Consider the following 114,724-nt stretch of genomic DNA (forward strand, 5'->3'; position numbering starts at 1 on the left):
AAATGTGTCTTGAGCGAGCGCCTAAAACTATGCAAATTGTGGATGGTCCTAATATCTTGGGGTAGAGCATTCCAGAGGATTGGCGCAACACTGGAGAAGTCTTGAAGTCGGGAGTGGGAGGTACGGATTAGTGCAGAGGTTAGTCGAAAGTCGTTTGCAGAGCGCAGTGGTCGGTTAGGCTGATAGACAGAAATGAGGGAGGAGATGTAAGGGGGTGCCGCACTGTGAAGAGCTTTGTGGGTGAGAACAAGTACTTTGAATAATTGGATCCTATAATGAAAGGGCAGCCAGTGTAACAACTGGCGAAGAGCGGACGGGTCCGAGTAACGATTAGTTAGATAGACGACCCTGGCTGCTGCAGTAAGGATAGAATGGAGAGGGGAAAGTCGAGTAAGGGGGAGGCCAATTAATAGAGCATTGCAGTAGTTCAGGCAGGAGTGGATCAGGGCGACAGTGAGGGCTTTTGTTGTTTCCATGGTGAGAAAATGGGGATTCTAGAGATGTTCTTTAGGTGTAAGCGGCAAGAGATTGTATATGGGTTGTGAAGGTGAGATCGGAGTCAAAGGTAACACCCAGACAGCGCGCCTGCTTCCGGGGTGTTATTATGGTGCCATCCACGGAGAGGGAAATGTCAGATTTAGGGAGGTTAGTAGACGGCGGGAGCAGAAGTTCAGTTTTGGAGAGGTTGAATTTCAGATAGAGAGCGGACATGATGTTGGAGACTGCAGACAGACAGTCAGTGGCGTTCTGTAGTACAGCGGGGGTAAGGTCAGGGGATGACGTGTATAGTTGTGTGTCATCAGCATAAAGATGGTACTGAAAGCCAAATCTGCTGATGGTCTGTCCAATTGGGACTGTGTAGAGGGAGAAGAGAAGGGGGCCAAGGACTGAGCCCTGTGGTCATGAAGGGGTTAATGTTTAAATTGTACCCATTGCATAACTTAAACAAACAGAAGCATGGGGTCATGTTGATTATTATGGTGTGTGTGTCTGAGTTGTGGTTTGAGTCCATATTTAGAACTTTTTTTTCCCAATCCTAATTAACTGACAGGTAATAGAACACAGAAGCTTCTATGTGTAGCAGTTATGCAAACAGAAACATTTGAAAGTTTAATTCAGTTTGTCCATTTGTAAAAGCAGAACCGACAAATGGAATTTCCAAATGAGTTTTCTGTGGTGTTGCATAAGGATGGCAGGAAACATCTACTACAACAAGAGTAGGTGGCGTTGGGCAAGGAATAGAGCTGGAGTGACAGAGGCTTCAGATCTACAGCCTCATTTGCAGATGAATTCAAACACTTATTTCTCAGTAATGGAGGAACAGACTGGCCATGTAAAGGTATTGTTGGACTTATCTTTGAAAAGAGATACATGAACATTTCAATAATTTGGAGGGTTAAACCATATTGAATAGTTCCCTGTAAATTAATATTGAAACCAACTCCGGTCTGACGTATTTAATCTCCATAACTATTATAGAGGACTTTTTAGATAATCTCTATATAACGCATTACCAATTTAAGTAACTGAAGGGTCTGCTTTTCCTCGTGTCTGGTATTGAAGCTCAGGTCCTTTCAAGTGACTATACTAACCGGCAGGGCACATGGACAAATGTTACAGTATGAGGCAAAAAGGGCGCCCCTGTGTTCTAATCTCCACAACATTTATAATTTTTGGATGATATTCACTGGTCAAATTTTAGTTTACATTGCAGCCAAAGCAACTCAAGCAACACTTTGTGAAGTGCATACAATTGTCCCTATGGCATCAACCCTTACTGCAATGCATAAATCATAAAAAGTGTCTATCTGCATACCATGATCAATATTGCAAGTAGTAAAAACATGACAAGTAATAAATTACAGCCTTTTATTTTTTTTTACACAAGTAAAATGTTTTAGTCACAGTGTTATCATGGCTTACAACCTTAAAGTAAAATTTGTCACTGCACAGTCTTAACTAAGATTTAAGGCCATAACATCCTTAGGAAAGGCCCTTTAGTGGTAGAACACAAGTTCATTTGTAGAATAAAGAAATATTACTGATCTACATATCTTCAGAACAAGCAGACAAAGGACATATTATTATTATTATTATTGATTTTTAAAGCACAATTAATTCCATGGTCCTGTACATGTGAGGAGGGTTACATACATAAAATAAATTAAACACACTAAATCCACATTCACACACTGCGTATTTTGTCAGTATCTGAAAGACAAAACCAGGAGTGGGACAAATGGAGGAAAAGTATAACAGAAACATATGCACCACTTCTGTACTTATCACCCACTCCTTGTTTTGGCTTACAAATACTGAGGTAAAAAACTGACCAAATACTGAACATGTGAATGTGGCCTAAGGGCTCACTCACAAGACGGTATAACACTGGCGAGTGCTATCCAATGTTTTATCGGATAGCACTTGGCCCAATGTTATATTAAAGGGAAGGTGCCACCAGTTTTCTTGCAGTTTGTTTTTTTGTGAAATTATGTTTAAAATAGTAATTAAAATGTATTAATGCAATGTTTGCAAACATTTCTATATGAAAAATATTATAGATTTTCTTTTACAATTATATATATATTTAAGTTTTAGACCTCAAGCAGCTATAGCAAGACTTACCAGCTTTACTGTTAGCTGGAAAATTGGGGCAGTAACTGCTGACATCACCATTTCCCTCCCTTTTTGGGTGGTCTAGTATCCCTGGGGCAGAATGAAGAGCAGCATCACAGGGCAGCGCCATTTTGTGTGTGACTGCCCTGTAATCTGCTATCACCAGCAGTTACTGCATCGGAAGCACAGCTTGTTTACAGAGGAGCAGAAGACAGTGGACTCAGCAGCATCGTAGACCAGAGGAAGAGGGATCATAAGTAAGACTCTGTAGTTGAAACGCGTTGATCGTCCTCACTGGTGTGCCAGGTGTTTGCTATGCATATTTTTTGAAGAACATTATACATATTAAGTTGTCCAATAAAGCTTCACAAAGTTTTAGAAGAGTGAAGACATCTGGTGTGTATGGAGCAGCATTATCGGAGCAGGAGCTGTGACTCATCCCTCAGTAAGATAAGAAGGAGCTGCAAGTCTGCAGTGAATTGCTATGTGTCCCTCTATCACACTCCATATATGTCTCACCCATCATACTACATACAGTATGTCTCTCTCTCTCCCATCAGTCTCCATATGTCTCTCTCAGCCAGACTACATGTATCTCTCACCCTCCTCCACAATGCCTGGCCATTCACTTTAGACCTGCAGAACCTTCTTATCTTATCGATGCATAGTCACTGCTCCTGCTCCAATGATGTTGATCTACACTGTTCCAGCTTGATGTCTTTGTAGTCTCTGCTACTCTGCCCTTGCTTTTCTCCCACATTTTATTCCTGTCAGTCTAGGATCTGTTCTACTGGCAGCAGTACTGCTTCTGTTAGCAGATCCTAATGACAGGAGACAAATCGAGCGCAGTCAACAGCTGAGGGCTCCATGAAAATGGCAGCAGAACACTCCCACTACTGTGAATTGTGCAGCCCACAGAGGCGTACCCAGTTCACAGCAGTGACAGCTCCATTATAATAGATAGTGTCGGCGTAAGTCTGTTATATCCTATGAAAATGGGCTGCCGTATAATGACACTGAAAGTGTCGTGTTGCTACTGTGAAAGCAAGATGTCAGCCCCCAGTGCCTTCTTTAAACTCCTATAACACATGAAATATGTTTCAAATGCAATCAAAACTTGGTTATAACTGGATGTTATGCTACATTACATTGATTTATTAATGATCTACAAACGTGGGACCTTCCCTTTAAGAGGCAGTGCAGATGTGTGATTTCTTTCCTCATGCTGATTCGGCATGAGAAAATAGTAGCAGCATGCTGCAAGTGCATCTGCTAATTGGATCATGCACACCCTTACATCCTAGTGCAGTCCAATTAGCGCAGACAGAAAATGGAGAAGGTGGAAAAATTAAGTTCTAATGCAACAGAATCGGATCGCACTAAGGTGACAGTCGGATCAAACAAGAGTTTGATCTGGATGACATTAGAATAATTGGCCCAATACTCTTCCATGAGAGAATCGACAGCTGTATAACCCCAGCCTTAATCATGCTGCTCTCTTAATAAGTACTATTCATCTGGGATCTTGTTTCTTACAAAAAAATTAAAATTAGATCACTTGTGCCGTGAGTCTAAAAATTTAAGATGAAAATTATTTTTTGGTCACCAAATTAAAAACCAAAAGATGTAAAAGAAAACAAACACTACAAACAGGGTAAATTAACAGATGCCAGCAATTACAATGGACTGTGGAGTGACTGGCTGCATAATTTACAGTCTCTATGCTTTGGTTACCTGTAGCCCTAAGTAAAGGAAGCACCTCAGCTTAAAGTACAGTTCTACTTTGTACTTAATAACAACAAATTGTAAAATAGGTCTATGCAGCAAGGCTATACACTAGAAAAATTACTTGGGAGGTTTCTGGTCATTTCAGTCAACATGTAAGGCCCTAGTGTTCTAAATGAAAAAAAAAGACAACTTCTTTTGACGCAGCCTATGAACGCCAAAAGCTTTGGATATCTGCACCAAACTGAAAAATCAATAGGAATTTTGTCGGTGTCACATATTTAAAAAAAACAAACAAACAAAAAACCTTCATTCAACAGGAAGCCCAACATAGTATACACGGAATGTATTACTTGGACAATACGCAAATAAATTCCTGTAGCGCTGGCAATCGTGTTCAAACTTTCCAAAATGTGAAAGAGTCAAGTGGCAAATTTGTTCAGAAATACTAATTTGTAGCTCTTATCTGCGGAAAGATAAAAGATATTGTAGACAACATATTAAGAATAATGTATGATGAAATAGTTATGTATGCTTGATAATTCAAGTACATGCTCCAATAAGTGACTACATCAATTTACAGAAAAAGCTTGGTTCATTCCCCAAGTGAAAAGCATTCCCAAAATTACATCTTATCAGATGTGTCAACATACAACTTAAGACCTACATGAAGTGAGATTCTAAGGCCATGTGCACACGCTCAGGTTTTTTCGCGTTTTTTCGCGCTAAAAACGCTATAAAAACTCATTAAAAACGCATACATTATGCATTCTATCATTTAGAATGCATTCTGCATGTTTTGTTCACATGGATGTGTTTTTTTCCGCGAAAAAAACGCATCGCGGTAAAAAAATGAGCATGTTCATTATTTTTGCGGATTTTCTGCGTTTTTCCCGCAATTCTATGCATTTTGGAAAAAACGCACAAAAAATGCATCAAAAACACGTCAAAAACGCGGTTAAATCGCTGTAAAAACGCATGCGGATTTCTGGCAGAAATGTCCGTTTTTTTGTCAGGAAAATTTCTGCAAGAAATCCTGACGTGTGCACATACCCTAAAATGTAAAATTGTTATTGCCAACACACCCTCTAGATAAATACATTTCCATTCACGAACAGACAGCTTTCTGGGAATATCTCTTTCCCTGTTAACTTGACAGCATGTAGCCTGTCCGGTATCTTGAGTACAGGCTTCAATCAAAATTCCATGTCTGACAATGGAACAAGAGGCCAGTAAGTCTAACCTCTATTGTTGGTAAAATATTTGAAGGGTTTCTGAGGGATGTTATTCTGGATTATCTCAATGAGAATAACTGTTTAACTCCATATCAGCATGGGTTTATGAGAAATCGCTCCTGTCAAACCAATCTAATCAGTTTTTATGAAGAGGTAAGCTATAGGCTGGACCACGGTGAGTCATTGGACGTGGTATATCTCGATTTTTCCAAAGCGTTTGATACCGTGCCGCACAAGAGGTTGGTACACAAAATGAGAATGCTTGGTCTGGGGGAAAATGTGTGTAAATGGGTTAGTAACTGGCTTAGTGATAGAAAGCAGAGGGTGGTTATAAATGGTATAGTCTCTAACTGGGTCGCTGTGACCAGTGGGGTACCGCAGGGGTCAGTATTGGGACCTGTTCTCTTCAACATATTCATTAATGATCTGGTAGAAGGTTTACACAGTAAAATATCGATATTTGCAGATGATACAAAACTATGTAAAGCAGTTAATACAAGAGAAGATAGTATTCTGCTACAGATGGATCTGGATAAGTTGGAAACTTGGGCTGAAAGGTGGCAGATGAGGTTTAACAATGATAAATGTAAGGTTATACACATGGGAAGAAGGAATCAATATCACCATTACACACTGAATGGGAAACCACTGGGTAAATCTGACAGGGAGAAGGACTTGGGGATCCTAGTTAATGATAAACTTACCTGGAACAGCCAGTGCCAGGCAGCAGCTGCCAAGGCAAACAGGATCATGGGGTGCATTAAAAGAGGTCTGGATACACATGATGAGAGCATTATACTGCCTCTGTACAAATCCCTAGTTAGACCGCACATGGAGTACTGTGTCCAGTTTTGGGCACCGGTGCTCAGGAAGGATATAATGGAACTAGAGAGAGTACAAAGGAGGGCAACAAAATTAATAAAGGGGATGGGAGAACTGCAATACCCAGATAGATTAGCGAAATTAGGATTATTTAGTCTAGAAAAAAGACGACTGAGGGGCGATCTAATAACCATGTATAAGTATATAAGGGGACAATACAAATATCTCGCTGAGGATCTGTTTATACCAAGGAAGGTGACGGGCACAAGGGGGCATTCTTTGCGTCTGGAGGAGAGAAGGTTTTTCCACCAACATAGAAGAGGATTCTTTACTGTTAGGGCAGTGAGAATCTGGAATTGCTTGCCTGAGGAGGTGGTGATGGCGAACTCAGTCGAGGGGTTCAAGAGAGGCCTGGATGTCTTCCTGGAGCAGAACAATATTGTATCATACAATTATTAGGTTCTGTAGAAGGACGTAGATCTGGGGATTTATTATGATGGAATATAGGCTGAACTGGATGGACAAATGTCTTTTTTCGGCCTTACTAACTATGTTACTATGTAATATCAAATTCCAGTCTTTAACCCTTTCACGACCAGAGGTTTTTTCCATTTTTTGCGTTTCTTTTATCCCTCCCCTTCTTTCCAGAGCCATAACTTTTTATTTTTCAGTCAATATGGTCATGTGAGGGCTTGTTTTTTGCAGCACAAGTTGTACTTTTGAAAGACACCATTGGTTTTAACATGACGTATACTGGAAAACAGGAAAGAAATTAAAAGTGCAGCGAAACTGCAAAAAAAGTGCAATTCCACAGTTTTTTTTTTTTAAACCACACTCACCAAACATTACGAGTTCATAGACACCAAACATGTCTAGGTTATTTTTTAGGCCGGCTTCACACTCAGCGTATGAAAATACGGTCCGTATATTACGGCCGCAATACGCTGAAAAGTCCCGAAAATAGTGGTCCGTAGCTCCTCCATAGGCAGGGTGTGTCAGCGCTTTTTGCGCATGGCATCCTCCGTATGTAATCCGTATGTCATCCGTACTGCGTGTTTTTATCGCAGGCTTGCAAAACCGACATACGGCTATACAAGGGATCCATGTGTAAAAAAAACAAAACATATATACTGTCTATATATATATATATACAGTGGGGCAAAAAAGTATTTAGTCAGTCAGCAATAGTGCTAGTTCCACCACTTAAAAAGATGAGAGGCGTCTGTAATTTACATCATAGGTAGACCTCAACTATGGGAGACAAACTGAGAAAAAAAAATCCAGAAAATCACATTGCCTGTTTTTTTAACATTTTATTTGCATACTATGGTGGAAAATAAGTATTTGGTCAGAAACAAAATTTCATCTCAATACTTTGTAATATATCCTTTGTTGGCAATGACAGAGGTCAAACGTTTTCTGTAAGTCTTCACAAGGTTGCCACACACTGTTGTTGGTATGTTGGCCCATTCCTCCATGCAGATCTCCTCTAGAGCAATGATGTTTTTGGCTTTTCGCTTGGCAACACGGACTTTCAACTCCCTCCAAAGGTTTTCTATAGGGTTGAGATCTGGAGACTGGCTAGGCCACTCCAGGACCTTGAAATGCTTCTTACGAAGCCACTCCTTCGTTGCCCTGGCGGTGTGCTTTGGATCATTGTCATGTTGAAAGACCCAGCCACGTTTCATCTTCAATGCCCTTGCTGATGGAAGGAGGTTTGCACTCAAAATCTCACGATACATGGCCCCATTCATTCTTTCATGTACCCGGATCAGTCGTCCTGGCCCCTTGCAGAGAAACAGCCCCAAAGCATGATGTTTCCACCACCATGCTTTACAGTAGGTATGGTGTTTGATGGATGCAACTCAGTATTCTTTTTCCTCCAAACACGACAAGTTGTGTTTCTACCAAACAGTTCCAGTTTGGTTTCATCAGACCATAGGACATTCTCCCAAAACTCCTCTGGATCATCCAAATGCTCTCTAGCAAACTTCAGACGGGCCCGGACATGTACTGGCTTAAGCAGTGGGACACGTCTGGCACTGCAGGATCTGAGTCCATGGTGGCGTAGTGTGTTACTTATGGTAGGCCTTGTTACATTGGTCTCAGCTCTCTGCAGTTCATTCACTAGGTCCCCCCGCGTGGTTCTGAGATTTTTGCTCACCGTTCTTGTGATCATTCTGACCCCACGGGGTGGGATTTTGCGTGGAGCCCCAGATCGAGGGAGATTATCAGTGGTCTTGTATGTCTTCCATTTTCTAATTATTGCTCCCACTGTTGATTTTTTCACTCCAAGCTGGTTGGCTATTACAGATTCAGTCTTCCCAGCCTGGTGCAGGGCTACAATTTTGTTTCTGGTGTCCTTTGACAGCTCTTTGGTCTTCACCATAGTGGAGTTTGGAGTCAGACTGTTTGAGGGTGTGCACAGGTGTCTTTTTATACTGATAACAAGTTTAAACAGGTGCCATTACTACAGGTAATGAGTGGAGGAAAGAGGAGACTCTTAAAGAAGAAGTTACAGGTCTGTGAGAGCCTGAAATCTTGATTGTTTGTTTCTGACCAAATACTTATTTTCCACCATAATATGCAAATAAAATGTTAAAAAAACAGACAATGTGATTTTCTGGATTTTTTTTTCTCAGTTTGTCTCCCATAGTTGAGGTCTACCTATGATGTAAATTACAGACGCCTCTCATCTTTTTAAGTGGTGGAACTTGCACTATTGCTGACTGACTAAATACTTTTTTGCCCCACTGTATATATATGTCAGTAGACACATATATGTATATATATTAATATTTCATCCAGCGCGATATAGCAGAAAGCCGGTAATTCAATTACCGGCTTTTGCTTTCTCCTTCCTAAACCCGACATGATATGAGACATGGTTTACATACAGTAAACCATCTCATATCACCATTTTTTTTGCATATTCCACACTACTAATGTCAGTAGTGTGTCTATGCAAAATTTGGCCGTTCTAGCTAGTAAATTAAGGGGTTAAATGGCGGAAAAAATTGGCGTGGGCTCCCGCACAATTTTCTCCGCCAGAGTAGTAAAGCCAGTGACTGAGGGCAGATATTAATAGCCTGGAGAGGGTCCACGGTTATTGGCCCCCCCCTGGCTACAAACATCTGCCCCCAGCCACCCCAGAAAAGGCACATCTGGAAGATGCGCCTATTCTGGCACTTGGCCACTCTCTTCCCATTCCCGTGTAGCGGTGGGATATATACGGTAATGAAGGGTTAATGCCACCTTGCTATTGTAAGGTGAAATTAAGCCAAATTAATAATGGAGAGGCGTCAATTATGACACCTATCCATTATTAATCCAATACTAGTAAAGGGTTAAAAAATACACAAACACATTTTTCAAAATTATTTTAATGAAATAAAAACAAAGGTTGTTTTAATATTTTATTGAACGCCCAATCCAATCACTGAAGACCCTCGTTCTGTAACAAAAAAAAACATAATAAACCAACAATATCCTTACCTTCCGCAGATCTGTAAAGTCCAACGATGTAAATCCATCTGAAGGGGTTAAAATATTTTGCAGCCACGAGCTTTGCTAATGCAAGGTTGCTCATGTCTGCAAAACCCCGGAGAATGTAGGTAAAGTAGGTCATTGACCTATATTTACCTGCATTTGCGGTGAGGCGCCCTCTGCTGGCTGTTCCTAGATCGTGGGAACTTTCCTAGAAAGCTCCCAGGCTCGAGTTCATATGAGGACAACCAGCAGAGGGCGCCCTCTTATGAACTTGAGCCTGGGAGCTTTCTAGGAAAGTTCCCACGATCTAGGAACAGCCAGCAGAGGGCGCCTCCCCGCAAATGCAGGTAAATATAGGTCATTGACCTACTTTACCTTCATTCTCCGGGGTTTTGCAGACATGAGCAACCTTGCAATAGCAAAGCTTGTGGCTGCAAAATATTTTAACCCCTTCAGATGGATTTACATCGTTGGACTTTACAGATCTGCGGAAGGTAAGAATATTGTTGGTTTATTATGTTTTTTTTGTTACAGAACGAGGGTCTTCAGTGATTGGATTGGGCGTTCAATACAATATTAAAACAACCTTTGTTTTTATTTCATTAAAATAATTTTTAATAATGTGTTTGTGTATTTTTTAACCCTTTACTAGTATTGGATTAATAATGGATAGGTGTCATAATTGACGCCTCTCCATTATTAATCTGGCTTAATGTCACCTTACAATAGCAAGGTGGCATTAACCCTTCATTACCCCATATCCCACCGCTACACGGGAATGGGAAGAGAGTGGCCAAGTGCCAGAATAGGCGCATCCTTTTCTGGGGTGGCTGGGGGCAGATGTTTTTTTTAGCCAGGGGGGGCCAACAACTATGGACCCTCTCTAGGCTATTAATATCTGCCCTCAGTCACTGGCTTTACTACTCTGGCGGAGAAAATTGTGCGGGAGCCCACGCCAATTTTTTCCGCCATTTAACCCCTTAATTTACTAGCTAGAACGGCCAAATTTTGCATATACACACTACTAACATTAGTAGTGTGGAATATGCAAAAAAAAATGGTGATATGAGATGGTTTACTGTATGTAAACCAGGTCTCATATCATGTCGGGTTTTAGGAAGGAGAAAGCAAAAGCCGGTAATTGAATTACCGACTTTAAAGCTGTCTAGCGCTGGAAGAAATATTAATATATATATATATATGTGTCTCACTGACATATATATATATATATATACCTATTCTATGTGTACACATTTATTCTACCTATTCTATTCTAAGCTGTCAGTGTGATTTTACTGTACACCGCACTGAATTACCGGCTTTTCTCTCTAACAGCGCTGCGTATTCCGCGCAAGTCACATTGCTGGTCCGTGTGTGATCCATATTTTTGGGGCTTCCATAGACTTTCATTGACGTTTTATTTGCGCAATACGGTGACAAACGCAGCATGCTGCGATTTTCTACGGCCGTAGAAAGCCGTATAATACTGATCAGTTTAATACGGCAGATAGGAGCAGGGGCATAGAGAATAATTGTGCCGTATGTTTTGCGAGTTTTACGGACGTAGTTTCTGCGCTCTTACGTCCGTAAAACTCGCAAGTGTGAAGCCGGCCTAACTTACGTAGTAAAAAAAAAAAAAAAAAAGTTTGGTAAAAAAAAAATGGTGACATTTTCCGAGGCCTGTAGCGTCTCCAATTTTCAGGATCTGGGGTTGGGTGAGAGCTTATTTTTTGCGTGCCGATCTGATGTTTTTATTGAAACCATTTTGTTGCAGATATGATCTTTTGATTGCCCGTTATTGCATTTTACTGCAATGTAGCGGAGACCAATTCTGACGTTTTGAATTTTTTCTCGCTACGCCGTTTAGCGATTGGGTTAATTTTTTTTTTATTCATAGATCGGGCGATTCTGAACATGTGTAGGTTTGATTTTTTTTTTTATTGTTTTCTTTTGAATGGGGCAAAAAGGGGGTGATCTGAACTTTTATATATGTTTTAAATATTTTTAAAAACTTTTTTTCACTTTTTGCATGCTTCAATAGTCTTTATGGGAGACTGGAAGCTGCACTTCTTCGATAGCCTCTGCCACACACAGGCGATGATTAGATCAACTGTGTGTAGCATAAATGCTCACTAGCTATGAGAGTTGCCCACCGGGTGGCGCTCATAGCAATCCAGCAATGACAACCATAGAGGTCTGCTTCAGACCTCTAGTTGTCATGCCGACCCATTGGTGACCTGCGATCATGTGACGGTGTCACCGATGGGCGGGATTTACGATGCGCTTCCAGTAAGCGTGAGTTAAATGCTGTTGTCAGAAATGGACAGCGGCATTTAACTAGTTAACAGCCGCAGGTGAATGGCAATTCCACCCACGACTGTTGCGGGCACATATCAGCTGTATATATCAGCTGACATGTGCCAGGAAAGGTGCGGGCTCAGGCACTGAGGGGAGTCTGACAACGCCCGATGTCGGAAAGGGGTTAAATCAGATCCGAAGTTGGAGTTTCAATTAAACAATACGGATATTTTCTAATGTAACTCAGCCTTGCTTCATCTTCTAAGTGTTAACATTAGAGAGTGTAGTTAATACCCCAATTGTGTATTGGGTTGGCCAGATTTATGCTTTTTCTGATAAAAAACAGTGTTTACTAAATACCCTGTGTTATTTAATGCACTTGCTTTTTTACTTATAGTGGAGGGGATTTTATGAAATCCCATCTCCACTACGCGACCAGCGACGCCTCCGGCTTCCCTGCGTATACACACATGCGGCGCGTCTTTCCAGGCCGCAGCATGTCTATTTATCTTGCGGAGACACTCTGTCTCCGCAAGATAAATAGCACCGTTCTATGTACAGGATGCGGTGAATCACCACGCGTACAAAAGTCGGCAGCAATTTGAACGGAGCGGGTATCTGCTGTGTTCAAATCGCTGCCGGTCCGGAATATGGGGACATAGATACGGTAAAACTGCATCTAATTATTAGACACATGGGTATTAACTGTGGAAACGCAGCTTACTACACGTGTCCTAATTTACACATGTAGAATCTTGTGTCACATCCAGAAGTACGTGACAGGCCGTGGTCACACTTGCGTGTGTGATGCGAGTCTCTTGCACCAACACCGGCACTGCCGCCGGCACTCGAACCGGCATGTGCAACTGCATAGAAATACATGCAGCCGCACACTCTGGTCTCGCGCGCCGGCGGCAGTGCCGGGTGTTGATGCGAGAGACTCACGCGAGTTTCAAGCATAACACTCGTAAGTGTGACTCCGGACACACAGGAAGTTCCTGAAAGCAGAGATATGTCAGTAATATGTAATATCCTTTCCTTTTTTTACAAAATAAATACATAAATAGTGTGGGGGTCCCCTTTTATTTGTTAACCAGCCAGAGTAAAGCAGACTACTGGTACTGGTATTTCAGGCTGGAAAAGATCCAATATCCATGAAACTTACCAGCTAGGTAATACCAGGCCACTGCAGTCTGCTTACCTTGGATAGTTAGCAAAAATAGGGGGATCATCTTAAAAAAAAACAGCGTGGGGGTCACCCCTATTTTTGTTAAACAGCCAAGTAAAAAGCAGACTGCTGCGGCCTGGTATTCTCAGACTGGCGAGGCCAAGGATTTTGGCACTCATGAGACTAAAAATAACAGCCCGCAGCCGCCCCACTATTGGCGCATCCAAAGATGCACCAATTGTGGCACTTTACCCAGCTCTTCAAACACTGCCCCCTGAAGAAGCAGCGGCGAAACGCGCGTTGGGGTACCTGAGCTGTGGCATCTGGCATCCGATGGGTAAGATGGGCCGGTGGTTTTTTTTACATGCACTATTTGCACCTTACTTGTAGCCTTGTGGCTTATTTATTATACAGACAAGCTCTGCATGGCCTCAACTCAGCTTCACAGGTTCATTTCTTGAGGTTCCCCCCTTTTATGCATGTATATGTGTGGGTACTGGGAATGCTCTAATGTTATGGATAGCCTGCCAGATTTTTTGCATCATCCGCTATTAGACCTGTCCAATAGTTGTGGTATCAATTTTGTATACGTTATGTAATTTTTTCATACATTTGTGTACCTTGTCTTTGCTATATAATTAATAAAGAGTGTTATATTTTTACAGTTATTTGCTTAGGCATTCACTACTTTATCCTTACTAGCTATTATTGGGGAATTTAAAAACTCCATGGGTTCTTTTCGTATGTTCTTTATTTTTTTTTCCAGCTCTTCAAACTTGCCTGTAGTTGTGGCAAGCGGGGTAATATTTGTGGGGCTGATGTCACCTGTGTATTGTCCGGTGACATCAAGCCCATGAATTAGGCTACTTTCACACTAGCGTCGGATTCGGCCCATCGCATTGCGTCGGGCCGAGATTCCGACGCTAGCGATTGTTGTGCCGCACAACGGGTGCAGCGGATGCATTTCTCCGGCGCATCCGCTGCCCCATTGTGAGGTGCGGGGAGGTGGGGGCGGAGTTCCGGCTGCACATGCGCGGTCGGAAAAAGCAGTCCGTCGGCTGCAAAAAACGTTATATTTAACGTTTTTTGCTCCCGGCGGTCCGCCACAAGACGGTTGCAACGTGTGTCAATACGTCGCAATGCGTCGGTAATGTAACTCTATGGGGCAAAAACGCATCCTGCAAACAACTTTGCAGGATGCGTTTTTTCCCCTAAACGACTTATTGCGACGTATTAAAAAAAACGCCAGTGTGAAAGTAGCCTTAGTAATGGAGAAGCATCTATAAGATACCTATCCATTATTAATCCTATATTTGTTACAGGTTAAATAAATAAACACACAGGCAGAATAAAGTATTTTAATGAAATAAAACACTAAACACAGTTTTCTCATTTTATTATACACCTAATTCCTGTGATGCCCTCAATCTCCTGTAATAAACATGAAATAATAAACCAACACAAATACTTCGTGTCTGACGTAGTCCTAAATAACGAGTGTCCCACGACGATCTCCAGTTCTGCTACATCTGGATGCCTGGCTCAGCCTGACATCCAAACACAGCAGAGATTGTAGTTCTCGCGGTCAGCTGGCCGTCAGAACTTGCCTAGTGACCGGAGATAACCCCGGCGGTCATGTGCACGGCAGTTCTTGCGGTCAGCTGATCTCATCACAAGAACTGCAGTGGACGTGAACCTCCGGCAGTGTCACAAGTTAAGACATTATTTAAATCAGTACACATACGTAGTAAGCTGCGTTCCTGCAGTTATTACGCATGTGACTAATAATTAGATGCGGTTTTACTGCATCTAATGATAGTCTATGGGAAATTTACGCTGCGGGAACTCAGCGTCTCCGCATCGTAAATAGACATGCTGAGGTCTAGAAAGACGCGCCGCATGTCCGTCTACGCAGGTCTGCCGCCTGCGTTTCTGAAAGCATAGTGGAATGGGATTTCATGAAATCCCCTCCTTTATGCTGTAACATCTGGACACTGCAGGTTTTACGCTGCGGATGTACGCAGTGTCAAACCCGCAGCGTTTACTGACCGTGGAAACATACCCTTAAAGTCTAAAGAAGAAGAGAGAATCTTATAAAGACTGAACATATTGTTGTATTTACATTACTAGGCATATGTTGATTCTTTTTGGCAATTTTTCCTTAGCATCTTTCAGACCATAGATGTTCATGTGAAATCTGTGCTCCAGTCTATTAACGCATCTAAACCCAACATTCATTTATTACTTACTGAAGGTTCATTTCGGATTCGAGTTGTGTATTTCTCTGGGCTTGCAGCACTCATTACTGTTGTATAGATTGTGTTTCTAAAAATCAACAAAAACACATGAAAAAACTTGCCAAAATATAGCAGTCTTCATTTAGAACAGGCAAATCTTTATAAAATGTCTACATGTTCTGCACACTAGTAATAGAGGTATTCCAGCCTAAACAAGTTATCTCTTATCCACTGTCAAAAAGATGGGGTTCTCATGGTTGAAAGGCACCTTTATTACCAAAACAGGGTACTTGTTTCTCCACCTCCAGCTGCCAGGAGACATTAAAACTATGTGCACACGTTGCGGAATGGGGTGCAGAATTTTCTGCACAAAATCTGCATCTCCTGGCAGAAAACGCAGGTGCAGATTTGCCGCGGATTTTATGTGGATTTTGTGCGGTTTTTATGCGGAATAGATGCGGATTTTCAGCGGTTTTTACCACTGCGGGTTTCTATAATGGAAGGGTGGAGAAACGCTGCAGATCCACACAAAAGAAGTGACATGCACTTCTTTTAAATCCGCAGCGTTTCCGCGCAGATTTTTCCGCACCATCTGCAAAGCTTTTTTTTTCCACATTGATTTACATTGTACTGTAAATCACAGTGCGGCTCTGCAGCGTTTCTGCGAAGAAAAATCCGCTGCGGATACGCACTAAATCCACATCGTGCGCACAGAGTCTTAATGTTGCAGAAAAGCGCATATGTGAAATTTACAGCTCCCTATGTTTTCCCAATAGACTTGAATGGTCAAAGGAAAAGGGGGAGAAAAAGCATTGAATAAAAACTTATGTAACTAGCACTTTGTCCTTATTTTTCTTCTGTGACCAAAGCCTTAGAAGTGCTCTCACAACAGCAACCCTTTTGTGTAAGACGTCGCAATGCGTCGTTTATGGCAAAAAACGCATCCTGCAAAGTTGTTTGCAGGATGCGTTTTTGCCCCATAGATTAACATTAGCAACGCATTGCGACATGTCGCAACCGTCGTGCGACGGTTGCGCCGTGTTGTGGCGGACCGCCGGGAGCAAAAAAGTTAAATGTAACGTTTTTTGCTCCTGACGGACCGCTTTTTCCGACCGCGCATGCGCGGCCGGAACTCCGCCCCCACCTCCCAATGGGGCAGCGGATGCGCCGGAGAAATGCATCCGCTGCACCCGTTGTGCAGTGCGTCAAACGCTAGCGTCGGAATCTCTGCCCGACTCATTGCGACGGGGAGATTCCGACGCTAGTGTGAAAGTAGCCTAAGTAGGGAAAGCCATTGGCTCCCCAGATAGAACAGCTGATAGATGTGGGCAAGAGAAGTCACCCACAACAAGCTGTTAAATGGGCTGGTTACCTTATTACAATGGAAAGTTATGGTGCTATATTAAATTATACAACCAATTATAGTGACACATATGATGGTAATAATTATTTAAAATAAAAAATACTGTAGTTTTTTAAATATTGAAATACATACGAATTAATCACTGGCTTCACAGACAGGACCTGTGTTTGGAAATACAAAGAATTTGTTACAAATCACAGCTTTACTGTCTAATTCTACACACACATTATAACCATTTCAGATCAGCGTGCAGTTAACCCCAGTATCCTGCTCCATTAATGTCCGATTCCCAGTTGTCTAGAAAGAGAAGACATGAGTTGTGAAGTTGCTCCAATGTATTTTATTTTTCTGCTAAATAACTACTGCTATAATTTGCTATAATATAGGGAAGATAATAAATTGTCATAATAAATAGATTCCTAAATATCTTTATTAAGAAAGAGGAACTTGAAGGGGGATTGATGTACCATAATACTTGCATTGTTTCTATCCTGAGCATACACGGTTTGTTGGTCAGCTGGGCAGGATTATAAAAGGCATGGACTATAGCTGCAACTTCAGCAGCAGATAAGGAACAACGCAAAATTATTTGTGGTTCCACAATCAGTTGCTTATGATGCAGCCATGGTCCTTGCTGCCTTACAGGCTGACCGATAATACCATGATTGCTTAGGTTTTCTGCAGACAGTAAAAATGTATCTACAACCCCTGGCAAAAATGATGTTTGGCTTTTGAGGATGAACATTCAGTTGTTTAATTTTGTAGAAAAAAAGCAGATCACAGACATGGCACAAATCTAATGTCATTTCAAATGGCAACTTTCTGGCTTTAAGAAACACTAATAGAAATCAAGAATAAAATATATGTGGTAGTCAGTAATGGTTACTTTTTTAACCAAGCATAGGGTAAAAATTATGGAGTCACTCAATTATAAGGGAAAAAAATTATGGAATCATGAAAAACAAAAAAATCACTCCAGCACATCACTAGTATTTTGTTGCACCACCTCTGGCTTTTATAACAGCTTGCAGTCTCTGAGGCATGGACTTAACCCCTTTCTGACATATGACGTACTATCCCGTCGAGGTGGGGTGGGCCCGTATGACCACCGACGGGATAGTACGTCATAGCGATCAGCCGCGCTCACGGGAGGAGCGCGACCGATCGCGGCCGGGTGTCAGCTGACTATCGCAGCTGACATCCGGCACTATGTGCCAGGAGCGGTCACGAACCGCCCCCGGCACACCGCGATCAAACATGATCGCGGTGTTCCGGCGGTATAGCGAAGCATAGCGCAGAGAGGGGGCTCCCTGCGGGCTTCCCTGAGAGCCCCAGAGCAACGCGATATGATCGCGTTGCTGCGAGGGTCTCTTACCTCCTCCTTGCAGGCCCGGATCCAAGATGGCCGTGGCATCCGTGTCCTGCAGGGAGGTGGCTTCACTGCGCCTGCTCAGAGCAGGCGCCGGTAAGCCAGGAGAAATGCACGTCAGATCGCTGATCTGACAGTGCACAGCAAAGTGTCAGATCAGCGATCTTACACTATAACATGATGCCCCCCCTGGGGCAATGTTATAGTGTAAAAAAAAAAAAATATTCACATGTGTAAGGCCGGCGTCACACACAGCGTATGCAAATACGGTCCGTATATTACGGCCGTAATACGCTGAAAAGCCCCGAAAATAGTGGTCCGTAGCTCCTCCGTAGGCAGGGTGTGTCACCGTTTTTTGCGCATGGCATCCTCCGTATGTAATCCGTATGGCAGCCGTACTGCGTGTTTTTATCGCAGGCTTGCCAAACCGACATACGCCTGTACAAGGGATCCATGTGTTTAAAAAAAAACATATATACTGTATATATATATATATATATATATATATATATATATATATATATATATATATATATATATGTCAGTAGACCCATATATGTATATATATTATTACTTCATACAGCCGCGATATAGCAAAAAGCCGGTAATTCAATTACCGGCTTTTGCTTTCTCCTTCCTAAAACCCGACATGATTTGAGACATGGTTTACATACAGTAAACCATGTCTTCTCTCCATTTTTTGGGAAATTTCTAGGTAAGTTCCCACGATCTATGAACAGCCAGCAGAGGGCGCCTCACCGCAAATGAAGCTAAATATAGATCAGTGACCTATTTTTAGCTTCATTCCCCGGGGTTTTGCAGCAAGGAGCAGCCTGCATTAGCGGAACTCCTTGCTGCAAAATGTTTTAACCCCTTCAGAAGGATTTACATCGTTGGACTTTACAGATCTGCGGAAGGTAAGTATATTGTTGGTTTATTATGTTTTTTCTTTCACAGAACGAGGGTCTTCAGTGATTGGATTGGGCGTTAAATAAAATATTACAACAACCTTTGGTTTTATTTCATTAAAATAATTTTTAATAATGTGTGTGTGTGTTTTTTTTTAACCATTTCATTCATTTGGATTAATAATGGATAGGTGTCATAATTGACGCCTCTCCATTATTAATTAGGCTTAATGTCACCTTACAATAGCAAGGTGGCATTAACCCTTCATTACCCCATATCCCACCGCTACACGGGAATGGGAAGAGAGTGGCCAAGTGCCAGAATAGGCGCATCTTCCAGATGTGCCTTTTCTGGGGTGGCTGGGGGCAGATGTTTTTAGCCAGGGGGGGGGGCCAATAACCATGGACCCTCTCCAGGCTATTAATATCTGCCCTCAGTCACTGGCTTTACTACTCTGGCGGAGAAAATTGTGCGGGAGCCCACGCCAATTTATTCCGCCATTTAACCCTTTAATTTAGTAGATAGAACGGCCAAATTTTGCAGAAACACACTACTGACATTAGTAGTGTGGAATCTGCAAAAAAAATGGAGAGAAGACATGGTTTACTGTATGTAAACCATGTCTCAAATCATGTCGGGTTTTAGGAAGGAGAATGAAAAAGCCGGTAATTGAATTACCGGCTTTCAAGCTGTATAGCGCTGGAAAAAATATTAATATATATACATATATGTGTCTCACTGACATATATATATATATACATACCTATTCTATGTGTACACATTTATTCTACCTATTCTACTGTAAGCTGTCAGTGTGATTTTACTGTACACCGCACTGAATTGCCGGCTTTTCTCTCTAACAGCGCTGCGTATTTCTCGCAAGTCACACTGCTGGTCCGTGTGTAATCCGTATTTTTCACGCTTCCATAGACTTTCATTGGCGTAGTTCTTGCGCAGTACGGTGACAAACGCAGCATGCTGCGATTTTGTACGGCCGTAGAAAGCCGTATAATACTGATCAGTAAAATACGGCAGATAGGAGCAGGGGCATAGAGAATAATTGTGCCGTATTTTTTGCGAGTTTTACGGACGTAGTTTCTGCGCTCTAACGTCCGTAAAACTCGCAAGTGTGACGCCGGCCTAAGAAAAATAAAAAAAAAATTCCCAAAAAATCCCCCCCCAAAATATTCTTCCTATAAATACATTTATTTATCTAAATAAAAAGAACAAAACAATAAAAGTACACATATTTAGAATCGCCGCATCCGTAACGACCCCACCTATAAGACAATATCACTAGTTAACCCCTTCAGTGAACACCGTAAAAAAAAAAAAAAACGAGGCAAAAAACAACGCTTTATTCTCATACCACCAAACAAAAAGTGGAATAACACGTGATCAAAAAGACAGATATAAATAACCATGGTACCGCTGAAAACGTCATCTTGTCCCGCAAAAACGAGCCGCAATACAGCATCATCAGCGAAAAAATAAAAAAGTTATAGTCCTCAGAATAAAGCGATGCAAAAATAATTATTTTTTCTATAAAATAGTTTTTATCGTATAAAAGCGCCAAAACATAAAAAAATGATATAAATGAGGTATCGCTGCAATCGTACTGACCCGAAGAATAAAACTGCTTTATCAATTTTACCAAACGCGGAACGGTATAAACGCCTCCCCCAAAAGAAATTCATGAATAGCTGGTTTTTGGTCATTCTGCCTCACAAAAATCGGAATAAAAAGCGATCAAAAAATGTCACGTGCCCAAAAATGTTAGCAATAACAACGTCAACTCCTCCCGCAAAAAACAAGACCCACATGACTCTGTGGACCCAAATATGGAAAAATTATAGCTCTCAAAATGTGGTAACACAAAAAATATTTTTTGCAATAAAAAACGTCTTTCAGTGTGTGACAGCTGCCAATCATAAAAATCCGCTAAAAAACCCGCTATAAATAGTAAATCAAACCCCCCTTCATCACCCCCTTAGTTAGGGAAAAAGTTAAAAATTAAAAAAATGTATTTATTTTCATTTTCCCATTAGGATTAGGGCTAGGGTAAGGGTTAGGGTTGGGGCTAGGGTTAAGGCTACAGTTAGGGTTGGGGCTAAAGTTAAGGTTGGGGCTAAAGTTAGGGTTAGGGTTGGGGCTACATTTACGGTTGGGAATAGGGTTGGGATTAGGGGTGTGTCTGGGTTAGAGGTGTGGTTAGGGTTACCGTTGGGATTAGGGTTAAGGGTGTGTTTGGATTATTGTTTCAGTTATAATTGGGGGGTTTCCACTGTTTAGGCACATCAGGGGCTCTTCAAACACGACATGGTGTCCGATCTCAATTCCAGCCAATTCTGCGTTGAAAAAGTAAAACAGTGCTCCTTCCCTTCCGAGCTCTCCCGTGTGCCCAAACAGGGGTTTACCCCAGCATATGGGGTATCAGCGTACTCAGGACAAATTGGACAACAACTTTTGGGGTCCAATTTCTCCTGTTACCCTTGGGAAAATACAAAACTGGGGGCTAAAAAATAATTTTTGTGGGAACATTTTTATTTTTTTATTTTTACGGCTCTGCATTATAAACTTCTGTGAAGCCTTAGGTGGGTCAAAGTGCTCACCACACATCTAGATAAGTTCCTTAGGGGGTCTACTTTCCAAAATGGTGTCACTTGTGGGGGGTTTCAATGTTTAGGCACATCAGTGGCTCTCCAAACGCAACATGGCATCCCATCTCAATTCCTGTCAATTTTGCATTGAAAAGTCAAATGGCGCTCCTTCCCTTTTGAGCTCTGCCATGCGCCCAAACAGTGGTTTACCCCCACATATGGGGTATCAGCGTACTGAGGACAAATTGTACAACAGCTTTTGGAGTCCAATTTCTTCTCTTACCCTTGGGAAAATAAAAAATTGGGGGCGAAAAAATCATTTTTGTGAAAAAAATATGATTTTTTTATTTTTACGGCTCTGCATTATAAACTTCTGTAAAGCACTTGGTGGGTCAAAGTGCTCACCACACATCTAGATAAGTTCCTTAGGGGGTCTACTTTCCAAAATGGTGTCACTTGTGGGGGGTTTCAATGTTTAGGCATATCAGTGGCTCTCCAAACGCAACATGGCGTCCCATCTCAATTCCTGCCAAATTTGCATTGAAAAGTCAGACGGCGCTCCTTCGCTTCCGAGCTCTGCCATGCGCCCGAACAGTGGTTTACCCCCACATATGGGGTATCGGTGTACTCAGGACAAATTGTACAACAACTTTTGGGGTCCATTTTCTCCTGTTACCCTTGGTAAAATAAAACAAATTGTAGCTGAAGTAAATTTTTTGTGAAAAAAAGTTAAATGTTCATTTTTATTTAAACATTCAAAAAATTCCTGTGAAACACCTGAAGGGTTAATAAACTTCTTGAATGTGGTTTTGAGCACCATGAGGGGTGCAGTTTTTAGAATGGTGTCACACTTGGTTATTTTCTATCATATAGACCCCTCAAAATGACTTCAAATGAGATGTGGTCCCTAAAAAAAATGGTGTTGTAAAAATGAGAAATTGCTGGTCAACTTTTAACCCTTATAACTCCCTAACAAAAAAATTTTTTGGTTCCAAAATTGTGCTGCTGTAAAGTAGACATGTGCGAAATGTTACTTATTAAGTATTTTGTGTGACATATCTCTGTGATTTAACTGCATAAAAATTCAAAGTTGGAAAATTGCAAAATTTTTGAAATTTTCACCAAATTTCCGTTTTTTTCACAAATAAACGCAGGTAATATCAAAGAAATGTTACCACTATCATGAAGTACAATATGTCACGAGAAAACAATGTCAGAATCGCCAAGATCCGTTGAAGCGTTCCAGAGTTATAACCTCATAAAGGGACAGTGGTCAGAATTGTAAAAAATTGCCTGGTCATTAGCGTGATGATTTACGCTCTTTTAAGAGTTTGATAATCCTCTCATTTGTTTCAATTGACATCTCTCATGTTGGAGCCATGATTCATGTCAGTCCACTTGGTGCAACAGCCCTCCAAGGTGTGATCACTCCTTTTTAGATGCAGACTAACAATCAGATCTAATTTGATGCAGGTGTTAGTTTTGGGAATAAAAATTTACAGGGTGATTCCATAATGTTTTCCCTCATAATTGAGTGGCTCCATAATTTTTACCCTATGCCACTTTCAGCAGCTTGATCTTGCCGCCGGCATCCGAGAATCCTCACAGAATGTGCTGCATGCAGTGTAACGTTTCGGTGGCTGCAGATTTTTGTGATTAGCCCAGACAACCACTTTAAATCTGTTTAAAACAATTAGTTTTGCTAGTAAAATAAATAAATAAAAACACATGAATAATCCCACCTTGTATAAGGAGTCTGTATTGATGTTTGTCTGTCCAGTAGCATTTAAAGCTTTTATAGCTGGAGACCTGCAAAACACACAAAGAAGGGAATGATTGTTCCAAAATTGGAGGCAAGATATAAAGTAGATATTGAAACTCTCATACCCTCTTCAGTGATAGCTCTATTTGAGTGTACAGGACTAACATTTTTTGTTATCATTTTTTTCATTCAGGATAGGGGAAAGCATACTGAACGCTGGGGTCGCAGTGATTCAGAGAACGAGACTCTGCAGGGCCCCATTTAAAATGGAACAGTGATTGAGCATTTGCAGCTCTACTCAATTCATTGTTTAGAAAAACGTGGTTTTTTTTTGCTGTCGGTAATGTCCGGCAGGAAAGTGACCTAGTTTATACAGCGCTTGAGCCAAACAAGCATGAACAATGCAAACAAGACTAGGGACCACGTGGGCAGCTAGCAGGAGTTGGAGAAGCTCTAACATGTGTATACGTATATACAGTTAACTGGACTACATTGGATTTAGTGATTGGTAATCTCTCCTTCTCATTTGCTACTTTAACCCCTTAGTGACAGAGCCAATTTTGACCATAAACTCTTAGTGACAGAGTCAAATTTTAAAAATCTCACCACTGTCACTTTACGTGGTATGTCCCAAGTGATGGAAAAAAAAACATCGACTAGAGACAAAAGCACGTATTTCACCCGGTTTCACTCACTCCCCCTGAGGAAACAGGGTGAAATGCACGTTGGGGCTCCGGATATCACTAGGTAAAGCCTTGTGTTTGTAGACATGCCTCATCGACTGTTCATTCTGTTATACATCACTATGTGTTGCTAATTAGAAGCAGTCTAACACTTGATTCTTATATTTCTTTTGTTTTATTCATTGCATTATGCAGTTGCACTATGCCATCAGTGTTAGCTGTTTATTTAATTTATATTAGGCTTCTTTCACACATCCGTGTCTCCGGTACGTGTGGTGACAGTTTTCACATGTACCGGAGACAATGACACATGTAGGCCCATTCAAATGAATAGGTCTGTGCACATGTCAGTGTGTTTCCACGGACCGTGTGCCCCACACATAGACGTGTCCGTTTTATACCGTCAGCACGGACGGCAAAACGTCCCACACACGTGCACATGGAAAACACACATTGATGTCCTCCGTGTGACACATATCGACACCGAGAAGAAGACGGCCCTCATCATTCTCCCCTGCTCTGCCGGCGATAGGTGGTGCAAGATTGCTAGAAGGGAGGCCAGAGAGCAGGAGGTTGCAATAGTCAAGGCAGGAGATGATGAGGGCGTGCACAAGCGTTTTTGCAGTTCCTTGGTCAAGGAATGCTCGGATCCGGGAAATGTTTTTGAGTTTGGGACGACAGGAGGAGGCAAGGACTTGGATATGTGGCTTGAAAAAGAGGGCAGAGTCGAGGATCACCCCGAGGCACCAAGCATGCAGTGAGGGAAAGTGAGTAGCCATTGACATTGATGGATAGGTCTGGTGGAGGGGTAGAGTGAGATGGGGGAAAGATGATAAATTCTGTTTTGTCCATGTTCAGTTTTAGAAAGCGAGTAGAAAAGAAAGATGAAATAGCGGACAGACATTGTGGGATTTTGGTCAGTAAGGTGATGTAAGGTCCAGATAGGTAGCTCTGCGTGTCATCGGCGTAGAGATGTGTAATTCTATGAGCTGTCCCAGGCCAAAGGTGTAGATGAGAAAGAGCAGGGGTCCTAGAACTAAGCCTTTGGGAACGCCGACAGATGGGGCGAAGTGAGGAGGTGTTGTGGGAGAGGGAGACACTGAATGTCCGGTCTCTTAGATATGACGAGATCAAGGATAGGGCCAAATCTGTGATGTTAAGAGATGACAGAATCTGTAGCAAGAGGGAATGGTCCACAGTGTCAAAGGCAGAAGACAGGTACAGGAGGAGGACAGAGTAGTGTCGCTTGCTCTTGGCAGTTAGTAGGTCATTGCTGACTTTAGTTAGGGCAGTTTCAGTTGAGTAATGTGGTCGGAAGCCAGATTGTAACCGGTCAAAGAGGGAGTAGGAGGAGAGGTGGGCGGACAGTTCATGATGGACGTGTTGTTCCAGTAGTTTGGAGGCATAAGGAAGAAGTGATATTGGGCAATAGCTAGACACAGAGGATGGGTCAAGGGAGGGCTTTTTGAGGATGGGTGTGATTGAGGCATGTTTGAAGGATGAGGGGAAGACGCCATTTGTAAGTGAAAGGTTGAAGAGATGTGCTGGGTTTGGATGAAGACTGTGGCGAGGTTAGGGATGAGGTGGGACGGCAGCGGTTCAAGCGTGCAAGTGGTGAGATGTGATCTTGACAGCAGGGTGGAAAACTGATCTTCTGTCATGGCGGAGAAGCTAGTTTTGGAAGAATAGGCCTGAGCAGTTAAGAAAATGGGCATTGGGGCTGTGGGCCAAAGCTTTCTCTGATTGTATCGATCTTCTGCATAAAGAGGCAAAGTCTTCAGCAGAAAAGAGAGGAGAGGGAGGTGGTACTGGGGGATGGAGTAGAGAATTGAAAGTGTTGAAAAGCTGTTTAGGGTTGTGAGACATGGAGGATATGAGAGATGAGAAGTTTGTTTTGCCACAGTGAGTGTGGACTTGAAGCTGGTGAGGGACTGCTTGTATGCGATAAAGTGCTCAGCAGAACGGGATCTCTTCCATCACCGCTCAGAAACCCTGGAAGCCCATCTCAGTTCTTTGGTCAGCCAGGGCTGCCTGTTGATTGTACGAGTTTTGCTGTGCATGAGGGGGGTGGCCGAATCAAGTGCTGCTGTTATTGTGGTGTTGTATAAAGGGGCAGCAGCATCTGTGTCATGTAAGGAAGCTATGTCTGTAAGAGGGAAAAGGGACTCAGAGAGTGAGTGTAAATTATATGTATCAAATTTTTCTTGCAGGTTTATATTGTGTTTACAAATACACTGTTCACCACTGTGGGAGTATATTCATTTAAATCTATATTCATGAGAAACGGTGGTGTTCTCATTTTTACACTACTATAGTAATTTTAACATACGTGAAGAGTTATGTTTTATTTTTCTCACTTTGCTTTTCCATGTCTATAAATATGTATGTTTTGGGAACCACGAGATTTGTATGGGCTCACCAGCCCCTGTATTTTTTGCTATTACAGCAGATAGAAATAAGCACTCCAACAGAGTGTGACTTAAAATGTCTGTTCTAGTTTAGAGAGGACCTCTCACAAAATATTTTTTTGTGTTGAGCTGGACACACAATGTACTAGTGGCTGCAGACCGGGAAAAAAGTGTTTGTTTTTCAAATTTCGTCTCTATGTTGCAGCGATATCAGCAATCAAAGTTTTTTGGCACCTAATGAGCAAACTTTAATTATTCATTTATTTTCAAGTCCAAGAGTGTGTCGCTAGATAGTAGAACACCCCCCAGTGAAAACTATTTCCCTGTATGTGTTGCTCTTTCATAAGCAGGCAGCAATACAGCAGAAAAAGAACACATTCCCACAAAAACTTGGATTTTGCTGTATGTGAGATGAAATGATATAGCTGTGATCTCCTGCATTCTTAGAAAGTGCTGGAAGACCAATAAGTTCTCCTGTAGGGTGAGACAGCAGAATTGGATACACAGGACAACACAAGATTAAAAATCATTCATTTTTACTGGATGAAGATTGGATGATTTTCTTATATGCTAGTATGAACTTAGCTTTGCTAGATTTTTGAAGATTTCTTAGTAATAGAAGAAAAATTAGTTAACCTTCGGTCATCAAAGGGAGGTGGAGTGGTCCAGTGGTCATAATTTGTCTCTACGCGGAACCATCTGCATAAATAAAGAAATAATAAAGCGACAATATTTTTATCTCATCTCCTCACTACATAAAAGTATGAAAAATCAAAGCCCTTCTAGGCCAGGAGGAAAACAAGTCTGGATAAGGAGATGCTTGAATGTGACATAAATATCAGGCATCATGAATCAAACATTCAAGACCATGGGAAAAAACATTTTTAATGAATTTTCTATTAATGTGAATGTGCTCTTCAATGGAACATGCATCTATGGCACTAAAATATATATATACGGTATATATTTTTTTAGACAAATATTCAAGTACATTGTGACATTCATGTTCGACTACAGTACAGACCAAAAGTTTGGACACACCTTCTTATTTAAAGATTTTTCTGTATTTTCATAACTATGAAAATTGTAAATTCACACTGAAGGCATCAAAACTATGAATTAACACATGTGGAATTATATACTTAACAAAAAAGTGTGAAACAACTGAAATTATGTCTTATATTCTAGGTTCTTCAAAGTAGCCACCTTTTGCTTTGATGACTGCTTTGCACACTCTTAGCATTCCCTTGATGAGCTTCAAAAGGTAGTCACCGGGAATGGTTTTCACTTCACAGGTGTGCCCTGTCTGGTTTAATAAGTGGAATTTCTTGCCTTATAAATGGTGTTGGGACCATCAGTTGTGTTGTGCAGAAGTCTGGTGGATACACAGCTGATAGTCCTACTGAATAGACTGTTAGAATTTGTTTTATGGCAAGAAAAAAACAGCTAAGTAAAGAAAAACGAGTGGCCACCATTACTTTAACCCCTTCATGACCCAGCCTATTTTGACCTTAAAGACCTTGCCGTTTTTTGCAATTCTGACCAGTGTCCCTTTATGAGGTAATAACTCAGGAACGCTTCAACGCATCCTAGCGGTTCTGAGATTGTTTTTTCGTGACATATTGGGCTTCATGTTAGTGGTAAATTTAGGTCAATAAATTATGCGTTTATTTGTGATAAAAACGGAAATTTGGCGAAAATTTCCCAATTTTCACATTTTGAATTATAATTCTGTTAAACCAGAGAGTTATGTGACACAAAATAGTTAATAAATAACATTTCCCACATGTTTACTTTACATCAGCACAATTTTGGAAACAAAATTTTTTTTTGCTAGGAAGTTATAAGGGTTAAAATTTGACCAGCGATTTCTCATTTTTACAACGTAATTTACAAAACCATTTTTTTAGGGACCACCTCACATTTGAAGTCAGTTTGAGGGGTCTATATGGCTGAAAATACCCAAAAGTGACACCATTCTAAAAACTGCACCCCTCAAGGTACTCAAAACCACATTCCAGAAGTTTATTAACCCTTCAGGTGCTTCACAGCAGCAGAAGCAACATGGAGAGAAAAAATGAACATTTAACTTTTTAGTCACAAAAATTATCTTTTAGCAACAATTTTTTTATTTTCCCAATGGTAAAAGGAGAAACTGAACCACGTAAGTTGTTGTCCAATTTGTCCTGAGTACGCTGATACCTCATATGTGGGGGTAAACCACTGTTTGGGCGCACGGCAGGGCTTGGAAGGGAAGGAGCGCCATTTGACTTTTTGAATCAAAAATTGGCTCCACTCTTTAGCGGACACCATGTCACGTTTGGAGAGCCCCCGTGTGCCTAAAAATTGGAGCTCCCCCACAAGTGACCCCATTTTGGAAACTAGACGCCCCAGGGAACTTATCTAAATGCATAGTGAGCACTTTGAACCCCCAGGTGCTTCACAAATTGATCCGTAATAATGAAAAAGTACTTTTTTTTCACAAAAAAATTCTTTTAGCCTCAATTTTTTCATTTTCACATGGGCAACAGGATAAAATGGATCCTAAAATTTGTTGGGCAATTTCTCCTGAGTACACTGATACCTCATATGTGGGGGTAAACCACTGTTTGGGCACATGGTAAGGCTCGGAAGGGAAGGAGCGCCATTTGACTTTTTGAATGAAAAATTATCTCCATCGTTAGCGGACACCATGTCGCGTTTGGAAAGCTCCTGTGTGCCTAAACATTGGAGCTCCCCCACAAGTGACCCCATTTTGGAAACTAGACCCCCCAAGGAACTTATTTAGATGCCTAGTGAGCACTTTAAACCCTCAGGTGCTTCACAAATTGATCTGTAAAAATGAAAAAGTACTTTTTTTTCACAAAAAAATTCTTTTCGCCTCAATTTTTTCATTATCACATGGGCAATAGGATAAAATGGATCATAAAATTTGTTGGGCAATTTCTCCCGAGTACGCTGATACCTCATATGTGGGGGTAAACCACTGTTTGGGCACTCGGCAGGGCTCGGAAGGGAAGGCGCGCCATTTGACTTTTTGAATGGAAAATTAGCTCCAATTGTTAGCGGACACCATGTCGCGTTTGGAGAGCCCCTGTGTGCCTAAACATTGGAGCTCCCCCACAAGTGACCCCATTTTGGAAACTAGACCCCCCAAGGAACTTATCTAGATGCATATTGAGCACTTTAAACCCCCAGGTGCTTCACAGAAGTTTATAACGCAGAGCCATGAAAATAAAAAATAATTTTTCTTTCCTCAAAAATGATTTTTTAGCCTGGAATTTCCTATTTTGCCAAGGGTAATAGGAGAAATTGGACCCCAAATGTTGTTGTCCAGTTTGTCCTGAGTACGCTGATGCCCCATATGTGGGGGTAAACCACTGTTTGGGCGCACGGCAGGGCTCGGAAGGGAAGGCATGCCATTTGGCTTTTTAAATGGAAAATTAGCTCCAATCATTAGCGGACACCATGTCACGTTTGGAGAGCCCCTGTGTGCCTAAAAATTGGAGATCCCCCAGAAATGACCCCATTTTGGAAACTAGTCCACCAAAGGTACTAATCTAGATGTGTGGTGAGGACTTTGAACCCCCAAGTGCTCCACAGAAGTTTATAACGCAGAGCCATGAAAATAAAAATAAAAAAATTATTTTCTCAAAAATGATCTTTTAGCCTGCAATTTTTTATTTTCCCAAGGGTATCAGGAGAAATTTGACCCCAAAAGTTGTTGTCCAGTTTCTCCTGAGTACGCTGATACCCCATATGTGGGGGTAAACCACTGTTTGGGCACATGCCGGGGCTCGGAAGTGAAGTAGTGACGTTTTGAAATGCAGACTTTGATGGAATGCTCTGTGGGCGTCACGTTGCGTTTGCAGAGCCCCTGATGTGGCTTAACAGTAGAAACCCCCCACAAGTGACCCCATTTTGGAAACTAGACCCCGAAAGGAACTTATCTAGATGTGTGGTGAGCACTTTGAACCCCCAAGTGCTTCACAGAAGTTTATAATGCAGAGCCGTGAAAATAATAAATACGTTTTCTTTCCTCAAAAATAATTATTTAGCCCAGAATTTTTTTAATTTTCCCAAGGGTAACAGGAGAAATTTTACCCCAATATTTGTTGTCCAGTTTCTCCTGAGTACGGTGATACCCCATATGTGGGGGTAAACTACTGTTTGGGCACATGCCGGGGCTCGGAATTGAAGTAGTGACGTTTTGAAATGCAGACTTTGATGGAATGCTCTGCGGGCGTCACGTTGCGTTTGCAGAGCCCCTGATGTGGCTAAACAGTAGAAACCCCCCACAAGTGACCCCATTTTGGAAACTAGACCCCGAAAGGAACTTATCTAGATGTGTGGTGAGCACTTTGAACCCCCAAGTGCTTCATAGAAGTATATAATGCAGAGCCATGAAAATAATAAATACGTTTTCTTTCCTCAAAAATAATTATTTAGCCCAGAATTTTTTATTTTCCCAAGGGTTACAGGAGAAATTGGACCCCAAAAGTTGTTGTTCAGTTTCTCCTGAGTACGCTGATACCCCATGTGTGGAGGTAAACCACTGTTTGGGCACACGTCGGGGCTCAGAAGGGAAGTAGTGACTTTTGAAATGCAGACTTTGATGGAATGGTCTGCGGGCGTCACGTTGCGTTTGCAGAGCCCCTGGTGTGCTTAAACAATAGAAACCCCCCACAAGTGACCCCATTTTAGAAACTATAGCCCCCAAGGAACTTATCTAGATATGTGGTGAGCACTTTGAACCCCCAAGTGCTTCACAGACGTTTACAACGTAGAGCCGTGAAAATAATAAATCATTTTTCTTTCCTCAAAAATGATGTTTTAGCAAGCATTTTTTTATTTTCACAAGGGTAACAGGAGAAATTGGACCCCAGTAATTGTTGCGCAGTTTATCCTGAGTATGCTGGTACCCCATATGTGGGGGTAAACCACTGTTTGGGCACACATCAGGGCTCGGAATTGAGGGAGCACCATTTGACTTTTTGAATACGAGATTGGCTGGAATCAATGGTGGCGCCATGTTGTGTTTGGAGACCCCTGATGTGCCTAAACAGTGGTAACCCCTCAATGCTACCTCCAACACTAACCCCAACACACCCCTAACCCTAATCCCAACTGTAGCCATAACCCTAATCACAACCCTAACCCCAACACACCCCTAACCACAACCCTAACCCCAACACACCCCTAACCCTAACCACAACCCTAATTCCAACTGTAACCATAACCCTAATCACAGCCCTAACCCCAACACATCCCTAACCCTAATCCCAACTGTAGCCATAACCCTAATCACAGCCCTAACCCTAACCCCAACACACCCCTAACCCTAATCCCAACTGTAGCCATAACCCTAATCACAACCCTAACCACAACACACCCCTAACCACAACCCTAATTCCAACCCTAACCCTAAGGTTATGTGTCCACGTTGCGGATTCGTGTGAGATTTTTCAGCATCATTTTTGAAAAATCCGCGGGTAAAAGGCACTGCGTTTTACCTGCGGATTTTCCGCGGATTTCCAGTGTTTTTTGTGCGGATTTCACCTGCGGATTCCTATTGAGGAACAGGTGTAAAACGCTGCGGAATCCGCACAAAGAATTGACATGCTGCGGAAAATACAACGCAGCGTTTCCGCGCGGTATTTTCCGCACCATGGGCACAGCGGATTTGGTTTCCATATGTTTACATGGTACTGTACACCTGATGGAACACTGCTGCGAATCCGCAGCGGCCAATCCACTGCGGATCCGCAGCCAAATCCGCACCGTGTGCACATGGCCTAATTCTAAAGGTATGTGCACACGCTGCGGAAAACGCTGCGGATCGGCAGCAGTTTCCCATGAGTTTACAGTTCAATGTAAACCTATGGGAAACAAAAATCGCTGTACACACGATGCGGAAAAACTGCACGGAAACGCAGCGGTTTACATTCCGCAGCATGTCACTTCTTTGTGCGGATTCCGCAGCGGTTTTACAACTGCTCAAATAGAAAATCGCAGTTGTAAAACCGCAGTGAAATGCGCAGAAAAAACGCGGTAAATCCGCAGCGGTTTAGCACTGCGGATTTATCAAATCCGCAGCGGAAAAATCTGCAGAGGACCAGAATACGTGTGCACATACCCTAGCCCTACCCCTAACCCTAGCCCTAACCCTACCCCTAACCCTACCCCTAAATCTAACCCTAGCCCTAACCCCACCCCTACCCCTAGCCCTAACCCTACCCCTAACCCTACCCCTAACCTTAACCCTACCCCTAACCCTATTCTAACATTAGTGGAAAGAAAAAAAATTTCTTTATTTTTTTTATTGTCCCTACCTATGGGGGTGACAAAGGGGGGGGGGTCATTTATTATTTTTTTTATTTTGATCACTGAGATATAATCTATCTCAGTGATCAAAATGCACTTTGGAACGAATCTGCCGGCCGGCAGATTCGGCGGGCGCACTGCGCATGCGCCCGCCATTTTGGAAGATGGCGGCGCCCGGGGAGAAGACGGACGGACACCGGCAGGATCGGTAAGTATGATAGGGTGGGGGGGAGCACGGGGGGGGGGGGGGGGGGATCGGAGCATGGGGGGGTGAATCGGAGCGCGGGAGGGGTGGAACGGAGCACGGGGGTAGAACGGAGCACGGGGGGGGGGTGGAACAGAGCACGGGGGGGTGGAACGGAGCACGGAGGGGGGTGGATCGGAGTGCAGGGGGGGTGATCGGAGCACGGGGGGGGTGATTGAAGCACGGGGGGAGCGGACAAGAGCACGGGGGGGAGCCGAGCACAGGACAGAGGGGAGCCGGAGCAGTGTACCGGACAGATCGGGGGGCTGGGGGGGCGATCGGTGGGGTGGGGTGGGGGCACATTAGTATTTCCAGCCATGGCCGATGATATTGCAGCATCGGCCATGGCTGGATTGTAATATTTCACCCATTATAATAGGTGAAATATTACAAATCGCTCTGATTGGCAGTTTCACTTTCAACAGCCAATCAGAGCGATCGTAGCCACGAGGGGGTGAAGCCACCCCCCCTGGGCTAAACTACCACTCCCCCTGTCCCTGCAGATCGGGTGAAATGGGAGTTAACCCTTTCACCCGGCATGCAGGGACGCGATCTTTCCATGACGCCACATAGGCGTCATGGGTCGGATTGGCACCGACTTTCATGACGCCTACGTGGCGTCAAAGGTCGGGAAGGGGTTAAGAAATGAAGGTCAGTCAGTCTGAAAAATTGGGCAAACTTTGAAAGTGTCTCCAAGTGCAGTGGCAAAAACCATCAAGCGCTACAAAGAAACTGGCTCACATGAGGACCGCCCCAGGAAAGGAAGTGCAAGAATCACCTCTGCTTCTGAGGATAAGCTTATCTGAGTCACCTGCGTCAGAAATCGCAGGTTAACAGCAGCTCAGACTAGAGACCAGGTCAATGCCACACAGAGTTCTAGCAACAGACACAACTCTACAACAACTGTTAAGAGGAGACTTTGTGCCGCAGGCCTTCATGGTAAAATAGCTGCTAGGAAACCACTGCTAAGGACAGGCAACAAGCAGAAGAGACTTGTTTGGGCTAAAGAACACAAGGAATGGACATTAGACGAGTTGAAATCTGTGCTTTGGTCTGATGAGTCCAAATTTGAGATCTTTGCCTTCCAACTACCGTGTCTTTGTGAGAAGCAGAAAAGGTGAACGGATGGACTCTACATGCCTGGTTCCCACCGTGAAGCATGGAGGAGGAGGTGTGGGGGTGCTTTGCTGGTGACACTGTTGGGGATTTATTCAAAATTGGAGGCATACTGAATCAGCATGGCTACCACATCATCTTGCAATGACATGCTATTCTATCTGGTTTGCGTTTAGTTGGACCATCATTTATTTTTCAACAGGACAATGACCCCAAACGCACCTCCAGGCTGTGTAAGGGCTATTTGACCAAGAAGGAGAGTGATGGGGTGCTACGCCAGATGACCTGGCCTCCACAGTCACCAGACCTGAACCCAATCGAAATGGTTTGGGGTGAGCTGGACCGCAGAGTGAAGGCAAAAGGGCCAACAAGGGTTAAGCAGCTCTGGGAACTCCTTCAAGATTGTTGGAAGACCATTCCCGGTGACTACCTCTTGAAGCTCATCAAGAGAATGCCAAGAGTGTGCAAAGCAGTCATCAAAGCAAAAGGTGGCTACTTTGAAGAACCTAGAATATAAGACATATTTTCAGTTGTTTCACACTTTTTTGTTAAGTTTATAATTCCACATGTGTTAATTCATAGTTTTGATGCCTTCAGTGTGAATTTACAATTTTCATAGTCATAGAAATACAGAAAAATCTTTAAATGAGAAGGTGTGTCCAAACTTTTGGTCTGTACTGTACATTATAGGCTCATTTATGAATTGCTTGTTTAATTTTCAAGTCTTACTTTCTTTGAAATGTGTAAATGTTATGAAAATGTGACATTTTTGTTTATTTAACCCCTTTACCCCCAAGGGTGGTTTGCACGTTAATGACCGGGCCAATTTTTACAATTCTGACCACTGTCCCTTTATGAGGTTATAACTCTGGAACGCTTCAATGGATCCTGGTGATTCTGACATTGTTTTCTCGTGACATATTGTACTTCATGACAATGGTAAAAATTATTTGATAGTACCTGCGTTTATTTGTGAAAAAAACGGAAATTTGGCGAAAATTATGAAAATTTCGCAATTTTCCAACTTTGAATTTTTATGCAATTAAATCACAGAGATATGTCACACAAAATACTTAATAAGTAACATTTCCCACATGTCTACTTTACATCAGCACAATTTTGGAACCAAAATTTTTTTTTGTTAGGGAGTTATAAGGGTTAAAAGTTGACCAGCAATTTCTCATATCTACAACACCATTTTATTTTAGGGACCACATCTCATTTGAAGTCATTTTGAGGGGTCTATATGATAGAAAATACCCAAGTGTGACACCATTCTAAAAACTACACCCCTCAAGGTGCTCAAAACCATATTCAAGAAGTTTATTAACCCTTCTGGTGCTTCACAGGAATTTTTTGAATGTTTAAATAAAAATGAACATTTAACTTTTTTTCACAAAAAATGTAATTCAGCTCCAATTTGTTTTATTTTACCAAGGGTAACAGGAGAAAATGGACCCCAAACATTGTTGTACAATTTGTCCTGAGTATGCCAATACCCCACATGTGGGGGTAAACCACTGTTTGGGCGCATGGCAGAGCTCGGAAGCGAAGGAGTGCCATTTGACTTTTCAATGCAAAATTGACTGGAATTGAGATGGGACGCCATGTTTCGTTTGGAGAGCCCCTGATGTGGCTAAACATTGAAACCCCCCACAAGTGACACCATTTTGGAAAGTAGACCCCCTAAGGAACTTATCTAGAGGTGTGGTGAGCACTTTGACCCAACAAGTGCTTCACAGAAGTTTATAATGTAGAACCGTAAAAATAAAAAATCATATTTTTTCACAAAAATTATCTTTTCGCCCCCAATTTTTTATTTTCCCAAGGGTAAGAGAAGAAATTGGACCCCAAAAGTTGTTGTACAATTTGTCCTGAGTACGCTGATAGCCCATATGTGGGGGTAAACCACTGTTTGGGCGGATGGGAGAGCTCGGAAGGGAAGGAGCGCCGTTTGACTTTTCAATGCAAAATTGACAGCAATTGAGATGGGACATCATGTTGCGTTTGAAGAGCCACTGATGTGCCTAAACATTGAAACCCCCCACAAGTGACACCATTTTGGAAAGTAGACCCCCTAAGGAACTTATCTAGAGGTGTGGTGAGCACTTTGACCCACCAAGTGCTTCACAGAAGTTTATAATGTAGAACCGTAAAAATAAAAAATCATATTTTTTCACAAAAATTATCTTTTTGCCCCCAATTTTTTATTTTCCCAAGGGTAAGAGAAGAAATTGGACCCCAAAAGTTGTTGTACAATTTGTCCTGAGTACGCGGATACCCCATATGTGGGGGTAAACCACTGTTTGGGTGGATGGGAGAGCTCGGAAGGGAAGGAGCGCCGTTTGACTTTTCAAAGCAAAATTGACAGGAATTGAGATGGGACGCCATGTTGCGTTTGAAGAGCCACTGATGTGCCTAAACATTGAAACCCCCCACAAATGACACCATTTTGGAAAGTAGACCCCCTAAGGAACTTATCTAGAGGTGTGGTGAGCACTTTGACCCACCAAGTGCTTCACAGAAGTTTATAATGCAGAGCCGTAAAAATAAAACAAAATTTTTTTCCCACAAAAATTATTTTTTTAGCCCCCAGTTTTGTATTTTCCTGAGGGTAACAGGAGAAATTGGACCCCAAAATTTGTTGCCCAATTTGTCCTGAGTGCGATGATACACCATATGTGGGGGGAACCACTGTTTGGGCACATGGGAGGGCTCAGAAGGGAAGGAGTGCCATTTGAATGCAGACTTAGATGGAATGGTCTGCAGGTGTCACATTGCGTTTGCAGAGCCCCTAATGTACCTAAACAGTAGAAACCCCCCACAAGTGACACCATTTTGGAAAGTAGACCCCCTTAGGAACTTATCTAGATGTGTGCTGAGCGCTTTGACCCACCAAGGGCTTCACAGAAGTTTATAATGGAGAGCCGTAAAAATAAAACAAAAATTTTTTCCCACAAAAATTATTTTTTAGCCCCCAGTTTTGTATTTTTCCGAGGGTAAAAGGAGAAATTCGACCCCACAATTTGTTGTCCAATTTGTCCTGAGTGCGCTGATACCCCATATGTGGGGGGGAACCACTGTTTGGGCGCATGGGAGGGCTCGGAAGGGAAGGAGCTCCATTTGGAATGAGGACTTAGATGGAATGGTCTGCAGGTGTCACATTGCATTTGCAGAGCCCCTAATGTACCTAAACAGTAGAAACCTCCCACAAGTGACACCATTTTGGAAACTAGACCCCCTAAGGAACTCATCTAGATGTGTTGTGATAGCTTTGAACCCCCAAGTGTTTCACTACAGTTTGTAACGCAGAGCCGTGAAAATTAAAAAAAAAAATCTTTCCCCCCAAAATTATTTTTTAGCCCCCAGTTTTGTATTTTCCCGAGGGTAAGAGGAGAAATTCGACCCCAAAAGTTGTTGTCCAATTTGTCCTGAGTACGCTGATACCCCGTATGTTGGGGGAAACCAACGTTTGAGCGCATGGCAGAGCTCGGAAGGGAAGGAGCGCCATTTGGAATGCAGACTTAGATGGAATGGTCTGCAGACGTCACATTGCATTTGCAGAACCCCTAATGTACCTAAACAGTAGAAACCCCCCACAAGTGACCCCATATTGGAAACTAGACCCCCCAGGGAACTAATCTAGATGTGTTGTGAGAACTTTGAACCCCCAAGTGTTTCACTACAGTTTATAACGCAGAGCCGTGAAAATAAAAAATCTTTTTTTTCCCACAAAAAATATGTTTTAGCCCCGAGTTTTGTATTTTCCCAAGGGTAGCAGGAGAAATTGGACCCCAAAAGTTGTTGTCCTATTTGTCCTGAGTACGCTGATACCCCATATGTTGGGGTAAACCCCTGCTTGGGCACACGGGAGAGCTCGGAAGGGAAGAAGCACTGTTTTACTTTTTCAACGCAGAATTGGCTGGAATTGAGATCAGACGCCATGTCGCGTTTGGAGAGCCCCTGATGTGCCTAAACAGTGGAAACCCCCCAATTATAACTGAAACCCTAATCCAAACACATCCCTAACCCTAATCCCAACAGTAACCCTAACCACACCTCTAACCCTGACACACCCCTAACCCTAATCCCAACCCTATTCCCAACCGTAAATGTAATCTAAACCCTAACTGTAACTTTAGCCCCAACCCAAACTGTAGCCCTAGCCCTAACCCTAGCCCTAACCCTAGCCCTAACCCTAACCCTAGCCCTAACCCTAGCCCTAACCCTAACCCTAGCCCTAACCCTAGCCCTAACCTTAGCCCTAACCCTAGCCCTAACCCTAACCCTAGCCCTAACCCTAGCCCTAACCCTAGCCCTAACCCTAGCCCTAACCCTAGCCCTAACCCTAGCCCTAACCCTAGCCCTAACTCTAACCCTAGCCCTAATGGGAAAATGGAAATAAATACATTTTTTTAATTTTTCCCTAACTAAGGGGGTGATGAAGGGGGGTTTGATTTACTTTTATAGCGGGTTTTTTAGCGGATTTTTATGATTGGCAGCCGTCACACACTGAAAGACGCTTTTTATTGCAAAAAATATTTTTTGCGTTACCACATTTTGAGAGCTATAATTTTTCTATATTCTGGTCCACAGAGTCATGTGAGGTCTTGGTTTTTGCGGGACGAGTTGATGTTTTTATTGGTAACATTTTCGGGCACGTGACATTTTTTGATCGCTTTTTATTCCGATTTTTGTGAGGCAGAATGACCAAAAACCAGCTATTCATGAATTTCTTTTGGGGGAGGCGTTTATACCGTTCCGCGTTTGGTAAAATTGATGAAGCAGTTTTATTCTTCGGGTCAGTACGATTACAGCGACACCTCATTTATATCATTTTTTTATGTTTTGGCGCTTTTATACGATAAAAACTATTTTATAGAAAAAATAATTATTTTTGCATCGCTTTATTCTCAGGACTATAACTTTTTTATTTTTTTGCTGATGATGCTGTATGGCGGCTCGTTTTTTGCGGGACAAGATGACGTTTTCAGCGGTACCATGGTTAGTTATATCTGTCTTTTTGATCGCGTGTTATTCCACTTTTTGTTCGGCGGTATGATTATCAAGCGTTGTTTTTTGCCTCGTTTTTTTTTTTTTTTTCTTACGGTGTTTACTGAAGGGGTTAACTAGTGGGCCAGTTTTATAGGTCGGGCCGTTACGGACGCGGCGATACTAAATATGTGTACTTTTATTGTTTTGTTTTTTTTATTTAGATAAAGAAATGTATTTATGGGAATAATATTTTTATTTTTTTTTTCATTATTTTGGAATATTTTTTTTTATTTTTTTTTACACATTTGAAATTTTTTTTTTTACTTTTTTACTTTGTCCCAGGGGGGGACATCACAGATCAGTGATCTGACAGTTTGCACAGCACTCTGTCAGATCACTGATCTGATAGGAGTGCAGGCTGCTTCACAGTGCCTGCTCTGAGCAGGCTCTGTGAAGCCACCTCCCTCCCTGCAGGACCCGGATCCGCGGCCATCTTGGATCCGGGGCTGGAGGGAGCAGGGAGGGAGGTGAGACCCTCGCAGCAACGCGATCACATCGCGTTGCTGCGGGGGGCTCAGGGAAGCCCGCAGGGAGCCCCCTCCCTGCGCGGTGCTTCCCTGTACCGCCGGCACATCGCGATCATCTTTGATCGCGGTGTGCCGGGGGTTAATGTGCCGGGGGCGGTCCGTGACCGCTCCTGGCACATAGTGCCGGATGTCAGCTGCGATAAACAGCTGACACCCGGCCGCGATCGGCGGCGCTCCCCCCGTGAGCGCTGCCGATCGCACATGACGTACTATTGCGTCCTTGGGAAGTAAAGCCCACCCCACATGGACGCAATAGTACGTCTAATGGCAGAAAGGGGTTAAAAAAAGGAATTTGTTTTGGCAACTGTAGTTTCATCCACACTTGTTCCTAGTCAGAAAGAGCCCACATTAGTCAATGGCACAATCTACATGAACAGCCCAAGTGGGAAAAAAAAAATCACAACTCTTCCACGGACAAGAGTTCACAACTATGACATACTAGGTCACAGTCAGGTGCAAAAAACTACTCATGGAGTTTACGTGCATGAAACAGCTGATTTTTATACACGCTCATGCAATTAAGGTCTAGCTGGAACTTCAACTACCGTAAATGCCAAAGACAAATGCCAAGTTTATAAATTGGATTAACCAAAATTATATTTTCTCATTTTAAACAAAACCATATGACAAAATGCCAGGGAATAATAGACTTTATTAAAATCACTCACTCTCCATGTAAAGGATCCAAAGGCCAGAGATCAGCAGGCCCATCTCTGTTTCTGGTGATTACCAATCCTTCTTTCGGTTGTGTGCCACCCATGATATAGTAGGTCTCAGCAATGATTGGTGTCTTGGAGAGCCGTAGAGCTGCAGCCTCAAAATCATTATCAGCATTCAGTGCCTTGCATTAAATATGAGCAAATAAAAAGAAAATATTTAGAAAGCAGCAACTAATATTCTTCAGTCATGAAGGCACTGCCATCTGAACCACCCCTGCTTATAATAATGCTGCAACAGCTGATCAAAGCAATATCTCCTTTTGTTTTATAAAAGTCTGTGCAGCCATTAATTTCCTCTGAAACAGTGGCAGCGGCTGAGCAAATAGTTTTGTGTGGTGTATTTGGAAATTAATAAGATACCATGTAAAGAGAGATCATGTTGAGTTCCCCAGAGCAGAAGCTGCTTTTTGCTCTGAGTCACAGGTGTCCATAGCAGAGTCCACTGCTGTGTGACACTCAAGTTCCAATGTGTGTATTGATAGTTCCCCTTAAAGGTTTTGTCCCGTCACCTTGTTTAGAACTATTAAACTGGCTCAGGTGTGTGGTTAGTGATGTAATGTGCATCACTAACATGTTTTCGTCCACAAAAAGCTCCAAGTCTTAGTTTTAGAAAACACTATCGTTAGGGGATTCCCTCACCTTTTCTTTCAGTCATAGGGGTGGCGATTTTATCTTTGCAGTCACAGATCACGCAGTGCGATTTTGAAATTATGCACGGCCACAGGATTGCGATTGATTGTGGTGACTGGCCCAACGGAGACCACGTAGTAAATTCCGCACTTGCCCACTACCCATCCGCTCCCTGGGCATGCGAACTTACTCTGGATGTCTGCTTCATATCAGATGTAAGCATGTGTCAGAGCCACTTTAAGTCAGTGGCTACATGACGCGTGAGCGCGCACGCTGTGTGCTGCTGTGCCCAGTCCACTCTGCGCTCCAGGGCATGCGAACATCTGACAGGAAGCTGGGGCTGTACACCCAGAGTCCGTGCGCATACCTAGGGAGCGGATGGGCAGTGCACACATGCCGAATTTATGTGGGTGCTGTTGGGCCAGCAACCAATTACAATCTTCTAGGCGTGCATAATTTCAAAACCTGTGTGTCACGGTTCACACCGTGCTGCCAACAATATGTCACGGATCTCAACAATGTCAGGGATCCCGGGGAGGATATATTTATCGTCCCCACTACTCACACCAATTTGTCACGAACGGGGTTGTTTGGTTGCCCCTGGTTCCTTCTGAAGGGGGTTTATCTATATCCCACTTCCCAGTTCCGGTTTGGAACTTGCAGCTCTCTGGTGCCCGATTACCCTTAGGTCAGACTAGGTACTGCAACTAGGGTAATTAGTCGCCAAAAAGGCTGCCTGCTATGTATTGGCTATTGGGCACGCTACAGCGAGGGCGATATAACTACTCCCACTCAGGCGGGCACAATAATTAACAATGCTGCAGTCGCTACAAAGCTTCCCAAACGCACAGAACAAAGTATGCTGCCACCAGTTCCCAAGGATTAACGGGTCCGGAGCCAACCTAAATCAGTAGCGTAATTCACTTCAGAGGAAGCGACAGGTCCTTTATAGAGCATGAAGAGACAAGCTAGTAGATTATATATTTTACTCCATAAAAAGGTAGGAAGTGTTTACAAGGTATAAAAAGATATTATAAAGGAGACAATTTGTATGTACATTACAGATTACAAATAAAAAAAGTATTAACAGAAGAAACACTTATAGTTCCTTATATCATTTCATATCAGCATGACGGCCATGTGCTCAGGAGATATATCCAGGTGCATTAGAACAGCTTGCTTCGTGGGCCAAGACTCACTCACAACTCAGTAGGAATAAGATATATGCCCTCTTGTCGTGACATCCCTGAGTGGGCTGAGTTATGACATGCACTCCTCTTTCCTCAGAATGTGAAAACCATTCTTTACGCATATCTTGCTGTATGAACCTTGCATAAGTACGACACCATGCTCATGATATTCCCCACGTCAGGGGCATTCTTTTAAGTGTAAATACGGAGCAATTACCTGAACCACTTACTGAGAAAATCGTACTTTGCACTTGTTGCATTTAGCTGCTCGCGCTTTCAGTGAGTGATAGTTCTATCGATGGACATCCGGAGTATATACTTCTTATAACCCTATCTCGGGTCGGTGCCGATGAATATCATGTTAATAGCACAAGGGAACTCAGGGCTTCTACACCAGTTTTGGCTGGTATTCGATGGGAGGGGGAATGAGTAATGTAGGGAGATCGGCTTGCAGCTAAGCCATAAACATTCTTGAGGTGGGAGGGAAAATTCAGGGTTTCAGATGCACACAGACACACACAGGCAGCGGGCATAGTGAGAAGAGGGGGAGTAGGAATGGCCCACAGCGTGTGGTTCTCTGTTCTTGGATGTAGCAGAGGTCGGTGTGCATGATAATACACAATCAAATACCTCATGTTTCTGATACTGTGACTGAAAAGATAAAATCGCCACCCCTATGATTGAAAGAAAAGGTAAGTGAGGGAATCGCCTAACGATATAAAGTTTTTTTTAAACCTACTACTTTGAACTTTTCTTTGGGAAAAACATGTTAGTGATACACAATGCATCACTAACACCACACTGGGGCCAGTTTAATAGCTAAAACGAGGTGACAGGTTAGCTTTAAAATCATTAGATCATTAGAGGTAAGCAGCAGTTAAAAATCTCAAAATTTGAACTAAGCCATTATTACTATAACACTATTAGAGATAATCAGTGTAGAAATATGACAGAAAACGATAGCTTCATTTCTCCTTAAAGGGAACCTGTCACCCCCAAAATCGAAGATTAGCTGCCGCCACCGGCATCAGGGACTTATCTACAGCATTCTGTAATGCTGTAAATAAGCCCCCGATGTATCCTGAAAAATGAGAAAAAGAGGTAAGATTATACTCATCCAGGGGCGGTCCCGCTGCGGTCCGGTCCAATGGGCGTCGCAGTCCGGGGCCTCCCATCTTCTTACGATGATGTCCTCTTCTTGTATTCACGCTACGGCTCCAGCGCAGGTGTACTGTGTCTGCCCTATTGAGGGCAGAGCAAAGTACTGCAGTGCGCAGGCGCCGGGCCTCTCTGACCTTTCCCGGCATTTGCGCACTTCAGTACTTTGCTCTGCCCTCAACAGGGCAGACAAAGTACGCCTGCGCCGGAGAGTGAAAACAAGAGGACTTCATCCTATGAAGATAGGAGGCCCCGGACCGGACCACGATGCCCATCGGATCGGACCGCCCCCCCCCCCCCCAAGGTCAGTATAGTCTAACCTCTTTTTCTCATCTTTCAGGATACATCGGGGGCTTATCTAAAGCATTACAGAATGCTGTAGATAAGCCCCTAATGCTGGTGGGCTTAGCTCATTTTCGATTTTGGGGGTGACAGGTTCCCTTTAATGCCTGGCCTGAAGTTTTAATAATAAAACCACTGACTCATTAAATTCTATAAACAAGTAAAAAAATTAGTAAGCTATTGCATTTTTGTGGTGTATTTAATTTCCACAGCTGTGTTAGGCATATTTAAGTCACTATCAGAGCTAAGGGGAAAAGATTCTAAAAGATTCGACATAGTTGTACCATCTGAAAAACACCAAACCAAAAGCGATCCACTCCTTAGGACCTTTATTACCCAAAGCAGAGTGCTTCTGAAAAGAGTGGCTACAGATCTGGGCAGCATTATCTTATTACTGTAAGAAAAATGCATGGTTGCCCACATCTTAACCAGTCGATAACAGTAAGGCTGGAGCTACACAGAGACTTTGGCCAACATTCACGATCTGCCACTTTGATATTGCAGTACAATGCAGGTGAATGAGGTCACATGCTGACCTGCAAAGCAACATAACAATAACGCTGTAATGCTACCTGATTCACCTGCATCATGCTGAGCTGTGGCAGTGGCAATGCGGCCTGTAGCCCCAGCCAGTGTAATCTGCTTCACTGAATAGCCAGTACTTCCTCATTCAGAGAAATGGTTTTCCAAATGCAAGAGAATAATTTTTATTAAAAAAATAAATACAAAAAATTAAGAGACAGGGACGTAATCAATATGATGAAAACTAGGATTCCATCAAGACTACCTTCAGCTCCAAGTTTAGAACATGAAAATATTTGATCGTCATGAATACATATAAGGAATGCACATAGTGTTGCAACAACATAGGGGAAATGCATGTGGTGATGATATAGGGATACCTGATCACTTATACTACATTCTGAAATTCCACAGTAGTTACCGAGTGCGGTAGCTAAATGGTTAAACAGTAGCAATCGGAGCTAGATCCTTTTGCTGCTGTTACAGGCAGACTCTGGCTGCATAGCAGAAATGGCATCTGACAAGCATGGAGCAGGATCAACTCTAAACCCAACTCCAAATATACACATCCTCATTGTGACATACAGTTATGTCAGGGTGCACGAAAGAGGTAAAGTAGCCATAATGTAACTGACTGAATTTTAGTGCACATTTAGAAATCACAATGGTGTACTTACATCTCTTACTAGCCAGCTGACAGGAGAACTTCTTTTGAAAAAAGCAGAAATTGCGTTCTTCCACCAATCGCCTTTCACTGAGGTTAAAGAATTGCTGACAATTAGCTGATATATAGCCGATATAATAGAAACGTAACAAAATACCACTGTAATAGCGTTACATGCACTGCTCAAAAAATTTAAGGCAACATTAAATCAAACATTAAGCCTCAATGTATCAAAGTTTCAAATTGAAATTTTACTGATATTAATTGTGTGATTTAATGAGAAGAACATGATGTTTCAATGGTTATGGAAACCAATTCAGACCTGGGTTATATTAATAGTGATCTCCTGGACAATCTGTGGCGTTACTTGAAATTGTCAGATGCATAGATATATAATGTCCCAGAGGTTCTCAGTTGGATTCAGGTCTGCGGCTTCATCATCCTGGAACTGCAAACACATCATGGCATCATGTCCGTGATTTGTCCTGTGCAAGGAGTAATCCTGGACCGCTTCCACCAGCATAAGCTGTGAGAATAGCTCAACCCAGTATAGCAGTCATGGTACAGTTGGCTATCATATGGAGGTTTCGGTGACCTGCCAATGATTTTCCCAAACCATCACTGACCAACCACCAAACCTGTCATACTGGATGACATTGTAGACAGCATAATGTTTTCCATGGTTTCTCCAGACTCTTTCATGTCTTTACATGTTTTCAGTGTGAACCTGATCTCATCAGTGAAGAGAACAGGGCACCAATGGAAGATCTGTCAATTCTGGTGATCTTTGGCAAATTCCAACCAAGCTGCAGAATGCTGGGCTTTAAGGATAGGTCCAACTACAGGATGTCAGGCTACCCTTATAAAGTCTGTTCTTGACAGTTTTGTTAGAAACATGAACGCTACTAGCCCAAAGGTGGTCATTTTGTAGGTGTCACGGGGTTACTGTGACAGAGAGGAGACAGAAGACCGCAGTGTCTGATTGCTCCTACTTCTGCGCTAAAAAGAAGCACTTCACCTATAAACTGTGTAAATTTATTTTGGCATTACAGGGGTTAATTGGCCATGTTGAGTTTTCTGGAAGCCTGGGCTCTCAGCTGAGCAGGGTTAGTCACTCCTATCCCCTATATAATCTGGGTCCTGAATGACACACATTATCAGAGCTAGCTTATGCTGCATGACTGGGAGGATAGAAGTTAGTGGTTATATGACAAGGCGTTTGGTGAGTGAATATTTGTATGCCTGGTATTTTAAGTTGCCCGTGTTCGTGTTACCTTGTTCATCTGCTTGGTGTACTACAGTGCACAACTACTCCTCTCTTCCCTGGGTGGGGTAGGGTACAGACAGAGGGCAGATTCAGAAGATAAGGTAAGGTACATGGCCCCGGCATCGTCACCTTCAGAAGTAACCTGGGGAACAGGGTGAGCTAGGGCACCCCTAGCGTTAGGGACAAGGACGGAGGCCCTTGTTCAGAGTCACCCGACAACCAAGTGACATTGTCGATAGAAATCACGGATTCTCACTTAGTTCGTCGGTCACTTCAGTATCTGGTACATTGGAAGGGATACAGTCCTGAAGAGAGGATGTGTGTACTAGCATCTGACGTCCATGCAACTAGACTGATCCTGTCACACCCTGATAAACCCAGTCCTGAGGTTCTGGAGGTCTCTCGTAGAAGGGGGTGTTCTGTCATAGGGCTACCGTGACAGAGAAGAGCCAGAAGACCACAGCGTCTGATTGCTCCTACTCATATGATGAAATGAAGCACTTCACCTTTAAACAGTGTAAATTTCTTTTGGCAGTACAGGGGTTAATCGGCCATGTTTAGAGCTCTGGGAGCCTGGGCTCTCAGCTGAGCACGCTAGCCACTCCTATCCCCTATATAATCTGGGTCCTGGCTTACACACATTGTCAGAGATGGCTTATGAAGCATGGCTGGGAGGATAGGAGTTAGTGGTTATATGAAAAGCCTTTTGGTGGGTTGATCTGTGATTGTTGCTTGGTTTAGTAAATGTAATAATTCCCTTTCCTTCTCCTACTGATTTTTCCCCATCATCCACTCCCCGATGCATTCCTTTATTATATGTGAGTGAATATTCGCATGCCTGGTAATTTAAGTTGCCCCTACTTGTGTTACCTTGTTCGTCTGGTTGGGTTGCTACGGTGCATAACTACTCCGCCTCAACCCTGGGTGGGTACAGACGGAGGACGGATTCAGGAAATAAAGCAAGGTATATGGCCCCGGCATCTTCACCTTCATAAGAAACCCGGGGAATAGGGCAAGCTAGGGCACCCCCTAGAATTAGGAACAGGGAAGGAGTCCCTGGTCCCGGGTGACCACACAACTGAGTTGTGAAAGTAGCGCTCAGGCAGTGTTCAACCTGTTTGTCCTCACACAAAGCAGCAGATCATCACCTACTGCTGAATTAATGCCCTTCTACTGCCCTGTTCACGTTTCCTCATGTAACGGTCAGTGGCCTGGTATATGCGCCATTGTCTTGAGACTGTGCTGGGAGACACAGCAAACCTTCATGTGACGGCACGATGTGCCATCATGGAGGAGTAGGACCAATTTTGCAATCTAAATGAACTACAAGTAAAGCCTCATGCTATCAGTGGTGGCAAGGATATTAGCAAATTGCAAAACTAGAAAATAGTAAGTCAGAAAGCAATTTGAAAAGTGGTTGTCTGTGGCACCATTCCAGTTTTGGGGCTTGTTTTGCTATTGCCTCTACAGTGGCCTTTTGTCTCTTTAATTTGCATCTCAGCAGATGAAATTGGTTCACAATCACTTATTCTTCCTAACTGAATAGATTGATATCCCTGAAGATTAATTGACTTGGGGTTTGTGCTGCTTAAAGGGATTGTCTGGGACTCTTATACTGATGGCCTATCCTCTGGATGGGCAATCAATATTTGATTGTGGGAATTGGGGGATGAGACACCCTGCACTCCCAATGATCAGCTGTTCCCAGTACCAACCGTAAGTGCTCAGTGGAGCAACTTATTGATTTGAAAAGGGGGAGGATGTCTTGACCCGGCCATGGCCACAAACATAGTTGATGGAGCGGTGCCGCTACACAAATAAGCACTGTGGTCAATACTGGGACAACTGAGTGTTCCCTATAATTTTTTTTTACCATTTTATTTATAATTAACTAGATGGTGGCCCGATTCTAACGCATCGGGTATTCTAGAATATGCATGTCCACATAGTATATTGCCCAGCGACGTAGTATATTGCCCAGCGACGTAGTATATTGCACAGTCACGTAGTATATTGCCCAGTCACGTAGTATATTGCCCAGCCACGTAGTATATTGCCCAGCCACGTAGTATATTGCCCAGCCACGTAGTATATTGCCCAGCCACGTAGTATATTGCCCAGCCACGTAGTATATTGCCCAGCCACGTAGTATATTGCCCAGCCACGTAGTATATTGTCCAGCCACATAGTATATAGCAGAGCCACGTAGTATATTGCCCAGTCACGTACTATATTTCCCAGCGATGGAGTATATTGTCCAGCCACGTAATATAGTGCACAGCCACATAGTATATTGCCCAGCCAAGTAGTATATTGTCCAGCCACATAGTATATTGCCCAGTCAGGTAGTATATTGCCCAGCACAGAGCCACGTAGTATAGAGACTTAAAAAACAAATAAACATATACTCACCTTCCAAAGGCCCGTTGGAAGTCCTGCTATACTCACCCTCCGCCGCCTTTTCCGCTCCTCTGGACGCTCCCAGGACCGCTCCATTGCAAGCGCCAGCTTCCGGTCCCAGGGCTGGTGTGAGCAGGACCTATGATGACGTCGCAGTCACATGACCGTGACGTCACGACAGGTCCTTGTCGCACACCAGCCCTGGGAGTGGAAGTTGCCGCTTGCAATGGCGCGGTCCCGGGAGCGTCCAGAGGAGCGGGAAAGGCGGCGGAGGGTGAGTATAGCAGGTTTTTTGTTTTTTTTTTATTATTTTTAACATGACATATTTTTACTATTGATGCTGCATAGGCAGCATCAATAGTAAATAGTTGGGGACACACAGGGTTAATAGCAGCGGTAACGCAGTGCCTTACACTGCGGGCTGTTACCGCTGCCATTATCCCTGTGTGAGCGGTGAGTGAAGGGGATTATGGAGCGGGCGCCGGGCAGTGAGTGCAGGGGAGTAGGGGAGGGACTAATCGGACTGTGCCCGTCACTGATTGGTCGCGGCAGCCATGACAGGCAACTGCCGAGACCAATCAGCGAATGAATAACCGTGACAGAAGGACAGACAAACAGACGTAAGTGACCCTTAGACAATTATGTATATAGATTATCATGCTACAGATTGAAGATAGAACATAAATAACTTTGTAAATATAATACATCACTTCTTTTGAAATGCCTCACTTCTTTTGAAATGCCAATGAATTTTTGTCTGAAGTACATAGCTGCATTTACAATTCTGTATCCTCCAGAGCTGAAATCTCCTAGGATTCCTAGCATGCACAAATGTGATGATTTGCATGAACAGTGGTATTATGATAAAGTTACAAAAGGGGATGTGACAATAGTAATCATCACCAATGAAAGACATAGCTCTAGTAAAGATTTGTACATAAAGACATCTATGAAATAACCACCAAGCAAAGCAATGCTGCAACTAGCTATAATAAACCTACACAATAAAATCATCTAAATAATGCACTTTTCAAAACTGCTGTTAGTGAATGGAAAGTGATATTTTCCTGTCCACACACCTAGCAAACAATTAGTCATCTTTAAGGGTATGTGCACACGTTCAGGTTTTTTCGTGATAAAAACGATATAAAAACGCATAAAAAACGCATACATATGCATCCTATCATTTAGAATGCATTCTGCAATTTTTGTGCACATGATGCGTTTTTTTCCACTAAAAAAAGCAGCATGTTCATTAATTTTGAGGATTTTTCGCGTTTTTCCCGTTATATAATGCATTGGGAAAAACCGCAAAAAAACCCGCACAAAAATCGCGTCAAAAACACATAAAAACCACAAAAAAAACGCATGCGGATTTCTGGCAGAAATGTCTTGTTTTTGTCAGGAAATTTCTGCTAGAAATCCTGACGTGTGTACATACCCTAACACAATAGAAATGTCCGGTATAAACCTGACATAAAAGATGAAGCCTACAAATATATTTTACAATTTATAAACTTAAAATTATACCTCTTGCATCGCCAGATACTGTAAACACATAGGGTCTTTGACCAGTCCACAATCCAACATAACCTAAAAAGGTTGTTCCTGTGTATGCAACCTACCAGAGAAGATATATAATGTGTTATACTAAATAAATAAATAAATACAATTTGCAGATCTCACTTTCCCTTAATGACAGCCAATACGTCTTTTAACTGACCTGAGATATAAGAGAAGTCTCCCCATACAGGTGACAATCCAGCAGCTGTCGGTTGTACATTATAGCTGACAACTTGCTGTATCAGCCACGATCACGGTTTGCACCATCCAAATCTGTTTAACCCCTTAGATGCTGCTGTCAATAGGGACTACATCATTATAAATGGTTAACAGAGTGTGGGGGCTTCCTCTTTATCCAAATTGGTGCCCTCAGATAATGATTTTGTGGTCCTGATGTTTGCCATGGCAATTCATGACCAAATAGCGGCCTTAGAGTCTGACTGCTATAGTAATCTGTTCAGAAGTTAGAAACATTTAGGTGGTAAAAATACACATTTTCATTTCTGTCATAACACTTTGCATTAATTCCTGTAAAGCACCTGAAGGGTTAATAAACTACCTGACAGCAGTTTTCAATATGTCAGGGGGTGCTGTTTTTAAAATGGTATCACGTTTGGGGGTTTCCCAATATATGAGACCCCTAAAGTCACTTCAAACATGGATAAGTCCCCAAAAAAATAAATTTTGTAAATTTCCTTGAAAAAAATGAAAAATTGTTGCTACATTTTTAAACCTCCTAAAATGCTAACAAAATAAAATAACATTTTACAAATGGTCCTGATGTAAAGCAGACATGTGGGAAATGTTTTTATCAATGGTTTGCTGTGATATGACCATCTGGATTAAAGGGATAAACATTCAAATTTCGAAAATTGCAATTTTTTTTAACATTTTTCTCAAATTTTTGATATTTTTTATAAATAAACACAAAACATATTGACTTAAATTTACCATTATCATAAAGTATAATGTGTCATGAAAAAACAATCTCAAAATCACTGGGATTTGTTGAAGCGTTCCAGAGTTATTACCATATAAAGTGACACTGGTCAGATTTCAAAAATTTGGCTCCGTCACTAAGGGGTTAAAGGTACACAAATACATAAACCTACTACAAGTAAATTATTAATATTGTTTAGTTTGTGAATGATGACTAATGGTTTACATGATAGCTTCAAGACAATTACTATACCTTCTCATTTTGTATGAAATCTAAATCCATGGTTAGTTTTCTTAATATATCAGGAAAGTTATAATCCAAGTTTCTCCCATGGTAAACATTTCCATTGTCATCTTGGGCAATAATACTGGTGCAAAACCTGCAATAGAAGTGTATTTTTTTAAACTCATTTCAAGACGCCACACCAGCTGCCCACATGTACATAGCAGCCGATCTCAACATTGGAGGCAGCCAATGTTGTAGTCTCCATTTATCTTTCTTTTTTATAGTTATCTTTTTATATTACAGTATATTTTATCCACAGGGCATATGATCCACGGCTAAGTCCACTGGTAACTGTTTGGTGCAGCCTGGCCACAGGTGCTTTAGCGACGTGTACCTTTAAATTGCTTATGGTCGCACCATAATCTGTAACATGAGTGGCACATCTTACAGATTGGTATGTGGCCATTGATGACTTAAACCAATGTACAGCGCTGGTAAGGCACTTGACAACTGGGTGTTTTAGTGGCACTGTAAGTTTAAATCTCCCATTGCATCAGAAGCTGTAATACGCACCCACACAGCAGCATGCTGTGATACTTCTCTATCGAGAGGGGATGAAAAGCAATGCACAGCAGGAGTAGGCTGTATAAAAGGGGCCGAAAAGTGATGTATTGTGGGGGCTGAGAGAAGTGATGTTCACCTGCAGGGTACATAAAGAAATGATATACAGTACGAAGGGGTTGTATATAGGAGACAGAGTGAAATTATATATAGTGGCTTGCAAAAGTATTCACCCCCATTTGGCATTTTTCACATTTTGCTACCTCGCAACCTGGAATTTCACTGATCTTTTGAGGGTTTGCATCAGTTCATGTAAAGAACATGCCTACAACGGTGAACTTTGGTTTTCTTTTTATTGTGAAACAAACAACCAATAAGACAAAATAACTGAAAACTTCAGTGTGCATAACTATTTACTCCATAAAGTCAGTACTTTGAAGAGCATCCTTTACTGGCAATTCGCTTTGGACAAGTCTATGAACTTTCTAAATCTTGTCACTGGGATTTTTGCTTATTTCTCAAGGCAAAACTGCTCCAGCTCCTTCAAGTTAGATGATTTCCTCTGTTGAACAGCAATATTCAAGTCTGACCATAGAGTCTCAATTGCATTAAGATCTGACCTTTGACTAGGCAACTCCAAAATATTTACACGTTTCCCCTTACATACTCGGACCTGACACCCATAATGTGGTGGTGCAACATCTTGGGTGTCAGGTCCTACATTCCTACATGAACAGAGTCCTGGAAAGTGGATTGGTCGTCGTGGGCCTGTGGAATGGCCAACAAGGTCTCCTGATCTCATCCCCTTAGACTTTTATCTTTGGGGTCATCTGAAGGCAATTGTCTATGCTGTGAAGATACGAGGTGTGCAGCATCTGAAAAAACGGATACTGGACGCCTGTGCTAGCATTTCTTCTGCGGTGTTGCCATCAGTGTATCAAGAGTGGTAGAAGAGGGTTGCATTGACAATTCAACACAGTGGGCAGCACTTTGAACACATTTTATAAGTGGTCATAATCTTTCAAATAACTCATGAAAGAATAAAATTATGTTAAAACCAAGCATACCATTGTTTTTCTTGTGAAATTCTCAATAAGTTTGATGTGTCACATGACCCTTTTCCCACTGGAAAAAATAAAGTTGGATCCAAAATGGCCGACTTCAAAATGGCTGCAATGGTCACCACCCATCTTGAAAAGTTTACCCCTCCCATATACTAATGTGCCACAAACAGGAAGTTGATATCACCAACCATTCCCATTTTATTTATGTGTATCCATATAAATGGCCCACCCCGTATAACGCTGTATATAAGCCACCAATCCGACCTGTAAGAGAAGAAAAATAAACTTTTATTATACTCACCTGGGGGGCGGTCTGGTCTGATGAGTGTCGCTTTTCTTGATCCGGCGCCTCCCATCTTCTTGCAATACCGTCCTCCTGCTTGCTTCATGTGGATGACGTGTCATCATCCACACAGGCTCCTAGGAATCGCGCTGCTGTGCAGGTGTACTTATCTGCCCTGTTGAGGGCAGAGCAAATTACTGCAGTGCGCACGTGCCGGGAAAGGTCAGAGAGACCCAGCGCCTTCGCACTGCAGGACTTTGCGCTGTAGTGAACATGAATTCCCTTGAAAGTAATTTTATTCATTAGTTTACTAAAAAACACCTTCCCAGTGATATTATTGGCAAAAAAATAGCCAAAATAATAGCCAGATGCTCTTGTGAGGTTGTTTATTGCTTTGGTTTTGGTTGTTTGTTCATTTTGTTTTTTTGAACATTTTTTTGCTTTATTTCTGTTCTTTATATTATTGTATAATGTAATGTAACATGGCCAGTTTTTAGTCAAACCCCATTAATATTGATCTATGGGCACAAGACGCAAACCAGGTTTTTTTCTACCAACTATGAAACAACTGATAGCATGGAAAACCCATCCCTTAAAACGCTCTTTAAGGGCAGTCCCACACGTCCAGATAATTCCGGTACCAGAAAAATCGGTACCGGAATTATCCGTGTCCGTGTGCCTGTGCGTTTCTGTGGCACATCAGTGTGGCACACGTGCGGCACACGTGTGCCGACTGGGTACCACACGCACCGTGCGCTAGAGATAAGCGCTGTCCCCCCACGTGGTGCTGAAGCTGCGATTCATATCTTCTTTGCAGCAGCGTTTGCTGTAGAGAAGATATGAATAATCCTTTTTTTTTGGTTTCTCGTGTTTAACATAAAGATCCCTGTCCCCACCCCCCTCTCACACCCTGTGCGCCCGCCTGCTGTTATTAAAATACTCACCCGGCTCCCTCGCTGGCGCTGCTTCCTGTACTGGCTGCACCTTCTACTGTATGAGCGGTCACGTGGGGCCGCTCATTTACAGTAATGAATATGCGGCTCCACCTCCCATAGGGGTGGAGCCGCATATTCATGGAGTTGCTAGTGAATAGTCCCATCTTCAGGCCTTTTTGTAGGAACTCCAGAACTCAACCTACTGGGACTCCACCCCAAATTATTTAATTTGAGATCGATAGAAATTTCAGGCATATATCTTGGTCGTGGATCAAAAGTGCCCTTTCAAATTCCACGCCATCAAATGTAGGATGGACACTCATGTACGGAAAAGTTGTCCCTGGGAGAGGAGATCAGGAAGTTCTGGAAGAACTCATGGCCTTCTGGGTCAAAAGGGGGCGATTAACATAACTCTTGAGTTGTCCTCTCTGATCTTTCTCAACACTAATGGAATCAGGGCTGTCAGAGGGAAGGCATATGCCAGACTGAAGTTCCATGGAACCAGAAAAGAGTCTACCCCCTGGAGACCTTCTCTGGGGTTTAGAGAACAGAACTGTTCCACCTTTATTGGCAAAGAGGTCTATATCCGGACAACCCCACAGCGGCACAATCCAGTCGAAGATGGAACGATTTAGCACCCATTTTCCCTATTGAGTTGGTTTTGGCTTACAAAATCTGCCTTGATGTTCTCTCTTCTTCTTATGTAAAGAGTGGTTAAAGCAAATTAATTTTGGCTACGTGGAATTCGCCATGTGCTCACGGAGGAATGGCAGATCATTCGGATTAAAGTGGAATCCAATAAAGAAAGTACCGAACAAAGGTCAAATGAGGAAATATAGATAAAGGATAAGTGAAGCAAAAAAATATGCATTAAAACACCTTTATTATGGATACATGGTGAAGTGGTGGCACAACTAATAAGGGGTGCCTAAGCATAAAAGCAGCAAGAAATAAGATCGTTAAATTTATACAATAAATTACATTAATTAAAAGAGGTTTTAAGTAGGTAAAAAAGAAAAAGACAAAAGTGTGAGAGCCAGGTTATTAATACATGAAGGCGGTAGTATATTATGGCAACATCAAAAATAGACAATTATACGGCACAAATCAGAGTATCCAGAAACCACATGCTAAAGTGCTAGAGTGTTTGAAGTCTAAGTAGAGTAATGGTAGCACAAGAATAGGAAATACCGTATATACTCATGTATAAGCTGAGATTTTCAGCACTTTTTTTGTGTGCTGAAAACGCCCCCTCGACTTATACACGAGTGACGGTCCCAGAGGGCCGGTTGGGGAAGGAGGGTGGGGGTGGGTAAGAAGTGGCAGGAGGCGGCGGCTGTGACATCATACTTACCCTCCTCACGCCGTCCTGAACGTTCCTGCATCTTCGTTGTCCGGCGCCTGAAGCTCTCCACTCCTCTGCTTCGCGGTCACGTGGTACCGCTTATTAAGGTAATGAATATGTACGCGTCTCCACTCCCATAGGCGTGGAGCGCATATTCATTACCTTAATGTGAGAAGAGAGCTGCCGGCGCCGGACAACGGAGATGCAGGGACGTGCAGGACCGCGCAAGAAGGATGAGTATGACGGGAGAGGACACGGAGCCATGCATAGAAGAGGGAGGACGGGGAGGACGCTAAGCCATGCATGGAAGGGGACGCTAAGCCATGCATAGAAGGAGGACGGGGGAGGATGTCGAGCCATGCATAGAAGGGGAGGATGCCAAGCAATGCATAGAAGGGGGAGGACGCTGAGCTATACATAGGAGGACGCCAAACCATGCATAGAAGGGGACGACGCTGAGCCATACATAGAAGGAGGAGGATGCTGAGCCATACATAGAAGGCGGAGGACGCTGAGCCATACATAGAAGGGGGAGGACGCGGAGCCATGCATAGAAGGAGGACGGGGGAGGATGTCGAGCCATGTATAGAAGGGGAGGACGCCAAGCAATGCATAGAAGAGGGAGGATGCTGAGCTATACATAGAAGGAGGAGGATAGGGGAGGACGCTGAGCCATACATAGAAGGGGGAAGATGCTGAGCCATACATAGAAGGGGGAGGATGCTGAGCCATACATAGAAGGGGGAGAACGCTGAGCCATGCATACAACTAGGAGACCGAGGGAGCCACACATAGCAGGACAGGGATAAGAAGACAATGCATACCCGGCTTATACTCGAGTCAATAAGCTTACCCAGTTTTCCGTGGCAAAATTACGTGCCTCGGCTTACTGTATACTCGGGTCGGCTTATACTCAAGTATATACAGTACATACGTAAATCAATTGTTTGTAGAAGTAAAGAAGCAACATGGTATCTGCGGCGTTAGCCCTGAATAGAGAATGTCATTGATGAGTCCATATGTTACAGTAAGGTAGTATTACGTGGCAGGCTGTGTATGCACGGCACACACCCCAACGCGCGTTTCGGACAATGTCCCCCTGACGTTTCTGTTTCATTCCCCTTATGACAACAAAAGTGCCCCCCAAGCACAGTATGATACTCCCATAGTGAATTTATCCACATGCACAGTATAATGACCCTACTGTACACCACCTCACCTTCCAAAGCAAAGTATGGTGACTCAAACACAGTATGATCCCCAACTGTGACACCCACATAGCCATCTATGCAGTATAATGGCCCCACACTGTGTAATGGTCCGCATTAGACCTCTATACAATATAATGGCCCACACACAGCCCTCCACACAGTATGATGGACCCCACACTGTATAATTGCTTGCATACAGTATAATGGCCTCCACATAGCCCTCCAAATATTAATTGCCCCCATATAGCCTTCCATATAGTATAATGGGCTTCATATAGTCCTCTATATAGTATAATGCTCTCTCCATGGTTGTCCATATAGTATAATGCTCTCCCCATGATCCTCCATTATTATTTTATTATTTACTTATATAGCACCATTAATTCCATGGTGCTGTACGTGAGACGGAGTTACATCAAAATACAAATATTACTTACAGTAAACAAACTAACAATGACAGACTGGTACAGAGGGGAGAAGACCCTGCCCTTGTGGGCTTCCATTCTACAAGATTATGGGGGAGACAGTAGGTTGAGGGTTAAATAATGTTGTCCCCATGGTCCTTCAGATAATAATATGCTCTAACCAGGGTCCTCCATATTATATAATGTTCTCTCCATGGTCCTTCTTATATTATAATGCACATATTATAATGCACTGCCCATGGTCCTCCATACTCTATTATGGCCACCAGTCATGGATTTAAAAAGAAATGCAATACTCACCCCTCCTTGTTCTACTCGAAGCTCCAGTCTCCTGAGCGTTGAGCATGTGGTGTGAAGCGCCGCATATCTCAGTATAGTGGGTGCGCTGCAGTGACGTCATAGTGCCCGCTGCAATGAGACTTCAGATGCCGAGGAAGATTGGTGGGGGAGGAAGCGTCAGCTGACACTTCCTCTTCCATCATTGCTTGCGGTGACGGACAGAGGAGGGGCTCGGTGCCAGTGGTGCTATCCAAGCATCTGGCAGTGCTCATATATTATGTTCGAGTCTCTGTGGCTGTTAGACAGCCTCAACATGTGGGGATTGAGTAACAAACAGGCAATCCCCACATGTGTTGAGGCTGTCTAACAGCCGCAAATCACATAGCCGCAGAGACTCGAACATAATATATGAGCCCTCCCAGATGATCGGTTAACACCCGAGTGTGCTCGGATAAGACGTCATCCGACCACATTCGCTCATCACGAATGACTGCGTTACCAAAACCACCACAGGTAAGTTAATACGTCACCAGAACCTCCATCAGTACATGAATACGTCACCAGAACTAAGCATACTTGAATACAAGAACCAAGTTTAGTAAAAACGATCAATTGTAATACCAAGTCAGCTCCATAAACAATTGTATCGCATGAACCTACAACTTCCAGTATGCCTTTAACAATGGTGAGGAGATAATAGGAGTTGTTATTAATAGCTATCATGAGACTGCAGACCATGCAGGAACCACAGTACTGATGAGTATCACAAAAATATTTACACCCAGGTACCTTATAGATTACATCTTCTCTGGAGTCGTTTCTTTCTTTTCACCTCCATCTTGTCTAGATGCCATGACGACTTTTCACAGCCCCTCTTTGTAGAGCTTTCTCTTCTCCGGTCTTTTGCAGCACATCTCAACAGAGTGGCTTTTCAAAATAATTCTCATTAAAATTGCCTCTGCATATAAATATATTTTCATATTGTATCCTAAATAAGCCTCCTATGGTATATGACCACCACACTGTCAACCATTATTAGCTATAACCGCCACAGCCTATATCATGGCTGTCCCCTCTCTAAGTTTCCATTACACTTTCTATATCTCCACAATGCCCCCCCCCCCCCCCCACAATGCTAACCACTCTCCATATCCATATTGTGCCCCCATTTCACGATATCCCCTCTCTAAATCCATTCTGTGCCTCTTTTCAAACAATGCCCTTTTCAAACTGTAACCACTCCTCACACTGTCCCCCTACACAGTATGATGGTAACCACAGCCGCCCAGACGTTATGATTTCCACAACAATCCCACAATATATAGTATGGTCACCACCACAGCCCCCCATATATAGTATAATGTCCACTAAAGACCCCCATAAATAGTATGATGTCCAAAACAGCCCCCATGTATACTATGATAGCCCCCACAGCACTCCATACAGTATTATGGTCCACAAACACCCCAAACACTAAATATTCACAGTATGATACAGCAACAACAGATAACAGTATGACAGTCACCACAGCCCTTTATCCAGTATGGTCTCCACAGCTCCTCATATACTTTGCTGTCCCACCTTCACAGCCCCTCATTTCATAGCCCAAGCGCACGTTCACTCATTTCATTCCCCCTGCCCAGCCCCTCATTTTATGCCCCCTTCACAGCACCTCATATTGTGCACTCCTGCACAGGACCTCATTTTATTCCCCCCTTGCACAGCCCCTCAGTTACCGTATATACTCGAGTATAAGCCGACCCGAGTATAAGCCGACCCCCCTAATTTTGCCACAAAAAACTGGGAAAACTTATTGACTCGAGTATAAGCCTAGGGTGGAAAATGCAGCAGCTACCGGTGAATTTCAAAAATAAAAATAGATGCTCCATACCATTGATTATTGCCCCATACATGCTCCATATAAAGCTGTGCCATATATAATGCTCCATACCATTGATTATTGCCCAATAGATTATCCATATATAGCTGTGCCATATAGAATGCTCTGCACCGTTCATTATGGCCCCATAGATGCTCCATATAAAGCTGTGCCCCATATACAATGCTCTGCACCGTTCATTATGGCCCTATAGATGTTCCTTACAAAGCTGTGCCATATATGCTCTGCACCGTTCATTATGGCCCCATAGATGCTCCTTATAAAGCTGTGCCATATATGCTCTGCACCGTTCATTATAGCCCTATAGATGCTCCACATAAATCTGTGCCATATATGCTCTGCACCGTTCAGTTTGGCCCCATAGATGCTCCATATAAAGCTGTGCCATATAAGCTCTGCACCGTTCAGTTTGGCCCCATAGATGCTCCACATAAATCTGTGCCATATATGCTCTGCACCGTTCAGTTTGGCCCCATAGATGCTCCTTATAAAGCTGTGCCCTATATGCTCTGCACCGTTCAGTTTGGCCCCATAGATGCTCATAAAGCTGTGCCCTATATGCTCTGCACCGTTCAGTTTGGCCCCATAGATGCTCATAAAGCTGTGCCCTATATGCTCTGCACCGTTCAGTTTGGCCCCATAGATGCTCATAAAGCTGTGCCCTATATGCTCTGCACCGTTCAGTTTGGCCCCATTGATGCTCATTATAAAGCTGTGCCCTATATGCTCTGCACCATTCAGTTTGGCCCCATAGATGCTCATAAAGCTGTGCCCTATATGCTCTGCACCGTTCATTATGGCCCTATAGATGCTCCTTACAAAGCTTTGCCCTATATGCTCTGCACCGTTCAGTTTGGCCCCATAGATGCTCATTATAAAGCTGTGCCCTATATGCTCTGTACCGTTTAGTTTGACCCCATAGATGCTCCACATAAATCTGTGCCCTATATGCTCTGCACCGTTCAGTTTGGCCCCATAAATGCTCATTATAAATCTGTGCCATATATAACGCTGCTGCTGCTGCAATAAAAAAAAAACCACATACTCACCTTTCTTGCTTGCAGCTCCCCAGCGTCCGGTCCCGGCGTCTCTCCGCACTGACTGATCAGGCAGATGGCGCTGCGCACACTATATGCGTCATCACGCCCTCTGACCTACACAGTCAGAGCGGAGAGACGCCGGGAAGATGGAGCGGCGCCCGGCGTGTGGATCGTGGACAGGTAAATATGACATACTTACCTGCTCCCGGCTATCCTGACGCTCCCCCTGCCCGTCACACTGTCTTCGGGTGTCGCAGCTTCTTCCTCTATCAGCGGTCACCATTACCGCTGATTAGAGAAATGAATATGCGGCTCCACCCCTATGGGAGTGGAGTCCATATTCATAAGTTTAATGAGCGGTCCCACGTGACCGCTGTACAGGGGAAGAGCTGCGGCACCCGAAGACAGTGTGACGGGCAGGGGGTGCGTCAGGATCGCCGGGACTAGGTAAGTATGCCTCAGACCTCTCCCCCCCTCACCCGCCGACCCTGCCACAGACCATGACTCGAGTATAAGCCGAGAGGGGCACTTTCAGCCCAAAAATTTGGGCTGAAAATCTCGGCTTATACTCGAGTATATACGGTAATTCCCATCTGCACAGCCCCTATGTGTATTCCTCCCCATCAGCACAGACCCTTAGTTTATTCCCCCCTTCTGCACAGTCCCTGTTTATTCCTCCCCATCTGCACAGCCCCTCATTTTATTCCCCCATCAGCACAGACCCTCAGTTTATTCCCCATCTGCACAGACCCTCATTTTATTCCCGCCATCAACATAGCCCCTCACCTCGTTTTATTCCCCCCATCAGCACAGCCCCTCCCTTCATTTTATGCCCCTCTGCTCAGTAATATAAGAATTAAAAAAAAAAAACTCCTACATAATTCTGTCTCACGTCCAGTCTCCTTTTCTGTAACGTGCAGCAGTGGACGCTAGACTGTGCTATGACGTCACTCCATCATGCCACCCAGCATCCCCTGCATGTCTTCTCCAACAAGGCGCAGTCCGGAAGTATCCTGCGTCTTGCTTGAGAGCATGACGGAACAGGGGAGATGACAGCTCCTCTTCTCCCATCCGGGGCAATGCACATCAACAGTATTCACATCTAGTATACACAAATACATTTAAGTGCAGGGAGGGAGCGACGGCCGGGGTGCAGGCAAGAGAGGGTGATGGTGTCAGTGCCTGACACCGCTCCTCTGTGTGCCCACACCCCGTCCATCACTGGGCTGAATGTCTGGGCTGCAGGAAGATGCCGGGCAACGGCAGATACTCAGGAATTTTTTTTTCAAAGTGAGCCCCCCTCGGGTATGCAGGATTTGGCGTCCTGGGCAGGTGCCTACCCTGTCTACTCCTTGTCCCGACAATGGTGGGTAACCTTTTCTTTTGTCAAGGGCCATTTGGATATTAATACCATCATTTGGGCCATACAAAATTATCAACTTGAAAATTACCCTGCTATATTTTGTCAAACATTTAATTAACTCACCGCTAATATGATGTTTGGAACTGCTTTTCTTTGGTGTGGCTGTGATGTTGCTCACACAGCAAGAAGAAATTAAAGGGCCGGCGGCAGGCAAAATGCAGCTGCCAGCCCGAGCACTGGAGTCCCCAGGAATCTGGCCAGGGCGGGAGAAAAGGTAATCATGGGCCGTAAATGGCCTGCAGGCCTGACGGTTCCCACCACTGATTTAGGGTATGTGAGCACAATGTCATTTTCAGGTGGGCTCCACAGTTAGCACTCGGACCGAAAATACAGTCATGTGAATGACCAATAAGAGAAATGAGCAGAATCACAAACAATATATTGGACAGCCCTATGTTGAATGTGTATTATTACTTTTTGTATTCTGAAATAGCTACCAATGAGAATATAAATCCATACTTATGGCTTATATTTGTGTTGTATGCATTGGAAACCATTTAATATTTAAAAGAAAATCATTGCAAATCATGGAAGTTCCTCTTTCATCTCTAAACAAATGTCAACGTATACCAATAATTTGGAAAGTTGTGCAACTTCCTTTTATTAAGCAAGTTTCTGGCTTTGGAAAACCTTTGTCACCCAAACGTAGCAATTTTTTTAAAGGGAACCTGACAACAAAATGTAATCCTATTAACTAATTACAACATTGCATTTATGACCTTGAGGGTACTGCAACAAAAAAAAAAATAAATCAGTTGAGGTACGACTTCTTGCCAATTGCTAGTTGCAGTACCATCAGAGTCGCAATGCAACCCCATTCCCTTGTACTGCGCTAGGATGTAGAAATGAAACCAAGCAAACTTTAGTTGTGTAATAGTTGTCATGGTCAAAGTCAAAATGTGCAGTTGTGGCCGTGACTTTCTGCCTATATGCCACAGCCTTAGCTTAAGGCTGTGTGCACACGTTGCTGATTTTTCGTGATAAAAACGCTATAAAACCACAAAAAAACAGCATACATTATGCATCCCATTATTTAGAATGAATTCTGCAATTTTTGTCCACATGATGCGTTTTTTTCCACACAAAAAACGCATTGCGGTAAAAAACGCACCATGTTCATTAATTTTGCAGATTTTTTGCGGATTTCCCACTATATAATGCATTGGGAAATGTCCAGAAAAATCCGCAAAAAAAAAAACCGCACCAAAAACGCGGTAAAAACACGCAAAAAACGCATGCAGATTTTTTGCAGAAAATTTCAGGTTTTTCTCAGGAAATTTCTGCAGGAAATCCTGAACGTGTGCACATAGCCTAACACAGTGCACACATAAGTCTGACTGACTGAGGGCTTCCCTGTGCAAACTCGCAGAAGAAAACACTGTCCTATTTTAGTGCTGACATATACTTCGGGCATGTAAAGTGAACTTCAGACTTCATGCCACTACCTTGCCAACTCAGGGATATAACATAGCAGTGCAGGGCTGGAATATTACGCACAAAGGGTCCAATTCATCAGTTACGTTTTATGGTTTTTTTTAAAACATGTTTCTTTTTTGACTTGTGGTTTTTGCAGATTTTTGAGCCAAAATTATCAATATGGCTCACATGACACATGTATAGCCCCAAATTGCCTTGTTTTGTCCTATTTTGCAACATTTTAGTGAGAAAAGTTGCACGTATTGCAAAATGTCGCAAAATGTGCTAACATAAATCGCATACATGAAATCACTTCAAGTGGGTGGTGAATGGAGTATAGTTATGCTAAATATTAATAACTAAATTGAATTTCATGAATTTGTCTAAAACATCTGTGCCACATCTATGTAAAAACTAACTAAACCACAAAAGAAAATTTGATAAAAAGGTGCAAATCATTGGGTAAATTTGTTGCAAATCAAAAAGTCATAAATTGAGAGGCATTGACGTGGAAAAAAAAAACTGGCTGAAATGCAATATCGGACACTAAGGGCACAACTTTTGGACTAGTCCACCTTATTATAATATGTGACATCACAATAATAAAAAGCTAAGTTAACAATTGTTTTCCTAATCATTACGGCTACTAGAAATAAGTTCTAAATGACAAATGCAACTCTGTAATTAGGAGTAAATACTTCTCTGAGGATCCATATAAAATAACAAACTAAGCTTTACTCACCCTCCACTGGTCCATCGCTGGGTCTCCCGATGTCTGTTTCTATCGTTAGCACTGACATCACATCGACAGTGCTCCATTAATCCATGATCTTATTTAATGGCTGAAGTGCTATCGACACAATGTCAATGTTGCAGATAATAACAGACAGTAGACGCAGCGACAGACTCAGCGCTGCGCCAGGAAGGCAAGGTAGGGCTCATACCCATCAGCGTTAATAAAATCGGTCCGATGTTCCTGAAAAGTCGGACTAGTTTCATGCGCCTACAATGCAAATTTTCTCACTTAGCATCCGTCTGACATGCGTATGAGATCAGCATGCAATGCGATTTAAACATTAACATTTACATAGAGAATTATTCTATGTCATTTAAAGACAGTTTTCAAAGTAAATACTCATCAATACATATGTAGGTAGATGATAGATAAAAAGAAGAGCAGCTCAGTGTCCCTGCTAGCTGCCAGGCTGAACACTCGCATCATATTAACTTTTGCATGCCATCTAGATGTAGCAGAGCTGCACTCATCTCGGGAAGACTGGATTACCATCTCGTAGGACAGGTGGTTTATTTTTTTTTTCTTTTACAGAGGACATGGGCTTCAGTGGATTAGGTGTAAAAGGAGAGTATAACTTTTTTTTTAAATTTGAAATAAAGGTGTCAGTGTCTTTATATCAATTAAAGGACTTTTTCTGGGTGTTTTTTATTTACAATATGACTATCGGATTAGTAATGGGGGCATCTAATAGACACCTCTCCATTACTAACCCCTGGGCTTCATGTCTGCTGCCAATAGAAAACTGACATCAACCCCAATACCATTACCCCACTTGCAACCGCACCTGTCCGGTGTACAGTCAGTCCCACGCAGTAATCCATATCTGGGGTATATACAGTTTACAACCGAGAGCGCTGGTAATGCGACTGCTCCCGGTTGTAAACCACTGGGGAATTAATGAAATGCTAGGAGCGGAGCTTCAGTGACTAGCGGTGACGTCACCGAAGCTGCGCTCCCTGCCGACATGAACTAAGATGAACTCTTGAGCGTGGGAAAATCAAGAATTCATTTGAGTTCATGTCGGCAGGGAGCGCAGCTTCGGTGACATCACCGCTAGTCACTGAAGTTGCGCTCCCAGCATTTCATTCATTCCCCAGTAGTTTACAGCCAGAAGCGGTTGCATTAGCAGCGCTCCCAGTTGTAAACTGTATATACCTCAGATATGGATTACTGCGTGGGACTGACTGTATGCCGGACAGGTATGGGTATATTGATGGTTTATTATTTTGACATCTTTTACAGGATATCGAGGGCTTCGCTTGGAATGGCAGACTAATAAAGATGGAAAAACTGTGTATATTGTTTTATTTCATTAAAACAATTTTTCTTACTGTGTGGTGTTTGATTAACCCTTTAACAACCCTTTAACAACTATAGGATTAGTAATGGATAGTAGTGATGAGCGAGTATAATCGTTGCTTGGGTTTTCCCGAGCACACTCGGGTAGTCTCCGAGTATTTGTGAGTGCTCGGAGATTTAGTTTTTGTTGACGCAGCTGCATGATTTACAACTGCTAGCCAGCCTGAGTACATGTGGGGGTTGCCTAGCTGTTAGGGAATCCCCACGTGTATTCAAGCTGTCTAGCAGCCGCAAATCATACAGCTGCAGCGACGAAAACTAAATCTCCGAGAACTCACAAGTACTCGAACACCACCCGAGCGTGCTCAGGAAAACCTGAGCAACGAGTATAGTAGCTCATCACCAATGGACAGGTGTCTTATTGACAACTCTCTATTACTAAGCCGACTTAATGTCACCTTGCAATAGGAAGGTGACATTAACCCCTCATTACCCCACTTGCCACCGCTACAGGGCTAGTGGGAAGAATCGGGCAAAGCTCCAGAACTGGCGCATCTAATAGCTGCTTGTCCTGTATGAGCGGTCACGTGGTGCCGCTTATTACAGTAATGAATATGCGGCTCCACCCCTATGGGAGGTGGAGCCGCATATTCATCACTGAAATGTGCGGCACCACGTGACCGCTCATACAGGACAAGCAGCGACGATGAGAGGATGTAAGCGCCGAGGGAGCTGGGTAAGTATTTTAATGCCAGCGGGCGGGCGCACAGGGGGTGGGAGGGGGCAGATTACCGGCAACTTTATTTTAAAAACAAAAATAAAAAAAAAAGATTATTCATTCCTTCTTTCCAGCGAACGCTGCTGGAGAGAAGAAATGAATGGGGCTTCAGCACCACACGCGGGGGGGACAGCGCTTAGAGTAGCGCTGTCTCCTGCACGGCACACGGACTGCACACGGACAACATCCGTGTGCAGTACGTGTTTTACACGGACCCATTGACTTTAATGAGTCCGTGTAATACGTGCGCTCCCACGAACACTGACATGTCTCCGTGTTTTCCAAACGGACACACGGTCCGTGAAAACACGCTGACATGTGCAGAGACACATTGATTTTGATGTGTCTACGTGAGTCAGTGTCTCCAGTACGTGAGGAAACTGCCACCTCACGTACTGGAGCCACTGACGTGTGAAATCGGCCATACAGTGCAACTAAACAGTACCCATTCAAAAGGGAGTCAATTAACCATTTGCTCTAGCATCATGATACTTTAGAAAAAGTAATTCCACTGTCATAGTTGAATTCCCAAATGAACAGCAAATCAAGCTTGGTGAATGTCCAAATTCTGAGAGCCTGTCTTTTTAAATTTGCTGGATGCTGACTGCCATACTTCTGGAAGTTCCCAGAGCAAGCAATGTGTGATAGAAGTTATCATAGGGACAGACAATTTTCTTAAAGAGGAAACTGCTGATTCATGCTGACCAAACTAGAGCCTAGCTGCTCGATTGCAGCCAATCTCTTTTCTCTGAAAAGTTCGGACAACGAGACAATATACTTTGAAGATCTGATCCCTACAGTAAATGTAGGAATTGTATAGGAACTTACGCTGTGGCTTCATAGCAGAGATTTAAGGCCACTACATCACCAACATTAACTCCAAGTGTTCGAGCGATCCCCTTTATCTCTCCAGCATATGGTTCATGAATGAGAAAAGCCAGTTCTACCTCTGCAAGTGGACGGATGATCGCATGTACCCATTTAGGTAATGTTGTACTGTAACATATAAATAAAATTATTGTGCACAACTAAGCAATATAATAGGTTTAAAGAACGGAAATATTACATATGGTCATGAACGTAAGTATGACCAAAATGACGGCCACAGCTTGGAGACATGGCAGACATAACGACAATAGCATTCCACATAGTAAAATACTGTGCAAAAGTTTTAGGAAGATGTGGAAAAAATACTATAAAGTGAAAACGCTTTTACAAATAGAAGTGAATACAGTTTATTTTTATCTTTTATCAAAATGGAAAGTGAATGAACAATACAGAAAGCTAAATCAAATCATTATTTGGTGTTGCCACCCTTTGTCCTCAAAACTACATCGAAGCATCAATTCTTCTAGGCACACTTATACACAGTTTTGAAGGAACTTGGCAGTTTTGGAGGACTAAACACAGATCTTCTGTGAATAAAGGCTTGCACAAATCCTTCTGTCTTCTTCATGTAATCCCAGACAGGCTTGTGTTGAGATGTTGTCAGGCTTTATTGGGGACACAACTTGACTTCCTGGACTCTTTGGCCCCGATTCATCAACAGCGGCATTGTTCATGACAGTTTTGATGAGAGGGCACATTGGAGTCAGAGGTCCCTAATTCATTAAAGGGAACCTGTCACCCCGTTTTTTCAGATTGAGCTATAAATACTGTTAAATAGGGCCTGCGCTGTGCGTTACTATAGTGTATGTAGTGTACCCTGATTCCCCATGTATGCTGAGAAAGACATTACCAAAGTCGCCGTTTTCGCCTGTCAATCAGGCTGGTCTGGTCAGGTGGGCGTGTTCACAGCGTTCTTTTCTTCCCCAGGTTTCCGTTGGTGGCGTAGTGGTGTGCGCATGTCCAAGGTCCGAATTCCCTGCGCCCACGTGAAGACACAGCGCGCGATCTGCGCTGTCATCCTTTTCATCGGTGGGGGCGGCCATCTTCCTGGGGCCGCGCGTGCGCAGATGGAGTGCTCTGCTGCACGGGGCTTCAGGAAAATGGCCGCGGGACGCCGCCCGTGCGCACAAGAGATCGCGGCGGCCATTTTCCCAAAGCCGAGATGCAAACTCGGCTTTGGGGAAATGGCCGCCGCGATCTCTTGTGCGCACGCGCGGCATTCCGCGGCCATTTTCCTGAAGCCCCGTGCAGCAGAGCACTCCATCTGCGCACGCGCGGCCCCAGGAAGATGGCCGCCCCCACCGATGAAAGGAAATTGAGCAAGGTGTAAAAACCACAAATACCCACTGGAAATAATAAAAAGTATGTATATATATATAAAATTTGTATAGGTGGAAAGTGGTCGATACACAGAAAAAATGAGTGGATAACCACTCAGAATATATATCAGAGCACAACAAACAGAACCCTAAGAAAATGATGATAAATATGATATAAGAATAATAAAGGGACAAAGTAATGTATATAAAAATGCCTTTATTCAAATATATGGCAATGGCACTAACAATGTGCCTGTACTTGGAGGAAAATAATATAGATAAAATAATACTAATAAAATATATAAACGGACAACAGAAAATAACAGATCACTAGGTATACCATATACACTATCTCATTATACCATAAGGTTATACCGATATCCACCAAGGTCTAGACAAAAACTGATATTAAAATATGTGCAGCCATGCAACAAAGTGCATAAAAACAAAAATATAAAAAAATAATAATAATGAATAAAGAAAAAATAATAATAGTGAAAAAAAGGGGTCACACAAATATAGTGTAAATATTTGAAGAAAAAAGTGAAAAAATATATATATGAATATATGAAAAAATATATATATAAAAAAATACCAAGTGTCTGGCAATATATAAAAAATAAATAAATAATGTATATATATATATTATAAAAGGTAAATGAATACAATAGTGAAACAATGTAATATAGTGGTCTAGAACAACTTATGGCAGATGCAGGTGCACCACATGATACAAATGTGTGCAGGAAAAGAAAGCACACTATACCTGAATAGAGTCAGGTTACACAATATAACTGAATATGTAAACGTACATAATATGGCAATATAGATAAACCTAGGTGCACAAAAGTGCACGCTATGCCGTGGTAAATTGAAAAAAGTCACACTGGACAGAGTATAACCTGAAAGGAATAGCAGTAAATATATTGATGGCGAAAATAAAAAAAAAAAAGGATTGTGGTATTACCTATAAGTGTCCGTTCCTCCAAGATACAGAGCACCCCGACGCGCGTTTCGGACGCTAATCCTTCGTCAGGGGATTAGCGTCCGAAACGCGCGTCGGGGTGCTCTGTATCTTGGAGGAACGGACACTTATAGGTAATACCACAATCCTTTTTTTTTTTTATTTTCGCCATCAATATATTTACTGATATTCCTTTCAGGTTATACTCTGTCCAGTGTGACTTTTTTTAATTTACCACGGCATAGCGTGCACTTTTGTGCACCTAGGTTTATCTATATTGTCATATTATGCACGTTTACATATTCAGTTATATTGTGTAACCTGACTCTATTCAGGTATAGTGTGCTTTCTTTTCCTGCACACATTTGTATCATGTGGTGCACCTGCATCTGCCATAAGTTGTTCTAGACCACTATATTAAATTGTTTCACTATTGTATTCATTTACCTTTTATAATATATATATATACATTATTTATTTATTTTTTATATATTGCCAGACACTTGGTATTTTTTTATATATATATTTTTTCATATATTCATATATATATTTTTTCACTTTTTTCTTCAAATATTTACACTATATTTGTGTGACCCCTTTTTTTCACTATTATTATTTTTTCTTTATTCATTATTATTATTTTTTTATATTTTTGTTTTTATGCACTTTGTTGCATGGCTGCACATATTTTAATATCAGTTTTTGTCTAGACCTTGGTGGATATCGGTATAACCTTATGGTATAATGAGATAGTGTATATGGTATACCTAGTGATCTGTTATTTTCTGTTGTCCGTTTATATATTTTATTAGTATTATTTTATCTATATTATTTTCCTCCAAGTACAGGCACATTGTTAGTGCCATTGCCATATATTTGAATAAAGGCATTTTTATATACATTACTTTGTCCCTTTATTATTCTTATATCATATTTATCATCATTTTTTTAGGGTTCTGTTTGTTGTGCTCTGATACCACCGATGAAAGGGATGACAGCGCAGATCGCGCGCTGTGTCTTCACGTGGGCGCAGGGAATTCGGACCTTGGACATGCGCACACCACTACGCCACCAACGGAAAGCTGGGGAAGAAAAGAGCGCTGTGAACACGCCCACCTGACCAGACCAGCCTGATTGACAGGCGAAAACGGCGACTTTGGTAATGTATTTCTCAGCATACATGGGGAATCAGGGTACACTACATACACTATAGTAACGCACAGCGCAGGCCCTATTTAACAGTATTTATAGCTCAATCTGAAAAAACGGGGTGACAGGTTCCCTTTAAGAAGCCATTGCTTCTTAATGAATCAGAAGTGTCAAGACGCAAGTAACGCTATAGCTCATCATGAGTTAGATGAGCTGTGGTGTCACGCCGGTTTTCCATCCATTTTAGCATAGCTCGATGAAAATGGCAAGTTGCGAAATTTTTGCCAACTATGCAATGTGCAAATATTTTGCGAGTTTCTAATAGTTTATACGCCATAGTGTTTACTTTACTTTTTGTGAGTCAGTACTTGAAGCGGGTTGTGTGAGCCATCAAACTGTGTGTCGTAGACATCAGAACTGTATGTGGGGGACTCGGGGGCATAATTTCTATATATAGTGTGAACCTGGGCATTATTACTTTGGTTGATTCATAGAGTGGATTAATAATTGCTAAGCAGATGTTATTCAATATTAATAGGACACTTAAGATGCTATATTAAATTATAGGGCCACTCAGAGTATTGTAAGGCTAGGTTCACATTGCGTTAGTGCAGTCCGTTTAGCGCATATGCTAACCGACTGCGTTAACGCAATGTCTAAAAAGGGATCGCGTTTAGCGATCGCGCTAGCGCAGATGCCCGATCTGTGGTAGCGAGAACGGACCCAAAAACGCTGCAAGCAGCGTTTGAGGTCCGTCAGAAAATAAGGGAACATCGCTAACACATGCCAAAACTGGCATGCGTTAGCGATGTGTTACATACATTGCGGTCAATGGGTGCGCTAACGGATCCGTTACATAGCGTTAGTTGCGCTATGTAATGGATTCCGTCAGCAGACACCCACTAACGCAATGTGAACCTAGCCTAACCATCAAAGAGGCACAACAGGATATTTTCCTGTCTATGGGGGCAAAATGTGAGCAGTTACTTTCTAGTTCAGTCACAGAGGGCTTTAACATTTTATAGGGGCAATTTTATCATGAAGCAGACACATAGGGGCCATTTTAACCCCTTAACCCCAGAGCTTCTTTCAGTTTTGTGTTTTCGTTTTTCGCTCCCCTTCTTCCCAGAGCCATAACTGTTTTATTTTTCCGTCAATATGGCCATGTGAGGTCTTGTTTTTTGCGGGACGAGTTGTACTTTTGAACCATTGTCGTGTACTAGAAAACGGGAAAAGAATTCCATGTGCGATGAAATTGCAAAAAAAGTGCAATCCCACACTTGTTTTTTGTTTGGCTTTTTTTTACTAGGTTCACTAAATGCTAAAACTGACCTGCTATTATTATTCTCCAGGTCATTACGAGTTCATAGACACCAAACATGTCTAGGTTTTTTTTTATCAAAGTGGTGAAAATAATTCCAAACTTTGTTAAAAAAAAAAAAAATTGCGCCATTTTCCGATACCGGTAGCGTCTCCATTTTCTGTGATCTTGGGTTGGGTGAGGACTTATTTTTTGGGTACCAAGCTGATATTTTTATTGATATTTTGATGCAGATACGATCTTTTGATCGCCTACTATTGCATTTTAATGCAATGTCGCGGCGACAAAAAAAACGTAATTTTGGCTCTTTTACTTTTTTTCTTGCTACTCTGTTTAGCGATCAGGTTAGTTCTTTTTTTTATTGACAGATCGGGCGATTGTGAACGCAGAGATACCAAATATGTGTGGGTTTCATTTTATTTTTATTGTTTTATTTTGAATGGGGTGAAAGGGGGGTGGTTTGAACTATTATATTTTTAAAAATGTTGTTTATATTTTTAAAACCATTTTTTTTTACTTTTGGCATGCTGCCATAGCCTGATCGGCCCTGCTACATAGAGGCGATGTTCAGATCGACTCTGTATGGCTGGAGTCACACTAGCGTATAATACGGACGAGTGCTGTGCGAGAAAACATCGCATAGCACTCGGACCAGTGTTTATCTATGGGGCAGCTCACATCACCATTTTTTTCCTCTGGTGTATTCAGCGTGCGACTGAAATCGCAGCATGCTGCAACTGTACGCATATATCGCCCGAGTCTCACCAATGCAAGTCTATGGGTGTGAGAAAAACTCGGACACCACACGGACATCTGTGTGACTTGCGAGAAATACGCAAATATTTTCCACATTTCAGCCCATTGATGTTCTATCTATAACTACTCTACCTTTCAATTGCCCAAGCCTGCATCCCCAGAAGATTTGTGGTTAGTTCTCTAAGATGTTTGGAACAAACTCCATCGAGTTCCTTCATAACTTGTACACAAGTGTTCCTAGAAGAACTGATGCTGTTCTGAAGACAAAATGTGGTCACACCACATATTAGGGCAGTCTCACACGTCCAGATAATTCCGGTACCGGAAAAATCGGTACCGGAATTATCCGCGTCCGTGTGCCCACTGGGTACTACACGCACCGTGCCGGAGACAGCGCTAAAGTATAGCGCTGTCCCCGGCATCGTGCTAAAGCCCCATTCATATCTTCCCTGCAGCAGCGTTTGCTGTAGAGAGGATATGAATATTAGTGTGTAAAATGCCTTTCCAGGTCCCCCACCCCTCCCACACCCTGTGCGCCTCCCCCCCCCCCCCCCGCTGTGATTAAAATACCCACTTAGCTTCCGGATCCCTCGCCGCAGCGTCCTGTGCTGGCAGCATCTTCTCCTGTATGAGCGGTCACGTGCGCACAGGGGGTGGGAGGGGGGCGGGGACCTGGAAAGGCATTTTACACACTAATATTCATATCTTCCCTACAGCAAACGCTGCTGGAGAGAAGATATGAGTCGCGGCTTCAGCACTAGTGGGGGGGACAGCGCTTAATGTAGTGCTGTCTCCTGCACAGCACACGGACAACGTCCGTGTGCGGTACGTGTTTTACACGGACCCATTGACTTTAATGGGTCCGTGTAATACTTGCGCTCCCACGAACACTGACATGTCTCCGTGTTTGGCACACGGAGACACGGTCCGCAAAAAATCAACGACATCTGAAAAGATGCATTGATTTTAATGTCTCTACGTGTGTCAGTGGCTCCGGTACGTGAGGAAACTGTCACCTCACGTACCGGAGCCACTGACGTGTGAAACTGGCCTTAAAGGGGTTGTCTACCTCTAGGACAATCTTTTCATAAATAAAATATTTGGCCCAGATAAAACAATAACCCCTATACTCTCCTCCCATGCTGTTCGAGCAGTGTCGGCTCTTGCGGTCCTGCGGGCTGTGATACGGTGGAATGACACGTGATGCCCGGCACCCAATCAGCGCTGGCGTCACTGTTTCCACCTTTGGAAAAAATGAACATGAAGAGGCAGTCCGGGCTGCAGCTGATCCCTGACTTCTTCTTCATGTTCAGTTTGTCCGAAGGTGGAGACAGTGTCGCCAGCGCTGATTGGGTGCCGGGTCACGTATCACAACACCACAGCCACGGGGAGAGTGAGTGCCGACACAGTGGAACCAGTGGTGACTATAGGCTTTATTATTTTTTTGGGACCGCACATTTCGTTAAAGAGGTTGTCCTAGTAGTGAACTACCCCTTTAATTTGACTTAGATTCACACACATATATATATAGTTTACATATATATAGATAGATATATAATTTACATATGTAACACACCACAACTTAGGTCATCTCTTCTCCTAGGACAGCAGGGTGACAATCATGGCTACTTCCATAGCTCCCTCACAGTTTGTCACCCAGCTTTCCCACACCCCACGTGTGCCATGTGTTGGTGGAGAATGGCCAGGTTACAGGTCACCGCTGGGGCTGTACACACAGTTGGTTACTCACTCCAGCACATAGCGCATGGCCTCCTTCACGTCTGTGTTGTTGTACTGTCTCAGCACCGGTTGCCAGCGCTGCTCCGGCGGCAGGTCCAGGCTCAAGTTATACCGAGGAGGGTCGTAGTCCTGGGCATGGGACCAGCAGGGTGCCAGGGACACCAGGACGTGCAGCCAGAACATGGCCCGGCACAGCTGTCACCGCAGGGAGAGGACTGAGCCTGGAGAGAAGCGGACACTGAGGAGAGAGGAATGGGGAAGAGATGGGCGGGAAATGACCCAGGGGGCGGAGCCATCCGCTGTGTGAGGAGACAGCACGGTGACACAAGGAGAGTGTGACTGACTGACTGACTGACTGACTGACTGGCCTTGTGTGGGCCATGGCGGCCAGTGGGCTACTACATGACTGTTATACATGTGACTCCTTGTGTTCATCTTGCTGCTATGACCTATTAAGGAGATCAGGGGGTTTTGCAATGTCTGTGAGTTATAACGGACAAAAGGGATTAGTTATAGATCAGGTACAGACTGGGGCTGAACTGCAGCCCTGGCATTTGAAATCACACAGGTCCATGCTGTCCCCATCCCCATGAACTAGATGGGATATAGTACTAATATTACCCTGGATGGAGGAAAGGAAGATCTACTACAAGACCAATATGTCTAATTAATATAGGGATAAATATCTCAAAACGTGAAATACACGTCTTTTTGCTGTGAACCGTTTCTAATGATAAGGAACATTTAACAAAAGAGAAACTATTGAAAGTGTAGGGACCTGGCTACGGTCCTACATCTCGGTGGCCGGCACAGAGCGGCAGAGTCATGGCACCTGACCTGCGTCAGCATCCACTGACCTGGCTAGCCAGACTTCCTTAGTACCCTCCCTGTACGTAATGCTTAGCTTATGGCATGCGGCAGCCTTCTCAGATCCCAACAGAAGCTTCTAGGCGCTACCTATTCAGCTATATGATCGCTCCCTCAGATTAGATCAGATGAGGGTTTGTTCAGCTACCTTCGAGGAAGGACACAGAGCCACGATGTCGGCGCGAAAAGAGGATTCTCCACCGCGGAGCGCGGCAGGACTTCACTCTGGATCTTCAGTCACTGAAGATCCAGAGGTGAAGTGGTTGAGTCTTCACAGTGTCGAGGTTGGCGAGTATGATCTGTGTCTATCTGTGTGTGTGTCTGCCTGTCTGTCTGTATCTTTCTTGCAGCTCCTGTCCTACACAGTACCATACTGTATATACAAGTCCACACTATATCCTGCATTACAGTGTGTCTGTGTATACTGTATGTATATAGTGTGGACCTGTTTACAGTATAGTGCTGTGTATACACTTATACAGCCCCTCAGACGAAGCTGAAGTTGGTTTCTTATTCGTCAGTTTCTTATTCGGAGCTGAAGTTGGTTTCTTATTCGTCAGTTTCTTATTCGGCAATTTTTTCTTTTCTGTTTTTTATAGGTTTAACAACTAAAAATAAGCATCACAATAATAACACACAATGCAGCGAGGAGCCCTAATGTGAATACGCTTAAAAACGGCTACAAAAATAATAAAACTGGCACAAAAATGGGCATCAAAGTGGGCACCAAAGAGCGCTGAAGAAAGGGTTAAATGCCTTTGGGCCACTGATCTCACACTGCAGACATATAGAACAGGGCGCCCCACATCCAAACCAGTTATTTCCAGCCTGGCCCAAATGGGTTCTGGTCATCAGAACTGGCATCAAAGTGGGCAGACAGTAAATTTTGGACATATGAATAAGTAACTGATGTTTTTAAGGGGTTAAATGCCTTTGGGCCACTGATACGACACTTAAAATACACAGACAGTGATGCCCTGCATCAAACCCAGGTCCATTCAAACTGGCCCAAATGGGTTCTGGGCACCAGAACTGGCATCAAAGTGGGCAAACAGCCCATTTTCACATATTTGAATAAGTAACTGATGTTTTTAAGGGGTTAAATGCCTTTGGGCCACTGATACAACACTTAAAATTCACAGACAGTGATGCCCTGCATCAAACCCAGGTCCCTTCAGCCTGGCCCAAATGGGTTCTGGGCACCAGAACTGGCATCAAAGTGGGCAAACAGCCCATTTTCACATATTTGAATAAGTAACTGATGTTTTTAAGGGGTTAAATGCCTTTGGGCCACTGATCTGATGCACAAAATACACAGACAGTGATGCCCTGCATCAAATCCACGTCCCTCCAGCCTGGCCCAAATGGGTTCTGCGCACCAGAACTGGCATCAAAGTGGGCAAACAGCCCATTTTCTTAGATTTGAATAAGTAACTGATGTATTTAAGGGGTTAAATGCCTTTGGGCCACTGATCTGACACTTAAAATATACAGACAATGATGCCCTGCATCAAATCCAGGTCCCTTCAGCCTGGCCCAAATGGGTTCTGGGCACCAGAACTGGCATCAAAGTGGGCAAACAGCCCATTTTCACAGATTTGAATAAGTAAGTGATGTTTTTAAGGGGTTAAATACCTTTGGGCCACTGATACAACACTTAAAATTCACAGACAGTGATGCCCTGCATCAAACCCAGGTCCATTCAGCCTGGCCCAAATTGGTTCTGGGCACCAGAACTGGCATCAAAGTGGGCAAACAGACCATTTTCACATATTTGAATAAGTAACTGATGTTTTTAAGGGGTGAAATGCCTTTTGGCCACTGATACAACACTTAAAATACATAGACAGTAATGCCCTGCATCAAACCCAGGTCCCTTCAGCCTGGCCCAAATGGGTTCTGGGCACCAGAACTGGCATCAAAGTGGGCAAACAGCCCATTTCCACAGATTTGAATAAGTAACTGATGTTTTTAAGGGGTGAAATGCCTTTTGGCCACTGATACAACACTTAAAATACATAGACAGTAATGCCCTGCATCAAACCCAGGTCCCTTCAGCCTGGCCCAAATGGGTTCTGGGCACCAGAACTGGCATCAAAGTGGGCAAACAGCCCATTTCCACAGATTTGAATAAGTAACTGATGTTTTTAAGGGGTTAAATGCCTTTGGGCCACTGATACAACACTTAAAATTCACAGACAGTGATGCCCTGCATCAAACCCAGGTCCCTTCAGCCTGGCCCAAATGGGGTCTGGCCACCAGAACTGGCATCAAAGTGGGCAAACAGCCCATTTTCACATATTTGAATAAGTAACTGATGTTTTTAAGGGGTTAAATGCCTTTGGGCCACTAATACGACACTTAAAATACATAGACAGTGATGCCCTGCATCAAACCCAGGTCCCTTCAGCCTGGCCCAAATGGGGTCTGGCCACCAGAACTGGCATCAAAGTGGGCAAACAGCCCATTTTCACAGATTTGAATAAGTAACTGATGTTTTTAAGAGGTTAAATGCCTTTGGGCCACTGATCTGACACTTAAAATATACAGACAGTGATGCCCTGCATCAAATCCACGTCCCTCCTGCCTGTCCCAAATGGGTTCTTCGCACCAGAACTGGCATCAATGTGGGCAAACATCCCATTTTCTTAGATTTGAATAAGTAACTGATGTTTTTAAGGGGTTAAATGCCTTTGGGCCACTGATCTGACACTTAAAATACACAGAGAGCGATGCCATGCATCAAACCCAGGTCCCTCCAGCCTGGCCCAAATGGGTTCTGGGCACCAGAACTGGCATCAAAGTGGGCAAACAGCCCATTTTCACAGATTTGAATAAGTAACTGATGTTTTTAAGGGGTTAAATGCATTTGGGCCCCTCATGTAGTACTGAAATTTTTTTTTTTTACTCTGTTTTTACAAAATTTTTACAGCATGCTTTTTATTATTTTTTAAAGTGTGCAAAAAAGGACCCATGCTAGGCAAATGCAAAACCGCGAAAAATGCTGTCCACTGCAAGAGTTGGGCCTCAGGATGCATTGGTTGTGGTGATTGCATAACTCGTTGTACGCAACCTCATCTTCATCCTCCTCCTCTGCTGAGCTAGTTAGCTGCATGCCTCGGGGTTTACAACATGTGTGAGCTACTACCTCATCGTCATCCTCTCTGTTCTCCCATTCCTCACCCTGCGAGGCACCCTCCTCCTCTTACTGCCTTGACAGCACAGTACAGTCTGTGGACGCCTCAAATATCTGAGTCTTGTCACAAATGGATCACCTTCACCCAATGGATTTAACGTCTGTTCAAGAGGGTTTGGTTTATGCTCTGAATAAAATTTGTCAGGCCATAGATCTAAGTGTGAAAATATGTGCCCATTGGTTCAGATTATTTAATAAACTTGACTCTGTGAATGTTTAGAGCAGCCATATGATACCTATGGAATATAGTGTGTGAACAGCTCTGCAGAATCGTCCATCTGTGGTTCCCCACAGTCAGTTGGGAGCTTGGAGAGTTGTGATGTTGGGGAAAAAAAGTTTAGTTGGAGTGTCACCACTGAGGACTATACTGTGTGTGATGTTAAAGTGGAGGAAGAAGAGCAGAGGCCACTTGATGCAGCGGTTGCCATATACTGGATCACATGTTCTTTCTGGCCCTCATCTACAAAGCGTACCATTGTACGGCTGGCAAAGAAAGTGAGAGGAGTTACCCATCCAGTAACAGAAGTAGTAAAAATTCTGTTGAAATTATGAATGAAGCAAAACCAACCGCCTTCTCAGCCCTCATATCATACCTGTCTCACAACCCTAAACAGCTATTCAGTCATTTCAATTCTTTTCTGCGTTCACCAGTTCCCCCACACTTTCCTCTCATCTGAATACTTTGCCTCACCACCTGTGAACGTGACACAATAACATCCCACCTCATTCCAATATTTAACACAATCTTCATCACAAGCCCAACCCACCTCTTCAACCTGTCACTAATAACTTGTGTCTTCTCTCCTGATTGACACATATCTCAATCACACCCATCCTCAAAAAGCACGCCCTTGACCCATCCTCTGTGATCACCTATTGCCCCATATTTCTCCCCTAGGCCACGAAACTACTGGAGCATGTTCATTTTAAACTAATCCCACCTCTCCACTTCCTCCCTCTTTGACCAAGTACAATCTGGCTTCAGACCGCACCATTCCACTGCAACTGCCCTGACTAAAGTCATCAACAACCTACTGCCAAATAAAAGCAACGCGAGTTTGTCCTCCTCCTGTATCTGCCATCTGTCTTTGATACAGTGGACCATTCCCTCTTACTACAGATGTTCTGATCTGTTGACATTACAGCTTTGGCCTTTAGATGGATCTCCTCATACCTAAAGGTACCGTCACATTTAGCGACGCTGCAGCGATCTAGACAATGATGCTGATTGCTGCAGCGTCGCTGTTTCATCACATAGACAGCTCTCCAGCGACCAACAATGCCGCAGTCCCCTGGTAACCAGGGTAAACATCGGGTTACTAAGCGCGGCCCTGCACTTAGTAACCCGATGTTTACCCTGGTTACTCGGGGACTTCGCATAGTTGGTCGCTGGAGAGCTGTCTGTGTGACAGCTCTCCAGCGACCACACAGAGACGCTGTAGCGATTAACATCATTGTCTAGATCGCTGCAGCGTCGCTAAATGTGACGGTACCTTAAGTTTGGTGGTTACTTGCAAAGGACTGTGATCTTATGCTTAGGTGAGATCCTAGTGACTGCGTATTGTTTGAAGCTGCCATGTAGGACTGTGGTGTCCCTCATCTGCTGGAACCATTGAATTCATCCAAGCACTATTTGTATTTTCCTGGTGTCAGATTGCCAGGTGGCGCCACCGGATATGCTCCCTTTGTGTGAAGTCATTGTGGGCGCATTTTTTGACTCTGGACACTGGAGAATTACCTTCATTTGTGATGCCCAGTTCCCTGTTCAAAGAAATCTCATTACATTGTTTATCGGCCGAGTGTCTCTACCTGCTCTGTCATATACCCCGTAACACAGCCACGAACCCTCAAAGATCTGGAGATCTGTATGGCAAATTGGTCCAAATTCACTGCTGCTTTGGGAGAAAACTTTGTCAAGAAGTACAGGAAACATCTGACATCTGTAATTGCAAAAAAAGGTTTCTACCAAATATTATTTTCTATTTTTCTATTGTATCAAATGCTTATTTCATGCAATAAAATGCTAATTAATTATTTGCAAATCATACTATGGTATTTTCTGGATTTTTTTTATTAATTCTATTTCTCATTGTTGAAGTGAAACTACTATGAAAATTACTACAGTCCACCACATTGTTTGTAGGTTGCAAAATTTGGAAAATCAGCAGTGCATCCAAATACATTTTTTCATCATTGCACTGTGGTCATTCCACATGAAAACTAAATAATTTGTATTAGTTTGCTTTAAAGTAAAAAAAAAGAATCGGAAGAAAACCACTATTGTACTTGACGGGTAACAATAAAATGATACATTATAGAATTGAAAAGCCATTTGTTCTACTAGTTTCTTTATTTAAAAATGTTATAGTGCAATTTTCTTAATGAAAATGAGCAGAATACAAAAATAGTAAATCTTACTCCAGCATCTTACTTCATTCTCTTTTGGGGTCTCACATTTGGTTGATGGAGGTCCCATTATGGTCTTAAGATTTCAAGTGTTAGTGATTTACATTAATGTCCAATTTTATTTACCATATTCCAGTCACATCTGACAGTGGTAATACAGGATCTGTACCGTTATTCTTATTGTGAATATTTTTTGCCGTTGCACATTGGATGCAGATTTGTCACTTTTACTTCTGCACAGATTTGTCAACAAAACTGTAGGGTTTTTGGATGCAGTAAAGTGAATGAGAATCCTGAAGTCTCATGCACTCATTCATTGCTTATTTTTGACTTGCAGATTTTGTGCAGAATAAAATCTACAATAGGTCAATTATTTTAGCCTTTTTGCTGCTGATTTTACCCATACTAGTGAGTATGGAAAATTCTGCCCCCCTAAAAAAAATGTAAAAAATTGCACTTATTTAAAGCAGCATTTTTCCTGTATAGAGATGTAGCCATGGGGCAGAAATTTGCCCACCAACTACTTAAAGAGAACCTTAAGGGCTCCTTTCCATTTGCGAGAAACACGTCCGTGTCTCCCATGTAAACACCAAGCTCTGGCGCTGGCACTCCAGAGCGGAGCGTGCGGCCGCATAGCAACACATGGAGTTGATCCGCTCCCAAGTGCCGGCGCCAGAGCTTGGTGTTTACATGGGAGACACGGACGTGTTTCTCGCAAATGGAAAAGAGCCCTGAATGACCTTTTAATCATCTAAACTGGCCCCAGTGCATTCTTAATTATGAAATTAGCATCACAAACAGGGTGCTTTCAATAAAACAGAGCAGTCTTTATTTTAAAGCATTAATTATATTTAGTTATATTCTACCAGTTATTTTAGTCATATGGGTGGTCTTCTGTTGTATTGAGTCATGTTGACATTTTGTCAATGCTAACATACTTATATTCATGTACTTAGCTGCGCCGACTTCACCAAAATCTTCACTTACGGTAAATCCCGCACTTAATCTGCGCATCACCAACAACACACTGAGGACATTTCAGAAGATAAAAAGACGTGTACCTTTTCCTTTAATATGTGTACCCTTTATACCAACAAGAGACAAAAATTCACATGACAAGTACCCTGTGAAATGAATCTTTACTGTGTGACTTCTTCATGCTAAGATTGATATACACAGTTTTGTAAATTTTGTAAATAAACCAACAACCACACGTGCTGAAAACTTTTATTGTAACAAATTACTATTTCTTCTTAATTATCCATTGTATCATCATTTTGTCTCACAAAAATAATATGTCCGGGTTTAACTCCAGGTTTTAAAAAACTTATCAAGAATTCTGGAGTCACATTTTTTACACCGTCACCTGGGCTTAAGTGTTCAGCCATCCCATCACAAAACTTCCAATCTCGATTTTCATCTATGCAGTGAAAACACACAAAATGATCTCCTGTGTTGTAGGTAACTGCTACAGGGTGGTACCTTTTAAAAAAAGATAAATAATTTAATAAAATAAGTGAGGGTCTCAAATCAAACCGCGATCCCGCATCCTTATCCCCTTAAGGGACCTGTTAACGCCACTGTAATCTTTACGTAACTTCTCTGCTTTATCTAACGATCCCTGTTCCATCCTGGCCCATTACATTCCTGGCTTTTAGTTAGACCCAGGGTTGGGTTCACATTGCGTTATTGGCAGTCCGCTGACGGCATCCGTTACATAGCGGCACTAACGCTATGTAACGGATCCGTTAGCACACCCATTGACTGGCATTATGTAGCACATCACTAACGCATGTCATAATCGGCATGCGTTAGTGATGTGCCGTTATGATGTGACGGACCCTCGGACACAGTTTGCAGCGTTTTTGGGTCCGTCACCGCTAGCACAGATAGAGCATTTGCGCTAGCGCGATCGCATAAACGCAATCTTTTTTCGGCACTTGCGTTAGTGCAGTCCATTAGCGTATGCCTTGAATGGACTGCACTAACGCAATGTGAACCTGCCAACGGACCTGTCTCTGTTCTCAACTATCAGCCCTTCACTGCTGTTCCTTGTCTCTACTTCTTATCAAGCTACTGTCTTGGTCTCCACTCATGTCAGGGAAACTCTTGATATGTGACTCTGCTCTCTATTCAGACTAAAGGTCTATTTCTGCTTCTAGTTGGGCCTTATCTGGCATCCTTGCAAGAAACTGTACCTGTGTCATCAACTTTGCACCTTCCTTGTTTGGTTAGTCCCAGTCATTAACTCTAAAGGTACCGTTACACTAAACGACTTACCAACGATCATGACCAGCGATACGACCTGGCCGTGATCGTTGGTAAGTCGTAGTGTGGTCGCTGGAGAGCTGTCACACAGACAGCTTTCCAGCGACCAACGATGCCAAGGTCCCCGGGTAACCAGGGTAAACATCGGGTTACTAAGCGCAGGGCCGCGCTTAGTAACCCGATGTTTACCCTGGTTACCAGCGTAAAAAAAAATAAACATTACATACTTACATTCCGGTGTCTGTCCCTTGCCGTCTGCTTCCCGCACTGACTGACTGCCGGCCGTAAAGTGAAAGCACAGCACAGCGGTGACATCACCGCTGTGCTCTGCTTTCACTTTACGGCCGGCAGTCAGTCAGTGCGGGAAGCAGACGGCAAGGGACCTGACTGACACCGGAATGTAAGTATGTAGTGTTTGTTTTTTTTTACATTTACGATGGTAACCAGGGTAAACATCGGGTTACTAAGCGCGGCCCTGCGCTTAGTAACCCGATGTTTACCCTGGTTACAAGCGAACGCATCGCTGGATCGGTGTCACACACACACCGATCCAGCGATGACAGCGGGAGATCCAGCGACGAAAGAAACGATCTGCTACGACGTACGATTCTCAGCAGGATCCCTGATCGCTGCTGGGTGTCAGACACAGCGATATCGTATGGATATCGCTGGAACGTCACGGATCGTACCGTCGTAGCGACAAAAGTGGCACTGTGAGATGGTACCCTTAGAAGGAGACCCAGCCAACATGATTTCTGTTTCTTATACTGCAAACAATGTTTTTAGATTTTTTAATTTGTTTTTTTTTTTTGTTTGTTCTTGTACACCCAAATAAAATTGACTTTTTAAGATATTATCTATAGATTTGTTGGTCCCTACTTTATGACATGTCTCTTCTATATTCTTTTGAAAGTAGACCCAACCAGGAGCATACACATTTACAACAATTAGTGGCAGACACCAATAAAGTGGCATCAATTGCAGTAAAGTATAATTAGTATAGCGGGGACCGACACCTCTTACACTATAGCCAACACAGCAGATTGAGACTGTAATGGGCAAGGTGGTGGAATCACTGTTCCGTATCCCTCTGAAAGCATGGAAGGGGTGTAACTAGGTGACCTACCAAATCCCTACTCGGACAAGTGGCAGCAGGGGAAAACTGTGACCCAAGGAGGTACAAAGAGGTGGCGCCAGGTGCTACTCCATAGCTGACCTACAGAATGTGGCAGCTGACCCCCTAGAGCGGTTAAGTTGATAAGGCCCAATGAATTGATGAAAAATGCAGTCAGGCACTGTAGGGACTCTGGAACCACGGGTGCAGATGTGACTGGCTGAGGAACAGAAAAGTACTGGCAGGTGCGCTCTGGACTGGGAGTTAGGACAGATGGGTGCTGGCAGGTGCGATCTGGCCTGGCTGATGGACAGAAGAGCGCAGACAGGTATGAGCAGTTGGGCACAGGCAGGTAATAGCAGATGGGTACAGGGTAGACAAGCAGACAGACTGACCTGGGGAACCTGACAACTAGCAAGCATGCAAGGAAAACTAACACTGTAGCTCTGGCACCTCCATATTCAAGGAGAAGTCCTTTAAATAGAAGGTGTCACCCAGCTGTAGGTAGGGAATACCTTAGGTTGAGGTGTGTGGTCACATTAATAAGGAGAGTGCGAGGGTGACCTCTAAGCAAAGTTCACAGTCAAACAACTAAACCTTGGTGGAAACTGACACATAGGGGGCGAGATGAGGAGGTGGTGTGTGAGTGGGAGTTACTGAATGTCCTGTCTGTTAGGTATGAGGAGATCCAACTAAAGGCCAAATCTGTAATGTCAACAGATCAGAACGTCTGTAGTAAGAGGGAATGGTCCACTGTATCAAAGACAGATGGCAGATACAGGAGGAGGACAAACTCGTGTTGCTTTTATTTTGCAGTAAGGTTACGTTCACATTTGCGGTGCGTCTGGCGCAACCGTGGCGACGCATGCGCCATGCGCCCCTATATTTAACATGGGGGGGCGCATGGACATGCGTTTTGTTGCGTTTTGTGACACATGCGTTTTTTGGGCGCAAGCATCAGGGCGCAGAGGACGCAGCTTGTTGTATTTTTTTTGCGCTATAAAAATGAACGCATGCGTCACAAAACGCAGCGTTTTGCTGCGTTTTGAATGCGTTTTTGCGTGCGTTGTGTGTTGCGTCGCCGACGCAGCACACAACAACGCAAATGTGAACGTAGCCTTAGTAGGTTGTTGATGACTTTAGTCAGGGCAGTTGCAGTGGAATGGTGCGGTCTGAAGCCAGATTGTACTTGGTCAAAGAGGGAGGAAGTGGAGAGGTGGGATTAGTTTAAAATGAACATGCTCCAGTAGTTTCGTGGCCTAGGGGAGAAATATGGGGCAATAGGTGATCACAGAGGATGGGTCAAGGGCGTGCTTTTTGAGGATGGGTGTGATTGAGATATGTGTCAATCAGGAGAGAAGACACAAGTTATTAGTGACAGGTTGAAGAGGTGGGTTAGGCTTGTGATGAAGATTGTGTTAAATTTTGGAATGAGGTGGGATGTTATTGTGTCACGTTCACAGGTGGTGAGGCAAAGTATTCAGATGAGAGGGGAAAGTGTGGGGGAACTGGTGAACTCAGAAAAGAATTGAAATGACTGAATAGCTGTTTAGGGTTGTGAGACAGGTATGATATGAGGGCTGAGAAGGCGGTTGGTTTTGCTTCATTCATAATTTCAACAGAATTTTTACTACTTCTGTTACTGGATGGGTAACTCCTCTCACTTTCTTTGCCAGCCGTACAATGGTACGCTTTGTAGATGAGGGCCAGAAAGAACATGTGATCCAGTATATGGCAACCGCTGCATCAAGTGGCCTCTGCTCTTCTTCCTCCACTTTAACATCACACACAGTATAGTCCTCAGTGGTGACACTCCAACTAAACTTTTTTTCCCCAACATCACAACTCTCCAAGCTCCCAACTGACTGTGGGGAACCACAGATGGACGATTCTGCAGAGCTGTTCACACACTATATTCCATAGGTATCATATGGCTGCTCTAAACATTCACAGAGTCAAGTTTATTAAATAATCTGAACCAATGGGCACATATTTTCACACTTAGATCTATGGCCTGACAAATTTTATTCAGAGCATAAACCAAACCCTCTTGAACAGACGTTAAATCCATTGGGTGAAGGTGATCCATTTGTGACAAGACTCAGATATTTGAGGCGTCCACAGACTGTACTGTGCTGTCAAGGCAGTAAGAGGAGGAGGGTGCCTCGCAGGGTGAGGAATGGGAGAACAGAGAGGATGACGATGAGGTAGTAGCTCACACATGTTGTAAACCCCGAGGCATGCAGCTAACTAGCTCAGCAGAGGAGGAGGATGAAGATGAGGTTGCGTACACCGAGTTATGCAATCACGACAACCAATGCATCCTGAGGCCCAACTCTTGCAGTGGACAGCATTTTTCGCGGTTTTGCATTTGCCTAGCATGGGTCCTTTTTTGCACACTTTAAAAAATAATAAAAAGCATGCTGTAAAAATTTTGTAAAAACAGAGTAAAAAAAAAAATTTTCAGTACTACATGAGGGGCCCAAATGCATTTAACCCCTTAAAAACATCAGTTACTTATTCAAATCTGTGAAAATGGGCTGTTTGCCCACTTTGATGCCAGTTCTGGTGCCCAGAACCCATTTGGGCCAGGCTGAAAGGACCTGGGTTTGATGCAGGGCATCACTGTCTGTATATTTTAAGTGTCATACCAGTGGCCCAAAGGCATTTAACCCCTTAAAAACATCAGTTACTTATTCAAATCTAAGAAAATGGGCTGTTTGCCCACTTTGATGCCAGTTCTGGTGCCCAGAACCCATTTGGGCCAGGCTGGAGGGACGTGGATTTGATGCAGGGCATCGCTGTCTGTGTATTTTGTGCATCAGATCGGTGGCCCAAAGGCATTTAACCCCTTAAAAACATCAGTTACTTATTCAAATGGCAAAAATTGACTGTCTGCCCACTTTGATGCCAGTTCTGATGCCCAGAACCCATTTGGGCCAGGCTGGAAATAACTGGTTTTGATGTGGGGCGCCCTGTTCTATATGTCTGCAGTGTTAGATCAGTGGCCTAAAGGCATTTAACCCTTTCTTCAGCGCTCTTTGGTGCCCACTTTGATGCCCATTTTTGTGCCAGTTTTATTGTTTTTGTTGCCGTTTTTAAAGGGAACCTGTCACCCCGTTTTTTCAGATTGAGCTATAAATACTGTTAAGTAGGACCTGCGCTGTGCGTTACTATAGTGTATGTAGTGTACCCTGATTCCCCATGTATGCTGAGAAATACATTACCAAAGTCGCCGTTTGCATCTCGGCTTTGGGAAAATGGCCGCCGCGATCTCTAATGCGCACGCGCGGCATCCCGCGGCCATTTTCCTGAAGCCCCGTGCAGCAGAGCACTCCATCTGCGCACGCGCGGCCCCAGGAAGATGGCCGCCCCCACCGATGCAAGGGATTACAGCGCAGATCGCGCGCTGTGTCTTCACGTGGGCGCAGGGAATTCGGACCTTGGACATGCGCACACCACTACGCCACCAACGGAAAGCTGGGGAAGAAAAGAGCGCTGTGAACACGCCCACCTGACCAGACCAGCCTGATTGACAGGCGAAAACGGCGACTTTGGTAATGTATTTCTCAGCATACATGGGGAATCAGGGTACACTACATACACTATAGTAACGCACAGCGCAGGCCCTATTTAACAGTATTTATAGCTCAATCTGAAAAAACGGGGTGACAGGTTCCCTTTAAGTGTATTCACATCAGGGCTCCTCGCTGCATTGTCTTTTATTATTGTGATGATCATTTTTTGTTGTTAAACCTATAAAAACAGAAAAGAAAAAAATGGCGAATAAGAAACTGACGAATAAGAAACCAACTTCAGCTCCGAATAAGAAACTGACGAATAAGAAACCAACTTCAGCCTCGTGCCCCTCAGCCTCTGTTCTATATACAGCCAGCACAGCAACAGCCTCTGATATACACAGCCCGGCAGCAGCCCCTCATATATATACAGCCCAACAGCAGCTTCTAATATATACAGCCCAGCAGCAGCCCCTCATACAGTTATATGAAAAAGTTTGGGCACCCGTATTAATCTTAAGCTTAATGATTTATAAAAATTGTTTTGTTTTTTTGCAACAGCTATTTCAGTTTCATATATCTAATAACTGTTGGACACAGTAATGTTTCTGCCTTGAAATGAGGTTTATTATACTAACAGAAAATGTGCAATCTGCATTCAAACAGAATTTGACAGGTGCAAAAACAATCTGAATATGCAGCATTTTACTTGTTTAGTAAAATACATCCCATGGTCCTCCATATATTATAATGTGCACCACAGTCCTCCATATAGTATAATACACTCTCTATAGTCCTCCATATATTAAAATACACTGCTCAGTCCTCCACATAGTATAGTACACTCCTCATAGTCCTCCATATAGCATAATTATAATACACTCCTCATAGTGCTCCATATAGTATAATTCACCACCATAGTCATCCATGTAGTACAATTCACTTCCCATAGTATAATGCACCCCATAGTTCTTGATATAGTATAACGTATTCCCCATAGTCCTCGATACAGTATAATGCAGCCCACATACAGTATAATGCAGCCACCACCCTACTGAGTATAATGCAGCCACCCCAGAGTCTAATGCAGCCACCTCAGAGTATAATGCAGCCACCCCAGAGTATAATGTAACACCCCATAGAATATAATGCAGCCCCCCTCATAGTTTAATGCAGCCCCCTCATAGAGTATGATGCAATCACCCCTCATAGAATATAAATATAATACAGCCCCCCATAGAATATAATGTAGCCCCAAATAGAATAGAATACAGCCCACCTCCCCATAAAATATAATGCAGCCCCATCAAAAAGTATGATGCAATCATCCCTTAAAATCTAATACAGCCCCCCATAGAATATAATACAGCCCACCTCCCCATAATATATAATGTAGCCCCCGTAGAATATAATGCAGCCCCCCATAGTATATAAGACAGCCTCCCCATAGAATATAACATACCCCCATAGTATATAACACAGCATCCCCCATAGACTATAATATACCCCCGCAATAGTATATAACACAGCCACATAGTATATAACACGGCCTCCCCCATAGAATATGATATACCCCCCATAGTATATATCAAATCCCGCATAGTATATAGCACAACCCGCATAGTATATAGCACAGCCTGCATAATATAGCACAGCCCGCGTAGTAGTATACAGCACAGCCCACACAGTATACAGCACAGCCCACACAGTAGTATATACAGCACAGCCCACACAGTAGTATATACAGCACAGCCCACAGAGTAGTATATGCAGCACAGCCCACACAGTAGTATATACAGTACAGCCCACACAGTAGTATATACAGCACAGCCCACACAGTATTATATACAGCATAGCCCACACAGTAGTATATACAGCACAGCCCACACAGTAGTATATACAGCACTGACCACAGAGTAGTATATACAGCACTGCCCACAGAGTAGTATATACAGCACTGCCCACAGAGTAGTATACACAGCACAGCCCACACAGTAGTATTATATACAGCACTGCCCACAGAGTAGTATATAGAGCACTGCCCACACAGTAGTATATACAGCACTGCCCACAGAGTAGTATATACAGCACAGCCTCACACAGTAGTATATACAGCACTGCCCACACAGTAGTATATACAGCACAGCCCACACAGTAGTATATACAGCACTGCCCACAGAGTAGTATACACAGCACAGCCCACTCAGTAGTATTATATACCGCACTGCCCACAGAGTAGTATATAGAGCACTGCCCACACAGTAGTATATACAGCACTGCCCAAAGAGTAGTATATACAGCACTGCCCACACAGTAGTATATTCAGCACAGCCCACACGGTAGTATATACAGCACAGCCCACACAGTAGTATATACAGCACAGCCCACAGGGTAGAATATAGACCACAGCCCACACAATAGTATATAGAGCACTGCCCACATAGTAGAATATACAGCACTGCCCACACAGTAGCATATACAGCACATCTCACACAGTAGTATATACAGCACATCCCACACAGTAGTATTTACAGCACAGCCCACACAGTACTATATACAGCACAGCCCACACAACTGTAACTGAGGCAATGACAGACTAGCACAGCCCACATCTCATCTCTCCTCCCCCTCCCCCGATAATGGCCCCCAGTCCAGTAAAAAAAAAACACACTCCTCACCTCTCCTCTTGCCCGGGCTGCTCCTATCTCGGCGGCTGCAGTCTGCCCGGGACACAGCAGGTGCGCGATGATATGACATCATCGCGCACCCGCAGTGTCAGAGGCAGAGCGGGGAATGATGGGAGAGGGAGCGTCAGCAGACGCTCGCTTCTCCATCATTGCATTAAACTGTACCGGCGTCATAGACACCGGTAAAGTTGAATGCGGCGGCGGCACTGGCGGGGGGAGGAGGGGAAGAGTGCAGCGGCCCACTACTGGCACCGCCCTTCTGGCATTTGCCAGAAGTGCCCGATGGCCTGTCCGGCCCTGACAGCATTACAGAATGCTGTAGATAAGCCCCTGATGCTGGTGGGCTTAGCTCATCTTCGATTTTGGGGGTGACAGGTTCCCTTTAACAGTGGATAGAAAGAAATAGAAAAACCAGCTGACCTGTTAGGTGTGTGTTGTCGGGAAGCACGGATATCGTGTAGTCATCACGTGGAACAAATGTAGCAAGAAAAGGAAAATCCAGCTTCCAAAAAAATTAAAAATTTATTGTGAATAAAACATGAAGTCCAGTAGGATGAATTCACATGATAATGAGTAACAGATTACGCGTTTCGAACAATAGCTTGTTCTTTCTCAAAGCTACTCAGCATTGGTAACAACATGGTTATGTATCAGCCCCAACCAATGAAAATTGATTACCAATCACATGACACATAGTGACTCACAAAGTTTAAAATCACAGAGCAGATAAATATCTGGAAGATATACAAAGAGAAAAAAACACAACAACAACGAAACGAAAGCACATATTAAGAAATACAAGTTATATACAAGGGTTAACTCTAGTAGTGGAACATAATCTCCTTTCGAGCATTTAGACCTGCAGGGTGACAGGTATACAAGCAGAACATCCAGTACGTTTCACGAGTCATTAAGCGTCTATGACAGTATAGGGGTCTAAGGAGTAACGTTTCTCCTTATGGAGAGTGACATACCAGATCAGGCTTATCAAGGTAAGGAGGCTTATTCACGGTGCAATGCTCTTCTGGGAAATGTAATATGCTAGTTGAGATACTGATTTGGCTTTTATCCTAAGTCATATTGCACGACTCGTTAAAGGGTTGATTGTGACTTGTAGGATCGCTACTTCCAACAGGTGGCGCTATAGAGTTTAAGTCCTCTTTCTCTCACACTTTGACAGTATAGGCATCTTGAGAACACAGAATCTGTTAACAACGCAGGAGACAAGGCAGCCCATGACCCAGGGCCGGTCCAGGTTTTTGAGGGCCCCGGGCGAAAGAGTCTCCGTGCCCCCCCCCCACCCCTTTAACACATACAGTGCCGGCAAAAAAAATCTTTACATTTGCGCAGCAAAAAAAAACTTTACATATAAAATCCACATCATAATTTCACTTTTTAAAAGTGTACACAATGGGGGAGATAATAAAAAACTGTCTAATATTAAAGCTGGCTTTGTTGCAAACATCAACCAATCAACGCTCAGTTTTCACTTCTCTGGTAAAGCGAAAGCTGCCCTCTGATTGGTTGCTATGTGCAACTCAGCCGGTTTTGCTATTTGTGTTGTGAATTCTGTGGCTGAGTTCACTTCTGTGGTCACAAGTGGTATTGCAGTCTCTGGGCTTCCTCCCTCAGGTGTTTTGGTGAGCTCGTTGGCTGCCTTGCTATTTAGCTCCACCTGAGTCTGTCTTCCTTGCTCCTTGTCAATGTTCCAGTGTTGGATCTGAGCTACTGCATCTTTCCTTGGGCCTGCTGCTCTGCTAGATAAGTGCTTCTAGTTTGTTTTCTGTTTTTTCTGTCCAGCTTGCTATTAACTTTTGCTGGAAGCTCTGAGAAGCAAAGGGGTGCACCGCCGTGCTGTTAGTTCGGCACGGTGGGTCTTTTTGCCTCTTTGCGTGGTTTTCGTTTTAGGGTTTTTTGTAGACTGCATAGTTCTCTTTGCTATCCTCGCTCTGTCTAGAATATCGGGCCTCACTTTGCTGAATCTATTTCATTCCTACGTTTGTCTTTTCATCTTGCTAACAGTCATTATATGTGGGGGGCTGCCTATTCCTTTGGGGTATTTCTCTGAGGTAAGTCAGGCTTGTATTTCTATCTTCAGGCTAGTCAGCTCCTCAGGCAGTGCCGAGTTGCATAGGTAGTGATAGGCGCAATCCACTGCTGCTTATAGTTGTGTGAGGATAGATCAGGTACTGCAGTCTACAGAGATTCCACGTCTCAGAGCTCGTCCTATTGTTTTTGGTTATTGCCAGATCTCTGTATGTGCGCTGATTACTGCACGCTGTGTTGCCTGATTGCCGGCCATAACAGTACAAGGAGCCACACCAATGATTCCCAATAGAGGGAAAAAAGAAATCCTGACATCATTTTTTTTTCTTAGCTCTGTCTTCAGTCTTTTTTTTCCCCTAGACATTAGAGTGCTTCAGGACACAGCTGTGGACATGGATATTCAGGCTCTGTGCTCCTCAATGGATAATCTCGTTGTAAATGTACAAAAGATTCAAGATACTATTGATCAGAAATCGATGCTAGAACCAAGAATTCCGATTCCTGATTTGTTTTTTGGTGACAGAACTAAGTTCCTGAGCTTCAGAAATAATTGTAAGCTATTTTTGGCCTTGAAACCTCATTCTTCTGGTAATCCTATTCAACAGGTTTTGATTATTATTTCTTTTTTGCGCGGCGACCCACAGGACTGGGCGTTTTCTCTTGCACCAGGAGATTCTGCATTGAGTAATGTTGATGCATTTTTCCAGGCGCTGGGATTGCTTTACGATGAGCCTAATTCAGTGGATCAGGCTGAGAAAAATCTGCTGGCTTTATGCCAGGGTCAGGATGATGTAGAAGTATATTGTCAGAAATTTAGGAAGTAGTCAGTACTCACTCTGTGGAATGAATCTGCACTAGCGGCTTTGTTCAGAAAGGGTCTCTCTGAAGCTCTTAAGGATGTAATGGTGGGATTTCCTATGCCTGCTGGTTTGAATGAGTCTATGTCCTTGGCCATTCAGATCGGTCGTCGCTTGCGCGAGCGTAAATCTGTGCACCATCTGGCGGTATTGTCTGAGAGTAAACCTGAGCCTATGCAGTGCGACAGGACTATGACTAAAGTAGAACGGCAAGAACACAGACGTCTGAACAGACTGTGTTTCTATTGTGGTGATTCTACTCATGCTATTTCTAATTGTCCTAAACGCACTAGGCGGTTCGATAGCTCTGCCGTTATTGGTACTGTACAGTCCAAATTCCTTTTGTCCATTACCTTAATGTGCTCTTTGTCATCGTATTCTGTCATGGCGTTTGTGGATTCAGGCGCTGCCCTGAATCTGATGGATTTGGATTATGCTAAACGTTGTGGATTTTTCTTGGAGCCTTTGCGGTGTCCTATTCCGTTGAGAGGAATTGATGCTACACCTTTGGCCAAGAATAAGCCTCAGTACTGGGCCCAGCTGACCATGTGCATGGCTCCTGCACATCAGGAAGTTATTCGCTTTCTGGTACTGCATAATTTGCATGATGTGGTCGTGTTGGGGTTGCCATGGCTACAAACCCATAATCCAGTATTGGATTGGAACTCTATGTCGGTAACCAGCTGGGGTTGTCAGGGAGTACATGGTGATGTTCCATTTTTGTCTATTTCGTCATCCATTCCTTCTGACATCCCAGAGTTCTTGTCGGACTTTCAGGATGTATTTGAAGAGTCCAAGTCTGATGCCCTACCTCCGCATAGGAATTGTGATTGTGCTATCGATTTGATTCCTGGTAGTAAATTCCCTAAGGGTCGTTTATTTAATTTGTCCGTACCTGAACACACCGCTATGCGCAGTTATGTGAAGGAGTCCCTGGAGAAGGGACATATTCGCCCATCGTCGTCACCATTGGGAGCAGGGTTCTTTTTTGTAGCCAAGAAGGATGGTTCGCTAAGACCGTGTATTGATTACCGCCTTCTTAATAAGATCACTGTTAAGTTTCAGTATCCCTTGCCATTGATTTCTGACTTGTTTGCTCGGATTAAGGGGGCTAGTTGGTTTACTAAGATTGATCTTCGTGGTGCGTATAATCTGGTGAGAATCAGGCAGGGAGATGAATGGAAAACGGCATTTAATACGCCCGAGGGTCATTTTGAGTATCTGGTGATGCCGTTCGGACTTGCCAATGCTCCATCTGTTTTTCAGTCTTTTATGCATGACATTTTCCGTGAGTATCTGGATAAATTCTTGATTGTTTACTTGGATGACATTTTGATCTTCTCAGATGATTGGGAGTCTCATGTGAAGCAAGTCAGAATGGTTTTCCAGGTACTGCGTGCTAATTCCTTGTTCGTGAAGGGATCAAAGTGTCTCTTCGGTGTGCAGAAAGTTTCATTTTTGGGGTTCATCTTTTCCCCTTCTACTATTGAGATGGATCCGGTTAAGGTTCAGGCCATCCAGGATTGGACTCAGCCGACATCTCTAAAAAGTCTGCAGAAATTCCTGGGCTTTGCTAATTTTTATCGTCGCTTCATCTGTAATTTTTCTAGCATTGCCAGACCATTGACCGATTTGACCAAGAAGGGTGCTGATTTGGTTAATTGGTCTTCTGCTGCCGTGGAAGCTTTTCAGGAGTTGAAGCGTCGTTTTTGCTGTGCCCCTGTGTTGTGTCAACCTGATGTTTCTCTTCCGTTCCAGGTCGAGGTTGATGCTTCTGAGATTGGTGCAGGGGCGGTTTTGTCACAGAGAGGTTCTGGTTGCTCAGTGTTCAAACCATGTGCTTTCTTTTCCAGGAAATTTTCTGCTGCTGAGCGTAATTATGATGTGGGCAACCGAGAGTTGCTGGCCATGAAGTGGGCATTCGAGGAGTGGTGTCATTGGCTTGAGGGTGCTAAGCATCGCGTGGTGGTATTGACTGATCATAAGAACCTTACTTATCTTGAGTCTGCCAAGCGCTTGAATCCTAGACAGGCCCGTTGGTCGTTATTTTTTGCTCGTTTTGATTTTGTGATTTCATACCTTCCGGGCTCTAAAAATGTGAAGGCGGATGCTCTGTCTAGGAGTTTTGTGCCCGACTCTCCGGGGTTATCTGAGCCGGCGAGTATCCTCAAGGAAGGAGTCATTGTGTCTGCCATCTCCCCTGATTTGCGGAGAGTGTTGCAGAAATTTCAGGCTAATAAACCTGATCGTTGTCCGGCCGAGAAACTGTTCGTCCCTGATAGGTGGACTAGTAAAGTTATCTCTGAACTTCATTGTTCGGTGCTGGCCGGTCATCCAGGAATCTTTGGTACCAGGGAGTTGGTTGCTAGATCCTTCTGGTGGCCATCTCTGTCACAGGATGTGCGTGCTTTTGTGCAGTCCTGTGGAATTTGTGCTAGGGCTAAGCCCTGTTGTTCACGTGCCAGTGGGTTGCTTTTGCCCTTGCCGGTCCCGAAGAGGCCTTGGACACATATTTCGATGGATTTCATTTCTGACCTTCCCGTTTCTCAAAAAATGTCGGTCATTTGGGTGGTCTGTGATCGCTTTTCTAAAATGGTCCATCTGGTGCCCTTGGTTAAATTGCCTTCCTCCTCTGATTTGGTGCCTTTGTTCTTCCAGCATGTGGTTCGTTTACATGGCATTCCTGAGAATATTGTTTCTGACAGAGGTTCCCAGTTTGTCTCGAGGTTCTGGCGAGCCTTTTGTGGTAGGATGGGCATTGACCTATCTTTCTCCTCGGCCTTCCATCCTCAGACTAATGGCCAGACCGAACGAACCAATCAGACCTTAGAAACATATCTGAGATGTTTTGTTTCCGCTGACCAGGATGATTGGGTGTCATTTTTGCCGTTGGCTGAGTTCGCCCTTAATAATCGGGCCAGCTCGGCTACCTTGGTCTCTCCATTTTTCTGCAATTCTGGGTTCCATCCTCATTTCTCTTCAGGACAGTCTTCGGACTGTCCTGGTGTGGATTCTGTGGTGGACAGGTTGCAGCAGATCTGGACTCAGGTAGTGGACAATTTGACCTTGTCCCAGGAGAAGGCTCAGCTTTTCGCTAATCGCAGACGCCGTGTGGGACCCCGACTTCGTGTTGGGGATCTGGTTTGGTTATCTTCTCGTTATATTCCTATGAAGGTTTCCTCTCCTAAATTTAAACCTCGTTTTATTGGTCCGTATAGGATTTCTGAGATTCTCAATCCGGTGTCTTTTCGTCTGACCCTCCCAGACTCCTTTTCCATACATAATGTATTCCATAGGTCGTTGTTGAGGAGATACGTGGCACCTATGGTTCCATCTGTGGAGCCTCCTGCCCCTGTTTTGGTGGAGGGAGAATTGGAGTATATTGTGGAGAAGATTTTGGATTCTCGTGTCTCTAGACGGAAACTCCAGTATCTGGTCAAATGGAAGGGTTATGCTCAGGAAGATAATTCCTGGGTTTTTGCCTCTGATGTCCATGCCCCAGATCTTGTTCGTGCCTTTCATGTGGCTCATCCTGGTCGGCCTGGGGGTTCTGGTGAGGGTTCGGTGACCCCTCCTCAAGGGGGGGGTACTGTTGTGAATTCTGTGGCTGAGTTCACTTCTGTGGTCACAAGTTGTATTGCAGTCTCTGGGCTTCCTCCCTCAGGTGTTTTGGTGAGCTCGTTGGCTGCCTTGCTATTTAGCTCCACCTGAGTCTGTCTTCCTTGCTCCTTGTCAATGTTCCAGTGTTGGATCTGAGCTACTGCATCTTTCCTTGGGCCTGCTGCTCTGCTAGATAAGTGCTTCTAGTTTGTTTTCTGTTTTTTCTGTCCAGCTTGCTATTAACTTTTGCTGGAAGCTCTGAGAAGCAAAGGGGTGCACCGCCGTGCTGTTAGTTCGGCACGGTGGGTCTTTTTGCCCCTTTGCGTGGTTTTCGTTTTAGGGTTTTTTGTAGACTGCATAGTTCTCTTTGCTATCCTCGCTCTGTCTAGAATATCGGGCCTCACTTTGCTGAATCTATTTCATTCCTACGTTTGTCTTTTCATCTTGCTAACAGTCATTATATGTGGGGGGCTGCCTATTCCTTTGGGGTATTTCTCTGAGGTAAGTCAGGCTTGTATTTCTATCTTCAGGCTAGTCAGCTCCTCAGGCAGTGCCGAGTTGCATAGGTAGTGATAGGCGCAATCCACTGCTGCTTATAGTTGTGTGAGGATAGATCAGGTACTGCAGTCTACAGAGATTCCACGTCTCAGAGCTCGTCCTATTGTTTTTGGTTATTGCCAGATCTCTGTATGTGCGCTGATTACTGCACGCTGTGTTGCCTGATTGCCGGCCATAACATATTTGGCAGTCTTGTAAAGATTTTTTTTGCCGGCACTGTACCATGATTCATGATCGCATATAAACACAGCCATGTAGTATATAACACAGCCCACGTAGTATACAGCACAGCCATGTAGCATATAACACAGCCATGTAGTATATAGCACAGGCCATATAGTATATAGCACAGCGACATAGTATATAACACGGCCCACGTAGTTTATAGAACAGCCATCTAGTATATAGCACAGCCAAAGTAGCATATAACAGCCCACGTAGTATATAACACGGCCCACGTAGTATATAGAACAGCCATGTAGTATATAGAGACACTTGCCCCATATAGTGCTGCACAAACGTTATGGCCTCATAGATGCTCCATACAGACACTTGCCCCATATAGTGCTGCACAAACGTTATGGCCCCATACAGACACTTGCCCTATATAGTGCTGCACAAATGCTATGGCATAAGTTAGTCAAAAAATTTTTTTTTAATTAAATATATAGTTTAAAAGGCCACCAACCTGTGGCTATACCAAACACCAAAAAAACACATGGAAAAACTAGTGTGGAGAGCTAGGAATACCCTACGAACTATCTACTTTATGGTCTGCCTATCAGCGGGGGTTGGCGCCCTATGGGATAACGTTGCGGCGCCCCCGCTCCACGACGGCTCGCCCTAGGGTCCCTAAACGGCCCTAACCAAACTATGGGCCCCTCTACCCACACAATAGTGTACTAAAGGACCCCTACGGACTATACATAGACCAAACCTGCGTCTAGGGAATCCTATACCCCACACCGTGATTTAAAAACAAAATAGAGCACATGTAGACAAAGGCATATGGCAAAAAATATCCAATAGTCAAGCCTGCTTATTGATGCTTATAACAGGCGTGGCTTTCGATAAACCGTACGTCCTAAAGGTGCTGCTTGTTTTTAGGAGATAGTGGCCACTCTCATCAGTGTCACCAGATACCACGCTTAGATGTTTAACAATTCAAAAATAGCGTACAAGGACCCAGCATATGGAGTTAGTTTATAGCCCATAAATCTCTAATTTATCCCCTCTGGGATGCCTGTCATCAAGACACCACCGGTTTATACCACATCATATGTTTGAGTACAGTCCATCTCATGACCTTATGATCACAGAAGCGTAACAATCAGATTCCATCAGGAATATAAAACATTTATATGACGCTCAATAAGGTACTCATCGTGGGGTTCAGATGCCATCTGCCTTGTTACTGTGTAGCCTCAACGTGTTTCGCCCCTCTGGCTCATCAGGAGGCTCGATCTAGTGCCATGTGTCTCGATAGTTGATCATCAGTACAGGAAGAAGCTGGGGAGCCGGGGACCTGCAGGGACCGCGCCAACTGCCCGGAGTAGGTGAGTATAATTAGACAGCACCCGGCCGCTCCCCCTCCCCTGCCAAGTCAGCTCCGTGATGTGCCGCTAGCTGAGGGCCCCTGGGGGAGCAGTGGTCCTAGGCACTGGCAGCTGCCTGCCCTTAACGCCGGCCTTGAATGGGCCCCCCTGTCTCGCCAGGGCCCCGGCACTTGCCCGGGTACGCCGGGTGCTGATGCCGACCCTGCCATGACCAGACAGGCCCTTCTGGCATTTGCCAGGTGGCCAGTCTGGCCCTGGTTATGGTAACAACGTTGCAAGGAAACAGAACCCTGTCTATGGCTAGCAATGCTATGGAGCCCTGACTGCAGTTGGTAGGGGTACTATAAGGAAACTGAACATAGTTGCTATCTACTGTGTACTTATTATGGCAGTTATGAAAGTTTGCTTGGAAAGTGGTTATAGCTGGCAGTGTTATGGGTGGGTGAGTGGACTGGCTGGCAATGTAATGGTTGGGTGTACGGACTGGCTGGCAATGTTATGGGTGGGTGCATGGACTGGCTGGCAGTGTTATGGGTGGGTGAACGGTCTGGCTGGCAGTATTATGGGTGGGTCAGATGCACAGACTGGCTGGTAATGTTATGGGTGGGTGCATGGACTGGCTGGCAGTGTTATGGGTGGGTAAACGGTCTGGCTGGCAATGTTATAGGTGGCTGCACAAACTGGCTGGCTATGTTATAGGTGGCTGCACAAACTGGCTGGCAGTGTTATTGGTGGGTGAACGGTCTGGCTGGCAGTATTATGGGTGGGTCAGATGCACAGACTGGCTGGTAATGTTATGGGTGGGTGCATGGACTGGCTGGTAGTGTTATGGGTGAGTAAACGGTCTGGCTGGCAATGTTATAGGTGGCTGCACAAACTGGCTGGCAATGTTATAGGTGGCTGCACAAACTGGCTGGCAATGTTATAGGTGGCTGCACAAACTGGCTGGCAGGGTTATGGGTGGGTGGGTGAACGGCCTGGCTGGCAGTATTATGGGTGGGTCAGATGCACAGACTGGCTGGCAAGGTTATGGGTGGGTGCACAGACTGGCTGGCAATGTTATAGGTGGCTGCACAAACTGGCTGGCAGTGTTATGGGTGGGTGAACGGTCTGGCTGGCAGTATTATGGGTGGGTCAGATGCACAGACTGTCTGGCAAGGTTATGGGTGTGTGCACAGACTGGCTGGCAATGTTGTGAGTGGGTGCACAGGCTGGCTGGCATTGTTATGGGTGGGTGCACAGACTGGCTGGCAATGTTATGCGTGGGTGCACAGACTGGCTGGCAATGTTATGAGTGGGTGCACAGGCTGGCTAGCAATGTATTGGGTGGTTGCACGGACTTGCTGGCAATGTTATGGGTGGGTCAGGTGCACGGACTGGCTGGCAATGTAATGGGTGGGTGCACGAACTGGCTGGCAATGTTGTGAGTGGGTGCACGGACTGACTGGCAATGTTATAGGTGGCTGCACAAACTGGCTGGCAGTGTTATGGGTGGGTGAACGGTCTGGCTGGCAGTATTATGGGTGGGTCAGATGCACAGACTGGCTGGCAAGGTTATGGGTGTGTGCACAGACTGGCTGGCAATGTTGTGAGTGGGTGCACAGGCTGGCTGGCATTGTTATGGGTGGGTGCACAGACTGGCTGGCAATGTTATGCGTGGGTGCATAGACTGGCTGGCAATGTTATGAGTGGGTGCACAGGCTGGCTAGCAATGTATTGGGTGGGTGCACGGACTTGCTGGCAATGTTATGGGTGGGTCAGGTGCACGGACTGGCTGGCAATGTAATGGGTGGGTGCACGAACTGGCTGGCAATGTGAGTGGGTGCACGGACTGGCTGGCAATGTTGTGTGCACTGACAATGTTATGGTACTGGCTACATCTTGCATCTTGGGAACTTATTATGGCTGGCTGTTAAGAAATAAACATATCTGTCTACATTCAAAGGTATTACTCTTAGAGCAGGTGGAGACGGCCATAGATTTTCTCAAACGAGAATCTGGCCAATTATGCAAATAACACTTTGATCAGAGTGTGAGTATAGTGTTAGATGATTCTGTCAGATGAGAAAATCGGGGCACACTGAGGATAAGATGGAAAACAAAATGTGTCCATCTTCTCAATTGTATTAGTGTGTGGAAATCACCCAAGTGCAGTCCAATGATTTCCACACACTCATTGACTTGCATAGCCAAACATGATCCAAATTTTGAATGATTTTGTACAGAAGTGGATAGTGCTTGAGGTAGAACCAGGGGCTACATCACTGATGTATGCCAAAACAGAAGAGCAGATGACAGACTAAGAGATTGCTGAGTGATTACCTGAACCATGCCATGATGCCACTCCCCGTGTCGAAGGCACAACGCCGAAACGAGTGTAGGGGAAGTTGGACCATCACATTGTTCAGGTAATCACTCAGCAATCTCTTAGTCTGTCATCTGCTCTACTGTTATTGGCATATATCACTGTGCGCTGCAGTACATCTACTCTTGTGAAATTTATGCCACTTCTGTGGTGTAAGGCCCTCATTTGTTTAAATGTGAACACTCCTGGTTGGGTGTCCATCTGCTGGATTGGGTGTAGTGGAAGACCTGTCGGTCCCTATTATACTATCTATACTGTTTTGAAATTGTTGCCACTTTGGTGGTGTCTGCCAATAATTTTTGGAAATTTGAACTGTCACGTATCCCACCGGGATCCCACCAATCTGTCACGGTTCATGGGGAAGATACATTTATCACCCCCACCACTCACACCAGAGGCGTAGCTAGGGTTTTGGTTCAGGGGGGACGAAACTTCTGAGTGGGCCCCTAATCAGGTAATCTTGATTACAACTGGGTGACGCACCCTAATAGTGGAGGAGAACCTCAGTGTCACGCCGCCGTCGCCGTCTCCCCCCAAGCTCCTGCTTGTCCTTCAGTGTCTGCTGCTCTGCTCGCGTGGCCGGCTTCTGCTCCCTGTCGGATACGCGTGCGCACTCACTTCAGCGGCGCACGCGCACACTTCCCATCTTGATCTGGGTCGCTCTTTCCAGCCTCCTCTATGATCTTGGAGGACCCTGACCCGGAAGGTAACTCCCCGCACTGTTTATTTGTCCGCCTCTTCCTCATGACAGTGCCTGACTATCATTTGTGTCCTTCAAGTGATTTGGCTCCACGTTTCTCTGCTCAGCTTTTGCTCTGCTCCGTGATCCGTGCTTCCCTGTTTCTCTGTCCTTTTGTCCATTACCTTGTCCTTCTCTTTTGCTCCCTTCCAGCTCCTGCCTTCTTGTGTCTCCAGCCTGTCTGTGTTCCTGTTACATCGTCATTCCAGCCTGTCCGTGTTCCTGTTACCTCGTCATTCCAGCCTGTCCGTGCTCCTGTTACAGTACCTCATCGTTCCAGCCAGTCCGTGTTCCCATGTTCATTCCGTGTCTTTCACCCCTCCTGCTTTTCTGTGTCCCCGCTCTCTTCCCAAATTCCTGTCCCTGGGTACCAGCTGCCATGGCAGTAGGCTCCCCTGGGCCTGTCGCTAACACTCCCTGTACAGGGGGTGGTCCACCTGGTCTACTCGCCCTTGGGAAGTTTGCGGTCGCGGTGCAGTGGGTTCACCTTTGGAGTCCCACCAGCCCTTACAGTACAGTCAGGCCATGGCTCCTGCTGGTGCCTCTGCTTCGACCCAAAAAGAAATTGCTGTTCCCATGGAAAAATCAAACCAGGATCATGGCCTTTTTAAAATCCATGGAGTCCCATTTGTCCGCGCTACAGCCCTCTGAACCGGGTAATGCATCCCAACTGGCTGGTCTCCAGCAGGAACTCGCTCAACAACGCAACACCCAAGGTCATATCCTAAATTATATGGCATCTGTGGATAACTGTCTTATTTCCCTACAGTCTGCCGCCTCCGCCCCTCCCCAGGTTCCAGCTCCGCACCCACCGCCACGTCTGGCCAAACCCCCACGTACAGTGGAGACCCTAAATTGTGTCTAGGATTCATAAACCAGTGTCAATTGCATTTTGAATTATTGCCACAACAATACCCCACCGACCGAGCTAAGGTGGCTTTTGTGGGGTCTTACTTGGAGGGAGAGGCGTTGGCCTGGGTTAATCCCCTCTGTGAGCGTGACGACCCTCTTGTCTCCCAACTTTCCACTTTTTTGGAGGCTTTTAGTAAAGTGTTCGATGAGTCCGGACATCTTGCTTCTACCACCGAGTCCCTTTTTAACCTCCACTAGGGCACTCTTTCTGTCGACCAGTATGCTGTTTTTTCCATACTTTGTCCTCCGAGCTGGGGTGGAGCAATGAGGCCTTGGTGGGAGCTTTTTGGCGTGGTTTGTCTGCTTGGATTAAAGGGACACTGTCACCTGAATTTGGAGGGAACAATCTTCAGCCATGGAGGCGGGGTTTTGGGGTTTTTGATTCACCCTTTCCTTACCCGCTGGCTGCAATATTGGATTGAAGTTCATTCTCTGTCCTCCATAGTACATGCCTGCACAAGGCAAGATTGCCTTGCGCAGGCGTGTACTATGGAGGACAGATAATGAACTTCAATCCAATATTGCAGCCAGCATGCAGCCAGCGGGTAAGGAAAGGGTGAATCAAAAACCCCAAAACCCCGCCTCCATGGCTGAAGATTGTTCCCTCCAAATTCAGGTGACAGTGTCCCTTTAAGGACGAGTTGGCGGGTCGAGACACACCAACGTCTTTTGAAGACCTCATCTCTCTGGCTACCCACATTGATTTGCGCTTCCAGGAACGTCTCCGTGAAGTAGCCAGGGAGAGAAGATTTTCTCGTCCTTCTTCTGTTCCTCACAGTCCTCCTCGCTCCTGGAACCCTTCTGCTTCTGCGGTCTCCACACCTGAACCCATGTAAGTGGATCGCATCAAGCCAGCGGAACAGCGCCGCAAAGAAAGACTCGCACAGGGTCTTTGCTTCTACTGTGGCAGCGCCTCCCATCTACTGCATTCCTGTCCGGTGAGGCCGGGAAACGCCTCCACCTAGGTCAGGTAAGAGAGGCCTCCCTAGGTGTCAGTGATACTGTTAGGACTGGCGGAACGCACCAAGTAAGATGATATAGATGCGTTCGCAGTCACGGGTCCACCGTGCAGGCGAAACCCGCTGCTAGTGAATGACAGACTATATGGCGGTACTAAAAGTATAAACACGTGGGTTAAACCTCACCCAACGTGAAGAAATCGATCCTGTTAAGTCACAGGACCGCGGTACCGCACATAGAGCGCGAGCAAGTAGTCAGCGAACTTAACCCCGAAAGGGATTGAAGTCCGATTAGACCCTTGCTGGCACAACACCGCAACTGGGTGTGTAATGAACCTTATTATTAATAAATGAGCACAAGAGTGCGTGCGATGCCGCACTGACGGACGCCACTAACCACCCAGGCTTGGGTATGGAAAGCGCAAGGCAAGCGCACGGCGCCGTACTGGCAGGCACAGCTATAGGACGCTGTGATGTGTGTAACATACAGATGGATAGTCTGGCGCTAGAGAGCTACCATCATCCGCGAGCAATCAACAACTCTAGGGAGGGATATTTAGGAGCTTTCATCCATCGACATACATCCATCTACACACACACATAATAATTGTACACTAGCGCATGGCCGTGCGGTCATGCGCAGTTTATATAGTTGCAGGACAGGAAGTGGCCACAGAAACTTTGCCCTTCCAAGACCTGCCAAGAGGACCAATGGAATGCGCTGCAGAGCCTGAGCACATGACCCTCGATCTCCAACGGGAGATCTTGCCCTGGGCATGCTCAGTGTGCGCAAATAAGGACTTAGTCCCAGAGAAGTCCGCTCGTTGCTGACCAGTACTGACTTTAATGGCAGGAGCTGAAGAAGCAGCAGTAACTCTCTGTACAGAGCGAGACCGAGCAAGACGCTGGGACCGACGTCCCTGCTGAGCAGACTCCACTGCGGCTGGATAGGAATGGGAGACCGCAGCGGAGACGGCCCGAGATTCCCCCTGTGCAGAAGTGGGAACTCGAGACCTAACATGGCCCCCCCCTCCTTGGGCCTCGCTACGCTCGAAGGCAGCAATGAGCTGTGGGGCCCGAATGTTTTCAGCAGGTTCCCATGACCTGTCCTCTGGGCCATAACCCTTCCAATCCACCAAATAGAACTTTTTGCCGCGTACCACCTTGCACCCCAAAATAGCGTTCACCTCATAATCATCCGTAGACGAACCCGATGTCCCGGCAGATGACTCGGAAAACCGGGACATGTATATGGGTTTCAAGAGGGATACGTGAAAGGTGTCGGTGATACCCAAGCGTGGAGGAAGAGCCAGACGGTAGACCATGGGATTAACCTGTTCGAGAACCTTGAAGGGACCCAAGTAGCGAGAAGCAAACTTAGTGGACTCAACTCGCAGCCTGATGTTACGGGCGGAGAGCCACACCAAGTCGCCAGGGGCAAAGGTCGGAGCGGGGCGCCGATGAACATCGGCGGAGGACCTCATTCTCTCCTTGGAGGCCCGAATGGCATCCTGCGTGCGATCCCAAATGTCCCGTACCTCCACAGCCCAGTCTGCCACCCTGGAGTCAGCAGAAGACACAGGCATGGGCACAGGAACACGCGGATGCTGGCCGTAATTTAAGAGGAATGGAGTCTGACCGGTGGAGTCGGCTACGGCATTGTTAAGTGCAAACTCTGCCCACGGTAGCAAGGATGCCCAGTCATCCTGCCTGGCAGAAACAAAATGTCGCAGATATGTGACCAAGGTCTGGTTGGCCCTTTCAACCAACCCATTCGTCTCTGGATGATATGCCGAAGAGAGATTTAACTCAATACTGAGTAGATGACAAAGCTCTCTCCAGAATCGAGACGCAAACTGGGGACCCCGGTCACTAACAATTTTGTCTGGCATACCGTGTAGGCGAAAGATATGCTTGATAAACAAGACAGCCAACGCCCGTGCAGATGGTAGCCGTGGAAGAGGCACCAAATGCACCATTTTGGAAAAATGGTCGGTGATGACCCAGATAATGGTGCAGTTACGAGACTTGGGCAAGCCCACCACAAAGTCCATCCCGACCATCTCCCAGGGCCTGTCCGCCACGGGCAGAGGATAAAGCAAACCAGCTGGCCGTTGCCGAGGAGTCTTGTTCCTGGCGCAAGAGACACACGCCCGAACATACTCCGTGACATCACGGGCCATATGCGGCCACCAGTATGTCCTCGCCAGTAGCTCAGATGTCCTTTTAGTACCAAAATGTCCACCCACCCTGGACGAGTGCGCCCAAGAAAGAACCTCCGGTCGCAAACTGGATGGAACAAAAGTCTTGCCCGGGGGCACAGACTCCAGCGAAACCGGAGCCACAGTTCTCAAGCTCTCGGTGGGGACAATAAGCCGAGGTTCCTCCTCCTCCTCCGCAGATGACACAACGGAGCGAGAGAGAGCGTCAACCCGAATGTTCTTCTCCCCAGAAAGGAAATGGAGGGTGAAATGAAACCAGGAGAAGAACAAGGACCATCTGGCCTGGTGAGAATTCAACCGCTGAGCTGTCTGCAGGTACACCAAGTTTTTATGGTCTGTGAAGACTTGGAAGGGAAAACGTGCTCCCTCCAAGAGATGTCTCCACTCCGAGAAAGCCAACTTCATGGCTAGTGTGGCACCCCTAGGGGTATTTGCCACAAAAATAGTTACTGACACTAAACACAAATATTAAGATAGCAAAACTGCACTACCACCTCCGGCCAGAAGGGGGAGCTCCAGAGACTCCCCTTAATCCATTCTGGTCTGAGAGAAGAAATGGCAGTTGGGCTAAGGAGCTGATAGTGAGAGGTCATACAGCTGAATTTCTAACAGCCCTGTGACGGTTTCCAGGCCCAAATCACCGGCCTGAGGAGAAGAGGGACAGAGAAAAGGGACATTGTGAGAACCGGGTAGCATTAATCACTACCCAGAACAGGCGCAAAGACGGATACCGGATCCGTCGCTGTATTCATTATATATAATACAGCAACCGGAAAAACGTGAGGTGATATCAGCTTCACTAGGGCCGGACGCAGCAACAGACACAGAGTTCAGCGGTACTCCCGGAGGGGGTAAGCCGATAAAAGGACTCGGGTTGCCCGTCGAACCAGGACCCGGAGGGGACAGATTGGGCCGGCAGCCAGTTCACATACAGCAGCAGGGCCACACAGAAATTGCGCACAATAAGAGGCAAAGACCCCGGCAGGGTCAAAGTAACTCAGAGTTCCCATACAGACTCCGGTGACAGGACTGGTTGTAAATCCTTTTATGTTAAAGTAAACTGGTTAAACGTTTCAGTGCCTCAGTCTTTCATTTGGACAATAGCCATCTATCCAGGATCGGGATCGTCACCGCTGGGAGAACCTGCTGCTGATCAAGTAAGTGCCTGTTCCCTCACGATACCCCTTACACTGTGCATTGCCTGAGGCCACAGCACCGGGTCAAGCCACCTGTGACATCCCCCTCAAGAGACAGACCCCATTGGTCCGGTGCTGGGTATCCCGGTCTCCTGGGCGTCACACTAGCAACTCCCTGTCCCCGATGGAATAATTCCTCTCTGCTGGTGCGAAGGTCTTGGAGAAAAAGAAGCATGGATGCTTCCGACCTTGAGCATCCTTTTGGAAGAGGACTGCTCCAGCACCAACAGAAGAGGCATCCACCTCCATGATAAATGGCTTATCAACATCGGGGCGATGTAGAATGGGAGCGCTAGCGAAGTGTGACTTTATAGAGATAAAGGCCTTGGAGACCTCCTCAGACCACAATTTGGGATTCGCCCCCTTTTTGGTGAGGGCAACCAAGGGAGCTACCAAAGTTGAGAAGTGCGGGATGAACTGGCGATAATAATTGATGAATCCCATAAAGCGCTGCACCGCTTTAAGAGAATGGGGTTCCTGCCAGTCCATCACAGCCTGTAGTTTGGCAGGATCCATAGCCAATCCCTGGGCTGAGATGATGTAGCCTAGGAAAGGTAAGGACTCCTGCTCAAACATACACTTCTCCAACTTGGCATAGAGAGAGTTTGCCCGTAGGAGGTCGAAGACTTTGCTAACATCTCTCCGGTGGGAGTCAATATCTGGAGAGTAGATGAGAATATCATCCAGATAGACTACGACCGAGGTGGAAAGCATATTTCGGAAGATATCGTTCACAAAGTCTTGGAAAACGACTGGGGCATTACAGAGCCCGAAGGGCATCACCAGATATTCATAGTGCCCATCCCTGGTGTTAAACGCCGTCTTCCATTCGTCCCCCTCACGGATGCGAATCAGGTTGTAAGCACCCCGCAGATCTAATTTAGTAAATACCCTTGCTCCCCGAAGCCTATCGAATAGCTCGGATATCAGAGGCAAAGGGTACTTATTCTTAACGGTGATGGCGTTAAGACCCCTGTAGTCTATGCATGGACGCAATTCCCCATTCTTCTTCTGCACGAAGAAGAATCCTGCCCCAGCAGGTGACACTGACTTCCTGATGAACCCTCTTGCCAGATTTTCCTAGATGTACTGTGACATTGCCTCCGTCTCCGGGAGAGATAGCGGATAGACTCTACCCCGGGGAGGCTCAGCACCAGGCAAGAGGTCAATAGGACAGTCATAGGGGCGATGGGGCGGAAGGGTCTCCGCCGCCTTTTTGGAGAACACGTCTGCATAAGACCAATACTGCTTGGGGAGAGAGGATAGATCTGCGGGTACCTCTGTTGTAGCAACCTGAACGCACTCCCTCTGACACCTAACCCCACAAGATTCACCTCATCCCAGAATTCTGCCTGAGGACCACTCGATATGAGGAGAGTGATACCGTAGCCAAGGTATTCCCAACAGGATCTCATCAATTCCCTCTGGAATGACGAGCAGAGAAATAATCTCCTGATGAGATGGCGACATGGACAGAGTAAAAGGGATGGTCTGGTGTGTTATCTGTGAGGGCAGTGTCGACCCATTCACTACTCGTACCATTACAGGTTGAGCTAGCATAACCAGGGGTATTGCGTGATGTTGGGCGAAGGCAGAAAACATAAAATTGCCCTCTGCCCCAGAATCCACGCAGAGCTCTACTGAGTGGGAGAATGAGCCTATAGTAATTGTCCCCTTAAAGGACAATTTAGAGGCAAACGTCGCCGTGTCTAGTGTACCTCCACCTACAACCACTAGACGCTGACGTTTCCTCGACTGCTGAGGACATCTGGTGGCTAGATGTCCTGACTGCTGGCAAACATGACAGACCCGGAGTGCACAAGAGGTCCGGGACTTAGATCCCGCTTGTGACACTTCTCTGGCCTCATGTGACTCAGGAACCAGGACCGGAGATTCCAGAGGTTTGGCGAAAGAAGGAGCCAGCCGAAACCTCTGCCTACACTGGGCTCGCTCTAACCTCCGCTCGTTAAAACGGAGATCAATTCGAGTGGAGACTGTTATTAACTCCTCCAGTGTGGTAGGAATCTCCCTAGTGGCCAGAGCGTCCTTTACGTGGTCAGCCAAGCCTCTCCAAAATATGGGGATAAGAGCTTTATCCGACCATTCCAGCTCAGATGCTAAAGTGCGGAATTGGACGGCAAAATGACTGACCAAGGACTCACCCTGAGTTAATGCCAGCAGTTGGAGCGCAGTATCATGGGTGACTTGAGGTCCTAAAAAGACCTGTTTCAGAGTGCTCAAAAACAGCGGAGCACTCTGCACCACATGATCGCCACGCTCCCACAGCGGCGTAGCCCATTCCAACGCCCTGTCCGACAATAGAGATACAATAAATCCCACCTTAGCCCGCTCTGTGGGGAAGCGTGCAGCCAAGAGCTCAAGATGAATAGAGCACTGACTCACAAATCCCCTACAAAATTTGCTATCACCAGAAAATTTTTCTGGCAGCGGGAGGCGAGAAAATGTCGGAACAGGGGTGGCAATGGACAAAGTTGCTGCAGCCACGCTGGCAGTCTGTACAGCAACTGCGGTCACATCCACAGCTGAGGTTGCGCTCTCGAGAGCCGCCAACCTGTTGTGAATTCTGTGGCAAAGCTCCCTCCTGTGGTCACAAGTGGTACTTCGGCTGATTCTCTCTGTGAGCTTCTGTTGGTGGAGGGAAGTGGTACTGCGGCTTCTGAGTTTCCTCCCTCAGGTGATCTGTTGAGGTCGTTAGGTGCTTCTCTACTTAACTCCACCTAATGCTTTGATCCTGGCTTCCTGTCAATGTTCCAGTGTTGGACTTGCTTTTCCCTGGATCATTCCTGTGGCCTGCTGCTCTGCATAGCTAAGTTCTTCTTTGCTATTTGTTTGCTATTTTTTCTGTCCAGCTTGTCTAATTTTTTGCTGGAAGCTCTGGGACGCAAAGGGTGTACCTCCGTGCCGTTAGTTCGGTACGGAGGGTCTTTTTGCCCCCTTTGCGTGGTTTTCTTTAGGGTTTTGTGTAGACCGCAAAGTTACCTTTTCTGTCCTCGCTCTGTTAAGAAAGTCGGGCCTCACTTTGCTGAATCTATTTCATCTCTACGTTTGTCTTTTCATCTTAACTCACAGTCATTATATGTGGGGGGCTGCCTTTTCCTTTGGGGTATTTCTCTGAGGCAAGGTAGGCTTATTTTCTATCTTCAGGCTAGTTAGTTTCTCAGGCTGTGCCGAGTTGCATAGGCAGAGTTAGGCGCAATCCACGGCTGCCTCTAGTGTTGTTTGGAGAGGATTAGGGATTGCGGTCTGCAGAGTTCCCACGTCTCAGAGCTCGTTCTATGATTTTGGGTTATTGTCAGATCACTGTATGTGCTCTGACCGCTATGTCCATTGTGGTACTGAATTGCCTTTCATAACAGTACAGGAAGCCAAAAGTACTAATGATTCTCAATAGAGGGAAAAATGAAGTTCTGAGACCATTTTTTTTTCTTTGCACTGTGTTTTGCCTTTTTTTTCCCCTAGACATTTGGGTGGTTCAGTACACAGGTGTAGCGATGGACATTAGAAGTCTGTCTTCATCTGTGGATCAGCTCTCGGCAAGAGTACAAAAGATTCAAGACACTATTGATCAGAAATCTATGTTAGAACCAAGAATTCCTATTCCTGATTTGTTTTTTGGAGATTGAACTAAGTTTATGAGTTTCAAAAATAATTGTAAATTATTTCTGGCCTTGAAACCTCGCTCCTCTGGTAATCCTATTCAACAGGTTTTGATTATTATTTCTTTTTTGCGCGGCGACCCTCAGGACTGGGCATTTTCTCTTGCGCCAGGAGATCCTGCATTGAGTAATATCGATGCGTTTTTCCTGGCGCTCGGAGTGCTGTACGATGAACCTAATTCAGTGGATCAGGCAGAGAAAAATTTGCTGGCTCTTTGTCAGGGTCAGGATGAGATAGAGGTATATTGTCAGAAATTTAGAAAGTGGTCCGTACTCACTCAATGGAATGAATCTGCGCTGGCAGCTATGTTCAGAAAGGGTCTCTCTGAAGCCCTTAAGGATGTCATGGTGGGATTTCCTATGCCTGCTGGTTTGAATGAGTCTATGTCTTTGGCCATTCAGATCGGTCGACGCTTGCGTGAGCGTAAATCTGTACACCATTTGGCGGTATTACCTGAGCTTAAACCTGAGCCTATGCAGTGCGATAGGACTTTGACCAGAGTTGAACGGCAAGAACCCAGACGTCTGAATGGGCTGTGTTTCTACTGTGGTGATTCCACTCATGCTATCTCTGATTGTCCTAAGCGCACTAAGCGGTTCGCTAGGTCTGCCACCATTGGTACGGTACAGTCAAAATTTCTTCTGTCTGTTACCTTGATCTGCTCTTTGTCATCGTATTCTGTCATGGCATTTGTGGATTCAGGCGCTGCCCTGAATTTGATGGACTTGGAGTATGCTAAGCGTTGTGGGTTTCTCTTAGAGCCCTTGCAGTGTCCTATTCCATTGAGAGGAATTGATGCCACGCCTTTGGCCAAGAATAAGCCTCAATACTGGACCCAGCTGACCATGTGCATGGCTCCTGCACATCAGGAGGTTATTCGCTTTCTGGTGTTGCATAATCTGGATGATGTGGTCGTGTTGGGGTTGCCATGGCTACAAGACCATAATCCAGTATTAGATTGGAAATCCATGTCGGTGTCCAGCTGGGGTTGTCAGGGGGTACATGGTGATGTTCCATTTCTGTCAATTTCGTCATCCACCCCTTCTGAGGTTCCAGAGTTCTTGTCTGATTACCGGGATGTATTTGATGAGCCCAAGTCCGATGCCCTAACTCCGCATAGGGATTCTGATTGTGCTATTAATTTGATTCCTGGTAGTAAATTCCCAAAAGGTCGACTGTTTAATTTATCCGTGCCTGAGCACGCCGCTATGCGCAGTTATGTGAAGGAATCCCTGGAGAAGGGGCATATTCGCCCATCATCGTCACCATTAGGAGCAGGGTTCTTTTTTGTAGCCAAGAAGGATGGTTCGCTGAGACCTTGTATAGATTACCGCCTTCTAAATAAGATCACGGTTAACTTTCAGTACCCCTTGCCATTGTTATCTGATTTGTTTGCTCGGATTAAGGGGGCTAGTTGGTTCACCAAGATAGATCTTCGTGGTGCGTATAATCTGGTGCGAATCAGGCGAGGAGATGAATGAAAAACTGCATTTAATACGCCCGAGGGTCATTTTGAGTATCTAGTGATGCCATTCGGACTTGCCAATGCTCCATCAGTGTTTCAGTCCTTTATGCATGACATCTTCCGAGAGTACCTGGATAAATTCCTGATTGTGTACTTGGATGACATTTTGATCTTCTCGGATGATTGGGAGTCTCATGGGAAGCAGGTCAGAACAGTTTTTCAGGTCCTGCGTGCTAATTCTTTGTTTGTGAAGGGATCAAAGTGTCTCTTTGGTGTGCAGAAGGTTTCATTTTTGGGGTTCATCTTTTCCCCTTCTACTATCGAGATGGATCCTGTTAAGGTCCAAGCCATCCATGATTGGACTCAGCCGACATCTCTGAAAAGTCTGCAAAAGTTCCTGGGCTTTGCTAATTTTTATCGTCGCTTCATCTGCAATTTTTCTAGTATTGCCAAACCATTGACCGATTTGACCAAGAAGGGTGCTGATTTGGTCAATTGGTCTTTTGCTGCTGTGGAAGCTTTTCAAGAGTTGAAGCGTCGTTTTTCTTCTGCCCCTGTGTTGTGTCAACCAGATGTTTCTCTTCCGTTCCAGGTCGAGGTTGATGCTTCTGAGATTGGAGCAGGGGCTGTTTTGTCGCAGAGAGGTTCTGATTGCTCAGTGATGAAACCATGCGCTTTTTTTTCCAGAAGGTTTTCGCCTGCTGAGCGAAATTATGATGTGGGCAACCGAGAGTTGCTGGCCATGAAGTGGGCATTCGAGGAGTGGCGTCATTGGCTTGAAGGATCTAAGCATCGCGTGGTGGTATTGACTGATCATAAGAACTTGACTTATCTTGAGTCTGCTAAGCGGTTGAATCCTAGACAGGCTCGTTGGTCGCTGTTTTTTGCCCGTTTTGACTTTGTGATTTCGTACCTTCCGGGCTCTAAAAATGTGAAGGCGGATGCTCTGTCTAGGAGTTTTGTGCCCGACTCTCCGGGTTTGTCTGAGCCGGTGGGTATCCTCAAGGAAGGAGTAATTGTGTCTGCCATCTCCCCTGATTTGCGGCGGGTGCTGCAAAAATTTCAGGCTAATAAACCTGATCGTTGTCCAGCGGAGAGACTGTTTGTCCCTGATAAGTGGACTAATAAAGTTATCTCTGAGGTTCATTGTTCGGTGTTGGCTGGTCATCCTGGAATCTTTGGTACCAGAGAGTTAGTGGCTAGATCCTTTTGGTGGCCGTCTCTGTCGCGGGATGTGCGTACTTTTGTGCAGTCCTGTGGGATTTGTGCTCGTGCTAAGCCCTGCTGTTCTCGTGCCAGTGGGTTGCTTTTGCCCTTGCCGGTCCCGAAGAGGCCTTGGACACATATCTCTATGGATTTTATTTCTGATCTTCCCGTTTCTCAGAAGATGTCAGTCATTTGGGTGGTCTGTGATCGCTTTTCTAAGATGGTCCATTTGGTACCCTTGTCTAAATTGCCTTCCTCCTCTGATTTGGTGCCATTGTTCTTCCAGCATGTGGTTCGTTTACATGGCATTCCAGAGAATATCGTTTCTGACAGAGGTTCCCAGTTTGTTTCAAGGTTTTGGCGAGCCTTTTGTGGTAGGATGGGCATTGACTTGTCTTTTTCCTCGGCTTTCCATCCTCAGACTAATGGCCAGACCGAACGAACCAATCAGACCTTGGAAATATATCTGAGATGCTTTGTTTCTGCCGATCAGGATGACTGGGTGTCCTTTTTGCCTTTGGCTGAGTTCGCCCTTAATAATCGGGCCAGCTCGGCTACCTTGGTTTCGCCATTTTTCTGCAATTCTGGGTTCCATCCTCGTTTCTCTTCAGGACAGGTTGAGTCTTCGGACTGTCCTGGTGTGGATACTGTGGTGGACAGGTTGCAGCAGATTTGGACTCATGTAGTGGACAATTTGACCTTGTCCCAGGAGAAGGCTCAACGTTTCGCTAATCGCAGACGCCGTGTGGGTCCCCGACTTCGTGTTGGGGATCTGGTTTGGTTATCTTCTCGTCATATTCCTATGAAGGTTTCCTATCCTAAGTTTAAACCTCGTTTCATTGGTCCG

At 44.4% G+C, this 114,724-nt stretch overlaps 1 protein-coding gene across 1 annotated transcript; it reads right to left on the reverse strand.

Moving 5' to 3' along the window:
- Positions 1-1,855: 1,855 nt before the first annotated feature.
- On the reverse strand, positions 1,856-74,719 carry LOC138654198 (N-acylethanolamine-hydrolyzing acid amidase-like). The gene is made up of 11 exons (XM_069743400.1): positions 74,473-74,719; positions 67,154-67,321; positions 51,598-51,724; positions 50,373-50,463; positions 45,189-45,265; positions 40,619-40,791; positions 27,321-27,383; positions 23,574-23,640; positions 17,086-17,114; positions 15,603-15,678; positions 1,856-4,807 (listed from the first exon to the last, which is right to left on the reverse strand). Exons 1-11 carry the CDS (start codon positions 74,643-74,645, stop codon positions 4,790-4,792), a joined length of 1,062 nt encoding a protein of 353 aa, XP_069599501.1. The 5' UTR covers positions 74,646-74,719; the 3' UTR covers positions 1,856-4,789.
- Between the last annotated feature and the right edge of the window lie 40,005 nt (positions 74,720-114,724).

Source organism: Ranitomeya imitator, chromosome 1, assembly GCF_032444005.1.
Source record: "Ranitomeya imitator isolate aRanImi1 chromosome 1, aRanImi1.pri, whole genome shotgun sequence".
NCBI lineage: Eukaryota > Metazoa > Chordata > Amphibia > Anura > Dendrobatidae > Ranitomeya > Ranitomeya imitator.

What these genes read in the sequence shown, in the direction of transcription:
- LOC138654198 (XM_069743400.1), bottom strand. Translation starts at nt 74,645, where the DNA reads ATGTTCTGGCTGCACGTCCTGGTGTCCCTGGCACCCTGCTGGTCCCAT. An exon ending in ATTTCATACAAAATGAGAAG is followed by an intron (nt 50,464 to 51,597) that starts GTATAGTAATTG and finishes CTTCTCTGGTAG; the next exon opens with GTTGCATACACAGGAACAAC. An exon ending in CCTCCCTTTGATGACCGAAG is followed by an intron (nt 23,641 to 27,320) that starts GTTAACTAATTT and finishes TGTGTTTTGCAG; the next exon opens with GTCTCCAGCTATAAAAGCTT.